At 38.3% G+C, this 125,443-nt stretch overlaps 6 protein-coding genes and 1 pseudogene across 9 annotated transcripts; 1 reads left to right on the forward strand and 6 right to left on the reverse strand.

Moving 5' to 3' along the window:
- Positions 1 to 65,379: 65,379 nt before the first annotated feature.
- LOC117240212 (octopamine receptor Oamb) lies at positions 65,380 to 78,324 on the forward strand. The gene is made up of 9 exons (XM_033506171.1): positions 65,380 to 65,894; positions 70,377 to 70,514; positions 71,524 to 71,622; positions 71,698 to 71,825; positions 74,550 to 74,687; positions 74,947 to 75,229; positions 76,178 to 76,336; positions 76,520 to 76,830; positions 77,131 to 78,324. Exons 1-9 carry the CDS (start codon positions 65,634 to 65,636, stop codon positions 77,246 to 77,248), a joined length of 1,635 nt encoding a protein of 544 aa, XP_033362062.1. The 5' UTR covers positions 65,380 to 65,633; the 3' UTR covers positions 77,249 to 78,324.
- A 2,797-nt stretch (positions 78,325 to 81,121) lies between these two features.
- LOC117240214 lies at positions 81,122 to 85,656 on the reverse strand. Of its 2 annotated transcripts, none has more exons than XM_033506172.1 (4): positions 85,544 to 85,656; positions 84,084 to 84,276; positions 83,009 to 83,301; positions 81,122 to 82,137 (listed from the first exon to the last, which is right to left on the reverse strand). In XM_033506172.1, exons 1-4 carry the CDS (start codon positions 85,550 to 85,552, stop codon positions 81,682 to 81,684), a joined length of 951 nt encoding a protein of 316 aa, XP_033362063.1. In that variant the 5' UTR covers positions 85,553 to 85,656; the 3' UTR covers positions 81,122 to 81,681. The 2 variants fall into 2 exon arrangements, with proteins under 2 accessions (XP_033362063.1, XP_033362064.1); XM_033506173.1 differs by lacking the exon at positions 85,544 to 85,656 and adding an exon at positions 85,267 to 85,342.
- A 9,615-nt stretch (positions 85,657 to 95,271) lies between these two features.
- Positions 95,272 to 98,569, reverse strand: LOC117240211 (annotated as a pseudogene).
- Positions 98,570 to 100,958: 2,389 nt separating this feature from the next.
- LOC117240222 (serine protease HTRA2, mitochondrial) lies at positions 100,959 to 102,988 on the reverse strand. Its single transcript, XM_033506183.1, has 7 exons — positions 102,566 to 102,988; positions 102,361 to 102,484; positions 102,179 to 102,265; positions 101,904 to 102,098; positions 101,688 to 101,838; positions 101,438 to 101,606; positions 100,959 to 101,341 (listed from the first exon to the last, which is right to left on the reverse strand). The coding sequence occupies exons 1-7, from the start codon at positions 102,952 to 102,954 to the stop codon at positions 101,179 to 101,181; spliced, it is 1,278 nt and encodes a 425-aa protein (XP_033362074.1). The 5' UTR covers positions 102,955 to 102,988; the 3' UTR covers positions 100,959 to 101,178.
- Positions 102,989 to 103,292: 304 nt separating this feature from the next.
- Positions 103,293 to 105,574, reverse strand: LOC117240143 (rRNA N6-adenosine-methyltransferase ZCCHC4). Of its 2 annotated transcripts, none has more exons than XM_033506026.1 (4): positions 105,264 to 105,574; positions 104,644 to 105,197; positions 103,854 to 104,553; positions 103,293 to 103,785 (listed from the first exon to the last, which is right to left on the reverse strand). In XM_033506026.1, exons 2-4 carry the CDS (start codon positions 105,115 to 105,117, stop codon positions 103,421 to 103,423), a joined length of 1,539 nt encoding a protein of 512 aa, XP_033361917.1. In that variant the 5' UTR covers positions 105,118 to 105,197; positions 105,264 to 105,574; the 3' UTR covers positions 103,293 to 103,420. The 2 variants fall into 2 exon arrangements, with proteins under 2 accessions (XP_033361917.1, XP_033361915.1); XM_033506024.1 differs by having other exon boundaries at positions 105,297 to 105,572.
- Positions 105,575 to 108,491: 2,917 nt separating this feature from the next.
- Positions 108,492 to 114,724, reverse strand: LOC117240142 (phosphatidylinositide phosphatase SAC2). Of its 2 annotated transcripts, XM_033506022.1 has the most exons (13): positions 114,493 to 114,724; positions 113,664 to 114,040; positions 113,317 to 113,580; positions 113,091 to 113,245; positions 112,837 to 113,009; positions 112,588 to 112,780; positions 112,182 to 112,509; positions 111,995 to 112,065; positions 111,430 to 111,654; positions 110,868 to 111,089; positions 110,448 to 110,761; positions 110,148 to 110,357; positions 108,492 to 110,002 (listed from the first exon to the last, which is right to left on the reverse strand). In XM_033506022.1, the coding sequence occupies exons 1-13, from the start codon at positions 114,587 to 114,589 to the stop codon at positions 109,047 to 109,049; spliced, it is 3,585 nt and encodes a 1,194-aa protein (XP_033361913.1). In that variant the 5' UTR covers positions 114,590 to 114,724; the 3' UTR covers positions 108,492 to 109,046. The 2 variants fall into 2 exon arrangements, with proteins under 2 accessions (XP_033361913.1, XP_033361914.1); XM_033506023.1 differs by lacking the exon at positions 111,430 to 111,654 and having other exon boundaries at positions 114,493 to 114,723.
- Positions 114,725 to 115,037: 313 nt separating this feature from the next.
- Positions 115,038 to 116,779, reverse strand: LOC117240144 (ubiquitin-like domain-containing CTD phosphatase 1). The gene is made up of 2 exons (XM_033506027.1): positions 116,434 to 116,779; positions 115,038 to 116,213 (listed from the first exon to the last, which is right to left on the reverse strand). Exons 1-2 carry the CDS (start codon positions 116,591 to 116,593, stop codon positions 115,375 to 115,377), a joined length of 999 nt encoding a protein of 332 aa, XP_033361918.1. The 5' UTR covers positions 116,594 to 116,779; the 3' UTR covers positions 115,038 to 115,374.
- Between the last annotated feature and the right edge of the window lie 8,664 nt (positions 116,780 to 125,443).

A 125,443-nucleotide genomic window follows, 5' to 3' on the forward strand; every position in this document is an offset into this window, starting at 1 on the left:
GTCGAAATTTGGAAACGCAGAATCGCGAATTAAGAATTTGCGATAAGAGAGAATGGCGTGTAACTAAATTTGTAATTCAGAATCCTGCGATTTGAAATTCTAGGTAAGTTCGAGTCTCAAGCGTTTTATCGTAATAGATTATAAAGCGATTTAGTAACACTGTGATAGGCAAATATAGCAATAATTCTTCCAACATTGTACTCTTCGAATATTAATGAGAATGGTCGCGCTCCGATCAGTTAGAATTAAAGACATCGTCGAATTTATGAAATTTCCCGGGACTTGACAATCGTATAGGGAAACCTTTGTGAAAAGGACCTACGAATTGCGCGTAGGAAATTGCGATAAAAATTACACGTAGTTGGCTTTACGAAACAGACTTGGTGTATTAAACACGTTACACAACCTCCTGCCTCCGTTTATGAATACCGATCCGAAATAATTTCAAACTGTGGCCGGGTCTCTCATTTTCTCTACAAGATTCCGAGTGGAATTTGCCAAGCTTATCGCATTTGTAAAGAGAGATTGAAATGTTATTTTTCCGACTACTTTAAAACTCTCTCTCCCATGCTTTTAACTTTCATATCCGTTAAAAGTATTTTGTTTCGATTGAAATAACCTTCCGATGCTTTATCCGATAGACTATTAACTGTTACGTGCAAACAAAGTAACAAATTAATGTCGTTACGCGTCTTATTTAAATACACGCATATTCGACGGTAATTTGTCAAAATGTTGATCGTTTCTTAACGATTCGTCGAGCTTACTCCGATTTTCCTGATATAATGCTTCTAGAGGTGACATATCCGGCGGGTTGCGGTAGGTCAGGCACGTAGCTAACCAATATTCAGCATATTCCGTTGGCATACCAAGGACTTTCCATCCTCGTACCACGAATCCCGAAAACGCTTTCTCCTAGCGGCAACCAGCTTAAAGCTCGATCCACTCGGCTTGCGACCGAGCGTTCTCGCTTCGACCAACCTTCGACGATCTTTCTTCGTCCCTAAATCTGTTTCACCATCGTCACCCCACCATAGCAACCACAATACCGTCTCAAGGTGTTCCAACTATTTTAGGCCGACGCGCACGCGAATTAATTAACGGACGGTTGCGTGGCGACCGCGTGGAAATTAGCGAACTCGAGTTAAGCAGACAATTTGTCTTTCATCCAGCTCGTGTTTCACGTTCCTTCTCCTTTTTGTTCTCAAGGGAATGAACTTTCACACTACACCATGTCGCCGTCGCTTTAATCCTAAGCTACGTAGTACTGTATCGATAACTTTCAGTCGTTACGTCGCTCTTTGACAATTTTTCGGAATAGAACAGGACGTTGAAAGATCGATATGCGAGGATAGATGCGTACACATCGGCATCATAGCTAACTTTATTTCTACATACTTGTAACAGAAACCCATTATATTATTTACGGAAAATCTATTTATCCCAAGATGAATGATGGAAATCAGTGAGGCGGAGTAATAACTGACTGCACCCCTTCACAGACTATTTCTATATTTATAACGCTAAGAAGAAGAAAGAGAAGAAAGAAAGGAAGAAAGAAAAGACGGAATAACGCGAAATGAAAAAGAAGACAGGGTCGGTGTAATATTTTTCCTTTTTTTTCGAAACGTTAACATGGAACCAAGAGGTCGTTATCGAAACAATCGACTTTTCAATGGAACGGAACGGAACGAACGACGACGGATGCGTCGTTTCTTTCCTTCGTTGCGAGAATCTGATACGTTCGTTGAACTAATGCTAGAGATTAAAGTAAAATCAAAGTAAATTAAAAATGTATCCCCTACGTCCCATTGTGCCTCGAAATAAATTCACATCTGATTCTCATTCCGAACGAAACTTTCGCTGTGAAAACTAAAGGACAATAAACGTCAGAAATTCGCCATGTAAGCAATTCGATCGTTGTATTTCTGTTTCTATCCTTTATCGAATTGAACATCGGTCGCTACTAGCTCTTTTCTTTTTTTTTTTTTTTTTTGTCATAACTTTTGAAGACAGCATTCAACGTAAATTCGAGGAATTGTATATACTTGTATCATGAAACGGCACTCGTGACATTTTCGACCAGTCGCCATTGACTTGTACAATCACCGGGCTTACATTTGCAGGCATCTGAAGGAACTCGACGAAATCAATCATGTTCTTCGGCGTCCAAGTGCAACAGTCAACAAAACTGCAAGTCATTTCCGGCCACATCGTTCCGCTAGGTGACAAATTACTAGGTGACGATCCTGTCGTCCATCATTCGCCATTTTCCCTTTTCTCTATCAGCATATCTATCCAGCTGCGTCGAATTCGACACCATCGAAAGTTTTCTACGATCGATCGGTACATTCAATAGGGGAATTGTTCTCCCGCGAAGAAATTCCGCCAATTATTAAGAATCGTAACAATTGCAGGAAATATCGAGGAATAAGAAAATCGTGTAATTGTACGCGAACCGCATCAATTTCGCTAAAGTTTCTCTAGTTTAATTTAGTTTTCATCGTACCGTATAATTCCAGAAGAATTCCAAGCAAACACGCGATCACTGCGACTCGATCTCCACTTCTAGCGTATTATTAGTTCAGACTTGATCGAATATTTAAGACCGAGATACATACAAACTTGGTCTCCTTGGTTATTGATTCGATGATTAATTCAGACTGTAAGTTTAGACGATATTTGCTGGTTCGTTCTATATATAGGTCTAGTCGAAACCCGATGTTTGATGAAAAGAAACAGGAACTTGTCCGCAAATGCAAATGAAAACGAACAGATTTTCTAGCTCGAACAGATAGACTTGTGTATCGTTACGTAGCCGGAGTAATTTTTACGTTATGCGACTATTAATCAAGCAAATCCAGTGTTGTTACTCGACGTTGACTCGAATTTCCGACGAATTACACGCGTAACTTGAGAAATATAACGCGTAATTACGTAATTAACGTATGTCCAACGAAGGAGGTCGCGGCAAACGCAACGTTCGACTATTCGGTATATCTGGAACTGCAAAAGTACACCGTTGTTAGGATGTCAGGATCGAACAAAACGTTATATGAAAAAGAACAAAACAACGTGATACGTTCTATGGTACTCTGTTATATTCTAATACGACTGTTCAGCATAATAGTCGCGGTATCTACGTGTACGCTCCAAGTACGAAATAAGTAATTTCTAGAGAATGTTGAATCGAGTTAATTAAGTTTCAATTCCGATGAAGCAAGATTCTAATCGTTCTCGGTTTTCACGCAACGAGTCTACCACCGATTCAGAGTGCAAGTCGGATAAACGAAATGGAATTTCTTTAGAAAATTTGTTTAGAAAAAATGGGAATTTTCGTCCATTTGCTCGACGCAGTATCGCGCATAACAGATTGTTTGAAAATTCCATAGCGGGAGTTTAAACAAATTTTAAGAGAATGCGTTTTCGTCGAATTAGAATTTTGTCAAATAATTTATTTCACTGACGAATTTTGAACGAATTCTATTCGATTCCTTTTATTATCCATCTGCGGACAGTATTTCTTTCAACGTTTCGTTATTTGGTACAAGCTTATAGTAAAAATGCCACCAACATTCGGTAGACTTGAAAGGATCGACGTTATGGAACGTTCATGGTAAAATGATCTGACTTCTTGGTTATCTTGATACATCAGTTCCACGTTTGTGGAATCAGAGGATTCACATTTTTCTGCGATTTTACGAGAGTAATAAATCCTTGGATTTATATGCTCTGCTAGGACGTAGATGCGGCGTGAAAGATAGCGCGTGTCTTTCTCTTTGAATTATATAGGTGAAAAATAATCGCGTTTAAGGCTCGTGGCGAGTAGTGCGAGATTCCAACGTAGTTTGCAAAGTGTAATCAACGTGTTTAACGCGTGTCGAGGTTAGAACGAATTACACTCGCGTGGATATGTATCTGCTATTTGTCAGACACTCGTTTATGAAACGCGTATAGATACCAGTAAGCGGTTAAATTTGCAAATTACTTGTTTCTCGATTCACTTTTCCGTCTTTCCTTCTCTCTCTCTCTCTCTCTCTCTCTCTCTCTATTTCTCTATTTTCCGCTTTCGTGGTCCAGCTGGCCTTTTGAATCTATTCATTTCACAGTTCGCATCTACGACGAAGCTAGTCGACCTTTTTGGATCGATATGCTCCGCTCAAAGACTCTCGAAATCGTTTTGGTTCCGCGTTACGATGTATATAATATTTACTCGATACACGATCGCCTCTGGTCGTTTGTAAACCGACCACGATCATCGCCAACGAAAACGTCGATTCGCTTTGAGGAGAGTTCGCAATAATCGACCCTTGTAACACGATGCCATCATCGTCATCTCTACGATTTATCTTACCCAAATAAGATCTTTAGTATCCGGTGATCATTTTCCTTTCAAAATTTGATTTTACGTGCCACGAAGGTAAGTAATCTCTGTCGGAGATTTGTCAAGATAGGATGGCTCTGGCCGCATTGTTCTCGGAATTTTCTTGTTATCGTTTTGGTGTCGATGGTCGAGTAAAAATTATTTTCGTCATCGCCTTGCGAATTAATTTACATTAGATTGTTTTTGCTACAAGTTTGCAGTAATCGATAGCCGAGTTAGAATTATTACATGTTCGGACGATTCATAATTTTCATTTCGTAATTGTCGTACATGAGGGTTTATTCTGCTACACAAGTGGTTTATTCTGCTTTAGATTGGCTTATTTCTAAAGCTTTCTACGAAGTAGGAATAAGCGAAACGTCAAGTTACAACTATTTAAGCCGAGTCGTTGTTTGATAGCGAACAATAATTCGAGCTTAATACCGGAAGATATACATCTAAAGATTGGTAATTTAAATATTAAAATTCTACTTCTTCTCTTTGTAAGGAGGAATAAAAGAAAGCACACCAGCGAGAAAAGCCATAGTATTGCCATTCGTCAAGCATCTCCTCGCATCGCACTGGAAACGTTTCAAAGGTTTCGAGGGAGAGCGCGTTTTCCGGAAAAGATCTTACCGAAAAGTCTCGCAGAAGAGAAAGATGTCCTCGACGTTCGCGTTCCTCCTCAACTGTCAACGTTCCGATTTTACGGGTCGCGAATCCCGTTCTCCACGCGTCTCGCTCACCTTGTCTTCCCCGTTCAGAGGCGCTTTGCTTGGCTTCACGCAGCATCGATGCGACGCGCGAAGCGACGTCCGCCTACGTACCACCGAGTGTCGACATCCTCGTTGTCGACGCCTTTATATGGGCAGAGTATCGCGACGACGTGTACGTGCCTCGTTCTCGACCGGCGGATTCCTTCTTTTGGCCGACTCTCGAGCACGCTTCGTTTCCCTGGTTTCCTTTCTACCTGTTCCTCCGCGTGGTTCCATTTTCGAATCGAGAAAGAACGAATTCTTTCGTGCAAAGAACCTTGGAGCATTATATATAATAAGAGGTAAGAAATGTTCGATTCCATGTTTTTCTTATTTCCTTTTTGTTTGTTTGTTTGTAAAAGATAAAAAGTAGGATAAATGGGAATGTTAAAGACGATTATGCAGGATTGGATTTCACTGGAAATCTCTCTTATCGCAATCTCTCTTATCTGCCCGAGAAGGGGCAATGGTTCATCGCTTTTTTAAATTTTTTGTTGTAACGGGAAAAATTGGAAAAAGTTGATAAGCCATAAAGTCGAGGAAAATCACGCAGCATTATCCCATTAAAAATGATAAGTCTCGTTTTATATATATGTCAAAGGTTTGCACGGTGAGTTACGAGCTGTGCAATGTGGGTCGAGGTATCGATGCTTTTACGGAACAGGTGTGGATGGTGGGTGCTTCTAAAGGGGGCAGAGAATCAGAAGGTAATTTGCGATGGAACGATATTTAACGCGGCTTGAAATATTTATAGATAGAGTAACGTCGTTCGTTGAATTTTTTGAGAGTCGAGCATCAGTCGTTTGCTTGTATCGAGATGGTTTTATATGGCAGCAGACTACGTAGGAATATCGCGAATGTATATCAGGATGTTGTCGTTTACCATAATGGAGTTGCTTGGAATTAAGATACTCGTGGATGAAACGATGTCGTCCATTGAATTTTTTGCGAATTGAGCATTTGCCAAACGTCGAATTAGTACTTGTTAAATTGAAATAACGTGATTTTTAATACCGTAATAGCTATTTAATTATTATTTTATACTCTCGATAACATATTGAAAAATCGGCGAGGTTCGTACGATTCCAAGCAATTACCAAATAATTCTAAATTATTATATCCTCCGTAATGATACAATTTTCTTCAAACTTTGCTCCATCGACTGCCATAACTGCATTTTCCAACGATACGGTTGAACATTTCGAAACGCTTGTTTTTTCAAACTAAAAACGTACATATGCGATGAGTAAAAATATTGCTCAGGAAGCAAGGACCGATCGTGGCGGTATGGCGGGCAATCGTCGGAAACCTTTCGAATCATGTAAATGCTCGGACACAAATTTCCTGATCTCGTCCGATGCTGACGTTACAATTCTAGAAAAGTGGTTCGCCGATACCGCTAGATACGGAACGTGTTCAGAGAATTGGACAGCCGCGAAACAGGCATCGATAAAATGGAGTAGCGTTATGCGTTACAGCCGAGGATATATCTTGGTCCGTGAAAGAGGTGATTTCCTTCTCGAGCATGTGGAAATATCGCTTTATAAAAATATATATAATATAGTCGTAATATAGTCGGATATACGACCGATTTCGTCCCGAAATTCATGGTCCTTCAACCAAGTACCAGGTGCTTGAGTAAAATTGTTCGTATAACCGTAATCCGTCGTTTATATTGGATCCGGAAACTATAGCAAAATTAAGAAAACAACGGTAATATTCGTGGTTGAATGGTGAAAGTTTTAAATTATGGTTGTCGCGTGAATCTTTATTTAATTAACGGCGAGAGTATTTAGGAGAAAAGGAGAACGTTTTGCTACGATAAGATTAAGCAAGTTTATACATACAGTATACAGTTTCGTTCATTGGTAGAATTAAAGTAGTAGGATATATAATATTCGTGGGTGAATAAGGGAAAATTGAAAAAAGGTTTCAAATTCAAATAAAGAAAATTTCAATTACGATCGCTCTGCGAAGGTCTATACACCTGCTAGCAGGGGTATGTAGAAGGAAAAATAAATGTTTAATTACGACGAGATTAAGCTGGTTTAGGAATAAACTAGCGAACTAGTTGACTTTATTTGAACGTTTTATATTTATAACACACACGCACACATCGAGTGTTTCCTTGGGCAAGTGTCGAAAAATATTTTCGCGAGCTACTCTAAATCATCTGGAAATCACGTCACTAAGCTTCACCAAATCCCCGATTGTCAACATTGATCATCATCGCCAAGAGAAGAGCACCAAAATAAATGCGAGAGTGATGTATCCCGAGTGCGAAACGACGCCTCGTCTACGGTGTTCGTTGGCGAGGCTGTAAAGGAATAGAAAGGGATTTGTCTTTCTCTCTTATTACTATATCTCGAATTTTTGTCTGCCCAAACCATTCTTTTCTCAGGATTCTCGTTGCTCGGGATTTTATAGCTGGAAAAGTCGTTCTTTCTCGAGAATTCCTTAATTGAGAGAAAGGCACAGACGGAGCGCGCGAGAAAATTTGTCGAGGAGACGCGAGAAAATTTGTCGAGGAGACGCGAGAAAATTTGTCGAGGAGACGCGAGAATTCGAGAACTCAAGAATTACGAGCACAGCATTTCTCAAACATACATATGTATATGACAAAGGATTTTCCGCCGACTTTATCATCGTATCGTTCGAGACTCTCGCCAACGTTTCTCTCCCGCCTTCTTCTCCTTCTTCTCCTTCTCCTGCTTTTTCTTCGCTCTCTCATTGGAATTTCATTCTCGCGAACGGAATGACGCCAAGTATTAACTTGTAGAATAGCGTGGCTTTCTCATTCTTCGTGTTGACACACGACAAATTAATTATACATATGTAAACGAGGCGAGTGAAATTCCACGACCTAAAGTAAGAATAACGAAATTGCGTTGGAAACTTCGTTTCTGAGAAAGTCGGGTTTGCAAGATCCAGCCAAATAGATCTACCGATAAATCCCATATATAGAGTAATATATACATAGTAACCTTTTCGTTTAAGATTTCGTTTTCGAGAAAATCGAATTTGAAAATTTGAGTGTACGCGAGTCAAGCATTTAGCTAGTTTCGGGTCGAACAAGCACGAATAAGTGGAACACGTTGAATACAACTGTTTCGTTTAAGGCTTTTTTTTTCAGAAAATAGAGGTATATTCGGTTAGCAGTCGACCGACGTTACTAGATTGGGGTTAGGTTATTCTCATAAAAGTATACATATTCACAATCTATTAATAACATAACTTTCAATTCGTCTAAACGTTTGTTCTATAAAACGCGGAAACTTTGCATAGTATATGGGATATTTTGTATATTTCAAGCGCGTTCTGGTGAAATTGTTTTGCTGTTGAAAGATTAAACAAATCGTTCATCGTGCGATTACAATTCGAATCTCCACGCTGGGCCATCGAAAGCTGCCTTTATAGGCTAGTAGTTTCGAATCAATTGTTCATTCGTCACGGCCCATTTGAATGTAAACGAATCTCTTGGAGCCGATTTTCCCAGTTTTTTTTTTTTTTATCTTTCTCGTCTCTTTTTTACCTCGCTTTTTTTCGACACGGGTCGATGAATCGAGAGGGCAGCGAGATACGCATCGCGTCATTCCGCATTTGCATGGGATCACGTGGAATTAATAATATTTTACCGAATACATCGATGAAGCATCGTTTGGAAATGTTGTCCATGCATTATGCATGTTTCCTCCCGAAACACTTGTGCGCAACAGTATCTCTGCTAAATTCATTTCGCGAAATACATATTTATTCAAGCAATATACTCGTAGTAACACGATAACACGATTAAACGAACATTTTTAATTTGAAAATTTGAATTTTTTTATTAATAAATCGATTGAACATCCCTTTTCCTTTGTTTTAATTGTATCGTATTTTATCTGTGACGATACGCATAAAAGTGTTCGTATACGCTTCAAGAACACTTGGCATTTTCGATCATCTGCTCTCGTGATGTTTTCGACAAATCGATTCCACAGGGCTAATCCGATAGAACGTTTTGCAACCTCGACATACGCTCCAACGGATCTAGAACGTCCAATATGATCGACTCCAGAGGTCGTCGATCGTAGACATGGGAAACTATCTACACCACGATCAGATGAACAAACGTGTTTGCATTTACATCCAAAGAAACTATCGAGCAACACGCGTGTACTGCTAACTGCTACGAAATCTGCTTCTTCTAGGAGAAAAGATTCTTTTAATTAAGCGCCGATGCGGTTCCTTCGTTACGTTTTTGCCACGTTTCTATTTGATAAAACTGGAGTTTTGGACTTCGCACGGAATTACAGTCGGGTCAATGTTCATTTGAAAATTTCTTTTACATTTTAGATAAATATCGATTTTCAAAGTATTTAACATTTTTGACGAATTCTTTTGATTTTAGACACGTATTTGCTCGGAGTATGTATTAAATTTTGCTTCCGCTAAGGTTTTCTTGATCTTTTCTGTCTTCGTGGCAATATAGCGGAGAGAATTTGTTTGACCTGGTAATCTTATGGCTTACGAAAGGACATATGCTTAGAATTTTTATTCGCTCTAGGTGTACGAAGATAATTGAAAAGTTCATAACGGAATTGAGAGACTTGGTCGTAGCAAACGAAATGAAACATAGTAGAACTGATCGTAGAATTACTACAAAATTTTAGCGAAAGAACAGACATCCCTTGATACACACAGTACGATACACAGTATAACTTATTATCAATTTCTCGACTTAAAACAAAAAAGGAAAATAAAGAAGGAAGAAAGAATTAAATTCTATTTTTCCACATACTTTCCTACATACGCGCGCACACAACTATAGACTATTAAGTTTTAATTAAGTTTGAAAGGCCACACGATGCATTCGTGCATACGCAAGTATCTCACAGAGTTTCATTCATTTACATACATACCTAATTGCATGCTGTTTACTTGCATTATTTTATATGTAATAGTTTTCACGTTATATGCTAATTATACAGGGTGGTTGGTAACTGGTGATACAAGCGGAAAGGGGGTGATTCTACGCGAAAAAAGAAGTCGAAAATTAAATTTCGAAAAAAATTTTTTTTTTTAATTTTTCCATCGAGACAACGATCTGTAGTGAGATCCGTTATAACGTACCCTACGCGTACCGAGCGAATATTCAAAATCGATTTTCTCGAAAACAAAGCCTCAAACGAAAAATGTTTATTCTATATTTTCGACTTCTTTTTTCGCGTAGAATCATTCCCTTTCCGCTTGTACCACCAGTTACCAACCACCCTGTATATTAACTAAAATATGGCGATAGTATTTTTTATGTATCCTCAAGCGTTTTACGATTGCTTCTCTCATTTTACGATAAATATTTTGAAATAATTTTCAATCGATATTCGAGTCGTTTAAACGTCTTACCAATCAACTTTATAAATTGGAGGCCGGAGAAAATCGATTTTAGACATTGTATTTTTTAAAGTAACGTGTATTCTGGAATTCGTAATTACTCTCTTTTGCTCTTTTCTTACGATAAATAAACTTATAAGATATTGATTTCTAATTTTATTATTTTATATTTATGTAGTATACAATATCAATTGCGTATTTAGGAAATAAAATTCAGAAATTTAGAATAGACGATACCGACAAGTTTAATTTCGAAGAAATTCGCTTACGCTTTCGAGAATTAATTTATCCTTTCCGTGTTCGTTGAATATTTTCGAATAGCTGTGTTTTCGATTTAAATCTCCTAGAGACGTTTCATTAACTTTTCAAGGAACGAAAAGACATCCGTAAGATAGAACTAGTTCGCGAGAAATTCATCTGGCCACGCGACGCGACACGTTCGACCAAGTCTTTGGCTTTTCTTTTTTTCAATCTTATCGCTGACAGTTCGTGAATTTTTCCTATGTTATTTCAAACTTTCCTGCGTTCTTTCTATGCAAATATACGACCGTTGAAATATTCAAGGGCAAAAATTCGGAGGAATTAAAGAAGCGGAGCGCACCATAAAGGCGATAAAAAAATCTGTTACGGAATTAAACGTACTGCTAGGAGAAAACAGTTGCGCAAAAGAATATTATAGACATACGTATATCCGTAATCATTATCGAGTATGAAAAGATAAAAGAAGCAATTTTATCCTGTTCTAGCGATGTGCCAAAGTATCTCAAATAGGTAGGTTCGAACGGGCAGCATTGAAAATTCAAGTCAGATACGCTTTTAACGTAATACAAACGGACGAAGAAATTACAAAAATTAGTTAGCTTCTTCGAGAATCTTCGAGTTCACGTTGATTTATTCATTTTTCTACAGCTTTCAAATATTTAAGTGTTGACCTCTGTCAAGAGATGAAAAGATTTCTAACGTTTCAAGAGAGATTTTAGTATAATATCGAAACACAAACAATCACAGAGTTTAACGATGTTCCTTTTATATTTGCCTCAAAGGCAAAACGTCCTCTGGCTTGTTAAAGTACTTTCTACAAATTAACAACAAATGTTTTTATTTCGCCAAAACGCTATGTAAAACGCTTTGTCTACGTTTGTACAACATTGGCGAGTTATTTCACCAGTCGATTCTTAACGCTGTTTATCAACTCGAATAAACACATTTACGCGAATTTAATGGTCGGTAGGACACATATACGAATACAGGCAACGTTCTCACGTATCTTTGTACGTCGGTAAATGCGGGCCAAATCCTATGTTGCCCGGGGACGATCCGTGCAAATTACAAGAACCCTGATTATGCAATGGAAAAAAAAGAAAGGAGGGAAAAGAAGGGGAAGGGGAGGAGAAAGGGGGTCGTAGCATAGTGATCTTTCGCGAGCTAGTCGTTCGTGTTTCGTAGCGAGTGTTAAATAGGCTACTTTGTATTGCACTCGCTTGCTTTCCCCGAGACAAATGGCTTCCCCCACCCCCACCCCGTTGTTTTCATTAGTATTTTTCTTTTTATATTTCTTTTTTTTTTCATCTTCCTTTCCTCTTTCCTTTTCACAGTGAGATCCACGGTTGGAAGAAATCGAAGAGAACGAAAACAAGGAACGCTCGGACAGTCTCGTAATTGTTTTCCCATCCACCTTGGCGACCTGTTTGGTAAATGCACCCGGTTTCGACCGCTGCTTCGCAAAACTCCCTAGGCTAGATCAAAACGGCGAACCTTTGGCGAGAGCTCCGTTCATGAATTTTATGCTCTTTAAACGAGACTCCATATCGAGCATCTGTTTCGGCTATATAATCAAACTGGATAGATATAATCGCTATATCATGTATCGATTTGATTTTGTAGCTGGAAACGTCTGATGATAACGTCTAGGCGTGGCCGTTGAAAGAAAAAAAGAAAACAAAAAAAGGAAAAAGAGGGAAAGGGGAAGCTGCGAACGACGAAACGAAGAACAACAGAATAATTTACGCATTTTCGGTTCGGTACATTCTGTGTATTCGATCAACCTCTTAATTGCCGTCCAAATTATCCTCCATTAGCAAAATCAGGAGTATTGCATGCACGCAGCGCACCTACGCGGCTCATCCATTATCGAAATCAAATCTACCCAGCCTATGCTACTCTCCATTAATAGATGACTCCAGCTGGGGATAGATTGAAACGAGTGCTCCTCCTTTCCATCGATGAGGAATCGATCGATCGACTAATTGGAATTCGACGAAGGATCGCGGTTACGTCGTCGCGTCGTCGATGGACTAAGACTAAAAGTTGCCGATGTTGAGTGCTCTCCGATGACCAACTGGCCTTTGTTTCGCCATTCCGTGAAATATCAATTAATGCGCCCTATGTCCATGTTCTATCGCCGAACGCGTACACATATTTCTTTTGTTCTTTTTCCTCGATCGCGTATCCAATATTTATAACAGTTTATCACGATCTAACAGAGTGGAGGTAGTCTTTTTCAAACACTGGTTAAAGCACTGCTTGCAGCGAAATATATTATGTACTTACTTACATCGACAGATCGTCAGCCACACTGCCCTACGGGAATGTACGTATGTAACTGGTACATAGCAACAGGAAAGAAGTTTATCCAGTATTAGTATTTTCAGTCGTAATTATAATGTAATTCGATAGCGTATGTTATTTTATTTCTAAAAATTGCTTTGCTATGAATTTTATTAGACCTTACTACTACTCGACATCCTCTTGTTGATTCAAATCATTCTACTATAGGCTTCTTTCATTCATTTTCATCGTTTCTGATATTTTTTCATTCTTTCGTTGTTACAAACAACGTTAAAGCTCGGCTAACTCGAATAACTAGCTTACCTTATCGCAATTAACTTTTCTTTGACGAAAGAATTCAAGAAACGAATCCACGTGAAAAGAGAACGAAAGGAACTCGAAAATGCGGGACAAGCGTGAAAAAGCTGAAAAAGCTGCGAACACGATGATAGAAATGGAGAAACCATCGTCGGGGAGGGCAGGGGAGAAGGCCTGGCAAATATCTCTTATTCCGCCTCTTTAATACTTCCGCTTTTTCGTATTCACCCGCCGCCATTCCTCTTGATTCTTTGAATCGTTCATTAAATCGTTATTTATTAAATCCTTAATCAACGGCACTAACGTTCGCGCTAAACAAGTATATACGCGTGTTTTCTCGCGCAATCGAAGGCACAGTTACAATTTTAGTTGTTAGGGGTGATTTTATCAACATTTGTTCTTTGTTACCGTTATCAACTATTATTTTACATTTTATGTTTGTATTATATAAATAAAAGCGTTATAACAATGTATATCTATACTAGAAATTTGCAATTCCTCACCTTTCAGTAATTTGAGTAAATCAACAAAGATCAGTCAACAGTCAAGTATTTTTACAATCGTGCCATAAACTTCTAGTCGATTAATATCCGCGGTGCTCTTCCTTTCCTTAGATTCTAAAAATATTATAAAACGGCATTCCGTGATTCGTTTAGCCAGAGGTTCGAGCTTATCGCAGGTCAAAGTGATTTCCAGTTGCTTGCCGGTCCATCTGTGTAGCTTGGCGATGCTGTTCGCCTTACTGAATCTAATTCCCTTATCTCGAAGATAAACAGATTTAGATGCCCGTTGGATACTTGGCCACTTGGTAATGGTAACCGGTAGCTATACGAACGATGATATAATGATTGCTACCCGTATGTTGTTTCGATGGATCAATCTGTCCAACGAACTCGAGAAACTCCGATCTCTCTGTTGTTCTTATCTGATAACCGTTTCAGAATCGATTAATCGCTTGTTTCTAAATACGGATCGTATCGATAAACTCTATCGAGTATTTAGCGATAATTCGGGCATTTGAGAACTTTGGGAAATTAAAACGCTTTGATAATTCTCTAGTCTATTTTTCAATCGAATCGCTACATCGCGATTATTTTGAATTTCGGCAACAATTTTGATGCTTTTCCGCGACGTTACAGTCGTTCGATCGCATCCGCTTGTATTAGCAGTAACTACCAATCGATCTAATCGTCGTATAGGACATCGCAGAGGGAAGATGAACGAGATTCGATTAAGCTCTGACGTTTGTTAAACAAAGGTATCGTCGGTAACTAATAAAAGAGTAAGTCGCTTGTGTAATTATTACGTCAAATTCCAAGGCAACATCGTGCACATACACATCGTGGCATACACATACACACACTGTCTCGGTTAATTTCGCGAAAGTTTTAGACAAGATTACAACTCACCGAGAGGCCTGAAACGGAGAAAACATCGACAGAGTTTAGAGATATCGCACCTTTCTCTAAACGAGTTCATTAGAAAAATCGCATTGCGTATGTTCGTTTTATCACTTTTCCTGATAAATTCTATGGGTATCGGACCCGTAAAGGGTAAAGTCAGCACTTTGGTTAAAAGGTGCATTAACATTTTTTGTAATTTTAATAGCCTAAGGGATATAAGTAGCTATATTCTATTTCCAATTTTTTTTTTTTGTAGATAAAGATACGATGATTTATCATTTGCGAGGATAGGCGAAGACTGTTCTCGCCGTCGAAAAAACAGGTCCTCCGTGAGGATGTAGTTGGGGGAAAACTCCTCGAAGCCTACTGCAAATTTAGAATGCACACGATACCAAAGGTAACAGGACCTTCCAGGAATGGACCAAATTTCGCATGATCATTGTGTTTGAAACAAAGATGGACATTAATGGCCGTTGTTGACTCGGCCCTAACCCATCATTTATACTTTGGGCTCTTTAGACGACAGGAATCGAATTAATCTGTCGGTTCTAAATACTCGAGGTATCGAAAGTATCGGTTTCAACTTCTACACGTTGCGTCGCGTATCGTATCGTATCGTATCGTTCGACGTTCGACTGAAATTTGTGTAACGCGACGGAAATTACCAGTGGTCGGTTCATCGGTCGCTCAAGTAGTCGCTATTACGTGGCTTCCAGGACTATCGCGTTTCGATTATTCGATAAAGTCTACCGAGCGACACCGATAGCCGCCAACGTTCAACGTAACAAAGACAAACGTCAATATTAGCCGGCAAACAATCGAGATGCATGATAATTCACGATCGATCGAGCTATTGTTTCATTCGGGATGATGATACAGCCGATCCACACAAAGTTTCGGTTTGGTTAGTATTGTATACAAACTCTGAATTATAGGATAATTTCACGTCAAACATGCAGAAATGAGACATTTTCTTGAAAAAAATAATTGCTTTCGTTTGAGATATAATTTATAATAAAAAAACTGGTCGTTCGATCCGTTAGACAATTGGTGAAAAAAATACTTCTTCTTCGATTTCGACGATTATGAAATATACGAAGCTCGACATTTTGAACAACTTGGTCCTATACGTATAACCGGCGATCGGCCTTAGTTTTCGAGATATTCGCAAAAACCGTCTTTCGCGATTTAAGAATCCAAGCGTTTAAAAATCTAGACGTCTAAACGTGTAAAACCTGAAAACAAAAAACTAGAAACATTTAGATATTTAGGAAGCTTAAAAATTTCAGATTGAAGAATTTCAAGGAATTCGGAAGAAGAAAATTCAACGGACGTGAAAAATAAGTTTCACGAGGGTGTATGAACGATTGCGGTAGACGTTAAGGAGTGGTGCGTGCAAATGGACATTTTTATTCCGAATCACGTTCCCGTTAGCAGGAGGAACAGTGGCAGGATCGTTTGTGATCACGTTTCTCTTACAATGCGAAGCAATTGCGATATCATTGAATAATCCTGTCACGTGGCCAACCGGAACCTCTGGAAACCTTCATGCCACGCATTAGTATTTCTTACTTCGAGTAAGCTGCCTATACTCTCGCGTCATTTTCGAGCTAAAAGCTTCACGATAGAAATCATTTCGTTGATATCAATTTTTCGCTTTTCCGATTCGCTTCAAAAATTCTTCTTTCCCATTCCTTTATTACGTTTCTTTAACGTTTTCTAATTTTGGAATAATTTCTAATTTTAGAATAATTTCAAAAATTGTAGCGAAAATCGATAGGCGTTATCGATCGCTACAATTTGGAAAAATCAAATTCCTTGTCTCTTCTCGAGCAGATTACGTTTCGCTCCAAATACATAAATTTATCGTCTTCGTCTAGTAATACAGTGCAACTTGCAACTACTCGATCGCGAGCGAATCGTTTAATTCTGCTGTCTCGGTTCTCCTCAAACTGCCCCATCTCTTTAGATCCACCAAAAAAGGGGAAGATTAGAACCTAAAACGAACGATACTACATCGGTAGATGATACATTTAACAGAACAGACGCAAAATTATTAAGCTGTATTCATTCTCGTAATTCAAATATTGCATATTCTATTTTTAAAATTCATTCTATTATTTTCAAATTGACATTTATTTTGCTATACGTTTTCTCGTAATCTGTCGTATACTATTACAAGAACATTCTCTTAATTTTTGCTATCGAGGAAAAAGAGATTTAAATTTTATCTCGTTCATGCTCCCTCCATTTATAATATCCAACGAATTCTCCACTTTCTCCTTACTAAATTACTAAATTACTAAATTTCACCAAACCAGGACCATCTTCCTCCCATCTGAAATTACCCATCCTGCGCAAGATTATAAACCTCTACGACATTCAGTATCTCTTACGAAGTACCTGAAATCCTTCCCGAAACGTCCCCTAAACCCTTCGATCTCCCCTCGACCAATCCCCAGGGCAATACGTATCGCGACGTCGCGTCGCGATCCCATCCGACTTTTCACGTCGATTTAACGGCTATTCTCTCGAAAGAAGTCGTTTCGTCGTTATCAACCCTCGTCCTCGTGGTTATCACCGCTATTCCAGCTAGCTTTCTCAATCGGTTCTTTCTGGTCTCTACGAGTTGATATCACGTCTGGTACCACGTTTCTAATCGTACGAAACGAATCAGAGGGGGATGCTAGAATAGAATGGGATTGGAAACAACTTGGCTAAGTTTTACATGGATATTGTTTCTATGGAGCGTTTATTCATTTTTTATCTTTGCTGTTCATTAAGTTTCCTTGCCTCGTGGCTTCGATCATTTTCTAACGGATTCTAAAAGATTCTAAAAGATTTTTTTTTTTTACAGAAAGTCGCGGAGATGCCACGGGGATGGTAAATGTGGTAAAATCCCTGCGCGAAAAACCTTATTCCCGTAAAAGAGAACGTTTACGGTTTCGTAAGATTGAATGAATTCTGTCTCGTTCGAGATCGGATAGCGAGGGTCGTGCGTTCATGCAATCGTTGGACTACGAATGGTACACGGTTTTATTGCTTCGATCGTGTCCGTATTCCTCTGCTTCCTCTTTTTCCTGTATTTAGCTTTATATTATTATTATTAGTATTATTTTACAGATACAATTAGATATCGTTCGTGGAAGCGTTTATCCTTTCATCTGTCTTTTTTCTTCAAGAGTTATTTTATAATCTTTAACTGTTAGTTATAGCAAAAATTTATCATAAAGAAATAAAATTTCTGATACGTGGCGAACTGATCATCAGCGGTGTAGGTGAAGATTTTGAGAATCAAGTTCAGTCAGGCATTTCAACTTACGAATGATCGTTTCTGTAGTTTCGCAATCGATAAAGTTCATTGTTTGTTGCCGCATGTATCCACGACGTTAAAAAATATAATCATCTCTTTATAATAATAACAACAACAAGTGGGATAAATTACAGGAAAATATATAGAAGTATAGGAACGAATGTTATCTTGGAGGAGGGGCAATGGCGGTGTAAAGAGTAGTTGTGGACAAGTAGTATGAAACCGTGTGCAGTCTGACACGCAACGCATCTCGTGCGTTTTTCTGTAATGTTTGCGATATACGGTATTATTTTGAAAACCTTTTATTATCATTTGTAATTGAAACAGGGTTTAACGTAGCTTAATAATCGATAACGCGTAGCTACAACATCGTACTTGGCTGTAATCCGACAAGTTATTAAATCAAATAACAAATATATTTTTCTTCCTATGTATCTTTCTTTTTGCTATTTCTTCCTTACAAAGAACATAAGAAAAATATATGTTTCTATTAATAACTGACAAACAAAAGACTTTGCACGGTTAAGAACAGATTCGATTTTGGAAAGGTAAATATAAAATGGGACATAACATGAAAAACGGTATAACACAGAAAAGAATGAATGCACGAGTGAAAAGAACGAATAGAATAAAATGGAGCACCGTGTAACGCAGAAATGAATTTGGATAGTTCAATATACAATCGATTATGATTCAAACAAAACTTAATACAAAATCCATTATAATATGTACCATCCATTGTAACATTGCGAAATATAGCGTAGAAAACGCGGTATTGTACTCGTATACTGTAAACACAAACACAGCCTGTTTGACGCGACCAATTACCAGCTATTAAATTATAAAGCCCCCATCGCGGATATTGAAACGAAAAAATATCCAACGCGAGAAGAAAGACAAATCCGTATACTACTTTTATCCGTATATTACAAAGAATCGTTCAAATATCTAAAAACGCACCACCACTTCAAATCTATACAATTTTTATGAAAAATTGCCAATTGGTCATTTCAACCTCTCTGATATTTCTTGTGATAAAACTACAAGGAAATTTACGAGCACCATTATTCAAGCTTTCGAAAACACGACTGCCTGGGTTATTCTCGTTTCTTCGAGTTTATTGTACCTCCTATTTCGATAGAACGGTTTCGTGGTATGTGGGGAGAGAAATTTGGTCAGGACACGATGGCAAGCCATGAATTCTCAATAAGCAGAATTGGTGCTGTCGAGAGTGGAAACAAAGCAACGCATCCGGAAGATGAATGTGGCAGCGGTAAAGCACAATCATCGGCGAGTTATGGTGTCACCTCGCCTTTACTCTTCGTGTTTCTTCGTCGAAGAAACATCTCCGTTTAGAAATATCTTACATAAATAACATAAAAAAGACATAATTTCTTGGAGAAACAGAAAAATAAACGCAAGTGCCGAAATTCTCTGAAGATGAAATGAATGAGAGTAGGACTGAAAGTTTCAAAACGCTATTAAAAATTAGATATATGGGGAGAATAACGAAAGACGAAAGGAACCAAGAAAGGTAAAAGCGAGAGATAAAAGAAATTAGAGTAACAACGGACTACGAACCCACGAAAAGAAGAAACACCAACGACCAACAGTACGTAAAAGGGAGCAGGAAAATAACCGTAAATAGTGTAACCGTCAAACAAGTGAAAACTGAAAACTGAAAAGAACTGAAAAGAACTGAAAGAGGAAAGGGCGAACAGAAAAGCGTGGAGAAAGACAACAAGAAAGACAATAAACGTATGTATAATATAATCTAGACGATTAGATCCAAAGAAATCAAGAGACAACGAGAAAGAAAGAAGAAAGCACAGGTGCAAATAAAAAGTTGGCATCTATTCGAAAGAGCGTTGAATTAACGCGAACTATGACATTTCGGGGCAAAACGGGGGCTCACTTGTAGAACATGCGGTAGGAAACACATCCGCGGGTAATTTCATATCGTCCAAGCTGTTTCCGTCGTATGCGAATAAACTCTAATGTCTCCCCGTGTGTATTATAAGGACGCTGCTACGTGGGCTGAAGCCACGGAAATTACGTGAATTAAAAATCACGAAAAACGACGCCTGCCACGCACCATACTGTGCGTCACAGGATTTCTTTCTTTCCAAGTGGAAATATACATGGTGGCTTTTGTGTGGCTTATATGCTATCTTGGATCATTTTTTCCTAGGCGCTAGGAGGAATCCTAGATCGGATTTTTAAAAAGCAAATTAATTTTTAAAGTTTGAGTAAGAATTATACGATACAGGAAGTTTGCTCCTCTTGGAATTATTATCTAAAAAATATTCTGTGGGTGATAGATTTATTAGGGAGAGATTTTTACAATCTTTTGTAAATCCTTTTTAGTTCGTACCTTGAATAATTTTCCGATAGACGCTAAAGGGAATTATAAAACAACTTCAACGACAAAATGAATTTTTAAGATTTAAGGATTATGTGATATTCTTGAATTATCCTTGAATTAATCTTGAATTATTAATTATATTTTATCATTTAATAGCTTGATGATAATTTTTTGGCGGATAACGAAAGGAATTTTTAACCGATTCTAGAACCTAAACCAATCTTTGAAGTTGGAATAAAAAATACGTAATTTATAATTATCGTAAAAATATCCTTTGGACAAATACGTTAATTAAGCGGATTAATTAGAGATTGGAGAATATTTATGCAATTTATGCAGCTTGAGCAGGTGTAAGTAATACTAGTTAGTTGGTACTTACAAATATTCATAAATTTGATTCCTCGTAGAAAATACTCCATTTTCCGAGGAAAAGAATCAAATGCAAACTTGTACTTGTAGTTCGTCTTATTTATTATTAATAAGTACCCACGCTATAATGAACTAATAATAAGATAATTACTAACAGTAAGTTACGTGGTACTCAATTACCCGATAGATATATTAGAATTGCTATTGAAATTACCTACGCCTCTATTAATAACCATAACCAAACAGTCATTAACATCCTCCTCTAGTTTACACTACACAACCTACGCCCTACATACAAATATTCATAACATCGATTTAAAATTCTAGAATCATGATCCAACGTAACCTAAAATTATTAAATTATAGTGCAACGTTACCTAAAATTAAACTTAAAACCAATAAAACATTCTGGAAAATTCAATAATACTTAATAATGCTCGTAGATAGTCAAGTTCCCATTTTATTATTTCTGTCATCGAGTATACATATATAGCGTGATTAGAGGTACGTATTAGTTTATAGGAATCTTCATATCGTTATCTTGAATAATTCTTTTCATTAACTTATACCTATATATTATACCTATACATATAGAAACTTGTGTTGCTTTGCTTTAACAATTATTTATTAAACGTATTTGACATGTATTTGAACGAATCGTTGTTACAAGTATCTCGATGTCAATTCACGAGCAATTTGATTTCAATTACCTGGATAATTTATCAAATAGCTATGAATAATAAATGCGGTATAGTTGAACGTTTCGACAAGATTTTTACCTGTATCGATCGTTCGCTAAATGTGTTTCGATTAATCTAATTCCCACATTATATGCCTAAATACCTACAAATTTCCATTTGAATATTCTCAGTGACTAATTGTTTATGAAAAATTCTATTATACTCGCTTACTAAACACCAGTAATTTCAATTACAAGTAAGATAATCTCCCGTTTCATAAACAATCTCTCCGAAAACGATACTTTTGTATGGAAGCGTTGGCAGCTGCCGATAGACTGAAATTAATTCGTCCCTCGGAGTCGTTCCAAGAAATCTTTTCCTCCTTTGGTATACGGAGTGGCGAACGAAACTTTCCGAGTAATTTGAGAAGAAAATCGATCGACCCGTTTTATTGCAATTTCATCGTCAATCGCGATCGAAGCGAAACGAAGATCCGTTGAAAGATTTTTTAACGACCAAGTTGCCTAGAAATTTAGTGTGGAAAGTGCGCCAACACATGGGGCAGTGTCGCTTCTAAAGGTTCGAGCTTTCAAGCGTCTTTGACACGAAAAGTCTGTCAGAGTGTGTCGTGCGAACGACAGTGCGAGTCGAAGCGAGTTGGGGATCGAGGGTGCTTAGCACGCGACTTTGCAAGGCCGCGTGGCGTGGCGTCGCGTCGTGGGAGGCCATTTTATAACCAATTAGTTACCCTCTTTAAGAAACTGCCTACGGAAGTAGCACTCCAACGTCCTTCGACTTGGTCAAAGTGCTTGGCCAGAATAGAAAATCATTGTCCCGTGATGACTTGGCGGTAGGACAGTCACGAAGCAACTCGAGGTTGTACAATGGCAGACGATTTATCGCGTCTGATCATCAAAGACTATCGATCGAGAGTTGTCAGATTTAATTAACGTCGTTTGACTTTGTTCCACGGTTATTCTTTCGTATCTCTTTTATTTTTTTGCTTCATCTTTGGAGCAAATTAACAATTGCCACGTAACTTTTATCTATTTGTTCATTCGTTCGTGAGAATTACCCTCTAATTGCTACGGCGAAATTGAAATATTTATAATAATAATTATTTAACAAACACGCTAATAATAATATAATATTAATAACGTAACAGCAACAACAATATAGTAAAATATATTATATAAAAATATAATAATTTTCTCTTTGAAACTACAAAACTTTTCAAAAGCTTTTGAAATTCGACGATTTGGATTTGATATGACTTAAAGAACAAGGAAAAAGAATGTGGTAACAGCAAGTACAATTAATAATATAGAAGTAAATTGGAAACAATGTATAAACGATTTTAATAGAATTCTGAATTTAGATTCGTATTCTAAAGTTGCAATATAATTTACATTTCAATTAGACGAATTGAGAACTAGAATCTGTAAAACGAAGGATTAGAAGACGCATTTAATCGAACAATTGTTCGAACGAATTGTTTTATTTCGATAAAATATTACGTAGAAATTCCGGTGTAGAATTGAATTCGATTTAATCAGATCTCTTAACCTTCTTCCAGATGCCTGATCGTAAGAAAAAATCAAACACCGGCAGTTCTGCCCGATCGCCGCGCCACGGGATTATCCTGTCGCGTTTCAGGGATTCGATTCTAATGAAAGGCTTCTTCGATAAGTCCCTTTACGATTCACAGATTTGCCGTTTCCCGTTTCTCGTTTCTCATTTGTCGATGGTCATGGCTGGGCAAGAATCGGGAATCGGAAATTTACATACTGTTCAAATAATAATAATTGGCATTTCTAATTTTCGATAAAAAGAAGAAATTGGCGAGAAGTATATGATCGAGTAAACAATGATTACAATTTCACGAAATACTTGTAAAATATACGTGTTAGAGGTGTATGAGAGTAATATTGGATATGTATTATAGTTAGAGAGTATTGCTTGAGTAACAGTATATAGACTAGCTTCCATTTTCATGGGAATTTTCAACATATTCACGCGAACGTGATTGTATTCAACTTCTCGAGAAACGAAATCATTCACTCGCTTATTTATCACAAGAGATCGTACAAACCAATCACACTCCAACGTAAATTTGTAAAACTACTGCTTTTCAAATGCTTCCTCCTATTTCTCTGGTAATTTATCGATATACTTGTAATTTATTCCGAGTGACACGTATAAAAAAAGGAAACAAGATTTTTGCCCTCCTACTCGCAACTCAACCACACCAAACTATGCCAAACTACTTTTCTCGCATTCTATCCATAATCTTCCACACGTACGTTCGCATTTCATTAAAAACACGCTCTCAAAATGAAAAATGCCCTGAACAAGAATTCTGCAAAAAGAAAGAGAGAAAAGAAAGAAGCAAAATTACACGAGTATTTTTCAAGGTTCGACTACGCACGTACATTAATTCAACACGCGTAAGGATCGAAGGAGCAATTTGCAAACGAGTTAGAAGAAAATTCTATTGACCCTGGAGGTTAAAAAAAAAAGGAAGGAGAATCTGCCGCATTTCTTGCACGTGCGATCAACAACGTGCAATTCCCCTTCTTTGGATTCGGATTGGTGCCATCCAGCGGGGATCTCTTTACGGCTAATGATGAACGCGGAGCTTTAAACTGGAACCACGATACGGAAAGAAATCGTCGATTACAGTTGCGTGAGTTTCTGCAACCTAGAATGCATTTTCCCATTCAGCGTTCACAGAGTGCTTCCGTTTGTTCGCAACTCTTCTCTCTTCTCTGTCCTCTGCCCTTTCTCTTCTCTCCTCTCTCCGTGCATTCGGTAATGCGATTACGGTTTCATCGGAAATGATTGGCCACCGCGTCTGATCAATGCCCGATTTGTATCACTTAATCCCGTTGGAATAGCCACTAGAACGTTCTGCGCATTACATAAAACGGGAGTAATTTATTAATTCATTCGCCATCGCGACACTCATCGTCTGTGCTTAGGTTCAATCGTTTGTCGTTGCTGGATAGCGATAGGAGGTTAAGTAACAGAGTTTAAACAGAAATTTTCTTCTACATATTTTTTTTGTCGAGTGAAACGGAACGATCTGTGCGTGTTGAGACGATACCGATATGTTCAGAGATCAAATGTTGATGGTGGAGCAGTCGTAGAGAGGACGGAGCTGTGAACATGATCGAAATCTCCGGGAAAACTGGAGAATTCGGACGAGGAAGTTAATCCGAGTGAAGAGCTAATGCTTCTGGAAAAAAGTGGGTATAAGAACTAGCGGAATTCGGTCTGGAAAGATGTGACAGGCGAAATAAAACCGCGTGTGAGGTTATGACGGTGAGGAAGCCACATTGGGACGAGTGACAACAGCGCTGCTGCACGATCTATCCGGGGAACTACACGGACGTAACCATATTGGCACGCGCACCGAAAGCGCATCGTGCGAGCCATTTGAAAGTGGTAGTGACTAGTGGTAGTGACAAGTGCGTATAAGTGGCCATTTTGCGCACCCAATGTGGAAAAAGGACACAACTGTGGGTATGCTACGTCAGCAGGGAGGGGGAGAAAAGGCGGCCCGTCGAGCGCGGCGTTCCGCAGGGCTCGGTGTTGGGACCGATCCTGTGGATCATCGCGTACGACGAGATACTGCGTTGCCCGCTGCCTCCGGGTGCGGCCATGGTATGCTACGCGGACGACACTCTGGTCTTGGTCGGGGGTCGCGGGTGGCACGAGACGTTGCGCATCGGTGAAATCGCAACGGCCTGCGTGATTCGTGCTGTGCACGAACTGGGCCTGAGGGTCTCCCCTGCGAAGTCGGAGGCCATCTGGTTCTACGACAAGAACAGGCAAGGGACTCCTCCGCCCGGTTTGAGCATAAGCATGGCGGGCGAATCCGTCGGGGTGAGATCGCGGATGAAATACGTGGGTCTCGTCATTGACAGCCAGTGGACGTTCGAGCCGCATTTCGACTCCCCGATTCCGAAGGTGTCGGCGGCATCAACGCCTTGTCCGAGGCGGGAGTCGCGCCGACTATACGAGGGCCTCGTTCGATCCCGAGTGATGTACGGGGCTTCGGTTTGGGCGGACAATCTGATGGCGACTCGTCGCAGCATCCTGCTCCTCAGGAGGTTGCACAGGGTAACCGTCATCAGAATCGTCAGGAGATACCGAATGATGTCCCACGCGTCAGCGACTGTTCTGGCCGCGTCTCCCCCGTGGGAGCTTCGGGCGTTGGTGCTCAAGAGGAGATACACCCACATGAAAGTGTGGGACCCGGTAGAGGACTCAACCGAGCAGAGGGGCCCAAACGACCTAGGAACGGCCGAGAACGCCGCGTGGGACCAGTGGCGATCCCAGCTGATCAACGAGGGAGGCGAACATCGAGATGCGGAGGCGGTCCTCCCAAATTGGGAGACATGGAGAAGCCGCCGCGGCCTCCACCTCACCTACAGGATGACTCAAGTGCTGACACGGGTCATGGCGTGTTTGGCGAGTACTTGAAAATCGGACGGGAGACGACAGACATCTGTCACCATTGCGAGGAGGGCAGGGACACGGCGCACGTTGGAGTTTTGCCCAGCTTGGTAGGGTAGAGTGCAGCTGTCCCGCTACACCGTACGTACGGCATAGGCGAGAAATTGTAGAAGCGATCTCGGCGATCGTAGAAGCGATGCTGAGCGGGTCACAGGAATACGAGGCGTCCTCCTCTTCCGCGAGCGAGTTATGCTCGCAAAGGAGCGGGCAGAAAGGGAAAGAAAGAGAAACTCTCACCCTTGTAGCATAACGCGATAGAGGGGGATGGCGGTCAGGCTACCTAGAGCAGCTTCATCGCGGTCCGAACGGACCGCGACTAGAAGGGGGTTGAGGGGATAATACATTATAATATAACAATCGTTGTATTTTATGCAACAAAATAATATAATCAAATTTTACGCAAATTCGTGGTACGAACAAAGCCAAAGAGACTATATGTACAAATTTCGAAAGGACACAATTCATCTTCCAAAATGTTTCACGATGATAACGCTCTACCGAGTTCCTTTCAAAGGATTCTTCAAAATCCATTTCCGATATCCAACGAGGGAAAAGAGTTAGGACAAAAAAATTCGTATTAACTTCAAGAAACAGCAACAAAAGTCGCCAACACACTTGCTATATCGCGTGGAAGTCCTCCTGAAAAGTTTGACATGCCGATGGCGGCACAACAACTTCCGCATGTAATTTGGATCAAGATCTGTAGATCGTAAAATCAGCGACGATACAATGGATCGAATCGTTATCGTTATATACGTATACAATATTGTCTCATCATTGTACGCAATCGAAATCTTTTACGTGATACGAATTACTTGTAAACGAAACTACAAATTGGCTTAAAAAGTGATACTGATAAAGCGATGCTTCGTGCATCTTGAATATTTTCGAAATCGTAATTATTCGTTATATATACCTACACGTTCGTCGACTTGTGACTCATCGCAGGGGCATCGAATTTGAATTTGGAACAATCCGATAAAATAGAGATGGCGTAAATGCGTAAAAAAGATCGTTTCACAGCATGATTTAGACGAAAAAAAGGAAAAAAGAGAAAAGAAACAAATCTTTCAACGATACGTCTTCTCGGTATTGCGAAAGCATGAAAAACTCGAGGCGTGGAAATATTTCGTGAGCTTTGGTCACTCGAGATGGCCGAGTGGCTTCGAGGGGTGAAATTTTTGAGAGGCCACGTCTCTTCGCGGCCCCAAGATGGAACAATGGACTTCTCGATTCTCGACGAGCGTCTCTTACCGTCGACCCGTTCATTGCGTTGGCCCCTTTTGTACCGGAAACAATGGATACCGTGACTGGGAGAAGACCTCCTTGGTCGCGTCGTGTTGCAATTTCTCGTTTACCCTTTTCGCGTGCACCGCGTCCTGATTCACTTAAAATCCCTTCGAGAGACACCCAACAATTCGATTCCTGTCGAACAATCGAGAAACTTGTGGCTACCCGCGAATTCCACACTAATCGTGCAACTTGCTCCGACTCGATGATTCGGAATAAAGTTGTACAGCGAAATTACAAGAAAAAGATAGTTGTATCGGTGAAACATTAGGAAAGTAGAATCGCGAGGATCGATCGTGTTATATATATAGCTGATTTATCATCTTTTATTTTAGCCAGTCGCTGGATTACTTTACAAAAATATTATAATACAAATAAAGATATAATGACGGAGCTTGGCAATTCTTATTTTGACGAACTATAAGGCCAAGGTTAAGTTAAAGAATAAAGGATAAAGGATAAAGGTCGGGTTCGGCTCGGGACGTGACATACGACTGGTTTCTCAAAAAACAGTAGAACCGTTTACATTAACCTCGAGCTTGTATTTTCAATTTTGGAAGTACAAAATAAAAAATAGAGACATGATTTTCATATAATTACGTTGCATCGGTTACATAATTTCGAATCGATGTCCATGTCTTCGACAGATTCGTCGAACGTCCGAGCAGCGTCGATAATTAGCCTAATGACAAAACGGCGGCTCATTGTAAACAGATGGGAGATTTGGCCGGTGGTACGCGTTATTTCCGTTCAATTACGTCATTTGATCGAAGCCTGGAAACATTTGCGAAGCCTGGCCGCTTCGTCCGTTTTACGTTTCCCCGATTCACTCTCTCCCCCCTCCCTCTACCAATATCCGGTGATTACAAGCTCGCGGTTTAAGATCAACTAACCGAAACGCGAGCCGTGTCGTCCAATTTCCATCGATGAACATCGTGCTTCCATGTTTAACGTGTTTCTCCTCCTTCTTTCTACGATAAATCAGCTTTCCGCGTTTTAGTTGTATATTATAGTAATCGTGTAACGTGACCAAATTCACTACTTTCTAAATACAATTAGAGGAAAGTAATTTTACAAAGTTTACGCTACACACGTATGTACATGCTTCCATCGAGGATTTTGGAAAAATCCTTCTCGATAAATGCAATTTATCTTACTATGGAATCTGTTGGAGATGTGACGCCGATGAAATAGACGAAGAACGTGCGATCAGGAATGTGAATTACGTTCTCTAATACGAAATATTCGAATCTCGTTATCGTCTAATCTCAATCTTTCTTTAACATTTATTATCTCCTAATTCAAATCATTCCACGTACGCTTATCTCCAAAATGACTCTCCCAATTCAACTTACGTTTACTTTAATTCGATGTATCTTCGTCCTCTAACTTTCATTTATAATTAACGATTTATACGTAATTTCAAAATTGGCGTCTAATCGCCAAATTTGCCAATTTCCCAGTCGAAAATACCGCGTTACAACTATTCGCGTATTTCGTTGAAGAAGGTTGTTCCAACAGAGTCACGTTGCACCGATAAAATTCAGTTTGATTTCGTCATGCACTTTTGACCGATGATCCGTACTTGTTACTTTCGGCTGCCAGTTTCGCCTGTCCACTGTTAATCCGTTCCACCCCTGCGGGCAAGGGTCGGCAATGGTCGTGACGCAATAGGTCGTGTTCCCTTTACTCGGTTTATCGAGGTTGGTTTAACGTCGCATCGTCAACCAAGTCGCCGCGTGATTTTTCCGCTCGTAGCCGCGTGCATTATGATGCCCACCACTGGATAACGAAGCGTAATGGTGGCCACGATTCGATTAACCCTCGCAGGGCTTTACCGGCCAATCTAGGAAATTTGTTCGCGCGTCACGGCTCCATGAAAATCCAACCAGGCCGATAACAGAATCCCCGAATATGGCTGGAAATATCGTGTAGGATATCGAAAATATCGGTGTCTTGAAATTTGCAAATTTGTATTATGTTTGTTTCGACCGGATAACAAAAAAAATGTTCAAGTTATAGGTACGTACGATATAATACCGCGACGTTAATCACAATACTTTAAATTAATGGTAATCTGGTGCTGATTATTAAATTAGACTAAATACAGGCTCACATCGATATTTGAATGCACAAATATCTCGCTATGGGTTGCTCTGTATGATATAAAAGGGGAGCGTTTGTATGTTCCGTTGCTTATTCCGTCAGGATACCATAACCATTTATCGTAACTTGAAGCTAAGGAAACTATAACGTTTAATTGTACAACAGATTAAAAAAAAAAAGAAAAAGAAAGAAAGAAGAGATCGCCCTCGTTGTACACACTCACTCCGTCGTAACTTCGTGACTATGGGACACGAGTCATCGGAAACGAATGAACAGAGGAATAGCGAGGATTGGAGAATACGAGCAGCGAATGTCAATGAGGCTTATTAAAGTCAATATCGAGTGTGTACGGTTTTCGTTTGCCGCGTATACTCCAACATAACGTGGTCGTGGATACGTGTACCGAATCGAGAGAAAAGGAAGCCGCGAAATTTTCGTTAATTAAATGAGAAGAGAACGACCGTGGCTTAGGTTACGCAGAATTTCCAGCTCGCTCATCGCGCACCTACCTGTTTTTTCCGTTATTTTCTTTTTACCTCTACGTTTTAGTTTTCCCTGCGCACGCTGGCCGAGTTTATTAGCCGAAGCGCAAGCGAAATAGGACGAATCAAATCTAAAAATCTCGGACTAACGTATGCAAGTTACTTTCTTGTTATCGTTTAGCGGAGGTTCTCGCGATGTCAGCCATCGGATTTAATAATAATTTCGAGTATTTAGTCTTGCGTCTGTATTTCGTGTGATTCGGTTTTTTGGTTGGAAAAAGAGAGATGTAAAGCAATCTTTCCGTAGTGGAAATGAAAAGGCTGAATTTTTTATCAAAAAGGAAACAGAAAATTCACGAAAGAATAGAACAGGTGGCGGGTTTCCACCGAAATCACGTGTGACCACAATTGTGACCAGCTGCTAAGCCGCGAGTCATCAGCCGCGTAGCAACACACTGAATCGTGTCGCCACGCTATCGAAAATTCGCTCGAAAATTCGCTTCACTAATTTTATTTCTCATTCCTTCAGTCACCTTTCTCGTCGCTCTTCTATCAAAAGCACACGAAACCAACTAACGCTCAATTTTCACCTACCGATATCCGTTTCTCTCGTTATCTCTCTTTATCTATATTTATTCGCCCGAACCTGTCGCGTAATATTCGATGTATTCCGTAGCCATCAAACTCGGCATACTTCCATTAAATTTAATTAACGTAATCGGTTGACCAGTGGAAATTAACAAATTAATTTAGCAATTAAACTTGCTCGAACCGGCTCTTTCACGTACTGTTCATGATCTTTTAACATTCTTTTCGTTCTCGTTATATTTTTATTTACCTTTTTATAGATTTGGATCGATCAGGCAATTTGAGGTGAAAGCAGATAAAATTTTTTCACAGCTATGGCAAGAACATCGAGTTTTCGATATTTGATCGTAAAGATCGTTCGTCTGTTCGATTACCGACTGCATCGTACGTAAACGATTCATAGAATTCATACGACGAATCAAACATGGAACACGAAGAAAATTAGGGAGGGTCGAAGTGTGGTGGCCGCGTCGCTAGAGGAGTCTACTCCTGGCGGAGTAGCGCGTAAACACGTAATTATAGCGGCACACGTAGGAGAAACCCGTGTACGACGCAATCACAGGGTCGTCTATTGCCGTCTGGCCATTCGCAAATATTGACATTCGAGCACAACGTCCAGCGTTAGGACCACGTACCGGCTATCTCCGGTCAATTGGGTTAATTGAATTGCAGGTCGACGCCATTGGAAAACGCGTCCGGAACAATCCACAAATTGTCGCGAACGCGCCATCCAGATCGTTGCAATTTTTCTCCTTTCTCTTCTATCTGGAAGAAATTTGACAAACTCGTCCGATTTGCGCTGTTCGATAACTTGTGTCCTATTATGTTTTATACTATTATAAATTGTGGTGCAAATTTATTGAATATTTCAGTGATCGCAACTCGTATACCATAATACGACACTAAATCTAACGAAATCTAGAGTCTAGAAATATATAGAAATATACAACCAATACAGCCAATGATACGACGTATCGTACATATCGAAAATCATCCATCTACCAAATTCATCGAATCGGTTGGTCGGTCTATTAAAAATTATCGTCCAATTTCATTCAAATTTTTCCAATTTGTTATTACGATCAACTCGTAAAGCAAATAATTCTAAAAATGTACATATTTTATTTTAATTCTAAAAACCTAAGTCAGTACAAGGACGTACGTCAATGCATGTACGCAGCGATGGAACATAGAAACGATAGCAAGCGATTCGCGGCGATTTCGATAAACAGTCCTCTCTCACAGAGGTCAAATACGTATACGTTCAGTAAAGTTGCTGCAACGTGTTATCGCATACCACTGGCTTATTATATCAAGCCAAACTAACTCAGCTACAGATCCAAACATTTCAACAAAATGCCTAATTTCTCTGTTTTCTACTCCTTTATAACGTTTCGTTCAATCTTACCTTCGTAAGATTAGAACTTGAAACGCCAAACTTTTTAATAAACTTGTGGCTATCATTTCTGAAATATTAATTTATATTATCGAAACCTTCTTGGCTTCTAAGTAAATAACGATCGTTGAGTAAAAATCGGAATTTCTGATATGTAATTCAAGATACTGTTGTTTCGTTAACTAATTTTACAACGTTAATGGTTAAAGTTACAATTACAGTGAGATTGTCAAACGATATGCGTTGTATCAAATTTTTTGTATAGATATAACAGAAACAGTTACTACTCAACAAATTGTTTCAAGAAACGTAGGCTCGAATAAAAAATCGCAAGTAAATTAATTCTTGTTTTATTCGATGGTGAAATAATAAAGAATCCATAGAAAAGTCATTTACTTGTTCCAACCAACTAACATGTTACTAACTAAATATTTAGAATGTATATATGTATGTATGTATGTATGTATGTATGTATGTATACATTTTCTAAATATTTTATTCAGATAACGTACAAGCCTGCAAAGTACATTTTCATACGACTGTAATACGCTGGTAACCATTCTTTCCGAAACTTGTGAGCAAATTCGCGGTCTGGCGAAATGAAACAAACGCCGTTATTAAGGACAAGTATACCCGCAGTAAGCGTTGTAGAGAGGAGAATCTTGTCCGAGTATCCGTGTGCGGCCCTATGCCGGCCAACTTCTCCACAGACGTTCCGTAGTTAATAATACCTTGTTAAGTGGACGGCCTTGTTCAGTGCACTTAAGTCATGCATACTGTATGCAAGAGCGTGCAATATAGGTACAGGCTCGAAATTACCGCCTTGATTTACGTCAATATTATCGTGGACGCGCGCGTGGAAACGCGAGCCTCGACGAAAGTTGCGCCCCGCTTTGCGACCCAACAGAATGTAAATTGGACCGAAAGGAATCTCTCTGATCTACATACGTTTATGTAGATAGATGGTCAATTTCAAAAGGATGTTTTGTTTCCTCTAGGGCAAACTTTCGTACCTTTCAGTCGTTGAGCGTGGTTGAGGGTAGTTTCAAGTTTCAATAACCAAGTTGACCATGGTTCTGCGCAGTTGCTAAGAAATCGTTTGATATTTTACTTATGTCCAACGTTCATCGTGCTTTCTAGTTGTTTGTTTCCATTCACCTTATATATATACAGATGTCGCATGCATTCATCTTTTTCTTAATTTCATACACGTCATTGCATTTTTTAATTTCTAAATTTACCGAATTCAATAGCTTTGCAATTATTTGGAAATCCTTGACATTTTAATGTATTTAATAATTCATAGTAATAATTAATAATAATAATAATAACTATAACAATAATAATAATTTGTCTTTTCCCTTTTATAACGGTTAACTATCAGAATAATTCTAATAAAACACGATTCCACTTATTTTCTCTATACGAACATCCATTTCGACGTTCATTCGAGAAGGCGTTCTCGTCGTTGAGATTTCAATCCTCGCGCACATTCTATTATATTTACGGTAGTATCTGTCTCGAACGACGAATTTTCCCTTAAATTGCATTCTTTAAGTTGCGAAAGAAGGCTATGCGTACGCAGGTATTCGTTTATCTCCCATTGCTTGTCGTTGATCGTTCACATTTGAATTATTCTTCGCGAGAAAATGGTGTTGTTCGTTTCTCTATGTCGAATATGGCAAAATACGACGAGTTCTTTTCGGCAGCTCGACAATCTTGAAGCAATACATATATACTTGACCTTGCGTCCTTGCTTCAAAGAGGAAATCCCTTCGAGGATCCAATATTTGGACGATACGATTGCAAGAATGAGATCGAAATAACGTAAGCGTAAGATATAGAAAAATAGATAAAAATTAAAGAACAAGATGCGAAATACATACTTATTACACATTTCGTTTACTGTTTAACGAATCGCGGTATTTTTACCAAGCACTCGTGTGTTTTTATTTTTCATAAAAATTAATTCTTCTTTCCTTTGGGTAAAGAATTCTTAAGATCCTTAAAATCGAATAGCCAAACATCTTTTACTATCCTTTTTAGATAGATCGTTAACCTGTTTACATTTATACAAGATAAATCATTACGTAAAATACAGACATACGATTAGGTAACTTAGAAGAGACACTGTGTCATAGAGGATTAATCGGACATTGGCCGGTTAACGAATTGCTATGCAACTACGCGTTGACAGTCAAAGTGTATTCAGGCATCGATCAATCAGCGACTTGCGAGGAAACGAAACTTGTTGGAGAACGGAAAGGCTTTCAGCCTTCGGGGCAATAGCTAGCACAAAGTCCACCAAGTCAATCATCCGACATATACATGTGTACGTGTATCCGATGGAGACGATACCAACGATGTTTGCAGTGAATATTCCAGTGAATATTCCAGTGAGTATTCCAGTATGGTTCAAGGTGTAATCTCGCAAATGTGGTTTCTTCGCAAGAAACTAACCCTTGTCCTGCTTTTAACAAATTATTGAAAAATTGGAAACAAGTGAAACGTATCAACCGTGTTGTCGTCCTTTGATAAAAGATTTCTATAATCATGAAATGACGAGTTAATAGAAGCAAATCGCTTTCTGATAGGTCGATTTTAACTCCTTCAAATACACACATATGTAAATGTAATATAATATAATTTCAATAAAATTTTGGCAACTTAGAGAAACGGGAAAATCGGGGAAAATGCTTAGCCTAAACAAACGCGTAATATCAAAATCAATACCAATCGATATCGAAAACTCTTGCAATTATTCAACAACAGAAGCTCATAGAAACGGCCTTCGGTTTTCACCTTATAACCAGCTATCATCCAATGAACCTTAACTTATTCCGCTTTCCGGTTTGGAAGAAAGGCAGGCTGTTTCCAAAGGAACGAAGGAATAAAATATTTGCCATCCTTCGATGAATATAGCCAGTAATAACTGGCCAGTTTAATAACGGACATCGTAGCCGATTAATGGAAGGCTAGACGAGCTTTTGCAACTTCATTGTGCCGCTCTTTCCGCCGCCATTGTACTCACCGATCCATTATGACGGTCTGAAAAGATCAACCGCAATCACTGCCTGCTTGAAAGCTCGATCGCTCGGTTTCAAACCAAGTCGTGCAATTAGCTAATCGAACGGTGGTTAGCCGATGCTTTTTCGATCGATGATAGGCAGAAATGGAAGCTTCGAGGTGGTACGATGTCGCCATCCAGTTTGGATGTAGGGGGTGTTAAAAGGAAGGCAAAGGCCTCAAGTTTCGAATCGTTGCAAGAAAGGGGCGAGTGTCGCTTGTTTTACTCTTTTTTATAGCCAAACTGTCTCAAGTCAGAAGTCTTTGTTTTTTCATTTGAAAGGAGATCCTAAATGTCGGACAAGCTATTTTGACGAAATTACCCTGAAATAATCCTGAAAAATCTGGAGAAACGGGCCCTTTCTTCTATCAAATAACGTAAAAAATGTTTAATTTCTCATCTTCTTAAGTCTACACGATATCATGTTACAGGTATTAGCTTTTCGTGCCCTTAACTAAAATAAAATTTTACTCGTCCGAGCGAATAGAGCAACTACGAGAAGCGAACCTTTGGCAACGACTCTCGGCGCAACATGGATCAAGATCGAGAGAAATTGAATCGAGACGTAGGAAGCTCGTCAGCGTGAAACGCGGCTCTAACGCGGCTCTGACGCGGCTAGTACCTTATGGAGAGCGTCGACGCGATGCGACGCGAACTTGATTAAAGAATCGAAAGAATCGACGCCGACGCGACGCACGCCTCGAAAACGGTGGCAAGATCGATCCGTGTTTCTAGTAAACGAACAAAGGCGACGATAAGCAAGCAATCTCAAATTCGTTGGCGGCGCGGCACGGCGTTACGTTAATATTTACGTTGCACGCTCGAACGCGATCCACCGATGACGTGATTGCGCCAACGTTTTGTCGAGAAAACACCATCGCGATATTGTTCTCCGTCGATTAGATCACCCTCTCTGGTTAAACTCGACAGTCATTAACTTTTGATACTTTCGAAATTCTTCGCTTCATATATGCTATGTACAACAGAGGACTATAGGGTAGAAACGTAGAAACATTCAAGAGCGCAGCAAAAATTTCTACGATGCTCCCTTGAAATTGAGGAATAATTAAAAAGAAAGCAGTAAAGGAACCGAGGTACGACTACGTCGTATTAAATAAATCGCTAGGAATAATTGGTTTCATGGAAAACATACATCATCCAACATCCTCCTTACGATTGATAAATTACAAATTTCTCAAATAAAAAGAAATATTACAGGAATAAATAGGAGAAACCGTTTCCCCCCTCGTACATCCGCTTCAAAATACCTATCTTTGCCCTTTGAATTTTTCCATTTTGTAAAAACGTATCGAATTCAGAAATCAGAATTTAGAGTGCAGTCTGTAAACGTGTGACGCACGCGTTAGAACACTGAACGTAGGATGGCGTTGGAAAACAGAGCGAGCTTAAACCTATTAATTTCATCGACTTTACCTTCCTCCGTTGAATCGCTCAAACTTTCGACCCTATAGCGGACAAAAATGAAGACGAAGGAAGGGAAGAACAACAGAAAAGGAAAATAAAAGGCCGAAATAATCATACGCAAGTAAAATAACACGCGGATAATAATGAAAAGTAAATTCAACAAGTGGAAAGAAGAAAAATATGAGAAAGTAAGTCGGAAGAGAGAAAAGAAAGTAAAGTTTATAAATATAACGAGAGAGGAAAAAAAGATAGAGAAGCGTTAAACGAAGGGAAAAGTTTCATCGACGTTTCTTGTTTAAGGCAACCAGGTTCGCGTAAGAAGCAGCCAAATTAAACAAAATTCCGTGGAAACCGTGTTACAAGTTGGCACGTTCGAAGCGAATTTGTTCTCCTCCCTTCCGCGAGGGACACATACACATTCGAAAACTTGGATAACAATCTTTGTAAAAAAAGTTGCAAGGAAGAATGAAACTAAGCTGTGCGAGAAGTGGGAGAAATGTCAAAGGTCTTTAAACGTGGGCTGAAATGGCGATGGGAACATAAATTAGTCGCCTTTCGTTATCTGGCAAAAAGTTTCAACGTTGCTAACCGCTGAAACGCAACGCGGCGCTAACTGTCGGCTTCAGGCGGAAATTTCTGAAAAATTTCGAAATACTCGATGATATCTCGTTAAATTCTCGTTGTATTCGCGAAAAGACGAAGAAGGTGGAAAATAATACACGATGCCAAGATTTCTTTAATAACAGCATAGTATTCCCTTTCCTCTCTCTTCCACCATTGTTTTCGTTATCGTTTGAGAAAACTCACTGCTCTACGATATTAGATCAAACGTCTCTTAAACTCTCTGTTAAAATTCGACCGATTTCTTCGCATTGAAAATTTTCTAATCTTTGAAATTTCGAGAACAAAGGAATATAGCAAATGCTATTTTGCTCGCGCTACTAAATAAATAAGAAAACCGTTTCCCTTGTTTCAAAATTATCCAACTTGTCGAAATAAAAAGATCGCTTGTTCATTCTCGAATCGTAATGTGGCTGAAAGACGAAAGAGAGATGTGACCGATATTTTGACGTTCACGAGCGTGCAGGGACGCGTAGGAAGAGACTGCGGGGGAGTTGCAGCACACAGTGGCTCGACCGACAGGGATGGAAAAAGAGGGAAACGGGATTGAGAGCGGGGGTACAGTACGGAACGATGACAAAGCGGGGAATAGGGGAATTGCGAGTGGAAATGGAATACCGGTAGGGGGAAATAAATAGACAGACGGGATGTGGTAACGACGGAATTGTTGGAATCGAGCAGGCGTAACCTGCGATATTGGAAAATTTGAAGAAGAAATTAGCAAAGGTCGATCTTTTCTAATTAAGGTGTATAAGTATGATTCTTTCAGTTCTTTTAACTTTCGATCTTTTAACTGTATATCTAAGAAATTGTGCGTGTAGTTGGGCTTGATTCGGGTTAAATTTCTCCATAGATTTTTAATGTCATCAGTGATCATAAATGGGATAAGGCTCGTTTTTCGGTTAGTTACAACACTTAAACTCTTCCACTTATTACTTCTAATAATTTTGTTTGGGAAAAGAGAATGACGACGCGAATAAAGGAACGATCCTATTCGGAGAAAATGGCATTTTCTACTAGCGAGAATTGCGAGATCGATAGAAGAGCGATAAAATTATATTATTATATTATATAGTATCGTAATATGATAAAAAGCTAATCGACTCAACGAAGGAATCGTCTATCTGCAAACTACAAACACCTCGAATGTCACCTAAACTTTCGTAAACTCTCGTTCCAAGCATATCTTCTGCCGCACGGTCAGCATTCTCAAGACGCCACATGCCATCGCCATCGTTCCAATCTCAACCTTCCAGCCCAAATAAACTAGAATTCTATAAATTAGAAACGATTGGAAAGGATCGTCAGCTGCTATTGATCCATCCTCTTAACATTTCTTAAGGTAATAACGTATATCATATTATTAGAGGAAACGTATAGTCGTAAAAGTTTTACGAGCAGGAAATAAAATTAAACTACCTGTAGCAAGAAATTCGAGTGTAATTACTTTCAACTTTTCTACGCCTAGTAAATCTTCTTAAGATACTGTCAACGTTAGTTCGAAAGTTTTCGAGTAACGAAGCAAAGTAAAACTCGAACAAAGTACCTGCAACAAGCTTGTCCAATCTAGTTCCCTCGTTTAGTCAAATTTTCCAAAATACCATCCTTATTTTTATACTCGGGATGTGGAATTTTATTTCCATTCAAACATACTATAGCGTAAATCCATTAAGCGTAAAAGAGAGTCGTAAAAGAAACACCGAGCATCGTCCCTCTTAATTAATCTTTTATATTATTCGCATAGTCGTTTTTACCATAACAGATATAACAGAAATATAAAAAATATTGTAGTCCGAGTTCTTTGGAAATATCTCAAAATTGACAATTCTTTCTGCGGACAGGTATATCGTTCTGCTAGGTAATTAACAATATGTAAAAACCGGTGCACGATCTAAAAGCAGATACGAAAACAAATTCGAATAAGGGGAGAAAATGGGTAATCCGGCGAACGAAGGGAAGGACAGAACGGAACGGAACGTAACGGAACGGATATAGTGGTCGGTCGTAGGTCTAAGGCGATAGAAACGAGAGGGTGAGAGGGAGAGAGGGAGAGAGGATATGAATTCCGTTGGCATGGGGAAGCGCGCATGCGGCTGCAGTGGCACTGTGTGCCCGGATCCTCAGTGCGATCCTCACCCGCGACGCGTCTAGCACGATTCTCTCGACCCTCCCGGGAGTCCCGAGGGACTCTGGGTATCCTCGCGATCGCGACTGCCTCCTCGACCGCTCTATCAACCAATCGCGCGCCAAACTATCGCGGATTCCATGAAAAATCGACTTGCAACCAATCGATTCTCATTTGTTTTTTGTTCTTCTTCTTTTTTTTCTTTTTCTTTTGCTGGAATATCTTTATACGGGAGAGATTAGAAGAAGAACACGTGCAATTCCATGAAAATCGCAAATGAATTTGGCGGTAAGGAAAGGAAATACAGATGAACGTTATCGCAGTGGCCGGCCATTCTATCCGTACGTTTACTTCAAAAAAGTTATATAATCGCGGCATCTTTTACTATATTCGCTTACCGTTGCTCTATACTGCTCGGTATATATAAACAACTGTTTTGTATAATTACCATTATTTTATACGAAGGGACATCGATGTTTCAGACCGATCGAACGAGTTATTTATCAAATCTTTATCAAACGGGTCATAGGATTGTGAAATGTGCATCAACGTTGGGTTCGGTTCACTTTTACTTTAATTAAAACAGATGGATTTTATGGGTAACGAGGGTACGGTAAAGTGCAATTGTATTCTTTTCCTTTTTTAAACAGAATTTAGTGGCAATTTCTTGACTTCATTTTGAAAATGAGATCGTTTGCAAAAGGACATAGACAGGTAAAACTTTGTGTTCATTGTGTTTCTCTCTGTCACCCTGAAAAGAGTTTAGCGCATGTCCATTGGTATCATTTTACGAAGGTTAATTTATGCAACATTTCTTTCCTTTGATGGTTGAATATTTGCTACAAGAGCAAATTTGCTTTCAGGCGTATCGTTGCTTTCATCTTGAAATCAGTGGATTTCAAAAGTAACGAAGAACGTGGTTTCCGAAGAACGTACAAATATAGAATAATGTTCTCTTTCTTCTCTGAAAAGATTTTGCTATGAAATTTCGTTTCTACAAGTTCTTCCTTAGTAGCCAGATATTTAGTAGTCCGCAGTTAGCATCGATAAGATGGATTTTAAATTAAAATGTTTAAAATTTTGATCCAATTGTTCTTTCTGCTGTTTTCTTCCACCGAGAATAGTAATAAATAAAATAGATTCGACAAGTGAAATTAAATCGGATTATCACACTTACACTCTCTACTCTTATGTTTCGAGGGTAGTAATAAATGTGTGTACTGCATAACGGAGATTCGATGATTAAACTTGAACGGATTGTCAGCTTAAAGGTTGTAAGTCTTTCTTTCATCGATGAGTCGACAAGTACGATGTAGGTACGCAATGGTTTAATCATTTTTTGACATTTTGAAAGAACGATTTAGTTAAAGCCACAAGTAGGAAAACAAGTTTTAATTTAATTTCTCGTTCTCAAGTATTCAGAATGTTGTCATTTCCATTTTATCATTTCCACGCCACCCATTCTCAAAATTTCTCCAATCGGCACTGATTTTGTAGAACAAGCCAGTTGCGGAACACGAATACGAACATAATTGAACAGACGCGAAGAGACTGTTATATGAAAACGTTAAATTAGAAAAACTCTTACATCTTCTAACCAGTTCTAACTCTAGCACTTGAGAATTATTCCATGTACATATGTAGGATATATTTACCGAATTCGTATATTTCTATGTACAATATATCAGTGTCCATTAGGACAAATTGTCATTTTAGTATAAATTACAACTGTTTCTAATGGTCCAAAAATTTCATACCGCCTGAAACTTCAAAATCATTGCTTTCGATCGAACCTACATAGAGGTAATTATTAAATTCACGCAATTACATAGACATCCATGTATCTTTCCTTTGCGTTGACATTACGAGATTAACTACCTGCGCGAGCGTAGCTACAGTTGATTTTACTCTTATTGTTAGATTCACCAAGGAAACGTCCATCGAAGAAGCGTTGCATTTTAATTAACGAATCGCAATTGACAGCGTTTCCCCATTTCCCCGCTATGGTGTGTCGTAGATTTGTGAAATTTCCTTATCTCTATTCACCGTAAAGGTGCAGCTCAAGAGCTCGCTTCCGGCACTGTGGCGACCCTTCGTGTCAGCGCCTCCATTATCATCCATCAGGCCGTGTCCTGATGGACACGGTTCAGTTTTTCACAACGCATGCTGATACTCTCCATTCGTATTAACTCGAAAATGAAAATTTCATTTTTCCTGCTTTTGTCTGCTTTTTTCTTTTTTTTTTTTTTTGCCAGTTTATATATCCCTATAATTAAATTGTGGTAACTTGTTGCTTCGAATTATTATTAGATTTAGTGGGATTAATGTGAAATTCATTAGTTGCAGAGCAATTTGATCCGTTATATCTCCTAAAATCTCCTAAATCCTTTAAAAGTCAACCCTGGGATCAATCATTCCCACGAATACTGCCTCAAATCTTCATATTCGCTAATCATTAAGCAAAAAATTCTAATAAGGAAACAAAAATGAAACATCAAAGGATGCCACGCAATTGATCACAAATTTTAAACCGAATCGTTGTTTCAAAATCGAAGAAATTCCAATCGATTCAGGAGAAAAAGAATATAGAGAAACAGTAATAAAAAAAAGTTTATCGAGCGTCCATAGCTTTCATTCTTGACAGTTTCCCGATGGTTTCTCTGAAAAATGAACGATCGTTAGCGAGAATCGCAGAATTCTTCAATTTTATTCGTAGAACTGACTTAAGCCCCTTTGTCGAGAATAATTGTACAAACATAATTTAAGAATGAAAAGGGGAAAAAAAGAAAAGGGGGAAAGGGGAAAAGGACGCGTGATTCGCGATCATCAGTGTCCACACGTTCGATCGAAGGTATACACGTTATTATTACTTTGTTTCTGTCCGAACAGCTATCATGGAATGATCGTCGTTGATCGTACACGCAATTTCGAGACTGTAGATGTATAATTAAAGCCAGCGATTAGTAGTCGAACGCGACGATGCTTACTTCGCTGCCGCGTTTTCTCCTTCGATTATTCATTCTGTAAATGTTTTCTCTCTTATGTCAACCGATACCGGTTACTTGAGCAGCTTTTCCTTCCACGTCTTTTCGCTTTTTCTTTTTTTTCTTTTTACTATTTTCCCCTTTTTGGTTGGGCACTGGCGGAATTTAGCATTAAAATAATGTATTATATTTCATTTCCGGATCACTGTTTCAAATAGATAAGAAAAAGCAATCCTTTACGAAGAAGATGGCATGTTAATTAGAATTTGATACTGTATTTGATGTTCCACGTAGATACGTAAAATCGTTCGATTAAGGAACATTTAACGATTTCAGTTAATTACGATGCACATTTGCGCAAGCGGTAGCAAATAATCAGGTTATCTGGCAAATGACCGAATTGCCAGTGTTCCTATCTACATATCGGGCCATTTGTAAAATCAAGCTTGAATTTTTAAGCGATTCGTTAATGGGCAAACGATAATTGCACCGTGGCTAAAAATTAATTTCGCTAATGCGTCATTTCGGTCATTCCCGGGCTGCCAATCAACATTCGAATTAACGGCGCGCCTCTTCTCCGATTATCACTGGCTTAATGATAAAACTACTTGTCGATTTGGTTCTTATAACGTGTACCAGAAATAATGGTCCCTTTTACCTAGTGGGAACGTCCAACTGAATGATGGATCGCGTTGGAAGAGAACAAAATTTGACGCCATTACTATTCACAGACCACAGGGGAAGAAAATGACAAGTAGATCGCGAACATTTATGCAAGTTCATAGCTTTATGTATGTGTTAAAAAACTGAATCACACACGGTATGTATAGTATACGTATAGACAGTTGTTTTACCGATTAAATATAATTAGCTGTTCAATCGAACACGTGATTAGCGGTGTTGTTTCGTCTTGGACGGATGAATCAGGAGTAATCGCGATCTGGATCAGATCTTCGAAAATAACCCTTAACCTAGTGCCACGGCATAATGATATCGGCCGGTTGTATCAGCACTTTCTTTATCTGACTGCATCCCTCGACACACGCCAAATATGTATGCTATGTATAAACTGAAGCAATAACTGTGTCCATTTCGGATATTTCCGTTACTGATAATGATATAAAAAACCGTTGTGAAAAAATGTTATACATATACGAATCTCGCACAGTGGTAGGAGATGGATACGAACATTTTTTGTGTGCGTGAAGCCATAGAGGAGATTTCAAGATCATCTATATCTTTTAAAAGCAAAGCTGTGTCTTTTATCGCTGTGTCGAGACTTCAGTAAGTTATCACTGGATATTATCCTCCAGTTATCTTAGATATCTTAAAAAGAAATAATAATAATGTGGTTGGTTTTTGTCTTTTCTTTTCTTTTCTTTTTTCTCCTTTCTTTCTTTCTTTTTTTTTTTTTTATTGGTTACAAATTTCAACATCGAGCATTATTAAGGGTTTTTGACTTTAGGTTTAGGTCGTTTCAGAGGGTATGCAAGTATTGGAAATTTGTAGTGGTAAAAATTTCGAGTACTCGAGTTTTCTTTGCGATTTTGAATTCGAACGCTGAAGTATTTTTAATGAGATTACAGGGAACTTTGAATGCCAAAAATTTTGAATATTTTAAGTTTCTTCGTGTCTCGATGTTTTAACGTGAGAATATATCTAGTACTAGTCATCTCTAGTGTATCATATTCATCTTTAGTATTTTCACTTTATAACTGAAATCTTGAGAATTTCAATATACATTCGATATACAACTAGAATATCAGACACCAAATTCTATATTAAAAGCTCAATCTATAATTCGATTCAATCGAAACTAATAGTCAAATCTATGGGCGTTCCGATACGATAATAGATCCTGACGAAAATATTCATATTCCATACTTACTGTTCGATATACTCACGTTTATTAACAATAATCGGTGCTTAGAAACGTCGAATGTCTCAAATTTAGTAGCAGTTTGGCACTAATATTACTTTTCGATTGGAGTTTTCCAAATTTCAAGCTATTCCGGACACAAAATCTCAAAGCATGTAGTTAAAAATTCTGAAACTATCAAATAGTCGATTGCATTGGCATATCGAATCTGTAATGGAAATAAAAAAATTGAACGATGCCTGAACGTGTTCGCAGCATTCCTTTCGCCGACATCGTTTACCCGGGCAATCCCCGTAGAACTTTTCCTGGTATGGAAAATATTTGCCGCGTAATGTGTATACCGAGGGAACGGATCTTGGCAGTAAATAAAACGGAAACGTAAATAAGATGGAATATGAGTCAGGCGAGATCGCTCCGAGAAAGAAATGTTTCTCCATGATACGAGCTAGATTGCTCGTACTGGATGCGAGTGCGCGTTTCGGACGGCTACCTACGGCTGGAAAAATATTTGCTCAAATCGAAGCTGCAGGAAGTTGCTGAACCTGTTAATTAGACAGAGACAATTTTCCTGCGTCGCGTCGCGGGCGAAGTGTCTTTTAATCAGTGCCGTGATATTAACGATTCTAAACGATCTTCTGACACATTTCCAACCACTAACGTTTTCTTTACACATACCGGAAACTTTAAATGGTCAAACCAGGCTTTTAGAAAATTCTACTGTCAGAAGACATTTAAGAGCTTTGAACCGTGAAAATCCATTTATGTTATTTATTAACCGGAAATTTCTATAAAGTTGGAAGTTAACCAGAGCAGATAATTCCACTTTGCTTGCAAATATATATAAACATACGTATATGCATATGATGTAATTTACTTTTAACAGAAATAATAGGATGTATTTAAAAACCTATAAATTCCATGTTTAAGTAAAGAAATCGTTCTATCAAAGATGTGGGTAATCAGAATGACGAGTTAATTCGTCCAGCTCGGTTAACAGGGTAAACGATCGACGCTTGAAATCCTTAAACCCTGCTTAAACTTGTCGTAACACATACTTGGAGAACACCGAGCGAACAAGTTTCCGTTAATCCCGTCATCAATTTCAAATTTCTCGCCTACCGGAACAACTTTATCCCCTGCGATGTGACGCGACTCTATCTTAATCGCTCGCACCGTTCCTTCCAGAAACAGAGGATCGTGTGAATAAAAAGGAAAAGGACGAAAGGAAAGGATCGAAGAGCGAGAAAGAAGAAAGAAGAAAAAAGGAAACAAAGTGGATTTCACGCGAAATCTTTCGGCACTGCCGCCGCCACCCCAAGCATCGGAGAACTCGCTAACTTATATATCTACCTTTACCTACTTTGCTTGACGGCTAGATTAAGATTAAAAGATGACCTCGAGCCTCGCAAGTCTTTCGGTCTCCAGTCACGCGTACGACCTTCCGGTTCTTTGTTGAAAATCCCACGAGTCTCTCTCTCTCCCATTTGTTCTTATTCTTTACCCGAGGAAACTTCGCATTTATACCTTGATTAGACGATATTTAACCTTCATCTTCGCTAACCTATCCTAAAAGTACTGTTTGTGCGAATCGGCTTGCCGGCAAAATAGAATGGACGTAACTCTGCTTGAAGGTATAGAGCTATGTTAGCCGTGCGTCTACCCGCGGTACTTCTCCGTACATTTATCGAACTATGATATACACACATTTATGCATATACATACGGAGTATGTCCCCAAGTAGGTAGGTAGATGAATTCCCGCAAGGAATCTCAACGGACGACGCAAATTTTCTCACATTTTCTTTGAGTAATTATGATATTATTTTTATATTATCGTACTCTTATATCTTATATTATTTATAGTTATCGTTTGTTTTGCTATTTTTTGTCGTTATTATTATTATATTATTATATTATTAAAATTTACAAAACTTCGACACAGTCGTGTCATTGTTACACCATTCGCGTCACAATACGAATTCTTCTTTTCTCCGTACGAAACGTACCGATACATTATGAAATATAGACAATAAACAACCACACAAATAATCATACAGCGATCGTGAAATTAGTACAGAACATAAAAAGGATACATCTTAATCCCCTGCGCTGCATATTTTAATTATTTACAACTCATTTTGTCCTGCATTCTAATCGTAAGCTTCACCATTTGAAAATTTGAAACACGAGTGTTATTAATCATATATAAATACTCGCTCATTTTCATCGCCAGGCGAGATCATTACTTTGCAATTTATTATCGACGTGAGTCGATGGTTTTATCGGTAAAGGGATTTCTCGATCAACCGTTGTGGAAGCTCGTTTCACGGGAAGAAGCTATCCGGCCGGTCGGTTGACTTATTTACGCCGATCGCTCGTAAAAATCCAAGCAACTGTTGCTGCGCGAGGCGGAACGAAGAAACATTCGCGATAAATGTTGCAATTTGTTAAACATGGGCCTGGTGTTTCGCTATTATTAACAGACGCTACTGGTAATCATATCCTCCTGATGTTTGGCTATTATTACCTGTAGAGCGACTAGTAATAACAGCGAAACACCAAGAAATCTTAGCGGAATGTTAACACGTAGAAACAACGGAAGAGAGGAAACAGTTGACAAATAAAAGGAAACCGGATGAAATGCAATAAAAAAGTATTAAAAAGAGAAAAAGGGAAAAAGACAAAAAGAGAACAAAGTTAATTGAATAATAAATGTACGATACTGTTTTGGCTACTACAACGTTTAACGGAACAAGAGCTGCTGCAAATAGTTGATGGGATTTAAAATGTTTTAATCGATATAATTTTTCAGATAAGATATATATAGACACGAGGAAATAACCAGATACATAATTCAACGAGAATACAAATTTCTTAAAGACAGAATTATCGTAAATTTCCATAAGCCGAGTATAATTTCATTATAGGTACACACACATATGTATGTGTACAATATTTCATGTACTGGAATATTATTTCTATATTTTGTACGTTAGTAAGTAGTAATAATTTGATCGTACATGTGAAATATTTTAGATATAATTAGCAAGTTTTGAAAGAAACGTTTCATTTGCAAATATTTCTGATACTTTTCCAATATAAATCAATTATTAAAAAAATAAACAACATCTATATGCTGAATACACTGTTCCAGAATTGTCTTCCGTGTCACATGTAAATGTTTATTGGCATTCCTTATATTTTCCTTATTATATTATAATTTATAGTTTCTTACAGAACCGTCCTAAAATCAGTCTTTTCACTTCTGCCTGTTTAGTTGCCGCAATAGAACTATTCACAATAGCGATTCTTTCTTTTCAGCAGCATATTAGTTAAATTTTTCACTAATTATTTATTATAAAACTAAGACAAATATCTACAATCCCTGCTTCAGAATTCCATCAAGATTTCCGCAGAACGATCATTCTTCCATTCGAAGAAACATGCCAACCCCTTTCGTGATTTTATTACTTACGCAAAATTAGCAAGATTTATACTCGGTGAATTAATAAGATCCCATTAAAACAATAGTTGTTCGATTCAAAGGGATTTACGTATAATTTGAACGTGCTAACAGGCCGATATCAATGAGTATAGCCTCGACGCACGGCTCAAAGGCGCGATATAACGAGCTACCTGGCTTCTTACCCTCTACATTGCTATTTGCATCTCGTTCGCGTCACACCCCCTTCAAGAAACGACGCGACTCGAACAAACGATTGCGACCAGGCAAACAGAAACGTTCGAGGTATGTATTGGTGCATCTTGCTAATTGACGATACCGTTTAATGAGAGCAGCGATTATGACTGTGCCTGTAATTAACGAGTATGATAATTAATGCTCAGCATGTAGCATGCTGATTGCAAATATCGACGGCTGTCCGTAGGAAATCGTCGTGTTGCGTCGTTCTCTCGCTCTCTCTGTTAATTCGTAGTTAACTTCACCACAACACTGTTGGAGAACTATTTTTCTTCGCGGTAATTGTCTTTCGAGTCGCATGAAACGTAGTCGTTTGATTCTCGATCGAGTTGTTTCTATTCGAAATAAATCCGAAATAATAATAATACTAATAATAATGTCTTTCTATACTTATGGTATTTCAAAAGTCGAGAAAGATCCAAGTGTGTAATATAATTGATTATAGATTCGTTGGGTTTATATTTAATCGACGCGACGTTATAAGTAGAATAAGACTGTTTCTGGTCAGGTAGCTCGGATTATCAAAATAGAATTATTCTTTTCCCAATGGAGATCTGACGTGTGTGAAATAATTTTCGCGTATGACAGGTTAAATATGTATTGGCTATTTCAAGCTAGGCTGTTTCGTTCCGTTTTAATTCATCGTTAATAGATCGTTGATAGAGTAAGCAATGTAAGCCAAGTATCTGTGTTTTCGATCAGACCGCGATAAAGATAGAATCGTCCTTCGTTTAACAGAAATCGAATAATATAAAATAGATTCAGTTTGATAAAAAAAAAAAACGATAAAAGTATGTGGCTTGCGAAATACGAATAGTACAAGGTTTATAAAGAAAAATTCTTTCCATTTTATATTATATTGTGGGAATAATATAATCTTTTTAGCTAATATCCTATTATAAAATGTTATTCTATGAAATTCTAAAATAGAACGATCAAACAGTTGGAAAATTAAAATTTCTAACAAAAGAAACGCATCATCTGAAACTGGAGTAGTCATATCTTTTAACGATAAATATATCAAAGTATGAATAAATTAGATTTTCCAAGAATAAAATTACACCATTCCGAAACTAAAATCTCCTTAAGGAAGAAGAAGGAGTAAAAGTGAAACAATTAACTTAGATTTAATTTATGCACACTACTGGCGAAACTCTCGAGTATCCTGAGATCCTAGTTTCGTAAAAAAGGACGCTGGTATAATGATTCGTTACTTCGATTACACGATTCGTGTCCTAGTTAAAACGAAGATTCCACGCTGCTAAGAAGCTTTCGACATGGGACGACGCGATGCAAATATTAAATTAAGACGTCGCGTCAGTGGAACAAGTTTCACCAGAGCTTTGGGGCCAATTTAAAGCCACCTTTGGAAATTGATAAGCTCTTTCTGGATCCTCGTTTAATTGCAGCTTGTTTCGTAGCTCCGAACCTGCTTCTTCCTCTTCTTCTTCTTCTTCTTTCTTCTTCCTTCTTCGTTCTCGCTGCCTCCTGGAGTAACTTCTGTTTTAAATTAAGCAGCTTCGAGGGGGAAGTCCGCTCGTAAGTCGAACCAAGTTTCTCGTAGGCTTTCCAAGAGATTCGAATACGAGGAAAAAGATTAATGTTCAATTATTAACATTGTTGAGAAATATGTTAAGCCATTAGAGATCAACGCTGCATTTTTTGTTCAGACAATTTACACTATACATGTATTTATCATTTTGATACAATGTTTTATCTGGATAAAATAATATATAAGTCGTCTTATTTATATTTTTTAATTATACTACGTTCACACAACTTTTACGTATTATTTTACTTCCTTGTTCTTATCGAGCTAACCTTGATATTACTTATATATGTTTTGCATAGATTTAAATTCGTTAAACTAGTAGAATTATCAACAACAAACAATCTAAAACTATTAACTTTGCTATTTTTCCCCATTTTGTTAGACTTCAGTATTGCGTAAATCGTGTTATTCAGTTTTTATGAGTTTGCATATTACAATATATGCGATATATATAATATTCCCGTTGTTTTAATTTCGTAATTTCTCGGCTCGTTATTGTGAATTCAGACGAAAATGTATATGAAAAAGAGCGAGATTTTCTTTCCACAAGATATCGTAACGTACTGACAGATCAGTGAATTATATATTAAAATTCGCAGATGAGCTGTTTTCAGGCAACGTTGTTTTCGATGATCGAGCGCAGTTTTGCCGACTTAATCCTCTTGTTCCAATTTACCGCGGTCAAAAGACACTTGTTCTCTGAAAATTTCAACAAAATCGATCTAAGCTGAATTACTCATACGTGTTAATTTTTAATTATTCTAAACCCTGAAATAATTTTAATAGAATTTGTACGCAACATATTCATTTCGCTAAATTTATCTTCATTTTATATCGTTCCATTTTTCTGTTTTTAATAATGCGTAATATACTTTCGCAAATATCGTTCTCTTTTCTATAGAATTCTCTAAGCAGATTAAATTAACAATATATTAAAATAACAATTCTTTAAAGTCTTCACTTTATTAAATACAAAGTTCGATAAATAAATTCCATTCTATTATATATACAAATTTCGTAGTTATTTAATGCATACATCTGTTCCACGAATCTACATCTTATTGTATTCGAAACCTAAAACCTTCCTAAATCATCTTCAGTTTCCCTGCGTCCTTCTTCTTTCTTTTTAACATGGCAGTATAATTTATTTTTAAAGTTATCTTTTGTAAAATTTCACACAAACAAACTCTCTATTTCCCTACGACTCGACAAATTTTATTCTTGTCTAAATATAAAAATCTCAACTCTCTCCGATAAATACTATGTCTTCCCCTTAATCTAAAACATTTAAAGAAACATAAAATAATTTCTCGAAAATTTATCAGTTCTTCCTAACACGCCATTCTTTTCCAGATACGAAATATCAAATATTTCAAAATATTCCACGTCTTACGTTCCAGGAAAAATTGAAAAATTCGCTAGAAGAATTTCTCCAAAACTTTTCAACATTTTTCAACCTTCTTCAACAGCCTCAACGTCATTCCTTCCCAAATGTCAAATCTCAAAACGCCGAATCGATCTCTATTTCCTTTCGCATTCGAAATTTCTACGCTCCTGCGAAATAATCGCATCAAAATCACGTCACTTCCTCTTCGGAATCGTTTGGACAAATATCCTATTCAACATTATTCAACATTCGTGGCCTTTTACAGCGCAGCAGTACTGTCGAAGGATGCTGCTGTCAACTCATTTCGCGATGTTTATTATTGCATATATTCCTCGTGGTGCACGGAGCGAAACGAGACGAAAGAAAGGATTTCATATCACTCTTATATCTTCGCTCTTTCACATCCGTTTTCCTTCTCATTTCCTTTCTTAAAGGAAATATTAAGATATTTCACTATAATACTTTGTTACTAATATTTTATATACATATGTATTATATTCGTAATAAAGATCCGTATTTTAGTAGTCATGGTAACATTAACACTAACAAAAGAATATGTCTTATAGCAGTATTTACAATAACAAACGAACTAATAAGGGGCGCTGGAAAAGAAACAACGCAGTAGCCAGAAGGGCTACTGAAATTCAATCGTCCTCCACTCTATATAAATCCGATCAACAAACCGTGAGTGAAACGTAATATTCTTCTTGTTTTGCAACGCTACTTTATACTAATATTTGTGAAACAGAAAATGCTCAAAATCAAACACGGAGTGCTCCATTATATCTGCAATATCAATTAATCTATCATTTACAAAAAAAAAGAGAGAAAAATAGGAAAAAAGATAGAAAGAGGTCTGAAAACTCCCGACATTTGATACGCAACACTAACAAATATTAATCTACGCACTCGTATCGAATCAGTACGCAACACTAATAGCGAGAGATCTCAGTGCAACCATTTAAAAGGTTGATGAACGATCGCATTTGTACAGCTCTTGTAGCTGTATCTAGCGATCCAGGAACAGTTTCCGACAAATACAGTCGGAGGAATTTTGGGTCTTTTGTAAACGCAACTCTACTTAACAAAACGCGATCACTCATTGTCGCAACGCTAACTCTTAAACTGAATTCAATGGAAATTACTATTTATTATATGAAAAAGCTACTTCAAATATTCTGATATTCCAACTTATAGTACTATATAATTAATTAAGAACTAACAATTTACAATTTAATTGTAAACAGTATAAAGCTGGATAAATTTTGATACGTATAATTCTCTAAGAAGTTCTAAAAATTCATAATAAAAATTGCAAAAGACAATCGCAATATCGTAATTCGCAATTCAAGCAAACACGATTATCATTTTATCGCAACTCTGATTCAAACCGTAATCATCCTCTCGCAACACTAAGAAAAAAAACCGCGATTAGCCCAATGGGATGATGAGACGATATATACATTGGCAAAAAAAGCTACTACTACTACTACTACAAATATTAAAAGCGAGGATAGTGACAAAGTAGTAACAAGAATGACTTTCCATGATCTGGATGACCCAGAGGATAGGGAGCCATTAGTAATTGCCCCCTAGAGTGGCAGTTTAACGGGCCTCTTCGACTTATAGTCTTTTCTTTCTTCGGGCGCGATGCCCGCTGAAACTTAAATCAAAGCTCGAGTCTTTCTAATCGCAAACAAAAAAAAAACTTATAAAGGTAAACTAAAAATGTAAAGCTGTTTCAAGTGCACATGGACTGACCAACGATCACTTGTCGCTTCCGCGTCCGCGAAATTCGAAAAATCAATAGACAAAACCAGAGGCGAGGGCATGTTCTACTCGTACCAGTTTCACCGTAGATTTTTCAAATCAGATTTCCAGAAACAGGTTGATCACACGAAAGCGCGCCTACCCGACCAGAGACTGTGCCAACCTGCCCAACCCTACCTACTTATAATTAACAGGCACACCAGAAAGTATACTACCTATCCTACCTAGCCCTATATTTAAAAAATGGCAAAACAGGCACACCAACACAATCGCTCCACGGGCGCAAAGGTCCTACAATAGAGAGGACGTCCTGGGACGCCTCCGACACCCGAGCTTAACAAACAGCATGCCCACTCTAAGGTACCATTTTCCTGAAATCGAATGACGAAGGTTAGTGACCATTGCGCGAAACGCGATAAAACACGTCTAAAGAAATTATCTCGTTAGAATAAATGTAAGTAGACTTGGAATTATGATTGTAACTGACAGAAATGTTAACACTGCGGTTATTCTTAGTCGCGTACGTGATATTATCACAAATTCTAATTTTATTGATACATATATTGAATTAATATATGTCTCAACATTTTTAATACTCCAAGTTGTAACGAATGAAAAAACGACGCAATTCCACAGCCTAACCACAGACACACACACACACACACACACGCACACGCGCACACACACACACACACACACACTCCGCACACACACGTAATGTGGAATATTTGTCGTGCACGATACGATAACACATCGTCAATCGCTGAGAAATTTTTGCATTAATTATGGTCATCGTGCCCAATGTCTTTCTCCCATCCAAGTAACACCTGGGCACGTGAGCGAGGCCCTGACAATGGGCACGGAAAGAGTTAAATCCGAAAATCCTGATCTAAAAATATGATTAGCTTGTCTAATTTGTATTTAACGGACTAACATTCCCCGATTTTATATTTTATTACTTAGTTTCAGATTATAATAACTCTACTTTATTAATTTAATAAATGACTGAAATTTTAATATTACAAAAAAAGTAGCATTAATTGAAGAAGGACTAAGACTCGATGTTTAAATGGCTAAATCGAGATGTATTACTAAGATAGAAATAATCTCAGGCGATCTTTTCGTCAAAGCATTTTTTCGAAAATGCAGAAGCAGCGTTCAAAATTATTGCCTCGAGTCAAAAATCTGCCTGCCGCGAAGTTTCTTCTTGCGCATAAAATTTTACGCATTCTTGTACGATAAAAGAAAAAAAATGAATTTTAACTCATATTTTAAACTCTATCTGAAGTCGAATAAACGAATGTGACTTAATATTGTCACAAAAGAGAAAATTAAATTCAACGTTATTTATTGTATCGTGTATTGCCTGTATCGTCATTACCATTGAGCGATAATTGCAGCTTTCATAGCAACGAAATCGGAGGGTATCCGATATCCCCACTACAAAATGCTCAAACAAGATCATTTCGATATCTCTTGTTTATACTGAAATTCACTGCTTAAGATCGACTATACTTGTGTCATACAGATATATTCGTGTAGATATTTGCCTTTTGCAAATATTCTCACTCAATACTAATATACATATTTACAAGTACCACGAATTTATTCTCAAATGTGGATGCTTAAATCAACTATTAAAAAACTAATTATTATAATCACGATGTGCAAGAAGACCTATCCTAAACTAATATATTTGAAAAAGGAATGTTACTACTCATGGGTATAAAAAATACCAGCGATCACTATACTCGCAAAAATTTCTACGTAATACAACCAGTCACTCGTGCTGATTCGGACCTTCCATCCTACGACATGATTGAGTGACCGGAGGAACAGAAATGCATGCCACTCACCATTCGAAGCGGAGAACCAGAGGACGTTACCATGGATGCTGTGCTATCCCAGCGAATATCATCAGGGAGACTAACATCAAACAGGAACCGTTGAAAATCCAACAGTGGAAATAGAGATTCTGAAGAGCCTGCTACAAAACAAAACACGATGAGTGGTTGCTGATTATTTGAAAAGTTGAAGATAATGAAAAATGGAAGTTCATTAAATTCGTAATTTTACTAATAATAAAGATTGAAATTCTAATAAATATCGAATGAATATATAAACTGAAACTCCAAAATAAAAGTTTCGAATCTACGCATTAAGAATTTAATGATTTCTAAAATATGTTAGACGTTTGTTTTATAATTCCATGTTGAAATTTTTATTTTCTAATTAACAATGATTCGAACAAAATATAGAAAATTGAACAAATTGAGATACTATACGTAAAACTACTTACGTTCTTGTAAACGAACCAGTGTTCAAAAAGAACACATATATAAAAAGGGAAAAACAAAAGACTACGTTACGTGATTATTTGATTGAATTTAATCAAAAATATCGTGATTTGAAAATATTGAAAAAATCTTTTGCGTAACAAACACTGATTCTACAAACCGCATTGCGCGCGATCGCAAATATCCTTTGAAAATAAAGTTGTGTAATGGCGGGCTGGCTATATTTTAGAAGGGAAGGGGAGTAGTGTGTAAAAGAAGCGAAATATCGTTTCGGTATTTTTCTTCTTTTCCCTATCGAACGTTTATTTGGAACATACTGTTGTTCTTCTACAGTTAGAAGATCATTATCAAGAAATTGGCATAAGTGTGAAAAATATTAGTTGAGAGTTATAGAATATTTCTCGATATCGAACAGTCGAATGTCGTGAATGTAATGCAATCATTTGCGAGAATTATACCGTGAATATTCGTTATCAGAGTATGGAATATACACTCCATTAACACACTATGATCGCGTATTATAAATATTCGAAAATATTTGCAAGAATTCAAAAATTCACAACTAAATATTCTCTAAAGAATACTGGACAAACGTGCGCGAAACGTTACTTTGAAATATTTGAGCCTAACTGCGCGCCACCTCTATGAAAAAAATATACGCTACGAATTTGCAAGTATATAACGTTAACTGTAGCAAATTCACATAATATTGAAAAATAATTTGAATTCGATATATGAACGATATATATCGAAATAAGTTGAAACTATTGTTATTTCTATGTTTCAAACTCTGTCTACACGAAGCTATCGTTAAATTATCAAGAATTCTATATCCCGGATTACATTGTAACGATGAGATAATTCGTTAAAAATGCGTTTGAACTAAGAGAATAATTTCATACATTCGAAATAGAACAATGATTTATTTAATCGTCGTTACTTTCATCTTAGTATTCCAAATAATTAAGAAATTATCTATTATAAAACATGTATCAAATATATTTTCAAATAAATACTCACGTTGGAATAAAAAGACAATAGAATCGTTCATACACCACTGTCTTAGTTAATATAAATTAAATGTTACAAAATTTCCATGAGAATTCGTCGGATTGATCATTAATCGTCGTTACACCCATATATTAATATTCCTGTTACTTCTAATATTATCCCTGCTATCGGTCGATAACCTGTACGAAAAATAACCAAAAATTAAAACAAATGTATAAAATAATTAAATGAAAACGCAATCGGACTGAAATCTTGTTACAAAGGCTTACGATAGAAGCTACCGGTAGCAATATCATTTGATAAATAGACGACTGAAGAGACATTCAGACAAAAAATTTCTTAAAACCACTTAACTTCATTGCCTTAATGTTCGAAGAATCGTTAAATAGACGTGTATTAGTTAAACGATATTAATAAACGAGATATAAACGATAGTAAAAAAGTAAAGTAGAAACGACGCCACCGAAAGCACGCGCCAGTAGGTTAGAATACGTTAGAAATCTGACGCAACGCGATCCATGTTATCGGCACAAAATGAGGCAACTGAATGACTTCTCGAGGCTTTGTCTCGCTATTCAATTTCTAAAGTGGCGGGGGTGGGGTCGCACGAGCCAGTGGCACAAGCAGGTACGAAAGATCTAACGATCCACACAAAAAAAAAGTGTATACATCTGCAAATACGTATTTGTAATTCACCTTTCACGCAGCGCTTAGATGAATCTTTCGAAATTTCAGACAAACCATACATCGCGCAATATCTATACCCCGCACAATGTTTACATCGATCTTTCTAGGCATCGTACAATAATTCGATCGATCAATAAAAGATCGATATTATATTTTTACATACTTCTACATAATATTTGCAATTTATTTTATGCATTTTTACAACTTTAAATTTCTTATAATTGCATAAACACATTCGCAGCCTATTTGGAATATTTTCAGTATAAATATGTATAAATACATTTAAAATAATATAAATTGGAAAATTTTATAAATATATAATGCAATTTTGAGAAATGACTTACTTACGTACTAATCGTTTATGTATAAACATAAACATATACATCGTAGATATATCGTATATCTAATAATGTATTAGATAATAATTAATGTAATGTAAATTAAATAAGAATACTCAAGTCTTTATTTGATGTTTGATAGATTTTCTAAATGTCCGTTCACAAATTAAACAAATTCTTTGGAGGAAGTATTTTTATAAACAGGATTGTTCATTAATTGTGAATTAACTTTGCTATTTAAAATTTGTTTTATACAAGTCTTAAAAAATGTTGGCTTATAATATAAATTTATTATACAAAAAATGGTATATTTATGTAAATTATGATTTAGGTAGGTATATACATACTGTTTATCTACAGAATTGAACGTCGTAAAAATATTTTTCTTAATTTTTCTTTCTAACAAAGAATGTAAAATTTTCTTGTATAGAAAATATAAAATTTACAAATTGGTAAAATCTTAAATCTAAAATCAAATATATGAAATCGCAGAAATGAAAAAGAGAGCCGGTTACGTATTGCTTTAGGATTTTTATTTCTTATAGCCAGTAGTTGATATTAATATGTATAGAAAATTGAAAGTAAAAAATCTATAAGGAAGAAATGTTGAAAAAATTCATAAGCACTCGTGTATTATGAATTTATGAATCTGCAAAATACTAGACTTTACTTTTTAACACTTTGTACTGCGTCGTAAATAAATTGCGAATGGTTATGCAAATTGAAATAACCGTTTGCCGTGAAATTACATGAAATTTGTCCGTAAATCGAAGCAACGAATGGTCACGTTCGGTCGCCGCAAGCCTCACCTCGAGTCACGATCGACACGGGGATGAGAAATGCATTCGAAGGTTGGACGAGTAGAAATGAAATCATGGATAACGATCTGTCCGGAAAGTTTTCGAAGCATTTTTTAGCCTCGTTTTTATTTCCGGACGAGTGATTTCGAGACTCCGGTGAATCGACTCGCGATTTCGACTCGCGATTCTGACTCGTAATCCGCGCAAGAGCATAGGAAGGATTATTCTATGGAAACGCGTTCGATCTTTAATCCTTTCACCAGTACCGATGATGAAAAAACATTTTGATGCTCGTTCGGTGAATATTTCCTTTTGTATATATTTCTTATTTCTTTCTATAATTTTTGCGAAACAATGGAATACATTTTTCTGAATTCTTATTTGTATGCGATGACGTAGGAAAATTCTAATAACGAAGTAGGATACAGTAGATAGTGGCAGATTATGTTTTAAGAGATTGGTTTTTATACTTTCCTGAAAGGATTGCGACGCAAAAGAATTGCTTGAAAAGAAAAGTGACTTTTACATTCGGCAGATAATTCTTACGTCTAAATAAAAACATAAATTACGACAAGTTAAGAACATAAACGCTAATAAACCTTTTAGATTACAGATCTAGTGCAATTCTAGTAGAAAATGGAGTGAGTAACGTAAAATTTTCGAAGGATCGTTACCTATAGGCTCCTTTAAAGAAGGAACGCTACGAAAAAGAATAAATTTCATATCTAGAGTAAACATAAATCACGCCGACTGCGGCGACCTAAGGCGAAAACGACACCAATAAACTCTAGATACATGTAGTTTCCGCGAATCTAAAGCCATGAAAGTTAAGGCCAGAAATGGTTTCGATCAATTGCAAAGGTTAGACGGAGCATTTTCATTTGTCGAGAACAATATAAAAGCTATCTCTTTGTCGAAATATATAAACGCATGCTCCATGTAGTCGAGGATGACCGAAAGGAACATATCGTGTCACATCGCAACATAGACGGACTACACAGACGTATACAAAGTCGACAAAGTTCTTCTTTTAGCAAGTTCACGACACCGTGAAAGCGTTTCGTCTACCATTAATTAGCTTCTGGCAGCGTGCACGTTCCTACACATAGATACACCCGCGTAACAGCTTTAAACGAATTGTTTCGGTGTTAACCGACTGGGATGCAACCATACCTTATTAGGAATTTCTGTTAAATTAAATGCTGGCTACCCGTGATACCCGCTGACATTTCGCTGAGACTACAGTATTTCCTGTTTTGCGTCGAAGGTAACCAACCAATGTAACGAGCATGGTTCTGTGCCCTCTCGCTTTTTGCCTGGTAATTCCGATTATTTGATTTTCCAGAAGGATCGTAGCAACGAGAAAACATTGCTGCACCAGTTTTCGCTAAATTCGAGAATAGGTAAGCAAGAGATGTTTCATGTTTTTGACGCGTCTCGAGAATCGAGAACCGAGAATCAGGAATGGATGATTTTGTCTTGCTTCCTTCATTCTTTCGAATTTAATATAAATTTGGTGGAAATTTTATTTTCTATTTATTTTTTGTGAAGCTGTGTCGGCTGAATTCTTGGTAACAGGATGAAAATTTCTAAAAGATCCTTTATGATACTTGCTACAGTTAAAATGCATAATGACTGCTTTCTAATAAATGAAATTTCTCTAACAACGAGTGAGTCTCGTTGCTTTTCCTAACACTGCGAAAGATAGAAAAAACCACAAATATTATAAGCGATTGATAAGTTAATCTTGAATCATCGTACATTGTTATTATAATCTTTTAACGCCATAAGGGCTTATAAAGTTTTTCGATAAAATAAGAAATTTAATGTACATAGTGAAAAAATAACCTTGGGAAGTTAATTTTCAAATACTCGACACTCTTACCTCATATAAATGATTTTTATATGAAAAATAAAAACTAAAGGCGGAGTTTCAACTATCAAAATTTGAAACGGAAAAAGGAATTAAACATGTCATTTAAATCGATATATGTACACATATTTTTTTTCTTTTTTTCAGTAGAAAATTCATTAGAAATTTAATTTGTCCGATTCGGTATGGCCGAGCAAGTAGAATAGATCCATGCTCGGTCAGCCGTATCGTCCAATCTAATTTCCATAAATACAGTTCACACTGGTTTTTGAATGATATTTGATATAAACAAAGTTTTAGATAGATTTGGAAACAATTAATTCATTCCATTTACCAAGAAAATTTCTACCGACATCTACGATACTTCGATTCGAATAAAATCGACCGATCATTTTTACCACGTGACTGCGAGTGGTTGGTTGTTTCCTGGTTAATTAGAAGATAAAAAAAAGAAAGACAAAGAAACGAACGTATATACCGTCTAGTCTGTCGGGCGCAATTATTGTACGTTGACGATTTTCGTCGATGGTCGAATAAGGGAGAGGATGAAAAAGGGTGAAAAATCGCGTTGAAGACAAAAGCTGGACATACATCGGTGAACAAAAATGGCGTGCCTTAATTCGTGAGGTGCAACCTTGCATGAATTCGCATTTCAGCGATCCTTGTCCATCTCTAACGCGGTTTTCGGTTGCTGCGTGAACGAAATCATCTTCCGACCGCGATGCACACTCGGCTGTTCTCTCTCTCTCTCTCTCTCTCTCTCATCACATTTCGTTCGAATTATGATAAAAATGAAACGTATTCGTTTTGAAAATTTTCATAATTTTTTATTCTTTCTCTAGGCATTTGGATATTTTTGATAACAGAATAGTATTATACAGAGTTGAACTGATCTCTAGTTTCTATAACAAACATGAAGTAACTTCTAAAGTTGTTAAACCTATTATATATACTATATATATCAAGAAGATTCGAATCTGCTTCTTTTTCAACAAAATGATCCTCTGTTTGCTATACGTTATATGTTATCTGGAAACAGCAATACACATACATTTTCCTCGCAAAACAACGAACTAAAATCTCTGTTTTTTTCAGATTCCACAAAGCACATGCCAAAAATACAGTTCTCCGGTGGGACAGCCCAACAAGGTCTATCAACTTGCTGGAAAAAATAATGCGAGCGAAGCGCATCAAGGAGGAGACGCGCTTCAGATTGCTGAGGTACACGCTCCGCGCCAAGTGTCGCAAGATCATTTAGTCGACCCTCGTGTTAATCTTCTCAGAAGCAGATTTCCACTTGTTGTCGAACGAAAATCAATCGATCTTGGTCGATCATCCGCAGTGGCTGTGATTTGTCTTCGTGATAACGATTATATTCGAACGTCGCGATAAAAATAACGAAATCGCTGCGTGTGTGCACACGTGCTGCATGTTTCGACGTTTGTACCTATCAAATAATATACTCGTATGTGTAGTGATCGAGAGACCGAAAACCGAGGCTGGGGACACGGAGAAATATGCTCGTAATTGTAAGCTCCGCGGCTATCGATCGTTCCGCGGGGAACGTCGCCCAATAGGAGTCGTTCTTCGGTACTCGGCTTCGAGAAACACCTGGCTGTACCCGATGCTGAATTTTTGGTTTCGTCGAAACACCGCGATTCGAAGAAATTCGATGAAAATTTCGGTTGCATCGAAATAGCCAGGTTTCGTCGTCGAATCATAAGTACTTTGGTGCTATTCCAACTGACGTAGATAAAACACGCTGTCGAATAACTGATACGAAAGAAAAAACAAATTTGGAATATCGTGAAAAGGTTATGCCGTTTATAAAAGAAAATACTAAAGAAGAGCACTGAATTTTCGACTAAATTGCATTCGTTAAAAAATATAAAGTAAATTGCAAAGTCTAATAGAGAGTCGAATAAAAGAGACGATCGATGTTACGAAAGATAGAATAACAAATAGCTCTGAGTTTTGAGCTGAATGGAATTTAGACTGAATTAGATCCGTCAAAGAATATAGTAAAATATGATTCTTATTAGAGGATTACTGTTACAAAAGAAAATTTTATATAAAATTGTTTGAAAATCGTAAAGGTCGAACGGGATTGAAAAATCCGTAGTGAATTGACTATTTTAATTTGAACAAAAGATCCGAGTAATTTATATCTGCAAATAAAAATTCGAAGACTTTATACTATGGTAGCCGGAAAGGAAGTTTGCAGACGAAACTACAAAGAGAATCGTTAAATTCGTTAAGTCCTCCAAGTTCGAAACAAAAGAAGAAAATTTCCCGAATAGTTAGTTAGTGTACCTCGTATAAAAGGACGAACGTTAAAGCTTCAAACCGTGAAGAAGAAAATCCTGAAACTGTTGAAAGATTCTCGTATAAAAGGTAACAGTAAAATTTCTCGATCTGTTGAAATGTCTGTATAGAATGAGATCGAAATACAGAAAGAGGAAAATCAAAGAACGTCGATAATAGCAAAGAACATGATTTTCCATAGCTCGAATATTCGATTTTAAAATAAAAACGAAAAGAAAATGGTAATACAGAATCAGATGTGAAAATATACTCAAGAATTTTTCAATTTATTGCAAGATTTTTGGATCTGGAAAATTATGAGGTTAAAATCACGCAATGGAAAAATGTTATCGAAAGTTTTCGACAAGTTTGGAAAACATGTCACGCGAGAAATAATAATTTGAAGAAGGCTAGATTCGTTAAAAAAAAGCAGATACTTGGAATTTCTTCACAGAAACAGGCAGACGTTTAGAAGACAGAATTGAAGGAAGATGAGAAATTCTTCGTAGCAGAGCCGTAGGAAACCGCGAAATCACTAGAAAGATCTTCAGAAAAAGCACCAACGTCTGATTGATTCATCGTCACTGTTGCCAAAATACATCGTGTTGGCAATGAAATAATATCCGGAAGTACGGTGGATCCATGATTCTCCGTCGCAGCAAGAAAGGCGTTCGAAACTCTCGTGAGATGTAAGGAGAAAAACGACAGGGTAGAAAATCTTGGAGTCGATTTTCTAACCCCTCCCCACTCACCACGCGTTTTCCTTTAACGAAAAGTATTTCGGTACGGATATTTACAAACTTATAATAAAGTAGATGGACTTGAGAAAAGTTTTTAAGAAGCAATACAGAGGACGCGAGACTTTTTTAATTCGAGGAAATAGTTTCTGCAACTTGAAAGGGCTTAGAGGATGAGTCGGGGCACTTGAATCGCAAGTAATTATTCCTGTTAATGATGAACGTGAAAGTTACGGAGACATCGGGAAAATTGCTGGTGAAAATGAATTTGAATAAAGATTCGGAAAAATATTCAAAAATTACAGACTAGTAACGAAGCGTAGAAAAAGAAATTAACGGTTGATCCCAGTAGTTTAGGAATTTTGCGCGATTGCGTCAATTAAAAATTATGCGAAGAATTATGAACACACATACGTGTGACATACGTAAGTAAAGGGCGAGGTACATTACCTTTAACCAAAATTTCATAAATATAAAACCTGTCTCGTTATCAAAATTCTACTAAAATCACTCGGATCTTCTTTATCGTAAACAAACTTTAATACATCGACAACAATATAAAGGGATCATAGAATTGATGCTGAAAGGTTGCGAAACCAACAAGAGCATTACGAAAAATCGTACAAGTATCGCACAATTGCTCTTTATCGTGAATCAACTTTAGTAGGCCGAAAAACCCAAAAGAGAAGGAAAAGTAGAAGGAAATCGGCTGGAATAAAGGGTGAAGAAGTTGGTAGTGAAAGGTGGGAGTGGAAATGGGCGAAACACGAGAGTGGAACGAGCAGCGTCAGCATGCCGATACGATTTTCTCGATGCAGTAGAATCGGGACACGTCGGTGACGGTGAACCGAAATTTCCTGAGTGAACGCGAGACGGAGGACCGCCATCCTCGACGAACGAGCAACCGTCTCTCTGCTGGCTAAAAGGTAGAAAAGGAAGGAAGAGAAAGTTGAAACGACGCGACGGCGGATACGTTTAATGAAATCGAAGTAAAATCGTGTTAAAATCGTTGAAGGCGTGGAAAGAGTCGATGTGGAAGAGAGGCTCGGGCTGAAATTAGCAACCGAAGGTGTATGATAAGCACTCAGGACCGGAACAGCCGCTGAGATAATTGAAGTCGCCCTGGAAGAAAAATGTCTATTAGAGGGTGGTCACGAACAGAACTTGAATCGATCAAACTTTCTACCCCTTTTTTGTCTCGAAAATTTCTCTAGAAAATTTATTTCGTATAATCGCAGACACTTTTAACACGTTAGGCTACAGGGTTAAGTCGCGGATAATAATTCGTTCGTGCTAGGAACTTGACGTTTCGACTCGGCAGTTCTTTCGGCAGTTTCCGGTACTCGTGTTAATCTCGAATACAAATGGTTGTTGTGCGTTTAGTGATAAAACGAGTAAAGTTCTACAGGGTGATTCTAAATAAAATAAAACAAACAGATAGATATCGTATAGACAATTTCAAGCTGTAAAAAAATATTGTAAGAAACACTGTACTAAAACCCTGTCGTTAGTGACAGCGGAATAAAAGTGTGTGATAAAAGAATAACAAATATCGATGGTTGTGCATTAATCCGTTGAACGTACGACTCTTTGAAATAAAATAAAATAAAAGAAAGATAGGTATCGAATAAAGGCATTTAGGAAGGAATATTAAATAGTAAATATCGAGTCTTAAAAAATCGTACATTTCGCATATTAGATCGATAGATAGTTGAACTTGACTTTCGGTGGTGAATTCTTTTCTCGACCAAAAGTAAGAGGATAACGCAAACCGTCGAAGCGTGTCGGTGCTTGGAATGCTGTGATTTAAAGGCAGTTGAATGGTTTCTGTGTTTAAATAAGAACGTTTATACGGCACAGAGAGGAGCGTGGCTTGGTCGGGGGACTGTTCAGAGACGGTGAAGGGGTTCTATTAACGGAATTGCCCGAGTACAAGAAGTAATTAGATCGACCGATTGGAGCTAACCCTGCAGGCGACGACAGGATGATCCGTTTAGCAAACTGCGAGTAGAATAAAGGGAATGCAGGCGAAATTAGCTGGCTGACGAATGGAAAGAGACGAAACAATACGGGAAATCAGTCGCTGAAGAAGAGCAAGAACGAACGAAGGAGAAGTAAGAAGAGTCGAAAGACGGCGTTTGTCGAATTGGCTGTGAATGGTAAATCTCGAGGACGCTGATAGATTTCACTGTTCTTTCTTGGGCCGAGTTGCCGGGGAAAGAGATTGGAAGAGAAAACGTTGGTGGAAAGCAACTTTGACGATAGTTTCGTAATCGAAGTAGGAAAGTGAGAATATAAATATATGGTATTATTGATATTGGTGGAGAGAAATGACGAGGCAAAGCATGTAATGATATTAGAGGAATTTATTAATCAACTGTCGAAGAAGAGAGATAATTTCTACTTTTGACAATTATACTTTCCTAACACGGTCATGCGTGTGCGATTAATCAAGTGTTGATTATCGAGTGAATGCCAAGTGAAATAATTACATATCAGACAAGCGAAGGAATCCGTGGAACTGGAAAGAAAGGATGTAAAAAAAAGGAAAGATGAATTCTTGTCCATCTTCGACCAGCTGATTAAAATCCATTATATCCAGTTCAGAAAATAAGAAATTCCTCAAAACGTTTAGGTTGTTCGAACGTGTCTGACAGAAATAAAGAATTCACCGATTAAAATCGAAATACTATAAACGAAGAAACGAAGCGTGGTATATTTTTCAAAAAAGTTCAAAGAATCCGTCTTCAAGTTCGTAACATCCAAAAAAGAATGCCGGATTAAGACTAAGCGTTGGTGAAACCGAAAAAGGAGAAGCATTATTACAAATTTTCCGTACGTTTAAACAATTGAGAGAATTGAAAAAAGAGACGTAACTGAATTTGCCGCTCTGTCGTTTCAGCTTGCAATAACGCTTCGCGACACGCAAAAGCCTCGTAAACGTTGGTGAAATCGGACAGAAAAAAGCAAAAGTTAAAAGAGGCGAAGGAAGCGAAAAGGAACGCGAAGACCGATATCGGTTGAAAACGACCGATGATCAACCGTTGATCGATCGATCGTTAATCGGTTCGCGTCGTTATGGAGGTGCAAGCGATCGCGCGACGTTTTTCCAGTAGAGTCGATCGAGGGTCTGGATTCGGGGGTTTGTTCAGCCGAAAGTGGTGCTCGGTAGTTGGAGACGCGGCGCGACAGCTTGCTAACTAAAATGCGAGAGCTGAACGCGACCGCATGTGCTGCCCTGTACGAGCGCGTCGAGTGGTCCGGCCCGTGGATTTTGGTTACTCTGATCGTGCTCGCGATCGTCAACGTGATGGTGGTCCTGGGTAACGTGCTAGTGATACTGGCTGTTTATCATACCAGCAAACTGCGAAACGTCACGAATATGTTCATCGTGAGCCTCGCGGTGGCGGATCTCATGGTCGGTTTGGCTGTGCTTCCGTTCAGCGCCACATGGGAAGTTTTTAAGGTGAGATTATTCCTGAAACATCTGTATTTCCTTTGTTTCTCCTTTAAAATTCTATCGTTTCGACCAAGTTTAGTAATTTATACATTCGGCACGATCTGTCAAATACAAAAAATTAATCGGCAAAACAAAAAGAAAATACTCGTAAAGCGAAAGGATAATCATTTGCAACCATCTCCTCGATTCGAGCCCTAAAATGCGACCTCGAAAAAGCTTCAGCCACAGAAAAGCGTTCGAAAATCCGTTTTCTACGCGAACACAACCGTACAACGGTAATATATCGCGCTTTATATCTCGAAATTAGAACGCCTCGGCATCAAATAGGAACGAGACGCATCCAACGATAGAATCACTGCATCCCGATCGACGATTCTTCGTCGTTCAGCAACGAATCTCGTTGCGTGCCGATCTCTCGTCCCTTCGATGGTTTACCTATCGACCATCGTCTCTTTTCTTTCTCTTTCGTTGTTCTTCTCTTCCTCTTTTTCCTTTTCTTTCCATTTTTTCTTTTTCTTCTTTTCTACCTACCAAAAGGCAAGTATAACGGCGAAGCGACCAACGACGAGTTCTCGAACGCGAATCTGCGGCGAAATTCGAGACTCGCGAACGAACAGAATATCGGAGCGACGATGCGCGAATCCTAGCCTGTTAAACGTTCGTCCCACTTCAGGTATTGCTTCCGTGATTTCCACAGGGAGTAGGATTTTTTGCACGATGATATTTTTGGTTTAGAATTGTTTGCGGGTCGAAAGTTAAGGCACGGTGAACCTATTTGGTAAAGTTTTTGTTTTGTTTTGAGATAAGGTTCGTTAACCGTTACGATCTTTCGATATCTTGTTCGAGTCGAGGAAAATCTAACGAAGAGAAAAAGAAACGAGGAAACTAAAGAAAAGGAGAAATTTATCTATGCTCGTGTCGATATCCCCTCGGACGTTACTAAACTTCTCCTATATTATGCATACTAAAAATTATCAAATTAACGCTGTGCTTGATCCAGACATAATAGCGGAAAAATAAAATGATAAATAGATAAAATAGAAGAAATAAGACGAGACACGAGTAATATAAGAATCGACAACGAAGTCACCTCTTAAAAAATAAAGATTAAAAATAGAAAAGAAAAATCATCCGTTGAAATATTTGTTACACGCGTACATGAAAGACGCGGACATGCCTAGTGAAGAACACCTCGATACAACTATCTCGACTATCAAAGATAACGTTCAACGCGCTATAATCGCGAGCCCTGAGGAACTCGTGGCAAAAAGCGTGCAGCCGAAATAACCGCGGACGGGGAGGGGTTAAGCGCAACAGTTTGCCGGCTTTCGTCCTTCGTTCCTCCCTGGCCCCCCTCTGAAAGATGAACGTTTCTAGCCAGGGGGATGAGAGCGGTGGATCGTTGCGCCTGGTATTCCGCACGAAGAAACTGGGATTTGGATTTACAGCTAGATAGAATTCGCGATAGATGGGATTTATCGTTGGTTTATCGAATGGGTGGATCCAGGAATTTTACAGATAGAAACGGTTCTCCTTATTTCGTTATATATGTCCATTTTAGATCTTTATTTTTATTTAATTTTTAGAGCCAGACAGCTTTCGAAATGCGTAGATGGAATTGCTTTTCTCGAAAACTTTTTCTTAAGTGCTTCGAGAATATACTTTATTGGATCGGAGATATTTCTATACATAGATAGGCAACTGATTCTTTTTTTTTTTTTTTTTTATCGTTATATGTCCGTTTAAAGGATTATTTAGTAGGAAAATGTCGGCCTCTATATCTTTCGTCCTTATTATCTAATTTCTAGGGATGACAGATTTCTACTTCAAATTTTCTGTTCTTTGTTCGAACGGTCGGTCGAATTTTACATAAAGAAGTGATTCTTTCTTATCGTTTTGTATAGCTAATACTATATAAAGCGATGTTTGGTAAAAGAGGAAACGAAGACGTCTTAACGGACATTTACATGAGAAATATTTCATATTATATGGTATTTCATATTTCATATTTCATATACATACACACTGTATATAAAATATTTTGTATGCGAAATATAAACATACAGGTAAATTATTAGATTTCAACGATAGTTGGAATGTATCTGGTATGTATCTGGTTAGCGTAGACCGCGGACCGTACGCTGTAGACCGGGGATCGTAGACGAACGAAACTCGAGCGTTAAAACGAGAGAGCGATGAACGGAATATAACATGCTTTCTGCATTATTTACCAAAATCATCTGTATTCGCCATCATTTCGTACAATTCTCTTACCATATTAATGAAGGCGTGTTTAATTTCAAATTGCCCGAATAATTTTTAAGAATCGTATGCTTCTCGATTCATCGATTTTTCATATACCTGGAACGATGACAAATTTGATATTCAAACTACCAATCGGAATTTGAAAGAGAAAAGTAGGTAAAAAATTAGAGTAAAATACTTTAGAACAGCTGAAATATTAAAAAGTAAGTTGCAATAAAAGTTGCGTTAAAAGACTAAAGTAATTTAACATTGATTAAAAGACGGGTAAAAAAGTTGGGAGAAAATACCGAGAGGTCAACGGATGAATAAAAGAAAATGATTATCTAAAGAACTGAAAGAATTCACTGACTGAGCAAAAGGAATTGGAAAATAATCGAGGTGAAAGAGTTAAATCCCAAGCAGGCGAACAAACAATCGTTTCGATGCTTGCTAGATGCCTAGAGAGGCATACAGCGCACCGTATCAGATCAATGTCTAATAATTAATCATAATCCTGTTGTGAAAACAGGAATAATCCTCGTGATGAAAAATCAGAAACGCAAGAATCAATGTGGATATAGGGACAAGTATTCGATAAGCATTTTAAAGATTGTAAATAAAGAAACGAAATGGAAATTTCATAGCCCTTATGGAGCATTTAAGAACACGGGGCGTTTAATTTTATCCAGAATTTGTTATAAATTAAATTGTTGATCGTTGATATAGCGTAAATTGCAACGCGACCTTTTCCAAGATAATTGCACTCTGGTTATTTATCGAAGAACGTATCGCATCGATGAAAAGCAAGCGGATGAACATTTTTATTGGCCGGAAGTTATTTTTACAATTACAACTGCGAATTTTCCAATGAAATTAAAATCGAACATATTGAAAGGAATCGCCAGTTTGAATAGCCAGTCACGATTTCCGTTTCAAACATAATTCTCCATGAACACGATATTTGCTAGAATATAAAGAGAGAACAAACATGAATTTAGATCATCTTTGAGAGATAGATAACCGTGCTTCCGTCTGTACAAAGCTTGGCAAATTTCTGAGCAGCGCGCAAACATCCGCAGGCGATCGATAATTAATTCGTTCCGAGTAACCTGGCAATGTGTATAAACCGCACGAGTAATCGATATGCGAAACTTTCATTAATGATTTCACTAACGATTCTGGCCGATGAACGAGAAAACGGTTAATTGGTATCCATGGTACGATTATCTTCGAATATTCCGCTGATCGGTATTAATAACAAGCGTTATTGCGGAATAGAGGTTGGCGCAACGAGGGTATATTAATCGAATGGAACAGAGGCAGGGACAGGAGTAATTGGGAACAGGTGGTTGCACCGGCTACCAGCGTATGCACGTGCACTGTACGGTACACTACAGTCAGCCGCCAATCCGCGTTACACCTACCGAGTGCAGCGTCCCGTTGCCGCGTTGGCCTGGCGTCCAGATCCAGGTGTCAGGCTACGTTCTCCTCTTATCTCGAAGATAACGGACGACCCGATGGATTTTGGACGGATTTTTAACCCGGTCGATGGAATTCAGCTACGAATGTAAAAATACTATTTTGCTACTTTCAATTATCTTTGTCGTAGTATCGTAGTTGAGAAGATTTCTAGAAAGAACGGTTTTCTTTCAATTCGTACGATATCTTCGTACGAGAAGACGAATCGAGTAAATTGCGTAAATCGGAAATTTTAGTTTTGGTATTTTAATACGATATTAGCTACTAGTATTAGTAAAGATTAGTAAAAAGAAAAAAGCCGAGGTTGCCTGAAGACGTAAAACCGCGTTCTAGTACGCGTAGTCGAGCGACGTTCCTCGGGTCAGATTTTACCCGGCGATAGGATATACGGAGTATTGGTTTCGGCGTTGCGGAAAAGACGAGAAGATTGAAACGAAGAATAGGGGATAGACGAAGGCATCGTAGCTTGCGGAGGATGTATCGGTGAAAACGTGGATTCCACCGCGACCGTGCAACTTGGTCTCCTAAAAACGAAGGAAATGAGAGGAAAATTTATACGAGGCCCCTTTATGATAAAATAGTAACAATTACCTCGATGTATATTGTGTACATGATATCTACTTTGAAAAACTTGTCGCATAATTAGGGATTACGGATTCAAGTATATTTGAACGTTTGAAAAATGAACGAATATAATACAATAGGATGGGAGAACATTGTCGAAACGTTTTTCGAATTTGTGACTTTTGTACGTTATGTTGGAAGGTGTGGATATTCGGTGATCTATGGTGCTCGATCTGGCTAGCGGTGGACGTATGGATGTGCACGGCATCGATATTGAATTTGTGCGCCATCAGCCTGGATAGATACTTAGCAGTGACCAGGCCAGTGAGTTATCCTCAGGCAAGTACCATTTACCGATTATTCGATTTCGCGGTACAAGGTGTACAGCTATGGGAACGCTCGATAAAGCCATTTGTCTACTATTCTACGCCTCTGTTTCCTCTCTTCTATTCTACGCTTCTGTTTGCCGCCTCCTATTCTATACGCCTCAGTTTCCACCTCAAATAGTCTCTGTGTTCGACGTTTCCCTTCCAACGGCTTAATTGATCGATCGTTTGTTCAACTTGCAACGTTTGACTTTCGCGACCGCTTCGTAATAACGTTGTTACCACTCTGTTCCATGAAATTCTGCGATCCGAACGTTCAGTTTTGTTTCGTACGTCTACGGAGAAGTTTCTTACAGAAACACGTGTAGCTAAAACCTTCTTCAATATCGAATGGTCTGAAGAAATGTCCAATTTTCACTTTATTATATTATCGTGATATATTATACAAATAATGCAAATAATAACAATACAAATAATAAGATATATAGGTACAAAGAATTGTTGGTAATTGTTTGTTTCTTTCTGTGAAAATATTATCGCATTACAATTGGTACGGAAAATGTAAAGAATCGTTAGTGGTTTGTTTGACCATCGCGCACGTTCAAATTTGAGAAAATCCTCGAAGGGATTTTCCGACCATTCGAGGCGGTTTCACTCGCCGGTTTCTATATTTCTGTATATTTTCTAGGAATTCTTAAATATTTCAAAAGATTTTGCAAGATTCCCAAAGGTTTTCTAAAGGCATTGAATAACGATTGTCATAAAGATATTCGATATTTAGAAATTTCCCAACATGTCGAAACGTTTCCCCGTATCCTTTTTCAATAATGCGAAGTAAAAAATTCTCGGCAATGATAAATTCTTTCGAAGAATGAAGAACAATCTGACGTCTAAAGACATTGAATTCGGTTGTTAAAATTCTTGCTTTACCGATATTTACTCCCTTTATTTTTAGCTTTATTATTAGCTTTATTATTCACGGTGTTTCAGTAAGCCTGTTATCATAACCCTTTAAAATCTAGATCATGTCACCGAGAAGGGCAAGGCTGCTAGTGGCAACCGTGTGGATCTTGAGCTTCGTTATCTGTTTCCCACCCCTGGTTGGCTGGAAAGACAAACGGGTAACTACCATCGACGTCGACAGTTTGTTCGCTCGTTACACGGTGTCCTTGTACATTTTTGCGCTCGTTTCGCAGTCTCACCCCACGTACAACGCGACGTTCGCTCAGAACGGACCGTTCAACACCACCACTATACTCATCCCCGTGAAACCGTGTCCCTGGATCTGTGAACTGACAAACGACGCAGGCTACGTCGTTTACAGGTAAGGAAAGAAAACGGTAGTAGGGAAAAGATATCGTCAAGATAAAGTTGATTCTTGAATTCCCCGGATCGAACATTTAAGAAAAGCTGGTGTCGTTCGAATGGCGTAGGATCTACGCTACAGCAGTAATTGGCAATTCGGCTGATGGAGATTTTGAAAAGAAATTATTTGCGACGAGGAATTCGAAATTACGAATCAAGAGAGTTAAGAGTCGAATTTACGGGAATAGAAATTTGAAAATTTCAAAATTCCGATACTTTGATATCCGAAAGTTAAGATATTTCGACGGCTTGACAGTTCTAAACTATAATATTTCGACGGGTTGACGTTTCAGAGTTTTGAAACTTGTATACCTTTGATACTGCGAATTCAGCTGCCTGTCGCTATACGTATGTATAGTTTCTATATACATGTTTGCTATACTCCTTCTTCGATCGAAAGTATAACTTTGAAAAACTACTAGTCTCCACGATGCGATATAATATATATATATATATATATATATATATATATATAGCAAAGCGAAATGACGCACGTAAGCTTCGACTTCGATAGTTTCACTGCATCACGGGAACAGAAATTATCGAGTCGTCGAGCAGGAAGTCTGAATTTTCTGGCAAACGTCGCGTCTATTCTTACCGTGTTATCGCGATCGGCGTGTGCATCAATCCACGCCGGTTTATGCTCGACGTTGCATCTAAATCAACCTCCGAGTAGACGGTTAGCGTTCCATCGTGTGCCAGACGAATCTACATTTCTGGCTGGCAACGTTATCATTTTCACTTGGCTCGCGATATTTCAATCTTTTCCAGCTCAAGCGTAAAATCGTCTCCTTTCGAGAAACGCAGGCCGGGAACGAATAACGTACTAAAATTGACGTGGATCGATGCTGTAACAATTATCGTTAGGCAGAGAAAGATAAGGAAAACTAACTGGCAATGTACGTATTTTCTCTCGAAATACATTTTCATGGATAGCTCGCTTGTTATTCTATCGCGTCCAATTTGCCGAGAGTTATCAACTCTCAAATCAGATTGATTTACATATGTTTATGATAAATGGTATGCGGTAAAGTCTGCATCGTGGAAAATAATGGAAAGTGGCAACGTGTGACTCCTTGCGAATCTAATATCTATCGATATATCGCTATGCGTATTCAAATTTTCTTTCTAATTAAAACGAGACACTCTTTCCAATCGTTGTACAAACGTATCGATTCAATTTTATATAAATTGGATGGTTCGACGACCGTATTTATAAGCGCGTGGAAAGATATTGCGGTATAGAACTGAATTGCTTCGTGTTGTATTTTTGGAAAGGCAGTTACCGATGTTTCTTTCTATTCCACTAGATATACATATACGTTATATCGTACGAGATAATAGGAACATTTGTCGAATCGAACGTGCCGACAAAAATGAAGATTCTTTTCATGGAAATTCGATAGTCGCCATTTATTATATCGAAGGATTTCTCGTCATTTGGAATATAGCGAACGAACGGGGACAGTAATAAATCGAAACGATTGGCAAATATTTTTGAATTTTCAAATGCACGAGACAAGAGCCTGAATTGAGACGCGGCTTGTCGTATTTTACGAAATATCATTGCAATGTTATCAAACTTTCTTTTCTCTGTGAAATATTTATTGTCAACCACAATTGAATTGTCTAAATGATTGTTCGGATCAGGGGTGTACAGTGCTTGGATCCGTGAGCGCGACATAGAATTTCATAGCACAGTTCGTTTCGTTTTTCCAGCGTCGCAGGTGCGATCGAAAGATAAAAGATAAAACGCTCTCTATTCATCGGCATCTATTGTGCCTGTGCCAACAAAGGGACACAACTTGATCCCTTATCTGATACAAAGAGCAATACCGTAGACAAACAGTAGCTTTATCCATAGACGCGAAGTTTACAAGGCTATCTGCGTGCCAGAGTTCCGTATCTTGTCACCACGCCGCGCCATGTAGAAAAAGATACGCCAAAGCGAAACTGCAAATTCAATGAAACTCGCTATCGCGCATCGCGTCCTTTTCGATACCACGTTTCCTCTCCCGTCTCTTCCATTCGTTCCTCATCTTCCGACATATTCTATAAATCGAATCGCAAAGAATAACCTGCAACTGTATCAATTTTTAACGATATAGGTGATCCTTTTATTCCAAAATCGTTTAACAACCAGCAATTTGTATGCGATAGACGCCCTTCTTTCCAAGTTGAACGAATTCTACCCGTAAATCTACGATTAATTTCTGACGGCAGTAACGATCTATCTTTCTAATGTTCCAACATCGGATTAAACGGAATTTACAAATCCTTTCTTGGCAAAACTCTCGATAATTTCGCGTGACCCATGATGTGATTAACCGTTACCTTACGTAATCTCACAACCCTTCACTCGATATCCTTAAGTTTATAATTTTCAACTAATCCGAAACCCGACTTCGACAAAATTCACCATTCTCCGATCAATTTCCTGCGCTTCGTCTCCAACCTTCCTAGAAACTCGAGGAAACACCACGACTCGATAAGAGAAAACAAGAAGGAACTTGACAAACAGGTGGCTCCATTAAACGCGATTCTCGTCTAATTGTAAGAATGCCCGAGAGAGAGAGAGAGAGAGAGACGAAGGACGCTTCCTCGTTGTAAAACGAAGTTATCCTTCTCCCTTCTTTTGCCACCTTCTCTATGTACGATGAAATTAAACAGTTGTTATTTGCAGCGCGCTCGGCTCTTTCTATATACCAATGCTGGTCATGCTGTTTTTCTACTGGAGGATCTACAACGCAGCCGTCTCCACTACGAAAGCCATTAATCAAGGCTTTCGTACGACAAAGGGCTCGAAAATGCTTGGCTCTAGGTAAATCCAACGCACCATAGCTTCTCCAAAGAATTGAAAAGATGGAGAATCGTGATACGTTGCTACTCTTTCGTCATTTTTTTGCCGTCATTTCAAACGAGTTCGATCAACAGCGATTTGGCTGCGAGTTTTATCGGGGTTAACCAGCTTCTTCATCTTTTTCGCTTTCCTCTTTTTCTTTCTATTCTTCGTCGATCTCTGATTCGTTAAAAAAGAAAAAAAAGACACAGCCTCTGGAACTTTGGACAATTGCTTACAGATTCGACGAGCAAAGGTTGACCTTGAGGATTCACCGTGGTCGAGGTAGTGTCCACAACGGGAGCAACAACGGGAGCCCGAGGAGTCCAGAGTCGAATAGCCGTAGCTCGGTGAAAAGGGAAAAGATAAAGATCTCGGTGTCATATCCGAGCACGGAGACGTTGAATACAAAGTGTAACACCCTCGAGAGGACGCCCTCGAGGTGTTCTCAGACCTCCGTGCACTATAGTAACGGGCAAACGCACAGTCAACTGTGTCCCTCCCCCAGGAACACGCATCTCAAGGTAATTCCGCGTATACCACTGTACTGACCTTCTTCAAAGTGGCCTCGATGTCATATTTTTACATTGATCATATAGATTGAAACTATCGTATCCTGGCGAATAGATCGTAGCGCTTTTTAAATACTTGCACGAGTTTTCTTCAATCTCCGATTAAATGTAATGCTTGTTGCTTCTTCTCCCAGTTTATAAATAATAAATAATAAATAACAAATAATAAATAGTATATAATATATAATATATAATACACGTTGTCGATAATACATTTATCGTAGGAACGTGCAGGTTGAAGGACTCTCTGTATTCTATTTCTCTGAAGTAGTTCAAGTCAGAGATACATGCTCGTATATTCAAATTTGTGAATTTAAAAAAATTCCAGATCGATATCCTCGGTTGGTTTATTCGCCTTCTTTTGGCAGCTATTCAATTTTCTGAAATGTAAATCACGCCACGCGAAAGAGAGAAGCCAAAAGCGATTACAGAGCGCCATAAATATGCATCAACGGCAGGATACGCTACGAAATCTCCGGCTTTTTCTACCCTTAACCCTTACCGATAAAAATTCATTATCTTCAAATTCATAATTGTCCTCGTACCTATCGAGTATAGTTTGCCGAAACTGTTTGCGTAAAGGAATTCTTACTTTACAGAGAAATTTGTTCTAATTACTTTCGATCGAAATCAGAAATCAGAAATCACAATTAGAAAAAGTCCACAACTAACATCAAATATATTTTTCCTTACTGATGGAATTAGCAAATCCCTTGATTAACATTGTTTTGCCGACTTTTGCCTCGATTATCCTTGCCTGAATCGGTAATTCTTGCAAAAAGCCGATAGAAAGCGAATATAATACGATCGTAAAATCGTGAAATGCCGATGACAAGTTTCCCTGGGGGAAAACGCCAGAGAAGGTTATGGTTAAAGGTCGGTTCGATACGTCGGTGACAGGTGAGCGGTATCAACAGGGTTGGCAGCGCCAGGAGACCCAGCAGGCGGAGTAGCTGCGAGAGTCAAACGGGGGATGAGATGTCGTTGCGAGAGCTCAGCCAGGGTCCCGAGGAGAAGCCCAGGGCGATGAAGATGGGGAAGAGGAATATCAAAGCTCAGGTATCCCACTGAATTTTCGAGAAACACTGAAATTAAGTTGAGAGGAAAGAAGACCGGTACGTCCTTGCATTGTTATTCCATTCGCGCTTTACGCGACCGTTAGAACAAACAAAACAGGTTGAGGAACAGATTTGAAGACTATACGGAAAGCAATTGATGCGTAAAGTATGATTAACGGTGCAGGTGAAAAGATTCCGAATGGAAACGAAGGCAGCCAAGACACTGGGCATCATCGTCGGCGGATTCATCCTCTGTTGGCTTCCCTTCTTCACGATGTATCTGGTGCGCGCCTTCTGTCCCAATTGTATTCATCCCACGGTGTTTAGCGTGTTATTTTGGCTGGGCTACTGCAATTCCGCGATAAATCCGTGTATCTACGCGCTTTTTAGCAAAGACTTCCGGTTCGCGTTCAAGAGAATTATTTGCAAATGCTTCTGCAAGCGGCGGGCGAATACTTTGAGACGTGGCAGCGATGGCAGCCAATTAGCCACGAGGTGAGCTTAAACTTAGTTTAAAGAATAATATAAATAACACGACCGATCCCTTTCGATCGTGAAAGCCGACGCGTACACGCCCCTTAAATAAGACACGTTCTAGCAAACGTGTTACACGCATATCATATGCATACATGTGAAAAGATGACGCAATTTGTTAGATTTTTATCAACGAGATACATAGCAAGGAGATAACAGATACATAATGCAAAAAGACCACCTTCCACCTCTTCCGATACAATTTCCAAATGTTTTGGCGAAAAAAAATGTTCATTACGATACAGGCGTGTCTGTTGGCAGAAACGACCGGAGTCCCAGTTACTCGATGCAGGTGCCTCAACAAGGTGTATCCATCGACGATTCGGACCAAGATCCCAGCTCGGAACCGACGGTGCACTCGCACAGCGAATCAAGATGACTGTAGCGTGCCAGGTGTGGCGCTCAGCGCGTCACCTTCGACCCGACGACCTCGAAAGTAAGGATCCAGTCGTTCTAAATTCGAAAGAATCTCAACGATCCTCGACGACCATCCGAATCATCTGCACAACGATCCGTGCCGCGGAATCGAGCACGTTCGATCGTTTACCCAGAAACCAGTGTGTTCGCGAGTAATATATATACTAGTAGTCGCGACAAACGGTCGAGCTTCTTCGGTGTCTTACTTCGTTCCGTCAGCGAATGAAATACGAAGAGACGTTTCTTAGGAGATAAAAATTCGCTCAAGCTAGTCGTAAATCGAGACTGAAAACGATAAAATTAACAAAGAAAGAACAAATGGACCGACGAAGGATTCGGTGCCTAGAGATGGCAAACTGTTCATTGTATTCGTTGGAATAGTTAAATAGGAATTATGGCGAAAGTTGAAGCGCGAAGAAGAGGAAGAACGACGAGCGCGAGGGAAGCAACGACGGAGAATCCAGTGTACCATAAACGGATATTAAAAACGCAAGTTTCGTTATCTTTCAAAGTCAACAGCGTCTGTTGGCTATCGAAGCTGCCTTTGACTATCGAGGCTCTCGGCTAACCGTCGCGTCATCGTTGTCACCGTATTATTTCCGTAGATTTTTCACCGTTTCTCGTTGGTTATACGCAATGATGGCGTTTAACGATCGCCTTCGCTGAACACGCGACATTCTGTGCGTTGTACAGCTTCCTTCAAACATTATCGATCGTTAGCTAGATCATTTTTCAGTCTGTGAAACAAGATGGTGAACGGATTTGAAAGAATTTTGTTTGGACATCCTGTAGCGAGCGTAATCGAGATACGCACGTATGCGCTGTAAAACATAAAGTATGTAAGTGTAAGTGTTGTTTCAAAAGAACGAAGGTAACTCGCTTTGGAATATTTTGTATGGACAGTTTCGATTCTTTCTCGAACGTATTACGATTGTTCGAGAGGGGACAGAGGAACGTACGAAATCGGCGAGATTCGTCGCATTATGTGATATACGTCTACGATACGTAAAGAAACGAACCGCACGAAAGAATAAATATGCGAATGAAATCCACGATAGTTGATCCCTTTCCTGCAAATTCCTCATTTCGATCCTCCGTTATTTCTGGTTTTTCGCGGAAGAACATGGAACGAGTTCGACGTTTGACGATAAAGTCTCGAATGTACCAATTTTTGCAATTCCACATTTTGGAAAGTTTAAATTTCGAAGGCTTTGCAATTAAACAATTTTATGTTTGGAAATTGTTAACCTCGTTCCAAATTCGAAAATTTGTGAATTTGACAGTTTGCAGCCTTAAAGATTCGCAATGTTCAAGTTGCACAGGTTAAACTTCGCAGCTTCAAGTGCTCGAGATCTCGTGTTTTGAGATCCCGAATCAACAAAACCAAAAGTTTAGAAATTAACAAATTTCAACGTTCGGCGATACAAGAATTTAGGACGCCGGTACAGCTGCTAACCGCAGGTACGTATTTATACGTAAAATATATATATCGAGAGAGAAATACGTAAACTTATGTATTTCAATTTATCGCACATCGAAATCTTTTTTTTTTTTCCTATTCACATATTTTTCCGCGTGGATCGGAACATATATATATACGTATAGAACAGTCATCCAGCAACAGTTGATAAGCTATGGAATCGAAAAAACTAACTTTTGGAATTTTTGTCCGTCCGTTTGTTTGTCCATTTGTACTGGCATCGTGTAAAAATTGTTGAATGGATTTTGATCGAATCTTCCCTTCTATAGTTTCGCGTCCGAGAAAGAAAATAGGAAACGAAAAGAAAACATTTTGTAAAAGCTGAGAAATAGCCTGGAATCCGAGTTACACGCGCTGCCATATTTGACAGAGATCAAGCAACGATGGCTATCTTTTACGCGGTGCTTGCTCAGAAATCGAATGTTTTTACAATTTTTACTACTTTTTAATTTAACTAACCGTTAATGCAAAAAATGTGTAGATATTTCGTTTATAAAAATTCATCCGTTTAAAAATTCTGCCGTATATTGGTAATTCACGCGAACCAAGTCGCGATCAAAATCTGGTTTTCTGTAAACGAAAAATTCATCGACAGGCTTTAATGTATTAAATCAACGTTTACTCCTATAATAGATCTGTCGTATAATTTCCTATATTCTTTGTAACACATGCGTGAAAGCGACGATTCGAATTGAACGGAAACGGAAAGGAGATGCGCGGTACACAGCATTAGGTGGAACATGGTAATTTATTGATCTATTCTAAAATCGATGGCAATTACGTAACGCGCGTTCGTTCGTCCATGCGTTAAATAATTATTCCAATCGAATCTATTTCAATTTTCGTTCGAAATTAAAAAAAAAACTACGTTTTTCAATCGCTTGAAATTCCTAATGATGCGAAAGAATGAAAATAAAGAAAAAAGGTAATCGCGGACACGGAGCGAAAGCAGTTTCGGCAAAGACCGCTTAGCGACTTACAAACTAGTCGACGAAGGAGGAGGGAACGAAGAATGGAACGTGCGTTTTACGGTTAAAAGATCGTCGACACGCTCAGTTGTCCGGTCTTTTACCTTTCGTTCGCGTGATCCACGAATTCCTAACCGACGCGACGTAAGCGTAGGTCATGGTTGCCATTCGCGAGACACGAGGAAGTTGAGAGAGGCACGAGCGGCAAAGCGTCACGGACATCGAAGAAAGTATAAAACGAGTAAAAACCCGTCTTTTTCGTTTATCAAGTTGGACGAATAATTTCGTTAGTCCTTTCATCGGCACTTTTTTTTTTTTTTATATCAACTGCTTACGATTTAATTTCTTGCTGTTTAACGATGCAAATACGTACTACGATGTTCACGTTGTGTTAAAAATGAATATATACCGTTAAGTGTGTAGGAAAAACGGCTTGATCAAACACGTATCAGAGAATACCTTCGATTTACTTTTTGTCGATCATTGTCGGTATCACTGCCCTGCCGATCGACCATAACTACCGAAACATTGTGTATTCTGTAGGAACCGCGCGAAACACCCATCGATAGTTTTATTATGTTTAAAAACCAGAGTTTAAAAACTAAAGTCGCTGGAAACTCCGCAGTCGAATAATTAATCGAGTAATTAATCGAGTAGTTGACGTAAATTAATTCCGTGATGCGGTGGATCAAAGCAAATTATTCGTTCGACACGAAATCCCATCGATGGTGGCCCGTGACAGGTCAGATAGTATCCGGCTGTCCAGTAAATTAACGAATTCACCCAGTCAAAGCGGCGACCTGCTTTCGTAAAACTTTTATAAAAACCGATTACCTACCCCTGTGCGGATGCAACCGGACCAGCTGCAATTCGTGTTTTATTTTTCATCGCTAAGACAGCGGATTCCTTCGAGACGTTCCTTATTTCGCAGATACACTATGGAAGGGATTTTTATAAAGTAGTACGAGTCTGTTTACGATGTAACGTTTAATTTTTTCTTCAAAGATTTGATTATTCGGTTGTTGGATTGCGTGTAAGATTCGTTCCAAAGTGAAAGACCTATTGAAAGACCTATGAAAGACTTAAAAATTACACAGGTATTAAAAATAAATAAAGAATCGAGTGAAACATAAGCCGAAATTAAGTGAAAATGAAAAGTAGACTGATTTATTCGCGTGTAAATTAATTTACTTGCGACTATTAACGAACAAGCAAGTGTAAGAGAAAAGAGAACGAATGCGAATTAAGTTCGTTCTCGTTGGTGTGTGACAGACGCGGTTGCGTGGAACGAACTCGAAAGGCATTCGTCAAGTTCGATTATCGCGGCAAGAAACGCGTTTCGTCAGAAATTCTCGATCAAACGTCGCGATGCGAAGATTATTCTGCCTTTTTTCTTTTATTATTTTGACAAAGAAAGGAAAAGGCGGCTACCAATCGTTAGTAGCTTGTAACGAACCCAACTTCCCTTCCTTGGACATACGCTGTTTTTATCTCGATCGACGCGACTGTTAGAAGATAAAATTGGTTACGCCTGAGAAAACGAATCATACGAATATAGGCATGTAGAGGAGGAATTTTTCATGTCTTTAAGTTGTTGATTTTATAGTTTTCTTAGCAGCGCGTAGATTTGTAACGAAAAATTTGGATTTTTCACAGAGGTCAAAAGAACTGTGCGATAAAAACTCTTTTTTCCAATTCTATTTCTATCGCAGGACAATCATCTTGCTCCGTTACCATTTTGTCAGAATCGATTCTTCCGTTTCCAACTTTCGGTCGAACTTCGTTAATTGCGTCGTTCGAAAATCCTAGAGTTCCAAAAGGACGAAATTATAATATTCGAGAACTCAGACGATTCACCGCTCCTTTGCCAAGACGAATCGTACAATTTTCCCAAGCCGATGGTTGCTCGATAAAAAAAAACAACCAACGATCGACTCGATCGGTTGGTTACTTTGCTTGCGGCAGATTCGTGGCCATGACCCTAAACCCATTATGATCTGCCACGTAATGAACCTGTTGCAGAAGCCCGTTTGGATCGATATAGCTATAAGCACCCCTGGTCGTCCCATCCAAAGATCTAGATTCTGTTTTCGCGCTCGAATCTCCGGTATAACTGTAATCGTATTGGCCTAAAGAATCTTGAGTGTGGTGGAGGGCGCTGTGCAATAGTCTGTACGGTAAAACCGGAAGTACATAGGGCGCAGGGACAGTTACAGGCGTCTGGATGGTGTCCACAGATGATTGTTCTTCGTTCTTGCGTTGTCTATCGGATCGAATGGATGACGATGGCGATGAGGAAATGGTCGACGAAGGTAATATCTTTGAGAGACTCGGGTCTGGCTTTGGCACCTCGATCCTTTCAGCTTCCGATTTCGACAGCAAGAATGGATTGTTCGGGTTTTGCTGAAACGGTATGACGGTTTTAGCGATTTGAAACTTTGCACGTCAATTCGCTGAAATTTGAGACAGAGAATTTTCGTCTCGTAAAATAGTAACTGTCGGTTTTTCAACGCTAAAGCTACCGATTAAAAGGATCGTGCAATCTTTACTGAAATACGTCACGCGTACAAGATGATAAATAAAGAGATATAAGGGTAATCCGCGTGCTTTCAGTAATTCCGAAGATAAAACGCTCGAGTCCAATGGTTTTCCCAATGGAACAATTATTTTAGAAAAAATTGCTCCCAATTGTCGTTTCTACGAGATTAATAGAAAAGTTAATTCTCACTATCAGTTCTCGATGCTCGCGTAATGATAAAAGATATTTCGTATAAACTGAAATCCAAATTTATAAAACGAATATGTAATCGTGTTTTTAGACAGGAAGATTCACCGGTCGCGTTTGCAGCTAGTTTTCCAATCAACAAATTATCAAATTTTATCAAACGTTTCTCTTGTCTTGTCTCGAAGCTGGCCAGCTGAACGATATTCGGTTTTATTAACGTGCAACAAACCACTCGCGGAAAACAACAGCCGCGTTAACGTATATTTGCAGGGTTTCGTTCGTGTTTATCTTTGCGCGCGTTATATACATCTTATTAAGATCGCGGTGAATGTAGCATGTACGAGTACGTAGCAACGAGTAGTAGCAATCAAAATTAATAAAAATTAGTTAATAGCAAAGAAAAACGATCGGAGTGCGCTATTAATTACGTACACTTGATCTTTTCAAAACGTACTTTCCTCGATCGTTTCTAGGAAACACGGAATAGTTTAGCGTCGAATTTTCATAGTTTTTATCCCTCGCCTTAAAACGTATTGAACGTGCACTCACTGCGATTTCACGAACAGCTAAATTCCTCGTGTCATGGTTCGCGAAGCTAAAATAAGGTGGCAGGATCTCGTAAGACAGGATGTTTGACTGATAATTCGATCGATCTGTCAGCCGCGACTCTTGTAGCTCCTCCGAGCGAGACTTCTTCTTCGCTTGCGGCTTGTCCTGAATCGCCCGAACATCGTTTTTCGGCAGCTGTGGTAAATTACTGGCGCTCACTCTGAATCCATTTTCATCGTCCGCCGTGTAAGTCACTGTTTGCAAAATGCCATTCGAGTCGATATACGAATAACCTAAACGAGCAGAAATTACTATAGAAAATCCACTTGTATACATGGAAATATACGTTTCGCTACTATCGAATGATATTAGAAAAAGATAAGAAGAAAAAATACAACGCAATTCGAATGCCGAATAACGTACGTATAGTAAGGTACATTTTTTATTTAGCACTAGAATAGAAAACGAGATAGAGGATCGGTCGTGGTACTTGGTTGGTGGAACGTACACGATGAAAAGGATGGGGGAAAAGGAAGAAGGCGCGCGTTGCTTCAGAGACTCAAGCAGCAAAGATGGATCTATCGTAGGGGCGTCGGTTGCGTCACATCGATCATCGTAAAGCGCACGTGGGCCATCCTGTCTATCTCGAAACGCTCGAGAAAGCAATGTATGGCATTCGCGTGCTTTCACGAGTCGTCCGACAGATACGAATAAACCGTTTTATTTTATTTATAGAAGAAATATAAGGCTATGCAAAAAAAAAAAATGCGATGCAGTTTTTCTCAATTTCTATGGAAACTACAAAAAACCTCGATACCGTGTTATCGAAAGACAAAAGGGTTAGATCATAATTAGAAAATGATATGGACGAATAAAGTTAGAAGACTCTGCCAACGAATCTTAAACTCGAAAGTATAAAATAGAATCTGCGCGAGAATGTGAGAAAAAATAGGGACAATTTCAAGACAGTGCTTAAAAACGGGCATGACGACGATAAGATGGTTCGGACGGCATTTACGGTGAAATCGCCAACAATCGAAGCAACCTTCGGGCAAAGGTAATCGCGACGACTTACCGCCCCGCGTGATGCCGTTCGAACTGAATTCCGATTTTGCGTGATGAGGTCCCGTGAATGAGTAACGATATCCGCCGGATCCGTCCTGTACGTGGTATTGCCTCAACGGCGTCACAGATCCTATCGGACCGAGCCAAACGTTCGCGATCGGAGTCGTGCAGATTCGTCCGAAAATCGCACTCAACAGAATCATCTGAAAAAAAAAAGTAACTTGTATGTTTCGTGTATACGAAATAGAGGAATTAGTAGATGGACCAGTCGCTTTTACAAAAATACGCCTAAAGGATACGTTATAGGAACAAAGTTTGGAATAAAATCTCGTTGCCTATTTTGTTGACGATTTCTATTCTTATTGTTAATAACTATAAAAACTATAGATCCATGTTGCGCGTTCTACCTACTACGATGGAATTGCACGATCTCGATAAGCTAGTCTTGCGGTTCACGCGAAACACGGACATTTGCTTCCATGTGATTATGAATTCATCGGATCCGATTCTGGTCTATGCACTCGTGCTTCGCATGGTACGACGATAGCGATAGCGATAGCGATAGCGACGCGTAAGCGTTGCCGGTTTATCTTTGCTCTATTTCCATCAATTTTCCATCAGCTAGTCAAATATTAATCGTAACAGCGCTTTCATCATTTTTACCGTGCTTCCCCATATTTTACAAAATGAAAAACACGTCGTTTGAAAAAAGCTTAACAAGTTTTTACTTAACCAAACGATGAATGTATCGGTTTTTAACAGAGATATAGGCCATTTTCTTCTTTTAGCTAGTCGATAAAATTTCCAAACTTTATGCCTCTGCTTTGTATTTTACTTTATTTCCTGCATCGCGTTTTCTCTATAAGGAACAAATGCTTCCAACGATTATTATACATCGATAAATCCTCGAACCTTCGTGCCTATTTCTTTCGTTTCTCTATCTAAAATCATAAATCATAGAAAATCACAGGAAAAATCTCTAAAACCATAGAAAAAGATAGAAAAGTAGAAAAATAGGAAAACGCAAGCGGAACAAAGTCGAGCAACGGAAATTGCAGCGAATGTCGCGTCGGTTCCACTTGATCGAAAGAAGCCACGGAACGACTAATGGATTAACAAGCGATTAGATTAGCGATAGTTTGTCGAGCAACACGACGTTGAACGGGGTGGCAGCATTCCACGCAAACGTTTACCAGCATTTAGTAGGGCGTCTGGCGCGAACACTTGCGCTTCATCCACCAATTTCCGACCCCGATCGCAGTCGTAGTCGTTGTCGCTTACTCGCACTCTTTCCGCGATTATTTTATTTCCACGATATTTACTAAAGATTTACGCGTAAAAAAATCCACTTGAGATGGATCCTGTGGGAAAGCACAGACAAATACTTGACAAGAAAAGAAAGTAAAACTTATGGCCGATCGTTCCGCCCGTAAGTAAAATCGAGAACAAATATATGCATAATGCACTCACGAGTATCATGTTCGTGGTATGCAGAGCAGGTTGTGAAGAATCGGTCTCGGCAAGAGGTAAATCCCGGCGCGGCGTGGCTCGGCTAACGGTTACGTTACGAGAGTGTAAGCAGCGGCGCACGTCTTCTTATATAGCCTGGCGTACGCCGTGTCTCCCACCATGTAGACGCGGTGGTCAGGGCCCTACTACGAGCTCCTACAGGATGCTACGAGGTCCTATAGGTCCCTGTGGGACACCGTCGGCGAACCAGCTCGAAGCATTCGCGGCCATCGCAACACAAATCACCCCGAGTTCGATTTCCAGGCCGATAAATCAATGTTTATTGGCTATGGTAGGAGGCGTCGATCTCGCGCGCATTCCAGCCCGGGGATGCTCGTTTTCTAGACCGGATGCCATTCCAACGCCACCTTTTGAACCCGAGTCGGCTCGAGTTTCCTTCGATGTCGAGGCAGCGGCGTCGTTAATCCATGCTCCATCCTCCAGTCGATGGGTGGACAATGGTCCAACGAGATTGCTTGCCTACGTAGCGGAAACTCGACCATCGACTCGAACATGATTTAGTTTTAGCACACTGTTCTTCCATGTTTTGCGATTCGAAACGATCCAAGCTTCGATATCGGTTTCCAGCGGTGGATTCCATCGTTCCTGTTACCTGCTATTTTCTTCCTTCTTTACGTCTGTTTTATTTATTATCTGTCCTATCGCTGATCCTGACGATCGAACATGTACGGGTATTTTACGATAACACGATCGCAGGATGAAAATTCTTCATTTTTAATTCCTATAATAGGGATAAGTCCAACTATGTCATTGGTACCATACAGGGGATGTCTGATTATTACCTATCACACGCTATCCAAACAGTTTATTTATTTCCTTGTACGATATATACACGTATATACCCGTATATAGGTAAAAGATAGAGAAAACTGCAAACGCTCGTCAACCTTCTTATATGAGCAGCGACTCTCGCGTTCGTTGAGTCGTTTTGGACAAAAGTCGCACATTCTGCAAAGCCGAGTTCTTCCGCCCGTAGCAGAAACTACCATAACTCGTCAGGCACTAGTCGCAGAATTCTCTGAATTCTGCTGCGTGAAACAAATCTACCTCGACTCGTTTATTTCTTCAACGGTTATTGCCACCTATTTAAAAAATAGCCAACGTCTCGCTTCTCCTCTCTGCTTTCAGAAAACGACTATCCAGAATGCGAAACGGTCCAACTTTGTTAAGCGACCCGCGGGTCACAGCTGGAGCGGCAAGATGGCTAGTCGTGTAACGATGCGCCACGTCAGGCACTAGACGCGCTCCTCGAAGTAGCCTTCTCGGCTTCCAACTCGCTTTCCAACCGCCCGTTCTTGCTGTTTCGCCTATGCGCGTTGCCCGCACAGCTACACGTTCCGTGCACGATGACTGTACGACAGCCACTCGATGCCGGCAACCACGTTTAGTGGCAATGTCAAAAGCGACGCGAGCCGCCCACGTGGTCCCGCAATGAAAAATCCTTCGTCGGCCACTCGTTGCCCGGACGCGAGTCGTGAGTTACGCCTTTACGATGGAATTGATGAACTCGTTGCGCTCCCTTTGCGTTCGTCGCATTAGCCGTGTCGAGCATAAATTTCCTACCTCGCCAGGCTTTAACTTTTAGAACCAGTCTTATCCTCCGGTTCCGTTTCTTTATTTTTTCCTTTCGCACGCCGTCTTTTGATTTTATATCAAACTTGATCGCGAATTAAACGGTAAAATTTCCTTCTGTCTTAATATCATACATCTAACGAGCCTGGTTCATTCGCCAGTTGGTTAGTCAGTTGTAGCAGTCAGTGTATGCAAATTGAAATTTTTATGAACGCAACTAAACGAGTTGGACTGGAACAGAGACTCGATCGCTCGTCGTGTCGCTTCTAGCGCAAGAACGTGTCATTCTGCAGAAGGGGAAGTTTACAAAAGACAAGAATTTTCGAAAGATCAAGATGTCTCAATCGGTCCAAATTCAGACAGTTCAAAAGAAATTGTCCCTTTGGCCGTGATACGCGGCTTCCGAAATTATGAGCTTGCAAAGATCGGGTCGACGTCTTTATTGCGCGACGGTGCGCGTTTCGCTCGTAAAACTCTCCGCCAGAAATACATAATCCTTATGTTGCGTGCTTTTTAACGATCATTTTTTCCCTTCCTACTGGCCTATCTGTTGCTCCATCCACCTAACTCCTCCTCTGTCCCTCTCTCACTCTCTCTCTCTCTCTCTCCCTCTCTCTCTCTCTTTGTCTCGTTCTTTCGATACAACATACCAACGCATGTGGACACGTGGGCAATTGCGTGCATACAACGTCGCGCAGGAGTCTCTCACGCCGTACGCCCTATTGTACGTACGTGTTAAAGTGTTCAAGTAAAGGAAGCTCAGAAGAAAAATGAACAGAAATAGGTGCGTTTGTTTCTAAAAACCAGATAAGTTGAGGATCCGGAGGATTTTTCCACGAAATCGCACATTTTTCGATATTTTTCTTTATTATTGTAAAATAATTAATAATTAGCGATCAATTATAACGATCGATTTGGATGCAAATACAAAAAATGTCACGAATCGTCTATCCTGTGCGGAACCACGAATTAATTTCACCAGCTAAATATCGTAACGAGAACTCGTCTTTCAATATTTTTGATATTTTTGCGCTCGGCGTGTACGTTTACACTTTCAAATATCTCACAAGTATATAAAAATAGTCCACTTAATAAACCTACTAGTTAATAAAAGTAGATACATGAATATTCGCAATCCGATAAAACTCGCGTAATTCATAATTACCTTTTTGCACAAAGTTAAGAACGATTGAGACTTTTGTACCTTACTGCATACGCGGCTGTAGAGACCTGTTGGTCGAATCGACACCGCGGCTATCGTAAAGAAAAATTCGCCAGGTGAAAATTACAAGCGGCTCTCGTAAAAGCTTGGCATAAATAACGTGGGGGGAGATCGTGACATAAGGGCAAAAGCGCGGTTCCATTTCGAACCTGGAACAAAAGAAAAAGAGAGAGAATAGCGGTAGCTCGTCTCTTTAAACGTACTCCAGACCACCGTTCCTGTCGATCTCGATACGACTCTACGTTTAAGCCTTTTCCTCGATTTTATAAACCACCACCAGACGATTCCTTCGGCCGAAATAAATAACTATATGAAATAAATATCAAATATAGAATATTTGTAAAGTAGTACGATAAGTGGGAAAACTAAGTTTCTATGTATTTTATTTTTCACCCACGTAATTCTATTTACGTACAACCGTCGCTGCAAAGGGAAATTAAGACCTGAAAGTACATAAGTTACTCGCATCGAGTAAAGAACTCTCTTACGAAAAGTTGGAAAATTTCGCCAAGGTCTGGTAGGACGTCTCTGACATTCATTTCGTAAAATACGCGAAAGGTTGGTCGGAAATTCTGGACCAGCCTTTGCTTGTCTAAAACCTGCTGGAATACGACATGACGACGTGTACGTACATAAAATGTAGTACAGAAAATAATACACGTCTTTCTTCGCAACTACGCTATACGATACCATTTTCGAACGTTCCAACCTGGCAACTTTGTCTAAAACGACTTTCTTCCAACAAGTTCTACAGAATATTTATAAAGATAAAATAATAATGGGGTTAAGTGAAGCATGATAATTACTTTACGAATTCGTCAAAAGGTGCCGTGTTGGGACGCGATTGTTTCATAAATTTTTCTCCTCTTACAAGTCATCATTTTTCATACTCTATTCCCGAATCATTATCACTTTAAATATCCATCGACACGTTTTTCATATCTATTCTATCGTATTTCGTAAATATCCATTACGATTTTAAAAATCCATCGACGCATATTTTATATCAACACCGTTCGCGTTTCGCTTGATTCTATTCAAATATTTTTCCGCACGACGTTCTTCCAGCATTGTTATTTCACAAATCCAGCAAAAGTAGCCTTTATTCGGTGCTTCTAAACTCCTAGCTCCTACTATTCCGTCGACTTCCAAAGTATTTTTCTTACACGTTTCCCATCTCTTGCATCGATATCCACATTGGTCAACTGACAAACGCGACAAAATTTTGCGAAAATATTTTCCGTAACGGTTGATTTTAACGCTACTCGATTGTACAGCGTTCCCGACGATTACCCCTTCATTTCACTGTATACGTTTGAGATTCAGATGGAAGAAGATTATTTCTGTGCTAAAGATCATTGCCAAATTAGGAAGATCCTTGAAAAACATGCCATCCTCAGTCGAGAATCTGCGGAGGAAATGAACAATGCGCTAAGCGTAGAATTGGAGCTTCCTTATCGAGCAGCAATGTCAGAATTTATGGCGTATTATTCGGAATAATCGTAAATCATGGTGCAAGAGCGCAAAGGGACGATGAGAGGCTGGCTGTTGAAAGCGAATCGTCGAAAAATATTCGTACGACCAGCGTTGTTGTACCGGTCTTCCCGTAAATCAGCCGGTTTTTCGACGTGGCCATCCGGCTTCTGTGCCTGTGCAGAAACCGCTGATCGATTCGTATTCGGTATTCGTATTCGTAATCGGCCAAAATCGACGTCGACTCCAAAGGGAAACGAGCAACAAAAAAAAAAAAGAAAAAAGTTCATCCCACCGTAAAAGGTTTTACTGCGGCGTATAAATATTACTGCTGCGTTCCTTTTGCGTAAGTATAGTCATTTTTTTGAGCCGCGAGACGCCCGAAGAATGGGAAAGGGTTCGAAAGGTTCATCGTAACACGGTGTCGAAGGAATGTTGCTCCTTTTAGTTGCATCGCTCGTTCTTTCCGTTGTTTCCGATAATGCAAATACCAAAGTCAACATTTGCGTCTAAATAATAAAAGAAAGCAGGAAAAATTCGTCTTACTGGTTTGGACGTGAAGCTCGAGTTAACATTCAAAGTAAAAGGAAGAAGCGTGAGATCGATGGATCTCAATTGATCGGCGAACAGGCTAGATACAGCCTTGTGGTTTATCGAGTTAGGGGCTTCTAAACGTGGTCGGCGGTGAAGAAAAGTTCGCCTGGATAGTCGGCCAATCAGCAAATGGTGATCTCGGTTCGGACGTTAGTTCTTCCTTGTAGTACACACGATCGTACACGAGACTAGACTCACGATCGAGTTCACGGCAGTCGTGCATTCTCTCTGTTTATCGCTGTTCCACCTCCGCAAGCCTAATTACAGGGTTGTTTAGCATTATCTAATCGATTTGCACGATCGTCTGCTGGAAAATCAAGGTAAAAACTGAATTCCGATATAAACGTCCAACGAGACCGTGCGAATTTCAATTTTAATCGTTATACTTTAATCGCGATACTTTATACCGATGTACTTGGTGACGTCGAAAGATGTTGTGCGTAAAATGAAACGAAATAAAGTGATTTCAGATTTTGCTGATCTATTGTGCCACGTGTATTGCGTTTGTGCTTGGTCGTTGGTGTCTTTCTCCGATATCTACGTATATTATATCTTTGAATACAAAGTCTTTTCGTTTAGCGATTCAAAGATGAGAGCTTGATAAGAGCGTTATTTCGTGTAATTACGAAACGAATTAAGTTTATTTTGCTTGGTACGTATATCGTTGTATCGCCGCATCTCTACAACGCACATGTATATCGTGTACTGTGCCGATCTTGAATTGCATATTCCTTTACATCCTTTGGAATAGCGAAAAAACGAATAGCGATTTCCATTGAAAACAAATAAATAAATATATACGCTAAAATTATATCTGTCATAATTTACGCAAGCGTAATATTCTATAACATGTATCTTAATATAAACATTCAAAAGTTTTCAGTATAACCGTATCGAGGAAAGGCTAAATATGTATACTTCTAGTTTGAAAGTGGAAAGACAGGTTGGTTTCGCGATCTATCGACGAAGCGATCGATTCTGCTCCTCCACGTCGTTTCCCAACCAACTTGCAGATTCGATCGACGAAAGGATTCGCGTCGAGCACCTCCTACGAATTGCGTGGGCGTCGTTATCAGGCGGAAAGGGCCACGAACACGACTTTAAGTTAATATTGCTTCTCCGATAATGGATTAATTGCAAGTAGAACCGAGGATCAACTTCCTGCTTCGCGATATCTCTCGGCGAAAATAGAAATCGAGTACTTGCTCGTTATTACAGCAACGTAGAACTAAATCCCTGCTTAAATAAAACTACAAGTTTCTTACGGGCACGTCTCACTTTTCCAACGTATAACATGCAGTAAAAAATATCCGTGGTGGTTTAACTTTCGAAATTAGAAGATCTCTGGTTCTGAAATATTATCAAATAGACGAGTAAAAACGAGAAAACAGGGAGAAATGAATATTTCGAACAACCTCGTTTAAAGTCCACTCTTACGCTTTTACGCTTTAAACATTTGCCTGTTGAAACAACTCGGTGAAAGAATTCGCTCCACGCTCTAAAATTCCATTTCTATTCTCGATTTCAAATTACGAATTCTTTCGAAAGTATAGAAATATGCTTAGAATCGTCGTTCAGCACACTATTCGGAAAGGATACGATTTAAAAAAATTCACAGCTGAATGCGCGCGTTTGAATAGGTGTTTCTTTTTTTTTTTTTTTTTTTTTTTTTGCAAGACAAAAGGGACTTGTTTGGCGAAAGGTCAAGATTCGTGACGACACCGTTATTACGCTTCCCGTTGTCGAACCACGAATTATCCGGTCACGGTCGCGTATGCGTAACATACGCTGAGCATTTTATCAGTGAAACTGGCTGGATGTTTGTATTATCTGGAGCGCGAATCGTCGTTCCTTTCCGCCTTCGTCGTGTTGCATCGTTCGCGGCCCCGTGCCGTGCCGTAGACACGCGCGCCAACGTTGCTCTCTTCCGTTCTACCCTTCCGCTTAAAAAGCTAATATACAAAGCTATACACAGCACAACAGTGGGAATAAAACGAAACATACGTGCATGTATGTGTTGAGAAACTTGGGTTACACCAAAGTAATTCGTAAAGTTAATTATTCAAATTTTTTTAAACTATTTTATGGAAGGAGACCATAGAACTATATGCGATTAAGCGTAATTTCATTTCACTACAGGATAACGACGCGAAATATCGTTTCTCGGTACAGGGCTGACAATTACCACAAAACATAGCTACAAATTTCTTACAAGTCGTTACGTTCTTTCATGGTCTCGCAGCATGCGTCATTTATCTTAGATGTTTGCGCCTGCTTCCACCATACATTCTTCAATTCTCTATGCACCCTTAAATTCCAATTACAATTACAATTTCTTTACAAGATTACGAGTCGGTATAATCATTTGGAAAACACGATCAAACTACAGATAATGCTACATATAATGATTCCGTTTTACACGAGAGCCTACGTTTCATCCCATATTACACGTTGCAGCTTACAGCAGGATGAACCGATTGTTTTCTTATCTGAAACTCCCAAGGGAACGTTTCTATAGCAGCGTCGAATGTTTTCATTGCAAATATGGCGCGGCCATCATCCAAGATCGACCACAAGATCGTTCTCACGTAGGACGAAATAAACCGACCAATGCGAAAAACGAATATTCGGATAAACGTTGTTCCACGATATTCAAATATCGTCACTTGCTAAAGCATCAAAATCAGAAAATAAAAGTTCAAACATTCTGCTGCATACTATGTATATTTGTTTGGAATCTGGTAAAAGGTCGATCGATAATTTATCAACGTATTCACGCGTTTACGAACAAATGCATGTAACTTGGCTAAAATTCATACGTAATTTACATCAGATTCTTTCAATTAAGGATACTAACGTTGAACATTTTCGTTCGAGTTTGCTATATTCGTTTCTTTTTACACGAGCACAGATACATACGTATAACGAGGAACGTATTATTATCATCGTAAAGAGATCAACTCGTTTGTAGATTTTTTAAAAACTCGTTGCTCTCGTAACCTTTGCATCCTATATCGATTGCATTCTAGCGTCACAAAAACGAATAAAGTATCGATCAAGTTACTATAGCGTATAAGTATTTCCAAATATAAAAGCAGATAAAACGAATTACAATGTAAAAAGTACCGAAAAAAAAGTTAAAATGTAGCTACTTGAATCGTTTGTAAAAATCCTATTCCACGATGGAATAGTGCACAACTACGACATAACTTGCTTGGAATAATTTAACAATGAATCTATCGAAAAATGTAAAACAATTTACATTTCTGCAAGTTCGTATAGCAAGTTAAATCGGCCTATTAATAACGCGTTAATAAATATGCTGATAATACCGATGAAATATGTAAATGTATAAAATAAAAAATAGGATTGAGAAAAATAAGATCGAAGGATGTGAGAATTATCGGAAAATGAAGCTCGTTCGTCACGAGTCACGACACGCCCACGCGCGCGCGGACAAGCGCGACACGTATTAAGAGATACGTTCAGCCGCTTCTAATCGCGCCGCTCATCTGGCTCGAGTTCCTTCACCCTGACCGTGCACTTGACTTGGCTGGAAGGTGATCCGGATTCTTTGGCTTTTTTCCATCGGCTCGACTCTTTCCTCCGCTATCGCTCCTTCGAAAATCAACTTTATTCGAAAATAACTTTTCCATTTTATAACGGTATTGTTAAATGTACAAACCTCACAGATAACGTCTATTACACGCTGTTCGAACTTTTGCGCCAATGTTTTCGCCAAGTTCTTCCCTCGCCGTTCCTTTAGATAGCCACGCAGCAAGTAATCGAGAGCCGAAATGTAATTCCACAGGGTAAATCTCTTACGTCTCAGCTCTAACATATACAAAGCGTAAACGTGAAATCAAACGAACAAGCGAGTACGACGATACGCGGTCAGACATCTGAAAAGTCAGACTGATAACTAACACTGCTACAAGCTTATTTATCGCGATAAAGTGACACAAGGGATGGAAAATGCCAATGTAAATTGTACTTAACTGTTTCTACGATACCTTTTACTGGTTTCCGATTTCGATTCTACTTTCTCTAACTTGATAAATTTTACTTGATAAAATTATACAAAATGTTTATATTTAATATAAAAGTATGTTGGATAATAGTCTCTCGTCTCTCCCTATCCTGCAACGGCTGGATGGAAAACGGTCCACGGAATTCATCGAGAAACTAGGAAGAAAGGGACTGGGAAGACGTTCGTAGTTAGCCGGGACTAATCCGACGTTTCATTGGACACGCGCGCTGCTTTAATGCTGTAATATATTCCGGATAATGAGAAGCTGAATAGCGTTCAAGGCCAAGGGTATACGGCGCATTTCCCACGGTGAACAACGGTGACCGTGACAAACGCCCCACTACGTTTTCATCATTGCGCCGCGCCGTCCAGGGAATCCTTCCTGATTCGATACGCTAAAAACAAGCAAACGCGATAATCTGCTGCTATTTTCCAATCGGTCGACGACATGTTTTGCAGGGTGCGATAATTTATCAGTTAGTTTACACGTTCACTATATCGCTTTAAACCAGCTCTATATTGGCTAGTTTCTCGCGTTTAGTTTGTAATTTTTAAATACTTTACGCGCATCTTGCCCGAGATTATATTTCGATCGAGTCTTAATTTTCGTCATTCGATCAGCCGATCGTTAACTCGTTAACGAGACAATCCTATAATTTCATACGTATAACAGGCCGGTTATTCAACAGGTCGTTGAATTTTATCTAAATATCCGAATATTTTTTCCCCTCTTGAGATTTCTGTCGGGAGTAGAAAGATAAAAAAGCCATTTTTAATTTTTTCATTTTCTTTTTCTTTAACTCACAAATACAAAATGTTTGAAACTGGAAAACTTTCCAATTCGATCTGAAATACGTCCAAATTGCGACATAAGCTCGTTCGAAAGATGTAGACAAGAATACGAAGAATCAGAAAGCAGGAACGAAAAACTATTTTACGCGCGAGAAATCATTTTTATTGTCAATCACGAAGAACGATCGATCGTTAAAGTGATTCCCAACGCTAAATTGAGCGAAAAGGCGACAAAGTGTAAAGAAACGCAGTAGGCGCCGGTAGAATCAGTCATAGATCGATCGTCGATCCACACTCTCGCTTTCTGTTCGCCAGCACCGATGACCGATCTAATTTCTACTCGTTTCGCGGATCAGTTCGTTTCGATCAACACCTTTTTCCTATTTCATCCATTTTGAGGAAGAATCTAACGAAGATAAATCGGTACAACATTGACAACGGGATGAAGCTGAGCAATGGGTGTAGCCTTAACTAGCCACGCAGGTTCGATATTCACCTTGGAGTCGCCATGAATCTGACTGATCCCATGACTGGAAACGGATGTAGTAACCGTAGCTGTAGCCAGATCAGCTTCCTTGGTAATTGGTATCACAGAAACAGCCTCTTTAACGATTCCAGCAGTAGTAATTGGTACGTTCTTCTTCTCCACAGCTACAGGAATACTTTCTTTAGCAACAACGTTTGGAATACCGGGGATAGCTACATCTCCGTCGGTGATTTTCCATGGTCCATGAATCTGAGTGACACCGTGACTAGAGATGGACGTGGTTACGGACGCGGTGCCAATTTCAGCAGCTGGGATAACAGGTATAGATTGCTCGGCGATGACAGGCACCGCAGCAACAGTTCCCCTAGAGACGATGGTAGAAGCAATATGATTAGCCGGCGGAGAAGATCGGACGATGGTCAGTGGCTCTGGGTTTATCTTAACCGCATTTTTCGGCCTGGGCCCCTCGATTCCCAACTGCTTGTGCAATTCTATGCGGTTCTCGTGATAGGTAGGCGCGCGAGCGAGCACTGGCAACCCTTCCAATATGGTCTGCACCGGCAGGATCGGCTTCAGGTCAACCGGTTTCGCCTTGGCCTCGCCTTCCGCCACGTCCAACCGCGCGCTGCTATGCACTTGAACTTGACTCTGATGCGAGGTCGCCAGCGGAATGCCGTTGCTCAACAACAGAGGTTGCGACACAATCTGTGACGAATCTTGCGCGACATCCTTATCCTTATCGAAATTCTCAGATTGTCCATTATTTTCATTAGAATTCAGGTTTGAATCCTCCAAGCTACGTCTTCTGCGACTAAACGTCGAAGATGCTTTGCCTACGCTCCTAGCGAGGATGATGTGAGTCGTTTCGCTGTTGGAATTTTCATCCGAAGGAATATTCGTCGCGGCTACACGGAACCCGTTCTCATCGGCGACGTAGAAGGCTGATTGAAGAATTCCATTGGCGTCCACATAGCTGTAGGAACCACGGACAATTCCATCGGCATCTTTGATTTCTTCTTTCGCGGATGGCCCACCAGCGTAGCTGTAAGCATGTTCACCTGTCCTCGTGTTCTGGAAATGGTTGAATACTGGAACAGGGGTGGACAAGTACGCGTACGGGACCAGGTTCAGACGCGCTCCTGAAGCTAGGCTCAGAGCCAGCATCAGCGGAATCTGAAAAGAAAACGGTGAATGATCAGCGGAGAAAATCGGAATATTTTATCGGAATAATTTACTTAATTAATAATATTCGATTACTCGCAGTTGAATTTTCTCGCTCTCTCTAATAAAGCACAATAATTCAAATTTCTCGAAATTATTTTGTATTGGCAACTGAAAATATCTACGTTTGTAGAGATTCACAACGTATCGTACACAACGACAGCGGTCGTTTGACTTTCAGCAACGTAATCATCAAAACGATCGTGACCAGTATAAGTACTCGCGTTCTAATAGGTGTTCGAGTTTGGCTTAATTACAAAAAGACATAGCAGTCCGTTTAATCAAATTAACTTGCAAGACTGCAAGTCTTATTACTTATTTTTATAGTTGAGTGTTCAGATATGCGTACTATCGTATTATAATTGCCCATGCGTTAACAGGATTATCTAACATATAGCAGAGTTCCAAAAGATTTGAAAATTGCTGTTTCATAAGCGAAGAAAATTTTCACCAGTGATAAGGAAAATCTGAGAATTAGCATTACATACTGGACGAATTTTAACGTCTATCTGCTTTAACGTCTAACAAGCAACTGCGATTAGACAGAAAAAATTAAATCTTCTGAATAACTAAGTATTGGTCATTAAAAAAAAGAAAAAAGTATTAATAATTAAGGGATAATAATTAATATTCGTAACATTATTCGTCGGTCACAATAATTACGGTAAGGAATAATAACCAGTTGATAACAGAAATCAGAATTTCTATAACGTTGTTCTCATATCAACGATCTGATATCTAAAAACATGTTCCACCCCTATTCAACGAATGAATAGAAAGATATCAGAAGCGAAAAGCTACAAAACCTCTATCCTCGCGTCGTTGATCTTCGTATTACGATACCCAATTACCGTAACTCTCGACGAAAATCCAAATAATACAATTTCCCAATAACAAACTAGCTCAGCCCTCGTAAAAAACCATTCTCTATCCTCGAGCCTCTCTTTAGAAAATTTCAACGCTCTCATATTTAATCGCCGGATTAATCTGATCTACCTAATTCATCGAATTAATAATAACTTAATCGATCATTCGCCTAACAAAAGATTAGAAGATAATAAGAGGATGTCACTTACCAGTGATTGCATCGTGCGATCGGTTAGCGTATTCCCTGTGCGAACCTCCTTGCTCTACGAGGGACTGTTCAGGCTGTGCACCTTGCTTCCGATCTGGTTTTGACTTATATACACAGAGGCAGAGGGGAAGACCGAGTCGGCGCGGCGCGACGGTGTCTTCGAACCAGGAACCAGCGGAATCGTCGAAGGACAGGCGGATCCGTTCACCGAATCCCTCGATCCGGAATCCGGCATCTTTCGCCACGCCCTCCGCTTCTTCTTCTTCTTCTTCTTCTTCTTCTTCTTCTTCTTCTTCTTCTTCTTCTTCTTCTTCTTCTTCTTCTTCTTCTTCTTCTTCCTCTTCTGCATCAATTGCCCGTTTATTTGCTCGCGTCTCGTTTTCTCATCGCTTCGGCCAAAGACTAGATCCGCGTTTTCTGTAATGGGATACCGGAGACTGCGGATACCAATGCTTTGCTCGATTGTTTGTCGAAAAGAATGGAATTTGTTTGAGATCATCCTTTAAAAATTGTATGAAAGAAATTGAAAAAGAAAAGTGAAAGTGACGCAAACATGTACATACTGCAAGCAGAAAAACAACATTTTATCTAGAAAACTTCTAAGAGAAAAATTACAAACTGGTTATACTATTTACTTTGGTGGTTCTAGCGTTAAAAGAAAAGTCAATATTTTGCTATATATTATATTTTAATTCTAGCGCGAGTGTTAGATTAGAATATTTTAGAAAAGTAGCTTGTTACCCAATCCGTTTCACACTTTTACCTATTCTTGGATTTATCTTACTCCAACACTATAAGTAGAGTACTTTTTTAAACAGTTTCATCAAGTTACAACAGTTTCTCGATGGCTCTCGTCTTTGCTATCTTCTGCTATCTTACAGCACGATAAAATTGTTCGGCTACCGCGGCCTTTTCCCCGGTTATCCGGGAATCCTCCCTTGTCGCGATAAAGTCGCCATGCCAAGGCTACTACTCACAATGACCCGGACGTGGCCAGACAAATGATCGAACGAACCCGATTGTCCTGTGCTGCGTATCGCGAGCATTCTGGCTCTGAAGCGTAATGGCAACAACGTGTCCGAGAAATTATTTGTCAGTGTCAACGACGACACGCAGCAAAGGCAAGTAGAATGCTTCGTTGTGCTTTTGCTGTAGTGAATTGCAATTGCAGCTAAGTTGCAGAAATGGATCCCCGAGTCTCGGGTTCTGCGTAGTACGACCTTTTCCTTGACCTTTTCATCTGTTTTTTCCAGTTCGAAGATTCATAGTAGTATCTTTAAGTATTTGTACAATTATTTATAGGAAGATCGATTTATAGAAAGATCGACAACTTTAAGAGTGGTAGAAAACCAAAATTTTGAACGAATTTTGAACGTTTTTCTCGTTAAATCGCTAGTAATAGGAATTATCGCCTTCTCTAATCCTCTTAATTACTCCGCTAATTTCTTCGTTTTTTAAGGTGTCTTGAAGTATTTCAAGTTCCACGTATATCTTACGTTTACGTTAGTAAAGTTACGTTATACAGACTGTTTCAAAATAATAATTAAATATTTTAAATTAAACGAAGAAAGCGGTAAAATCTCAATCTTGTTTTAATGTTAATTAAAGAGAACATTGTCGACGAAGAACGGTTCAATTTGTATCGAAAAACAGAGCCTGCTCTCTTGAACGTCTCTCAGCGTGCCAGGTCTCTCAAGGAAATTTCTCGCTGTTGATCATCGTTCGATGGAAAATCAGCATGAAACTTCATCGAATCGTAGGCGATGCTGGTCGCTGTGTCGCTGTAGAGCCCTCCGATATCGAGTCTCGTTCGTCTTCATGGCCGTTTGTTCTCCAGCTACCGAGAATCGCCAAGCACGCACGTAGGAAGTGACAACGCTCCCGCGTAGGCGAGTTACGTTCGGCAAAATCGCGAACAATCGGAGGATAGATACCTGTGTACGCGAGAAACTCCAACTATCTGGCGAAAAGAAGATAAACGAGGGAAAATAGTGAAACGATGTAGAAGCGTAATGATCGTAGATAGACGCTCGAACCAAAATAGAAACTAACGCAAGGTAGCTTAGTACGTCAATTTATTTATCGTTAATTTTGTTCATCAAAGAGTGACTGAAAAGTAGAAAATATGTTCAAATATAGAACATTCGAGCACATAGAAATTATGTCTCCAAATTTAAAGATTTTATATTATTCTAATTATCGGAAGAACTGTATTGTATAGTGTATCTCTAAAACAACTACTCGTTTGTTTCTTCTTACCCGTTCTTTTTATAATACAATCTACTCGACAAAGGACCATGCATAACTACATATATACCTCAACGGAACAACTTTTAAAGTAATTTTATTAAAACATTCCACTCTAACTTATTTTACCAAATCATTGATACCCTATATACGATTTTATACAAATTTCTAGTACAAAATTACTTTTCATCCTATTCGTTAATCATTATTAATTTACAAATATTTCAAAAGTTGCCTGTTCTTATTGTTTCTAAGAGAATTATATAAGTATATATATAACATGATGACTAATGTAACGCCTATATGATGTTACAACAGTGCAAACGTAGTTAAGAATTCCAACAAGACGCTGCGGCCAGTATAACGTTTTCAAAAAAAAAGAAAAAAGGATACTAAAAGTTACTCGGACCACGCCTACGCTACGCTCTCCGAGATCCGGCCACATATTTGCGGAGGTCGACTGATGTCGTAAACAACATAAACATAATACTAATGGACCACACCCGACGTACAAACGCATGTACACGTACGCAGAAGACAATCAGATAACATAATGAGGGCCTCGTCACGGCATCAATCTTCGTGACAACTGGAAAATACGAAGTAAAAGAAATGAAGACAAAGTAATAATCGGCCTGTCGGTAACTCTGCCGATTGAAATAAATCTTGTCAAATATTGTTTATTTTATTAATGGATAGATGATCGTGGCTCGCGAAACAATAACGCGGCGATACTGTATGGTATATAGATACAAAATTAAAGAAATGAAAATAATTCTAGAAAGAACGTTAATGACATATTTAGACGAAGCAGTTCTGTTTCAATTTTAGTTACAATAAATTGTACTACTAGATGCATAATTTAAATTTCTTCCGGCTCGATTCGCAAATGTAACACTTCTAGGCCTCTGATCACAGTCATTCTCAAAATCCTGGACGATTCTATGGCTTTGTAGATACTGGCGGATGATTCCACTTCTTCGTCATTCACATGCGTCACGATATCACCAGCTTGTAAACCTCCCCTGAAATTTTTACACAAACATATGTTCTTTCTGTATAGAATAGTTGCTCTTAACGGTACAACGAGTACAACGACAGTAATGATTTCTTAAACATACAAGTGTGCTGGCGACCCTACAATGACTTTATAAATCAGAACTCCATATCTGATGTTGTGTGGAATTCCTTTCAATTTTTTTTGCAATTCGTAGAAAAGATCCGGGGTAAGGGTGAGCATTGTAACCCCGATATATTGAGTTTTTGGTTTCTCTGCGGCAAATTGTGTACCTAATATAATATGGTCTCGTTTTAAAATTTTCGTCTTAAATATTTCTATTTCGCGCTTTCCTATTGTCGAGTATTATATACCTTTGCCTTTCCTGCGCATTTCTGCTTTTTTCAAAAAGTCTTTAGCATAGTCTATGGGTATCGCAAAAGAAATGCCAGATGTCACCTTCATTGCATTTATACCAATCGCTTCTGCATCTAAATTAACCAATGGACCACCTGAATTGCCAAACTGAAGCACAACATTTTTAATACGAAAATATTTCATAGAAATTACAATGCTGATGAAAAACTAACAGTGATTGCCGCATCTGTTTGTATATAGGCCATCTGTTTGTTAAGAAGGCCAAGTTCCTGGCTATGCCTGCTTACGCTGCTTATTACACCACTCGTTATTGTGTTACTTAAAGCTAATGGGGATCCAATAGCCACTACAAATTCTCCTGGCCTAAGATTTGTAGAAGAACCGAGCCTCATTACCGGTAAGTTCTTCTGTACAAAAAATAGACAATCGCGATGTCAAAATATGAAATTACGTACACTTTTTTTTATCATATAGAAGATGTATAAACCTTGTTAATTCGCACAGTTGCAAGATCACTGTGCACATCGATGTCTTCCACGACGCCGGTATAAGTAGTTCCATCGTAAAGACGTACCTGTAAAATAGATTGCATGAAAATTTCTGAAAGAACACGTACGATATTAATGCCTGTAATACAACAATAACTATTCGATATATCGCAACAGTTACCTTGACGGTTGTGTTAGGCTTAGCAGTAACAACATGAGCATTTGTCAATATCAAACCATCTGATTCAACGATGAAACCAGATCCATTGCTTATGTTGAACGGTTTACCTGTTTGAAAATCAAATCTATTTTCTCATTAATGATTACTGGAAATTACGATTACTTATGTTACAGTTATCTTCTTACAGATTGAAATCTGCATTTACCTTTTATTGTTTTGGATTTCAATGTACACTACTGCAGGAGCTGATTTCTCAACCACGTCAGCTATAAAATTATACCTACTTCTATTGTCATTTCCATCCCAAGAAACTGGTTTAGCATGTATCGTGAACATAGGATTTATCAGGTTGCTGAGTCGGTCCTGACAACCCTCTTTCCATTTGTACAAAATATAACCAAAACCGGAGAAGAAAATAGTGTAAAACAAGACATTTCTAATTGTTTTGTCAGAAATTCGCGACCTCTGATCTTGCGTGTATGAATGTTTGTATTGTGTAAAACGATCCACAAACGAAATTGTTAAGAGTTGTTTATACTGGAACTGATTTCTTTTTAAAACGGACCAAGATGTACGTGTCAGGGGGGCAGCCATTTTTTGACTTCCAGCCAATAGTAGCTGAGTGTTTCAGTTGTATTGTTCAATGCCAAATACCAATCCCGCGAAAGTCGATTTCTAAATGAAAATGTATCAAACAAAAATATTAGTTACCTTCATAAAAATTATGAATGATATTCAATTCCTACAGAAATAAACTGAACCTTTTTACCTAAAGTATTATACTTATAGTATAATACTCAAATTCAAAAGATTATCGTAGAAACGATAACAATATTTGTAATCGCAATATCATAATGTAGCTCATATTTTCCTTCGGCTATATAGCCGATCATATGATCTGCTCGGATCATTAAAAAAATCATACAAACAAATCATATAAACACATATTTTCTTGAACAAGTTTCTTTTATTGAAGTATATGCACATATATTACATCAATAAGAAATCTTATGTACAATACAGAGAAAATGATTTGTAACATCCGTTTATGATAATCGTACTATGTTTGTTGTTTCTTTGTTCTTTTCTTTCTACTTACAACGCCGTTTGGCTTACTCTGTAACTTTTTAATTTTTTTATGCATCTTCAACAGTTGAGACTTTTTCGAAGCTTTTACTTTAAACTCCGTTGTTACTTTTCTCTTCGTTCCTTTTTTCTCCGAACTTTCCGCTGCTTTTTTAATATTTTCAATTATTGGTTCTTTCTTCTTTTCTCCGGATTCTCGCGAATCGTTTACTTTCTTCTTTTTAACGTTGTTGATCACCTCTTTTTCGTCACTAGCCTTGCGTTTTTCAGTTTTCTTAGTCTCCGCCACTGTGTCTGCATGAATTTCTTCACTCGTATCACATTCTTTCTCAGTATGACCTACAAATAATAAAACAAGCCTCATATATAGTTCCATTACGTTCGTTACAAAAATAAAAATTACATACCAGCTTCATTACACTTTAAACATTTTCCGGTAACTTTCGGCTTTTGGCCACATAAATGTTTCGTTACGACACATCTTTTACATGTTATGCAATGTTTCCAATAAGGTTTTACACATCGTTTGCATATATCACAGTGTTTATATGTGAGGCCATTTTTCGAGGTACACTCTTGACATTTTTTGCAATGCTTATTCTCTTTAGCAACCCACTTCTGACATTTTTTACAATATCTATAACCATTCGATTTTGGAAGTTCAACTAAGTTTAACGGTACATTTGTAAAAATTCTAATAGGCGACGGTGACTTTGTAGCATTGGAGTCTGTTATAAATAACGGATGATTATCATAAGATACTTTGTAATCAGTCATTTTCAGGTCCTTCAGACCTCCTGGTACACCAGGTGGATTACTCTTTTGTTTCATTATAGATTCCATAAAATATGGGAATATAAACATAATTCTTAAACAATTCTCTTCATCCTCTATGTTATTCCACTTTTTATGAAGATCAGAGATTCTTTTTATAGTCCAAGACATTGGTTCCACCCTACTACCAAATGGTGGATCGCATACTAAGTATGTGCCCTTTCCCCCACCTTGCATAAGAAAGTCTTTAAACACATGGACAGCGGTTTCATTAAAAAAATGATTATTTAACAGATTATACCAACAATAATTGAGTGGTCCAAAAAAATTATGCTACAAGTAAAAAAAAAAGCACAGTATTAAGCTTATACAGTTTGTTTAGACATTACTGCCATAATTTCACAAATTTCTTAACAAACTTACGAATCTTCCATCAAAATCCAATAAAAGCGTGGACATTGTGTTTTCGTGATTTTCTAGAATATATTCATGAATTTTCGGAGTACCGATACAAAGAATTTGCTTTGCTCCTAATTTCACAAGTATATTTGCTATGTCCTCTGTTGATTGTTTTGTGAAGAAATACTGAGCTTCTTGCCTAGAATTTTCTAATGGTTTTAAAATTTCTGTTGGATGCCTTATCTGATAATCTGTAAGACCTTCTCTTATATCATGATTTTTGTGTTTTTTCATCACATCTTTCTCAGTTTTAGATATCAATTGTTCACAAGTATAACAGTAACACCTGCTCTCAGGCGGTACCGACATTATATCATTAAAACGTACATATAATTGCCTGTGATGATAACGAGACATAAACTGTTTCCTCTCTTGTTCCCATTTAGCCGCTTGATGTTTTGTTAATTTTTCTCCCTCTCTTAAATAAAATTTACACATCTTTCTCTCGCGGCAAGCTGCACATACATAAAACTTCTTCAATTTGCCATTTTCATGCGTGCCAAATAATAAAGTTGGTCCTGCATAAACAGAATATCATAGTATAATCTTATAAAAATATTTTTTCTACAATTTCGCGCTATTACTTTATAATATAAGAAATCTTAACGAAAAATCACCATGTGGACATTGAGGATGTTTACTCAAGTCGGACCAAAAGCATTCCATGCTCGATATTTATCAAAATTATAGTTGCGGAGCAATTTAAAAACGTTTATTCGCGTCAATATCTGTTATAAGAAGAAAGATTAACCATGCTTGCTTGCGTAAATACTTATTTATTACACAATAAAATATTTATTTCTAAGAGTTGTCATCTCAGAAACCATGCGCGAAGCATTTGCTCACGTGAAAACAAAATATACCATGTGGTTTGCATAGCAACAGCAACATGAAGTTAATCGATTGTCGACTCAATTCGAGTGCCGCTTACGATTATCGAAATTATTTTAAACGCAGCGTCTTTCGCGAATAGTTCAAATGAATTTGGCTAATGATCGCTAGTAGTATATGTGATGAATCACTTTTTGGAGAATGGATCATAAAGTTGGATTAAAGAAAGGACCCGGATTGTCTGGATTAATGCAGAATACATGCTACTTCAATGTACGTATAAAATTACGAAGAAATTGTTTTATTTTAAATAGAAAAATTATTTCATTCGACGTGGAATAAGATATTGAGTATACATGGCTATTGTCCGTGACCTAATAATTTAATTGCTGAATGATTTTTTTTTAATTTTCCCTTTATATTAAGAACAGAGTTTAAACGAAAATTACAGCTTAACAAATCATAATATATTTAGAAAAATATTTTTTTAATACTTAAAAGAGTTTCACTTTAAGTGGAATAAAAAGGCGTTAATTCGAGTTATTTATATTTTATTATAACATTTTTCCTACAATTGCTATGGTGTTTGCTGTATCACATACACGCACACACATACAGGCTGTTTCGTTTAACCGAAAATGGTAGAATATCTCACGAGAGGTTAAAGTTATCAAAAAAATGTTTTGACAAAGGTTACTTGCTTCGAAGGGGGGACAGCATGTGGTCTAGATTATCTTTTGCACATCGAGTAATACGGAAGATTTTAAAGTCAACTTCACTGTTTTAAATGGAACTATATATTTTTTAATAATACATTAATCTCGACATTCCTTATAAAAAGGTATTTTGTTTCTCCTTGTCTCTCATACGTTAATTTTTACAAATTAAAGTCAACATCCATAAACATCTTATAAATTAATAGTTTTCCAATGTAAGTAAGCTAATACTATTCTTATAGGAAATTCCGAGATGGATCGATTAATATATTATGAAATACACGGTTCCATTTAAAATAATGAACTACTCCACTAGTCCACATGCAAAAATGTAATTTGCACCATAGAATGCCCATTTTTGCTGAAGCAATTTTTTGATAACTTTAATCCTTCGTGAGACATTCTACCCTTTTTAGTCAAACAAAATATTCTGTATACGTTTATATGTATGTATTACATATACATAAGGCAATTTAAGCCTCTACAGGCTATATAAATATCTTCGTGCGTTGTTTTGTCATGATTGTTTGTAATGTCCTGTCATAAAAATACAGATAATAATATATTATATTACAATATTTGAATGTCTAATTTCAATTGGACCATAGGTATATACGTATTAATACGAAAAAGGGAAAAAATATATAAATTTTCCATTTCCATCAGTAATTCTTTTCTTTCTAATACTGTATCGATAAATAAATATCTCGTGGATCGTTAAAATTATATTAAAAATAAGCTGGTCTATGTATATATACATAGAATTAATAAATCAGAATAAGATTCGTGTATTGAATTTTGTTAGAACAAGTGAAAACAGTTTTGTCTTTTATATTCGTTTTAAAGCATCTCTAAAGAATCTACAGAATCGACACATCCTTATATTTTCACGATTTTCTTTTTGTTTTTCTTTTCTTTCCCTTTTTCCTTTCTTTCTTCTAATCATTTTAGGCTGTGTTCATTCTGCTAGATTATATATCACAGACTATCCGTTTGCAGTTGGGAAAAAACATTCACTAAAAAAACTCTTACCTTGTAATACTTCTACTAACGTGTCAGTGCAACTATGAATACATGTTTACAGAATATTATTACACTAAATTGAATTATTCGTATGTACACACAAGGAAATAGCCACCTAGATTTGTAACTCGTGTTATTTGGTCTATATATACATATATTATATATATACAGGGTGGTTGGTAACTGTTGGTACAAGCGGAAAGGGGGTGATTCTACGCGAAAAAAGAAGTCGAAAATATAGAATAAAAATTTTTCGTTTGAGGCTTTGTTTTCGAGAAAATCGACTGTGAATTTTCGCTCGGTACGCATGCGGTACGTTATAACGGATCTCACTGTAAATCGTTGTCTCTATGGAAAAATTAAAAAAAAAAATTTTTTTTATTCTATATTTTCGACTTCTTTTTTCGCCTAGAATCACCCCCTTTCCACTTGTACTACCAGTTACCAACCACCCTGTATATATATATATAAATCATCGTACATAGATTAGTATTAAATAACAACGTGTACCTGCTTTTGCTTTATCGTCTACATATCCATATGGATATCCATATATATATATGCAACTCTCCTTCCTATTATTTATTAAATGTAATATACATAATACTGCAAATGTGCATGTATATGAATACTATGATTGTTCCTTTTTTCTGGAACGACTTGTATGTTTCAATTGTTATGAAATTATATACAGAAAAAAATGGATCGCCAACAAAGCACTTTTTCCTTTCCTTTCTATATCCAAAATAATTCTTGAACTTAATCATATTTGGAATTGTAAGAGTTTACCCACTGTTATCGTCGAATGTCTACGTCTAGACTTTATAATAATTAATAATTACTAGGTTTTTGCACATCAAAACGTCTTTCCCAAATTCATCTTGCTGTTACATTTTAATCAGCAATCACAACGTTGTTTCATTAAACTGCTAATGTTAAGTAATTTTTCGTATATATGTACATAATTGACTACAAAGCTTCTTCATTTAACTTACTGCATAAACAGATTTTCGGTTTACGAATGTTTACAAGTCATCACACAAACGTCGTTTGCACACGTGGCTCCAGAAATTTAGAAAACGGAAAGTCTACGACATATATTACAAATAAATAAAACCATTAAAAAATTTGTTTATGCAGCAGGCGTTAAGGCTTCAAAGAATGCTGGGATTAAATTTCATTGTATAAGCACGTACGTGTCTTTTCCTTTTTTCTTCTTCTTTTTTCTTTTCCTTTTCCTTTTTTTTTTTTTTTTTTTGATAAATTCACAATCTCTAATGTCTAAATGCAATACTAGGAGTCGTTTGGTAAAATCCATAAAAAGGCTATCGCGATGAAAATTTCGTATAAATACGCCGGAAGCATATTGAAAATAGGTAACAATCAGTTCGTGTAGGCTTTCATCGATGTAGAGTAATAGAAAATTTGTTTGTAAGTAGATACGCACAAATAGATTTGATGCAGATTAAATATTGACCACATTGTACTCTGGAAAGTAATTTGTGAGTTTCTCCACGCGTAAGAATATATAGAGAGTATCTTATCGATTAATCGTCTCATGTTTCTTTTGCACGAAGCTTTTATTAGCAGGATGGCAATAATTGAGGTTTAAGAAATGATGGAAAATATTCAGACACGCGCACCGAGATGTTCGAACCGATTCTCTGAATTAAAAGATGCTAACAAATAACAAAATGATTATTTAAAAATCCTTTATGCAAAAGTGTCTCTAAATTATGTGGATTTTAATTGTTTACTCGCTACTAGACATTCAGACTTCGAACTATGTTCGAAAAGTTATAAAGCTATTAGCTTGGATTGACATGAACCCCATCTCTCTTGCAATTTTCGTTGCTGTTCTACGTGATGATCTGAGAGATTTCTCTGTAATCCTACCTGTCCTGTCTTTAGCTTTCTAGGATCCAAATTTGCCCCTAAAGTCTGCACACCTTTAGCGAATTTTGAGAAAGGTGACAAGATATCTTTGGAAGTAGATGCCACAGGACTCGCTACATTTATTATGTTAGTCTTCATTGACTTCAAAGCAGACTCACTCTGAGAAGATGTAATATTTAGACTTAAATCTTGCTCAGATGTGGACCTTTTCTTATCCTGCAATCTATTCTCAGTCTGCAATTTGCTTCCATTTATATTGCTGAGTGTCAGCTTACTATCAACCTCTCCAGTCGAATGACTGATGTTTTTGGACAGATTCAATGTTAATGGTGGCAGCATCCTTTCTTTGTCCTCAGTTACATTTTGTATAGTTATTTCAGGCGTCTTTTGAGGAGAAGCACTAAGAGTACTAGTACCAGAGCCAGATTCTGGCACGCGTAAGACTTCCTTATCGGAAGTCTGTTCAGAGAATTTATTAGGTCGTATAGAAAAATCTTGGTCTTCATTATTCTCACGAGGTTCCACTACGTCCGTGTTTTTAACACCCATTATGATACCAATAGATGGAGTATACGCCTCCATTAGATTCTTATTGTGACTGAAATTTTCTGGCTTTTCGAAAGGAACAGGAGGAACGTCAATGTCCTCGTCGTCACTACTGCTACTGCCACTGCTACGTTTCCCTTGCGCATTGCCTGAGATGTCTCTACCCCCAACGGTGAATGTCGGTTTCAGAGGTGCTTCAGACCTTCTACCTATGCTTCTTGCTATGTCAATTGGTTTCCTAGCGCTAAAGCTATGACTTAACTTATTTAGTTTGCTAAATTGCTCCGTCATGTTGCTTAAAGCTTTCGTTCCTACAATTACATAACGCATTTTGCAATTATTGCTAGTTATTACTTCAACGTTTACTTTAAATATATATTTATAAATGAAATCTGATCTAGTTTAACTAACAATTATTAATTGTTCGAAAGCCAGATTCTTTTGTTAGGAACGTACCTGCGCTTTTAAGAGCTAGTAACTGTGTCTCTGAAACATTTCTAGTCAATTCTGGGAATGACGAAATGTCCAGTAGACCCGTGGTTCCCCTGTTATTCACTATTTTACTCTTTCGTCTATCTAACGTGACGTTCATTGCTATAGGAATCTTTGGTAAACCGGCTATCTCCATCGCCACAGAGATAGCCTCGCAAATTGATCTTAAAGACTCTGAAATATACGAATTAACGTAGTAGCCAAAATTAATTGTCATAGATCCAGATATGAATATGATAGATCATATTTGAAATTATATCCTACCTATACTTTCTTCCTCTGTCTTTATAACAACAGCCATGTTATTGAAAAATCGTAAATTTGTACTGCGGAACATGTGAAAGTAACCGTACTCGTTGGCCATTTTGTAATTTATTCTAATGCAGTGGAAATGCTTATTTTTAAAAAGGGAGACAGTGCTCTCTGGCTGGCCAAACTCGATCAGTATAATGTCTTCGAGTGGAACTCTTTGGTAATTTGTGACTTTGTCGATTTGATCGTCATAATCAGCTACATAATAACTATCCCGTGTTAATATTAGAATAGTGTCCATTTCTGTCTCTGTTAAGTCACCAGTTCTGTTAAAATGGAATAAATTATAAGAGAAAACAATCCTTATGTATTATAAAAATGAAAAAGAAAGAAAAAAGAAGGAACAAATAGAAAGCTGAACATCTAACATACACAGGGTCAGCGTCTATGAGACCCCAACTGCCTAAAATAACTTCTGGATCGGGTATAAGTAGCTTCTTGCAATCCTCTATCAGCAATTTTACATGAATCGCTGTAGCAGCATTATCTTCTTCTTCTGTACGCTCTTGAAATACTTCTTCGTTCACCGAGTTTCCTAACATCATATCGATCGTGGCCTGCCTATAGACATCCTTGAAGCGATTTAAATAGTATCTGGAAGTACACGGGTCTCCTAAACACTTGCTTTAAAGCTACATAAAAAAGTAAAACAGAATTGAAATAAAAAATGATGATAGGACACTGTCATAAAGGGAGCAGGAGTTCCACTCAGGGTTATTAAGATAAACTGAAAAGCAACCCACCATGCAAAAAAAAAAAAAGAAAATTCAACGTAACGTCAAACTGATTATAACGTATGGAGTCACAGTTCGAGTTTAAAATATCGTCTTGTATCGTCTTTTTTATAAAGCAACAACTGGTTTATTGTTTTCAAAATAACACACTTTATTTATTGCTCGAGCGAAAAACTTTCAACCCAAAGCCAAGAACGAACCTTGCCAAATCATACATAGCACTGGCATAGAGAATGTCAGGATAAGTAGCAAGTTGAAGCTCTATGTTTGGTGGTTTCACGGGTATTAGCTCAAGGCAGCAATTGTCAAGGATGTCTAAATAGTGCGACCAATCGGTGTTCAGTTGATTAACATCGATAGGGTTCCCTAGCAAGGTATCTATCGCCGCTTGACGCATGTCATCCATAAAGTGTTGCTGAAAATATCTATGGGAAAATGAAAGGATAGTGTCAAGGATCGTATGTACGTATAAGATATGTCAATACTTAAGCGATGATTTGGCTTAAAGAAAAAAAAAAAAAAGAAAAAATAAAGAAAGAAAGAAAGAAGACATTAAGTATTATTGATATCTAACGACGATAGTAATAGCCTGTAAGACTTTATTCGTTCTAAGAAATTACAACACCTAACAGCTTGTATGTTCGCGAGATATCTTGAATAATGGACGATAATCGCAAAATGATGTATCGTGTAGGATATGTGAATGAAAATGGTATTCTATTGCAATGTGACGAGTAGTATGTCATAATTCTGATCCAATTGTACCTGTTCGCAGAATTCATGCCATCTTTCATTAAACCGGTAAACTTTCTTTCCCCTGTTCTTGTGTAATCTCCCTATAAGTAATAAAATAAACTACTATCATAGAAGTTCAACCATCTTTAGATTTTGCTTATGGTTAATTCGTAATGGTTAGAGTAAAATCAACGTGTTTTCTACGTGAGGTACGAACCTTGAGGGCGTTTGTACCGGCATATTGTTTACTGATAATGTCGCCATTATTCGCCCAAAGCAACTGAAACGTTTGTCGGATATTTGTCGGTAACGTTCCGTCCGGCGGTATTAGTCCTAGCTTTGAAAACTGCATTTCCATTACAGCTTTACCTAAAGCAGTTTGCACCACATTCGTTCTATCTAAACAATCTATGCAATTCACCCGAAACACTCCTTTCTGCATGCATATTGTGCCTTGCTTGTCGCGCCAACAGTACCCTATGTCTGACAATACCGCAGCTAATGCACTGACCAGAATAGACACATTTTCAAAATGCATCCCTCGACTGTGTTAGATATAAAAGAAAAAAACATCAGCGATGATTTTTAATAATTCACTAGCTCAAATCTTTCTAACTGCTTACCAATATTCATGAAAATCGAAAGTTGTATATGTTATATCTGGATGATTATAATTTAGTACATGGTTGCTATAGGCTTCCCAAATTATCTTCTCCTTGCCAGTTTGTTCTACAAGATTCATGATACAAATTGGACCGTACAACCCTAGTTCTTCAGTAAAGTGTTTCTCGAACGCAATCTGCGTTTCTGCTTCATCTAGAGGATTGAAAATTATTATTGTTAACATTTAGATGAAATTTCTTGCTAGTTACCTCTATCTATTCGTGGTGGAGGCTTGTATTTATAGCCAGGTTGAGACCAGTATACAGGTACACTGCCTCGTACTTGGACAAAGGATACTTGGTGATCATGGTACCAAACTAATTGCTCTGTTTCTACATAGTTTGCGCATTTTCCTTCATCGTCCACACCACGTCGCTTATATCTTTATAATGGTAAAAAGATAAGATTTTTCCAAATAATTTACTCATTGGAATAATAAGAAATAAGAAAAATATATAACTACCTCGTTCCTGCACGAAATCTACTTCTCCTCGATATTATTGCCAAATTGAAAGTTTCATGGTGTGGCTGTTCATCGATGCCCACTTCTACTTTACACTTCTCTATTTGCACATATCCCTGAATAACTGGTAATATCCATGAGTTTGCTTTGTCTGTCTACAAAAATGAAATATTTTCTTAATAATAAATATGTAACAAAAACCAATTAAATTTAAAAGAATCCTAACTTTTAAATTAATTATATCCTGTAACATGTGTTTATTCCAAAAAAATCTATCATCCACTCTTTGCCAAAGTGGTTTATTCTGTTGTTCCTCATTCCACTGTGAGTCTGTGACACAAAGCCTCTGCAAGCTATTTGTGATATCACCAGTTTGACAGAAATAAAAGGAGTCGGTTTCGGTAAAAATTTTATTTAACTCCTCCAGGATTCTCTTCTCAAATCTCTCCTTGTCTTTAACAATGCTTCGTTTACTTACTGTGGATTTTACCTGCAAACATTCTTGTCAATGCAAAATCATCTTCCTTTGTATAAATGATTTCTTTATTTCTAGTTACCCATAAGGAAACCTACTTGAGATGTTGCAAGTGCAGCTGCGTGTTGAGTAGTATTTTTTATTGTGTTTGTAGCACTTTTAATAGTTCCCCATGTTTTGGCAAAGGCTGCCTTCTGTGGCACATCAAACAGGCCACCTTGACTTTTTTTCTTTGGCAAATTCTGATGCTTCTTACATGGCAGAAGTCCAATATCATTATTTTCACTGCCAAGATGCAAAAATGCAATTGATTTGACCTTATATATAATATGACCTCCATATAACTCTCCAGCTGGTGAAACTTCTTTGATCAACATTAAACGAGGTTCCAATACGCATGGTTGTTCTATTTTCCCTACAATTCCATAAAATATTCCAAGACATTCCAAATCTTTTGGAGATGCCCATTCCCAATCTGCAAATAATTTACAACTGGTAAAATTTCATAAAAGTATCAATGCAAAGAGATACTTGGCTTAAAACATAATATTATAATGCATTATTATGTTGCATTTAATTGCATTAATTAAACCATGACTTCCAGATGTTTATATAAATCATAATTTGTTGTTATTGTAAAATCTCATGCGCAGAACAGTCTTTAAGGTCTTTAAGGCTTTCTATCGCTTTGCATTATTTCAATAACGTTAATTTAATTATGGTCCAATATAAAACTCCCATTTCATCAAGTACTGTTACGAAATTGAATTCATAAATGAGAATTATGGGAAATCAGTTCGATTAAGCTTCGTGGAGAATGAAAGGTGTTTTGAATAAGAACAGTGAACCGAGAATCGTAACGTGTATCGTACACTTGACAGGAATGTATGTATATACGCTCCTGTCAAATGAGAACCATGTACCCACCCGATTTAGCGGAAAACTCTCCGGTGTACTTGTCACACCATAGGCTGTGCCTCTCTTTCACAAAAATGAAATGCGTGTCGGTACGGAACAATTCCATGCTTCCGACTTTCTTACTGTACAACAATTTCTACGCAGCATGTGGAATGCCAACTCCCTGAACAAAAGTCCGCCTATAACGGACACTTCGCCATTTTGCTCGTACATGAGACTATATGAAACTGACAATAGACTGGTTTCGTCGACTATATTTTCGATCAGAGTAGATGGCGATTGGATAGGATATTAATTATATATACTTACTTGTCTATATATGTAACGTTATATTATGTTTCGAAAATTTCAGCTGATAAGAATTTCCAATAATCGATGCAAGCTTATAAAATCCAATGCTCTTTTATAATTTAATAATATAGTACGAGATGTTAAATTACTTAAATAGATTCTGAAAGCGTTATATAAAAAATTTCGCTACTTTGAATCATTTTTAGTATCTTTACTAATATCTGTTGTATTAGAAAGGAAAGTAAAAGTTTCACTGTTTGAAATACACAAGATTTATTTTGATAATCTGTGATTACATATTTTATATATGTTTCACAATAACTGATAAGTACATCATAAATACAAAGAAGCGTGTGAAAATATGCAATTAACGATTAATCAAAGTATCAACGTATATTTTTCATGGAAGAATATTTAAAAGATATCTTTCCTATATGCTGTGTTCATCTTCTGAACAAATTTAGATCATTGCCTATGAACTCGCGGGTTGGTTGATAGGTTTTAATTGAAATAGTTGAAATGTATCCTTTTTTGTAATGAAAAAATTCGTAAGATTTGACAAGCATTTAACATTCTTAAAAAAAGAAAAAAAAAGTTCGATTACTCTGTTCTGCCTTCATTTCCTTCCTTAGTTTTCTTCTCTTCTTTGGTTTTGTCGATTATATATTCTTGCCATTTTCTGTGATTAAGTGTCTGAAAATCATCTACTTTAGCTATTAATTTTAGATATTGAGATAACTTTAATAATTCCCTATCTTTTCTTCTGGTGATGTGTGCGTGTCTGAATGGCTTTATCTTTAATCCCGATTGTGGATTCATAATAAAGTTCCTTCTGATATCGTCGAACATGATTGTGTTTTTTGCAGAGAACTGCTTGTATTTTCCCCAAATGATAGCAAGCGGTTTTGCTGTGATAGTACCATATTTTGATGTGTGAACATTGATCATAGCATTCGAGTCAAGATGACATGCTATTTTGTAATAAGGATTGCTGGAAACACCGAGCACTTTCATTTTTTCATTAATCCATTTCATACTAGTTGCTGACCAAATTACTATGTCATAATTTAGATAAGCCAGGGTTAAAAATTGATGTAGGAAGGGACGCATCAATTCCACACCACTTTCCGCTGTTGATTTGGGATCGAAAATGGTGTAGTCTATATCGAGCACCAGTAGTTTCTTTCCTTCTCTGAATGGATTTAATTCTACAAACCTGTACAAACCGATTCTACATTGGATTTGAAACAAGCACAGCTTAACATTCTCTATCTCTATCTCTTCCTCTTCAGTCTTAAAGTCATTAATTACATCAGGTAAGTCTTTTGGCGCGTGACACACTTTAGCAATGTCCTCTTCACGAGATCCCATCAACATTAGCTTGAATCCAGGCTTCATGCCCAAGTTCCTTAGGATCTCCTCATCTTGACATGCTTTGTCTGGTGAAAAGAAAGATTCTATAGACACTTGATGGAGTTTTAAACGACGTACAGTTAAACATGTCAAATCTAACATAATATGACATAATTTTAAATCAAAGCAGAAATCGTTTGAACGAATTTTATTTGAAAATTAACAACGAATCTCGAGTGATACATGTGATTTTATGTAGAGGAAACTGAAGGAAAGGAATGTCATGAAAACAGTTCAAAACATAACCTTTGGTTCGAAGGTTCAAAAGTTTTTGACGTTCCGGAAGGATGTTAGTTTCCTTGTATATTCGTTCTTTCAGACCGCGAACGGTATCATCCAGGTTCACGTCTGGAATTTCGATTCTTTTTCTGCCCCATACTATGATGATCTTCCCTACATTCTCCATTCTTTTTTTTTTTTAAATAATGACGCGACACCAGATGATGTATACTACGAAATAGTCGAACGTATACAACTCTACTAGATTCCGTGTATGTATAAGAAGGCCATTGTGAAGTATGATGCACACATTGTATCTTTGTGTCGATACTGTAACGTGAAGTTCATCTTTTACTTAGATGGCGGTACGGTGGCTAGATATGGTCACAAACGAGGTACAAAATAGACGTGACATACAATGCTGTTTCGTGTCCCACATTTGAGGATTACTCGTACCCGTTACTATTTTCATGTTACATGTAATATTATTACTGAAAATTCTCAACGCGAGAATTGATTGTAATTTTAATAAATAAATAAAAAAAAAACATGTAATATTATCGATTCAGCATATAGTACCACCATTGACTAAAAACAGGATAGACATTGCATGCAGTGCAGAAAGGTGTCCACGGCCTAAAGGCTACGTAGCAAGAGAAGTTTTCGCGGGGAATACGACGCTCCACAACATAAGACATCGAGGACAGTTAGGTACCGAATAAAATACAACCTATTATACAGAGTGCAACTTGTACAAAATGTGTGTATCCTTATAGCTTGCGAGTTATAAAAAATAACCGAATTTTCAGGGGTCCATTTTACTTGCTGAAAGTGACTTTGATCATCGACGATCGACAACGACGAATTCTCATGGAAATTTTGTAACATTTAATTTATATTAACTAAGACAGTGGTGTATGAACGATTCTATTGTCTTTTTATTTCAACGTGAATATTTATTTGAAAATATATTTGATATATGTTTCATAATAGATAATTTCTTAATTATTTGGAATACTAAGACGTATGTATGAAATCATTCTCTTATTTCAAACGAATTTTTAACGGATTATCTCATCCTTTCAATGTAATCCGTGATATAGAATTTTTGATAATCTAACGATAGCTTCGTGTAGACAGGGTTTGAAACATAGAAATCTTAATAACAATAGCTTTAACTTATTTCGAGAGGTATCGTAACATTCGCTTATCGAATTCAAATTTTTTAGCTATATTATGTGAATTTCTACAGTTAACGTCATATACTTGCAACGTTTTTCATAAAGGTGGCGCGCAGTTAGGCTCAAATATTTCAAAGTAACGTAATGAATGATTCTTTGAAATTTTAAAGGAACAGAAATCAGTCGATCTTTATCGTCACCAATCACGTCAGTGTCAACCTCGTTAATGTCGACCGCATCCTCCGCGACCTTACTACAGACGTTGACCATCTTGGTCTTGCAAATATCAACGCTGTTTCGTGTAATGTTTACGTCAAAACCTTGGCTTAAAATTTCACGACCAACCATGATATCGTATTTTAAGTTGCCATCCGCAAGGACGTGAAAAGTTATCTCCAATGTAAAATCGTTAATATATACGGTGGACAAAATTTCAGATGTACTTTTAATACACGTATTTCCTATTCCTCCAGTACTCCTCCAGTACTATCGGAAAATTTCGAGGCTGCGGACTCTTTAATTAACGAACATTCGACTCCAGAATCGAAATAGAATGGGAACAACCCACCTCGCTGGCTTAATCTACCGGTTGGGGCTTTCACCACGCAGGCATCGACACGATGCTTGTCGTCGGAACGATGTTTTCCTTCTCGCAGCAACGAGCAATGAGGCGCGATGTGTTCCGGCTTGTGGCACGATGCAGTGGCGGCACTTGTCCCGAAGGGCGGGTGACCTGCTTCGTTTATTTCCGGAGCCCGATGATTACCTCCGTGGCGAGGACGTCCGCCTCTTCTCGTAGAGGAAAGGCTTCATTTCTTTTTGGAATTGTTTCACCGACTTGATATCACTCGTGAGTGCTAGTCGTCTAAAGCGTCGATCGCGCGAGCCCATTAGATAGAGAACGGTGGAGGTAGCTACTTCCTCCATTGTTGAATTTCGCCACTTCGAATACAGGAGGGAAATAAGACGGTTTCCGTACGCCCCTGATGATTCGTTCTTCCGCTGTAGTTCCTTGGATACCTTGATTAACGATGAGGCTGCTGTCTCTTGGCCACCGAAGTGCGCGATGAATTGTTCCTTAAAAGCTGGCCATGTGATCTCTTCGTCATCCATTATTCGCGTAAGCCAATACGCTGCCGGACCCTCTAGGGCGCGGTTCAAAGCAGAATATAGCGCGATGTTTTTCAGGGGGTTGTCTTTCATAAGTAGACCAACGGCGGAGCACCGTTGGCATCCGCGGCTTCGGGGTTAAAACGCGGTAACGATATCTTTGTTACCCTGTGTTCCTTCTTCTTCGTTAGCGACCGGATTAGTTTACGCACGATGCTCTTATGATCCCGCACCGACAACATATGTTCGGATCCCACTTCTGATGTCGAGTCGAGATCGGAGTCCGGACTCGAGTCGTTATCGCGGTGAGGGCTTGAGATAGGTGATGATCCGTCATTGAAGTTATCCATCTTCTTACAGCACGGAAGGGACTTTTATTGATACAAATAGAGAGAGTATAAAGTTGACGCAAAGTGACGGTGGTCACACACTCGCGGCGCTAGTGACAATGGTCTTAGGTTCGGTAACGAATCCACGGTCAACGGAATAATAGATATCTCGCGCACACAAACGGACTCAGACGTGTAATACTCCCAGGTCGTAAGGCGCTACCCTCTTCGTCGATGAGATCGCAAGAAAGAATGAATTTGATCCCAATTTGGTCCCAATGATGCCACCGAGGAAAACCACGATGGGGTGTGTCTAAGGACACGAGATCATCGGATTCGTCGAGTATAGCCCTTGTTCCGAAAGTGAGGGAAATTGACGTTGCTGTCAATTGGTCAATTTGGGACAAGGACTGCCTGTCCATTTGAAAAATCTTAATTACCAGAAAACCCCAGGTTTTATAGTGGGTCCTCGGGCTAACTGAACTTGTACTGTGTAAGTGCCTCAACATCTGGTATTCATTGTCCGAAGGAACCGTTAGAATGTTTTACTGTCAGGTACCTCTATGGGTATTTCCTTTAATGAGGGTCATAATATCACTCCACACCTTTGTTAGACGACGCGCCCGTCCCGTTGACCGCGGCTACGTTGGGCGACAGACTGTCGCCTCCAGCCAAAGCTCACTGTCACTAATCTCGAACAATTACAATCGGATTGAATAACTACGATTGTTTAATTACAGCTATAGTAGACTCTAGATTGCAATGTTAGGGGATTATCTTGAAGTTCCAAAGGGGAAGCTTCGATGTCCTTTCATCTCCGACATATATATGTGTTCTTTTTGAACACTGGTTTTCGGTATTAGAGTCAGTGCATCTCTCAAGAGGATGGGGTCTCTCCAGGAACTCAAGAACGTAAGTAGTTTTACGTATAGTATTTCAATTTGTTCAATTTTCTATATTTTGTTCGAATCATTGTTAATTAGAAAATAAAAATTTCAACATGGAATTATAAAACAAACGTCTAACATATTTTAGAAATCATTAAATTCTTAATGCGTAGATTCGAAACTTTTATTTTGGAGTTTCAGTTTATATATTCATTCGATATTTATTAGAATTTCAATCTTTATTATTAGTAAAATTACGAATTTAATGAACTTCCATTTTTCATTATCTTCAACTTTTCAAATAATCAGCAACCACTCATCGTGTTTTGTTTTGTAACAGGCTCTTCAGAACCTCTATTTCCACTGTTGGATTTTCAACGGTTCCTGTCTGATGTTAGTCTCCCTGATGATATTCGCTGGGATAGCACAGCATCCATGGTAACGTCCTCTGGTTCTCCGCTTCGAATGGTGAGTGGCATGCATTTCTGTTCCTCCGGTCACTCAATCATGTCGTAGGATGGAAGGTCCGAATCAGCACGAGTGACTGGTTGTATTACGTAGAAATTTTTGCGAGTATAGTGATCGCTGGTATTTTTTATACCCGTGAGTAGTAACATTCCTTTTTCAAATATATTAGTTTAGGATAGGTCTTCTTGCACATCGTGATTATAATAATTAGTTTTTTAATAGTTGATTTAAGCATCCACATTTGAGAATAAATTCGTGGTACTTGTAAATATGTATATTAGTATTGAGTGAGAATATTTGCAAAAGGCAAATATCTACACGAATATATCTGTATGACACAAGTATAGTCGATCTTAAGCAGTGAATTTCAGTATAAACAAGAGATATCGAAATGATCTTGTTTGAGCATTTTGTAGTGGGGATATCGGATACCCTCCGATTTCGTTGCTATGAAAGCTGCAATTATCGCTCAATGGTAATGACGATACAGGCAATACACGATACAATAAATAACGTTGAATTTAATTTTCTCTTTTGTGACAATATTAAGTCACATTCGTTTATTCGACTTCAGATAGAGTTTAAAATATGAGTTAAAATTCATTTTTTTCTTTTATCGTACAAGAATGCGTAAAGTTTTATGCGCAAGAAGAAACTTCGCGGCAGGCAGATTTTTGACTCGAGGCAATAATTTTGAACGCTGCTTCTGCATTTTCGAAAAAATGCTTTGACGAAGAGATCGCCTGAGATTATTTCTATCTTAGTAATACATTTCGATTTAACCATTTAAACATCGAGTCTTATCCTTCAATTAATGCTACTTTTTTTGTAATATTAAAATTTCAGTCATTTATTAAATTAATAAAGTAGAGTTATTATAATCTGAAACTAAGTAATAAAATATAAAATCGGAAAATGTTAGTCCGTTAAATACAAATTAGACAAGCTAATCATATTTTTAGATCAGGATTTTCGGATTTAACCCTTTCCGTGCCCATTGTCAGGGCCTCGCTCACGTGCCCAGGTGTTACTTGGATGGGAGAAAGACATTGGGCACGATGACCATAATTAATGCAAAAATTTCTCAGCGATTGACGATGTGTTATCGTATCGTGCACGACAAATATTCCACATTACGTGTGTGTGTGTGTGTGTGTGTGTGTGTGTGTGTGTGTGTGGTTAGGCTATGGAATTGCGTCGTTTTTTCATTCGTTACAACTTGGAGTAATAAAAATGTTGAGACATATATTAATTCAATGTATGTATCAATAAAATCAGAATTTGTGACAATATCACGTACGCGACTAAGTATAACCGCAGTGTTAACATTTCTGTCAGTTACAATAATAATTCCAAGTCAACTTACATTTATTCTAACGAGATAATTTCTTTAGACGTGTTTTATCGCGTTTTGCGCAATGGTCACTAGCCTTCGTCAGTCGATTTCAGGAAAATGGTACCTTAGAGTGGGCATGCTGTTTGTTAAGTTCGGGTGTCGGAGGCGTCCCAGGACGTCCTCTCTATTGTAGGACCTTTGCGCCCGTGGAGCGATTGTGTTGGTGTGCCTGTTTTGCCATTTTTTAAATATAGAGCTAGGTAGGACAGGTAGTATACTTTCTGGTGTGCCTGTTAATTATAAGTAGGTAGGGTTGGGCAGGTTGGCACAGTCTCTGGACGGGTAGGCGCGCTTTCGTGTGATTAACCTGTTTCTGGAAATCTGATTTGAAAAATCTACGGTGAAACTGGTACGAGTAGAACATGCCCTCGCCTCTGGTTTTGTCTATTGATTTTTCGAATTTCGCGGACGCGGAAGCGACAAGTGATCGTTGGTCAGTCCATGTGCACTTGAAACAGCTTCCGCGGTTTACATTTTTAGTTTACCTTTATAAGTTTTTTTTTTGTTTGCGATTAGAAAGACTCGAGCTTTGATTTAAGTTTCAGCGGGCATCGCGCCCGAAGAAAGAAAAGGCTATAAGTCGAAGAGGCCCGTTAAACTGCCACTCTAGGGGGCAATTACTAATGGCTCCCTATCCTCTGGGTCATCCAGAGCATGGAAAATCATTCTTGTTCTACTTTGTCACTATGCTCGCTTTTAGTATTTGTAGTAGTAGTAGTAGCTTTTTTTGCCAATGTATATATCATCTCATCATCCCATTGGGCTAATCGGGGTTTTTTTTCTTAGTGTTGCGAGAGGATGATTACGGTTTGAATCAGAGTTGCGATAAAATGATAATCGTGTTTGCTTGAATTGCGAATTACGATATTGCGATTGTCTTTTGCAATTTTTATTATGAATTTTTAGAACTTCTTAGAGAATTATACGTATCAAAATTTATCCAGCTTTATACTGTTTACAATTAAATTGTAAAATTGTTAGTTCTTAATTAATTATATAGTATTGTAAGTTGGAATATCAGAATATTTCAAGTAGCTTTTTCATATAATAAATAGTAATTTCCATTGAATTCAGTTTAAGAGTTAGCGTTGCGACAATGAGTGATCGCGTTTTGTTAAGTAGAGTTGCGTTTACAAAAGACCCAAAATTCCTCCGACTGTATTTGTCGGAAACTGTTCCTGGATCGCTAGATACAGCTACATGAGCTGTACAAATGCGATCGTTCATCAATCTTTTAAATGGTTGCACTGAGATCTCTCGCCATTAGTGTTGCGTACTGATTCGATACGAGTGCGTAGATTAATATTTGTTAGCGTTGCGTATCAAATGTCGGGTGTTTTCAGACCTTTTTCTATCTTTTTTGTCCTCGACGAATCCGATGATCTCGCGTCCTTAGACACACCCCATCATAGTTTTCCTCGGTGGCATCATCGGGACGGAGATGCATTCCTTTTTACGATCTCATCGACGAGGAGTAACGCCTTACGGTTCGTGAGTGTTACACGCTTGAGTTAGTGTATCGCGCAAGTAGATCTATCATCCCGTTGGCCGCGGATTCGTTATTGAACCTAAGACCAATATCACTAGTATCGCGAGTGTCCAACCGCCATGGTTGATTGTCAAGCCTGTACTATCCATACTCGTGTTAGCAAACCGTCTCTTTGTTACACCGCGACGATGGCCAGTTCCAATGAAGATTTATCAAACGCCCGCAACCTTATGGCCGTCACCTCTCCGACATATATTATACATGCATGGAATTTTGAGTGGTTTCATATGTAACAAAGTATTGAGGTGATATGTCGTGATAGGTTCGGAAGAAAAACTCAGATGTGTTCAATAATAAATGTTTATTCACTGTAATGTCGGTGAGTACACTTGATGCAAGACTCGCGGTTATATTCGGTTCGCGGATGCGCGGTTACGAGTTGGAGCTCGGATAGCTATGATTCGAGATGCGCTACGAGTGCGGACGATGATTGCACGAGATGTCGAGGGCTTAGGTAATTATTCGACTCGAACCGTGTAAGTGTAACGACCGTTGTGTGTTGACTCCCTGTAACAGACTGACTTTCCGTCACGACGCTGCTGCAAAGGAAAACTGTGTTGGGATGTATCTAAAGATGCGAGGACATCGGATTCGTTGAGAAAAGCTTTGGTTCGGAAAGTGAGGGAAATGTACCTTAATGTTCATTGGCTAATTCGTGTTGGTCGTTGAAAAAGGATGCTAGCTGCCCTTGAGAGGATGTTGCTAGCGAGAAGCGTCGTACGTGAGAGAAAGCAGATTTCTCGTGTGTTCCTGTAACGTCAATTCACATCAGAGACCAGGCCACACACCACGGACAGGATGGCACCCAGATGTCTGCATATCCTTGGTGCGCACCCTCAATAGTCTTAAGTACCCACCAGGGGGCCTTGACATTTTCATAGTTAAGGTCCTTCGGACCAAGCGAGTATTTCCTGTCTTAGATTTCCCTTTACGTTTATTGTCTACCACGTGTTAGCTTAGAAAGTTGGTTTTCTTCACATCTGGTATGTTCCGTTAGCAACTTTCTCGCGAGGGCGGCTAAAACCCTTCCTGGTCCACCAACCGTCTTATTATCCAATCGGAGACGGTGTCTACTGCCCTCACTTCCTTAACCAAAATTGTCATCAACAAATCCGATACGGGACCGTGTCCTTAGACACACCCACCCCTAGCTTTCCTCAGACACAGTATCGTCAGTAAAACTTCACTTATTCTGTATCCTTAGAATAGTCAACATATCTATATCGGTCTCTGCCCTTATAAGTCGCGCACTTAATGTATTGTTGTAACTAAGTCTTACATAACGTGGTTGGAGTGAATTGTGAAACGGTGTCACAAGACACGTATGTATCTCGTTTTATGCTAACAACTTTTAACTAGCAAGTAACAAGATACTAATTACAGGGTTATTCGCTTAACTCGGAACTCGAGCTTACGACGACATATGAGAATAATACATCAAGTGTGGCTCGCCATCTATAAACTGTTGTCGAAGGACTTCAAATTTCAAATCACGATAAGGATAAGACGATCGCTCAAAAGGCGAGCCTCGCGTTTCCGCCCAACGGAATTTTATATCCCTGCACGCTCTCCAAACTCTCGAAGCTTTTATTGTCATGAGAATGAAAACTAATTGATTATGATTAAGAATTATAATAATTAACTATGTTTGTTAACTATCTTGTGACACCGTTTCGAAAAACGAGAGAAACTGAGGTTTCGTAGCGAATCGGTGGAAATGCATCGAACACAGAAATCCTTTGGTCCTTTGTTTACTTACGGCTGTAGGAAATTCAATGATCGGTGCCCGTGTCACGTAATTTTTAGGGTTGGTTGGTGAAAATAAAATATAGTTGAGTCGTAACAACTATTAACTTCGTTTTAATCAACCTTTATTATGAATTCAGCAATCACAATGTAACACGCACTGAATTAACATAAATCACAATTCGCTCCAACCACGTTATGTAAGATTTAGTTACAACAATACATTAAGTACGCGACTAATAAGGGTAGAGACCGATATAGATATGTTGACTATTCTAAGGATACAGAATAAGTGAAGTTTTACCGACGATACTGTGTCTGAGGAAAGCTAGGGGTGGGTGTGTCTAAGGACACGATCCCGTATCGGATTT

This window comes from Bombus vosnesenskii, unplaced genomic scaffold (assembly GCF_011952255.1).
Source record: "Bombus vosnesenskii isolate JDL3184/JDL3185 unplaced genomic scaffold, Bvos_JDL3184-5_v1.1 scf7180000014579, whole genome shotgun sequence".
NCBI classification, from domain to species: Eukaryota; Metazoa; Arthropoda; class Insecta; order Hymenoptera; family Apidae; genus Bombus; species Bombus vosnesenskii.

Coding starts and splice junctions, on each gene's coding strand:
- LOC117240212 (XM_033506171.1), top strand. CDS start 65,634: ATGCGAGAGCTGAACGCGACCGCATGTGCTGCCCTGTACGAGCGCGTC. Junction 70,515..71,523: donor GGCCAGTGAGTTATCCTCAG/GCAAGTACCATT, acceptor TTTAAAATCTAG/ATCATGTCACCGAGAAGGGC. Junction 74,688..74,946: donor TCGAAAATGCTTGGCTCTAG/GTAAATCCAACG, acceptor AATTGCTTACAG/ATTCGACGAGCAAAGGTTGA.
- LOC117240214 (XM_033506172.1), bottom strand. Junction 83,302..84,083: donor GAACGGCATCACGCGGGGCG/GTAAGTCGTCGC, acceptor CTGCTCGTTTAG/GTTATTCGTATATCGACTCG. Junction 82,138..83,008: donor TAGCTGTTCGTGAAATCGCA/GTGAGTGCACGT, acceptor ATACCGTTTCAG/CAAAACCCGAACAATCCATT.
- LOC117240222 (XM_033506183.1), bottom strand. CDS start 102,954: ATGGCTGCCCCCCTGACACGTACATCTTGGTCCGTTTTAAAAAGAAAT. Junction 102,485..102,565: donor GAAATCCAAAACAATAAAAG/GTAAATGCAGAT, acceptor ATGAGAAAATAG/ATTTGATTTTCAAACAGGTA. Junction 102,099..102,178: donor CAACTGTGCGAATTAACAAG/GTTTATACATCT, acceptor TTTTTTGTACAG/AAGAACTTACCGGTAATGAG.
- LOC117240143 (XM_033506024.1), bottom strand. CDS start 105,345: ATGGAATGCTTTTGGTCCGACTTGAGTAAACATCCTCAATGTCCACAT. Junction 105,198..105,296: donor ACATCCTCAATGTCCACATG/GTGATTTTTCGT, acceptor CTGTTTATGCAG/GACCAACTTTATTATTTGGC. Junction 104,554..104,643: donor TGGATTTTGATGGAAGATTC/GTAAGTTTGTTA, acceptor TTTTACTTGTAG/CATAATTTTTTTGGACCACT.
- LOC117240142 (XM_033506022.1), bottom strand. CDS start 114,589: ATGGAATTGTTCCGTACCGACACGCATTTCATTTTTGTGAAAGAGAGG. Junction 113,010..113,090: donor AGATTTCGTGCAGGAACGAG/GTAGTTATATAT, acceptor ACCATTATAAAG/ATATAAGCGACGTGGTGTGG. Junction 111,655..111,994: donor GGCATGAATTCTGCGAACAG/GTACAATTGGAT, acceptor ATTTTCCCATAG/ATATTTTCAGCAACACTTTA.
- LOC117240144 (XM_033506027.1), bottom strand. CDS start 116,593: ATGGAGAATGTAGGGAAGATCATCATAGTATGGGGCAGAAAAAGAATC. Junction 116,214..116,433: donor TTTGAACCTTCGAACCAAAG/GTTATGTTTTGA, acceptor TCTTTTCACCAG/ACAAAGCATGTCAAGATGAG.